Source organism: Hemicordylus capensis, chromosome 2 (assembly GCF_027244095.1).
Source record: "Hemicordylus capensis ecotype Gifberg chromosome 2, rHemCap1.1.pri, whole genome shotgun sequence".
NCBI lineage: Eukaryota > Metazoa > Chordata > Lepidosauria > Squamata > Cordylidae > Hemicordylus > Hemicordylus capensis.
Genome location: NC_069658.1, coordinates 147728995 through 147873173, shown reverse-complemented (window position 1 = coordinate 147873173; position 144179 = coordinate 147728995). Strand labels below are relative to the sequence as shown.

General features: G+C 44.3%; 2 protein-coding genes across 9 annotated transcripts; one reads left to right on the top strand and one right to left on the bottom strand.

Annotated features, from left to right (window-relative positions):
• The first annotated feature begins 74107 nt into the window (after positions 1–74107).
• On the top strand, positions 74108–93502 carry XPA (XPA, DNA damage recognition and repair factor). Of its 6 annotated transcripts, none has more exons than XM_053293504.1 (7): positions 74108–74189; positions 83275–83438; positions 85621–85731; positions 86730–86835; positions 88422–88587; positions 91768–91885; positions 93278–93502. In XM_053293504.1, exons 2-7 carry the CDS (start codon positions 83297–83299, stop codon positions 93424–93426), a joined length of 792 nt encoding a protein of 263 aa, XP_053149479.1. In that variant the 5' UTR covers positions 74108–74189; positions 83275–83296; the 3' UTR covers positions 93427–93502. The 6 variants fall into 6 exon arrangements, with proteins under 6 accessions (XP_053149479.1, XP_053149480.1, XP_053149478.1 ...); XM_053293505.1 differs by lacking the exon at positions 74108–74189 and adding an exon at positions 77832–77849; XM_053293503.1 differs by lacking the exon at positions 74108–74189 and adding an exon at positions 78554–78657.
• A 2420-nt stretch (positions 93503–95922) lies between these two features.
• Positions 95923–143314, bottom strand: LOC128344063 (nuclear cap-binding protein subunit 1). Of its 3 annotated transcripts, XM_053293498.1 has the most exons (23): positions 143024–143314; positions 138572–138657; positions 133770–133870; positions 132300–132456; positions 131508–131615; positions 129481–129602; positions 127710–127779; positions 126730–126945; positions 125960–126057; positions 123948–124011; positions 121702–121812; positions 118152–118216; positions 116551–116613; positions 115747–115821; positions 113298–113401; positions 111459–111581; positions 110560–110662; positions 108684–108777; positions 107502–107605; positions 99352–99466; positions 98106–98252; positions 97184–97297; positions 95923–96606 (listed from the first exon to the last, which is right to left on the bottom strand). In XM_053293498.1, exons 1-23 carry the CDS (start codon positions 143055–143057, stop codon positions 96493–96495), a joined length of 2388 nt encoding a protein of 795 aa, XP_053149473.1. In that variant the 5' UTR covers positions 143058–143314; the 3' UTR covers positions 95923–96492. The 3 variants fall into 3 exon arrangements, with proteins under 3 accessions (XP_053149473.1, XP_053149474.1, XP_053149475.1); XM_053293499.1 differs by lacking the exons at positions 138572–138657; positions 143024–143314 and having other exon boundaries at positions 133741–133872; XM_053293500.1 differs by lacking the exons at positions 125960–126057; positions 127710–127779; positions 129481–129602; ... (3 more) ...; positions 138572–138657; positions 143024–143314 and having other exon boundaries at positions 126730–126773.
• Positions 143315–144179: the final 865 nt, after the last annotated feature.

Genomic DNA, 144179 nt, shown 5'->3' with positions numbered 1-144179 from the left:
CAAATAAGTCTGAAGCTTTTCTAGAATTATAATTAAGTACAATTAGCTCTCAACGTTGCAATTAAAATGACAATAGCAGCTAAAAGCAACAGTCCGCAGTCATGGAATCAGAGCTCATCAATTAAAAGCCAGGCAGAACCATGTTGCTTCGACGTGACCTCTAAGACATCAGTTGGCGGATCTCACATGGGAGGGAGTTCTAGAGAGATGGTGGCACCACTGAGATGCTGTACTCTGGGCTGCCTCCCAAGGTCAAGGCATGAGCATTTTCTTCTTCTTGGGATCAGGTCCAAGGCCTATCTAGTCCAGCACCCTGTTTCCCACAGTGGCCCACTCGATTCCTCTGGGAAGCAAACAAGCAGGGGCGTAGCAAGGTTGGTCTGGGCCCAGAGATGAGATTTTAAAATGGGCCCCTCACTGCCTAAATAATCCCCCCCCGCTTTCTGGCTCTAAAGGATCCAATATTTAAGCAACTTAATTTGGAAAGATGTAATTTGGAAAGACTTAATTTAGAAAGATGTAATTTGGAAAGACTCTCTGTGCAGATATACATCAAAATAATTTAACCCATTTTACAGCACGCACACACACACACACACACACACACACACACGGGTTATACACAGCATCTGAGGTATTATCAGCTTTCCTGTTTCCATTTGTCTTTTGTGTGTGTGTGTGTGTGTGTGTGTGTGTGTGTGCACACTTTGGTTTTTATTTTTAAACTGATTTTAAATGTGATTTTAATGGCGTCCTCGGCACATCCTCAGCACGCTGAGCGCCCCGGGACAACTGTCTCCCCTTGCCCAATGATAGTTACACCCCTGTTCACAAGCCAGCAGATGAAGGCATGCCCTCTCTCCTGCCATTGCTCCGCTGCAACTGGTCTTCGGAAGCATCCTTCCTTGGAGCCCAGAAGCAGCCTCGTCTAATAGCCAGTGATAAACCTGTTCTCCAAGGCACAGAGAGCTGAGCCTCTTCCTTTCATCTTAAAGAACAGGGAGGTCTGTGGCCCAGGCCAATTGTGGCTTCAAAGGTCATAATTAAATCAATCGATATCTTTATTTCAGTCTTTGGCCAGCATAAGGTAGAAACATAGAGACTGTGAAATTGACAGCTATAGCATTAAAAGCAATCTGTGCCTAAAACTATAAGGTTAAAAGGTGGAGATGTAATTAAAATTAAAATTGAAATTTAGTTAAAATTAAAGCAATGACAGTATACTATCATAAGAATACTAAAATATATGAAGATAAGGTTGCCATAAAATTTGGATCTATGAGAAGTTGTAAAGTTAATTACATTTAAGATTAAAATTGCATTAAAATTAAAGCTAGAAGGATAAGCTATGGCTGTGTAAAATACCAAAAATGACTACAGTAAAATGACTACAATAACAATTGTAGGACTGAGTAGCTGGAGAGACAACAGTACAGGTATGAGCTGTGTTTGGCTAGATTAGCTCTTGCTGGCAGTCAGTTACCAATGAATTTTACACGCTGCCATGCAGAACTGGGCAAGATTATGTGTTCTAAAGGGGTTACAGTCAGAAAGTAGTGGAGAGATATAGAACTGGCCTGTACGGCCTGGCAACCAAATAAGTAAAGGTAACGTGTGCTGTCGAGTCGATGTCAACTCCTGGTGATCACAGAGCCCTGTAGTTTCCTTTGGTAGAATACAGGAAGGGTTTACCATTGCCTCCTCCAGTGCAGTATGAGGTGATGTCTTTCAGCATCTTCCCATATCGCTGCTGCCTGAAATAGGTGATAAGTGTAATGCTAATACCATTAATATAACTGTGGCCTTGGCTGTCCAGGGCTTTTGTTTCCCCCAGTTGCATTTATATTGCACTATAAAGTCAGCCCGGAAAAAAATGCAATCACCCTACAGGTGGAAGAGATTATTATTATTTTATTATTCTTTCCATGAAACACCAGGAGCTATTGAGCTGCCACAGTGGCTGCCAAACATTTGAATATAGCAATTTGTTATTTCCCCCCCATTCCTTTGACTGTAGAGCAGTTAAACTGTCATACACCAAGCCGCAAAGTCTTACTGCATTGTTGTAGCTGAACTTCTCATCCCCGCCACCTCTTTCTGCCAATCCCAGCACCAAAGTGACTCATTCCTTTGGGATTAACTCTTCTTTCTTTGTCCTCTTATTATGGTGTTGCCCAGACTAGTTTTCGTTTTAAAAGAAATAAAGTGACACTCCCCACATAATGGAACAGTATTACAATGATTTGGAGAAACGGCTTCATCTCCTGAGCTGAGGAACTGGCAAGATCAGAGTTCTTTGCTTGACGTTCTTTGCTTACCAGCTTGCCCAGACTGATGGTAGTGATTTGGCGTGACTTTTTTGCATTGCGATTATAACCTTTTTTTTGTAGACTGGATTTTACTACGGCACAGCTCCCAACGGCTGTTCCTAGGTCAATTGTAGCCCTATTCACACATTCTTTTCAACACTCGTTCAACCAGTGTAAATGTACATGGTACAGATCTGTACGCGGATATGGTTATTCTTAGTTTATATTGAACACAGGTACAGCAGTACACTTCCTATCTGTATCCTGCATCTGAAGAGGCCTGTACCTAGGTTCACTTTTAAAACAAATGCAGGTGCAGTCTTTCACTCAAAAACATATAGATGTGTACCGTAATCTGAATGCAGGTACAGCATAATGTCTGAACAGGGCAAGTGTCTGCTTTCAGTTGTCCAAGTTGGCATTAGCACTACAAGAACTTACCTCCTCGGCAGTGTCAGCATGAGACTGTTTACCCCTACTCCCCTCTGGCTGCTTTAACTGTAATGTAACATCTAGCCAATATACGTCCCAGCAAAATTCAAGATGCTAAGTATGACCTTCCGTTGCAGCATCCTCCCTTCAACTGTGTTAGATGGAAGATATAGGAAGATGCCCTTCCCGGAAAGTCTGTGCTCCCCATGACGCTAGGCAAGTTGAAACCACTGAGCATGTCCTTCTTCACTGCTTATTCTACAGAGACATCTGCATTGCAGTATCCTTATTGTCACACTACTTACTAGGTTGAGCCACCTAATGGCGGAGTGGGGAAATGACTTGACTAGCAAGCCAGAGGTTGCCGGTCCGAATCCCTGCTGGAAACACCTATATCACCTCCTGTATTCTACCAAAGGAAACCACAGAGCTCTGTGGCCTCCAGCAGTCGACACTGACTCGACAGCAAACTTTACCTTAGAAGCTTGCAGTCAAAGAACTGGCTGGACATTAGTCCTCACTCCGGATGCCCAGATTTTCAGTCTGGAATCTTTGCCTTGGAGCCTCAACCTGCTCAGCCACCTCTCATATGATAATAGAGGGAGGAAGGGCAAAGACAACCTTCACTTGTCCCTGCCCCACTCTTGCTTTGTTTCAGAGCAGCACCAAAAGCTGCTTCACCTCAGGAAAGTGCCTTAGAGAAATATGGCTGCCAAGTTCCTTAGCATCCTCCCCTTCTCACCTCGGGCAGCAGCAGCTCCAGGAGTATCCACTGCCCCTCCTGCCTAGCAGAGTTTAAAAGAGTGCAGAGTTGCTCCCTGCTACTTTTTTCTCTTTTAAACATGCTCCTGCTTTCCCATTCCAGTGCTGCCAGAGGGGTGGGGGGAGCACACGGTGTACTTACGCCCAAACTATACACAATATTAAACCCATCTTTACAAGGCAGGCTTAATGCAGAAGTGGACTAGAAGTCATCCTTTTGTATTTAAAAATTAGTCACAGGCCCAAATCCAGCCTGGAATCTGGTATGTGGTGAGCACGTTGTTACCACTTTGCACCATTTTCACCTTGAAAATCACCCCTGCAAGTAGTAATTTGCCCCCCAAAGTGGCAGTTTGCAGCAAAGTGGCTGGGGCAGCTATTCTACTCATGGAAGTCTGCGGGGGTGGGGGCACTTCCCCCTCAAATTCTGATTGTACAGAAATTTTGGTATATGGAAAGGAGGGCACTCTAGCATCTCAATTAGGGAGGAGAGCTGTCTTGTGGTAGTGAGCATGACTGTCCCCTTAGCTAAGCAGGGTCCACCCTGGTTGCATATGAAAGGGAGACTAAAGGAGTGAACACTATAACATATTCCCCTCAGGGGCTGGAGCCGCTCTGGGAAGGTTCCAAGTTCCCTCCCTGGCAGCATCTCCAAGATAGGGGTGAGAGGGATTCCTGCCTGCCACCTTGGAGAAGCCGCTGCCAGTCTGTGTAGACAATACTGAGCGAGATGGACCAATGGTCGGACTCAGTATATGGCAGTTTCCTATGTTCCTATGAGACTTAAGAAAGATATCTCAGGCTGTTCCTAGTGAGAGAATCGTAACAGGTTTTGGTGGCCGGGACTAGTCTCTCTGTACTATTCTGGAAGAGACCTAGGTCAGCAGCTCCCCCTTCAGAGGAATGCTGCATGTTCTGCTCTTGTATTTTGCCCAGAAACTAATTGGGAGCCAGTGTAGTTCTTTTAGTATAGGAGTAATATGGTCCCTTCAATATGACCCAGAGACCAACCTGGCTGCCATATTCTATACCAACTGCAGTTTCCAGACTGTGTACAAAGGCAGCCCTACATAGAGTGTATTGCAGTAGTCAAGTCTGAAGGTTCCCAGCATATGTACCACTGTTCTGAGGTTGTTCATCTCAAGAAATGGACACAGCTGGCATATCATCTGAAGCTAAAGGAAAGCACCTCTAGCCACTGCCTCAACCTGAGACACCAGGGAGAGGTTTGGATCCAGAAGCACTCTCAGACTGCGTACATGTTCCTTCTGGGGAAGTGTGACCCCATCCAGAACTGGCAGATCAAAATTGTCTCCTGAGTTCCAATCCCACACAATAAGTACCTTTATCTTATTTAGATTCAGTCTCTGATTGTTATCCCTCATCCAGCCCATTACTGCCTCCAAGCAAGCATTTAGGGAGGTTATGCGTTCTGATGATGTTGACATGGATAAATAAATTTGGGTGTCATCAGTATACTGATAAGACTCTGCACCAAATCTCCTGATGATCTCTCCCAATGGTTTCATGTGGATGTTAAAAAGCAATGGAGATAGTAATGGAGCTTGTGGGGATGCTATATAAAAGTTCATGTTTTGAAGAACAGTCTCTAAGCAAAACCATCTGGAATTTGCCTAAGAGGTAGGAGTAGAACCACCACTAAGCAGTGCCTCCTACTCCCAACCCCCTCAGATGCTCCAGAAGGATACTATGGTCAGTAGTGTTGAAAACCATTGAGAGATTGAAATGGATCAACACAATCACACTCCCTCTGTCTGTTCCCCATTGGAGATCATCCATCAGGCCACCTGAAAACCAGTTTGAAATGGGTGTAGATAATCATTGTATAATTATATTATCATTGTATAAAATCACTAGATAATGGTTTTTGTGACCATTAACAATGGAATTGGTTGAAGAATCAAATATCGGAGGTTTTTAAATATTCTTACTTGATCCAGAGTTTCCCAGACAAATACCCTTTGCTTCCTGAGAAGTTGGAGTATTTATGAATGTTCCATATTATCATACCAGCTCAGCCCATCAATATCAGAGGCTTCATTGCCCCAAGCAAAATACAGTATAGATTTAATTAGGGCTGTCATATGATTATATAATGCTTAGTTGGTTAATCATCTTTTTAAAAGCATTAATTATATTGAAATCTATATAATTAATTCTCTTAGCCGGCAAGCGTGTCCTGAATTTGGTGGCGGAACTCTCGTGACACATTGCGAGAGTTCCAGCCTTGGGCGAGAGTTGAGGGGAAAGAAAAAAATGGAGGAGGCGGTGGCGGTGCAGCGGCAGCGGGCCACAAAACGGCCAGAGGAGGCGGCAGCAGGATGGCCTGGTCTGGCCAGGCCGTCCCGGTTAAAGAGGAGGAGGCGGCCTTGGCTGGGTGCTGGGAGGCGAAGGAGGTGGTACAGACTGGCCTGGCCAGGCCGTCCCGAGTAAGGAGGCGGTGGCAGCCTTGGCTGGGTGCTGGGAGGCAGAGGCAGCCGAACGGCCTGGCCTGGCCAGGCTGTCCCAGGTAAGGAGGCGGCGGCGGTCTCAGCTGGCCACTGGGAGGCGGCGGCGGCAGGGGGGTAAGGAGGCGGTGGCGGCCTCGGCTGACCACTGGGAGGCGGCGGCGGCGGGGGGACGGCCTGGCCTGGCCAGGCTGTCCCATCCTGTCCCGGGTGAGGAGGAGGCAGCAGCGGCCCGGCCTGGCCGCCGGGAGCAGGAGGCAGCGGTGGGACGGCTAGAAACAGGTGAGGAGTGCACAGATGCTCTGTGCGAGTCGGCTAGTTATATTATATTATAATATAATTTGAAATTAAATTATATTAATTATATGATATTACTTTACCAAATTTTTGGTATAGATGACTTTTTGACTTTAGGGATGTGCAGAGTCTTCATGACAAATGTTGCTAGTCTTTGGAAAATTTATGTTTGCTTCCCTCAATATTCTTTAAATATTTTGTCCAAGCAGGGCTCTCAAAATTCACCTTGACATTTTGTTTTAGATGAAATTCTTTGGCATCTCTGGGATATTCAATATCCAATTTATGTCTACACATTCTCCTAAGCGATTTAGTTAATCCAGAAAAATCTAACATTCTGGGTGTATTTAAGATTATAAGGATGATTACAAGAAATACATGTGAATAAACTAGAGTTATCCCCAAATTTCTGCTGGGGAATACTTTGATTCTGAGTTTAAACTCATGGTTTAAACCCATACTTCTCTCATACATAAAAATGTGTTAAATAAAATAATAAAAAATAATAATACAGCTGAAACCGTTCACTTCCAGGAAGTGGAAGAATAAGGCCTGGTCTACCCACGCAGCAAAAGGAGGTGGTTAAGTTAAAGAATGATGTGATAAATGGATGCACAGTTCAAATTCTACCTGGCTGCAGGGAGGAGATACCATTTTAAAAAGTTGCTCCATGTAAAAATCTTACAAGTAGATAAATAATACACCAGAGAGAAAGGTTCTAGCTCAGCCACCTCCCTGCAGTGCTATTTTCTATCCGACAGAGATTTTTACACAGGGGAACATGTAAAAAAATGTGAATTTCTCCGCAGCTGCAGCCTGAAGTAGTACAGCCCATTACTACAGATTTGTAGATCGCTTTTCAACAAAAGTTTCCAAAGTGGTTTACATAGAGAAATAAATAAGTAAAGGTGGATCCCTGTCCCCAAAGGGCTCACAATCTTAAAAGAGATATGAGACACCAGCAACAGTCACTGGAGGGGTACATAGGAACATAGGAAGCTGCCATATACTGAGTCAGACCATTGGTCTATCTAGCTCAGTATTGTCCACACAGACTGGCAGTGACTTCTGCAAGGTTGCAGGCAGGAATCTCTCTCAGCCCTATCTTGGAGAAGCCAGGGAGGGAACTTGGAACCTTTTGCTCTTCCCAGAGCAGCTTCATCCCCTCAAGGGAATATCTTGCAGTGCTCACACATCAAGTCTCCCATTCATATGCAACCACGGTGGACCCTGCTTAGCTAAGGGAACAAGTCATGCTTGCTACCACAAGACCAGCTTTCCTCTGTGCCGGAGGTGGATAGGGCCAGTTGCTCTCCCCCTGCTCAATAAATAGAGAATCCACCACTTTAAAAAGGTGCTTCTTGGCCCAGTTAGCAGGCATTCTACCACCTCAGTCACCTCATCCTCATCTCAGTCTGCAGCCACATCATGACCTGCCCTCAGATGAGCTCCACCTACTTTTACATGGCCTCATGGACTGAGAGGATTCAAGGAAGCAGTGACTCATACAGAGATGCAACAGGTGCCCTCCATTGGTGGTGGGTAATTGTGTTGAATCTCTGCATGAAGAATGATTGAATGATCCAGTTACCCACCTCTAGGAGTCAGAGGCTCATAAATAAGGAGGCAGAGACAGATCAGTGACTTGTGCAGAGATGTAGTGGACATCCTTTTCTATGGGTAGAGACTTTAGGCTCAATGGAGCCTTTCATGATTTACTTATTACTTCTCACAATTGACTAGCAGTTCTGTTACAGCACACTGGTGTGTCAAGGACATCATTTGGCAATTTCTGGAATCCATCTCCTGCAATGATAGCTCAAGGGCCTTTTAGCAAACGCAGGATGCCTTCACCTAAGCTATAGGAAAGTAGTGATATATTTAGCCAGGGATGTACCTATAATTGAACAAGAGGGGACAAATGTCTCTGGGCTCCTGAGGGAGTGGGGGTACTCTTCACTCTTCATTGTTGATATCGTATGAATATATGTAGTGATTATAGTTGTAACATATGTTTAGAAATGTTTCTGAGCCAGGGGAATGTGTGCATGCAAGCGTGTGTGTAGAAATGTCTGCATGTGTGTGATGAATGTTGGGAATTCTCTCTGGTAAGAGATAGCCTTCTATTACAGCAGAGTGCACAGAGGCAAGACACAGTGGAGTCTGCCCAGGCATGTGTGTCTGCTAAGAGCCAAAAGAAACTTGGAACCCGTTCATAGTTTCAAATCAATATGAGGAGTCTTTATTGGAGAACTCCATTCTAAATAGGAAAGTGGAGAGATAGTATCTCTAATCTAGCTAGCTAGCTGGATGCAGACAGATGCTGTCTGCATCTCTGTGCACACATGGTGCAGAGAGAGGCAAGCGTGTGTGTTAGGGAGGGTGAAGAAAGGAAGAGAGGCAGGCAGGAAGGAAGTCCCTGAGAGTAGCAATCTACATATCAAAGGGATAGTGTCAGAGCAGTAGAGAGGAGGAATGAGCAATGTCTTGACCCCTCTAGCCCTCTGACTCATTAGTCTGCCCCCCTCTGTCATTGAGGCATGAGAAGTGCAGAGTCCTTCACTTCCAACGGGTGTGTGATATTATTTGCATAGGAGTGAGAGAAAGGTCATTCCAAAATATTTCCGCTTTCCACCATGACCTTACAGTTCTTCTGCAGCAGCAGTGGGGTGTGGGAACAGAAGATGGCAGCAGGACCAGGAGAGAAGGCAGGGGTCTAGCTTCACTTCTTATCCCAAGGCCCAGAATAAGTAGCCAGATGATAGCATCTTCATTGCCTGGCAGAGCCAGACACAAATGAATAGGGATTACGCAACCAGAAACAATAAGGAGTGCTTTTTGAAGTGATTATGCTTATGTTTGAGTGGTAGGTGGAGGAGACACCACCAGCGTCCCACCCATATATTATAACAATGACTATAAAAATGATGGCTGCCACAGCTTACAAAAGATAATTCACATATAAGGTGAAGAAGTAAAGAGGACACGTAGTCTGGAAGACATGACAAGACAGCCAATCAGAAGATGCAATTTCTCTGGCTTCTGCCAAATCCTCTATACCCAGGGCAATGTCAAATTCAAATATGGTGAAGGTTGCCCCATGGTATAATATGATCAAACATGTTCTTAGGCATGAAAGCTATCTGTCAGTTCTTACTAAATATCCTGGCTTTGATTTTCGTGCAGTTTCAGCTGAAAAGTACTGCATTTCAGGATGGCAGTTACGGAAATGATTTTTACAGTCTGCTGTAGTTGTGTGTGGGGGAAGGGGGTTATTGAAGACTTGCCACATTACTTGTTCCAGGGCTCGCTGTATAAAGAATCAGGAACTAAATATGTGGACAGATGAACTGCTGAGTGGGAAGAATCATTGCTCTATGGTAATTTGCCAAAGAATCGAACTTCTGCTAGTCAGTAGCAAAATAAATGCAATAGGAAAGATGGCCTCCTTTGCATTGTAGCTGCAAATATGTGAACAATTTTGGCAGTGCACATTTTGTATATAGAGGTTGGTAAGGAGGATACAGTCAGAAAGGCATAGGGTACTTCCAGGTGGGGTGTTTAGTCTGGAATTGTCACATCTTGTTCACTTACTCTTTACAGAGGACTCACATGATGATATCCATCCATTGTCAGCCTGTACTTTCCCTGTGTTTAAACAGTCACACTGATTAAAGCGGAAAATCAGGCTTAAAAAAGAAGAAGACATCAGTACAGTGCGATGTCCACTTGTGTGGAATGTTGTTAGCAATACTGTTCTGTCTTTTTTGAGAGTCACATGCCCAGATACAACAGACCACAACAGGAGAGGTAAAAGAGGCAGGATCAATCAACTTTGTCCCCATAACATGCGATTTCTACTGCAGTGTGGAAGTGGAGATGAAACTTCACTTGCGACACACAGCAGAAGAGCAACAAGGAGCATATCTGTCTTTCCTCCTCTTCCTGCTCCCTTTCCCATTCTCCCAGACCTTCAAGAGACAATCTTCTAAAAAAACAAAAACAAAAAAACTAGAAAGAGTATACAGCTATAAATATGATATAACAACATACAATAGCTGACTGTTTTTATAACTGTCTGACTTTTTAATTTCCCCTTTGCTTTTATTGCAGACATATTTTGTTGTTACTTTGTTATATTCTGTGGTTTAAACAAATAAACAATACTAGCTTAACCTACTCAGAGCATATGCGCGCTAGTACTTGATTGCTCCCCTCACCCCCTGCCACAGCCCATCTCACCTCAGAGATCTCTCCACCCTCACCTGAGCCACACTCCTGCTCCTCCTCCTCCATCTGGTTGCTTCCATCCCCCTCACCCCTCTTGGTCACTCCTCCATCCCTTTACTCCACCCCCTCACTGCTTTTGATTGCGGCTGCAGCGTTGCTGGTGCCCATTGGCCAAGCAGCAGCCACATATCTCCAGAGACCTCCCCACCCTCACCCAAGCCTCACTCTTGTTCCTCCCCACAGGAGCAGCAGCAGCAGCAACAGTGGTTGACCGGGCCCTTCCTTGCTGCCGCCACCGCCATAACCGCTTGTTCCCCTCAGGCCACTGACAGGCCCTGGGCCATTCCCTTGCCCGCCTGCCTCCCTCCGCCAATGGCCTCGGTAGCCCCAAACAGCAGGTGTGGTTGACTGGGCCCTTCCTTGCTGCCAATAGGCACCGCCATGGCCACTCGCTCCCCTCAGGCCGCTGACAGGCTTGAGCTGTCCTTCACCCTTCTTTCTCTCTTCCCCTCCCTTCTTTCTCTCTCTTTCTCTCTCCTCCACTAGCTCTTCCACCTTTCTTTCTTTCTTTCTTTCTCCCTCTCCCTTCCTGAGTTAACAGATCTTGTTCATCTTGTTTCCTCTTCTAATTCACACAATGGCAGCCTCCTTCTCCTGAAGGGGCTCTTTCCTCTCTCACGACCCCTCTTTTTGCAGACCCCTGCACACTATCCTGTGTTATATATATAGATTCCTCTCCTCTACAATCAAGAGCATCTTCTGACCAGTAACAGTTGCATTCCAACTGACCTTAACCATCCCAGGCTGCTCCTACTCTCTATCCGCATATGGAATCCCCACTGTCCAATCACCATGACGCTTCTGCTCTCACAGGCTCCTCCTACCTATCTGCATATGGAATCTCCACTGCCAAATCACCATGGTGCTTCTGCTCATGAGATCTGCCACGCATGAGATTAGCCACGAGTATGCCATACACACACACACACACACCCCTGTGATTCTGTGGGTGTACAGGAAAACTGCAGAATATAGTGTTGAACATAGAATTGAGTTTCCTGGGGATCTCAGTTTTAATAGAGCATGTTTCTAGCCCTCATGGTTACCAAAATATGCTTGCAAGTTTGTGGGTAATGCCTGGAGAATCTCAGAAACCAAAGAGGTGACTGAGCAAGATCTCCAGTGGTCAGAGAATGAGACTTTGGTGTTTGAGCTATATAGATTAAATGAGGCAAAATAGTAAATATTTCAGAATAAATAAGAAAGCTCATGCAGATGAAATCAATTTGTATAACTTAAACAGGATGCAGAATGCAGCTTTTCTTAATGTAGAATCTAGGTTACTCGTGTAGTTATAGATGTTAGGCTAGTTCTCATGACCATAAACTGGGTAGGACAAGCATCCTACCCAGCTTTGGGAGCTGTGCGCGCTGCTGATTTTTAATCGTGAATGAGTAAACATGAGTAAAAGGTTTGATTAATTAATTAATTAATTAATTAATTAAAAGGTAGGAGGAGGGGGAAGCGGTTGTGTGGGAGCCTTGCTCTGAGTAAGACAGCACCGTTCTACCCAGCACCTGTACCCAGGTGCTTAATGAGGCAGGAGGAAGAGCCAGCTTACCTGGCAGGTGGCTCCCACATGGTCATTTCCCCTACCTCTTCCTACCTAGGCGTTTACTTGCATGCAGTCAAAAATCAGGAGTGCGCCCAGCTCCCAAAGGATGGGTAGGATGCTTGTCTTACTTGGTTTATGGTTGTGAGAACTAGCCTGTTCTATATGGACATATCTGTTTATATGTTATATGGCCATTATTTTCTTTTTGCAACATTTCCTACAAGCTTTCTTCCTTGCTGTACAGCAAGCCTGCACGACATAAGGCTCCGTTGCCGGAAAAGGCCCTTGGAGACTTCTTTGCTGACCCTCAGGATGGAATAATCTGTAGCAACAACAGAGTTCTTGGCCTGCCCTGCTGAAGAGCAGAAGCAGCTCAGTGCAGATGGATGCTTGATGCCCCACACCTGAACTGGAAGCCACTGCCACTATCTCTCCCAACTTCCCCTCACCTTTCCTTCAACTCCAAATCTCTGCCCCCTCAATTCCATTAATATTTTTATTGATTTTATAATATGCTGAAAATTAACTTTGGCCCTCGCACACAGGAGCGTAACTATAATAGGGCAGAGGGGACAGTTGTCTGGGGGCCCACTGCCTTGGGGGGCAAGTCACATGACTGACTCCCCCAGCTGTGCACCCTCCCGGGCTTCCTTCAGTTGTATTCATCCTCCGAAATTGATGTGAGTGTTAAGACCTGGAGCTACCAGAACAGCATGTCTTTCTCTAGTACCATTAAATGACTTGCATCGTCCACAATTTACAAAACCTTTTACAGAATAATTTAGGATGATGTTCTATTGTGGCACATAGGTGATATATATATAAAAATTTTACTATGCTTTTTGTTACCACTATTCAGCCTCATTTAAGATGTCTTTACTTCATGAGCTGAGCTTCAGTGAGGGTGGGGGGCATATTTTAAAATCTCTGGGCCCACTACAACCTTGCTACGCTCTGCCCACACACCCAAACATGGTTGGTTTCAGCCCACTGGCGCATTTGAGTTGTGCACTCTTTCTGTTTTTGATGAAAGCGGATGGAGCTCACTAGCAGCGATGTGTGTATGTGTGAGGGCTGGGAAGTTCTTGGTGCAGTCTTCACTTTAGCTTGAGCTCCCCTAGGTGGCCTTTGGCAAGCTGCTGTTCTTAGCCTGAGCCCCATATCTGCCTAATGATCATAACAATGCTGACCTTCCTTACTGAATTGTAAAGATTACTGGAGGCGGGAGGCGGGATGTGAAGCACTTTGAATACTTGAAAAGCACCATTTCAACAATTAGGGCACAGTTCAGCCAATATTCAGCACCTTTAGGCTCAGTTGATGGCAGTGGGAAACTTGAACACATGCTTAACTCTCTTCCATTGAAATTAATGGGATTGATACTACTAACTGGGCAAGTGGCACCTTTCAAAGTAGTAATTTCTTTATATGAAGGGGAGATCAACTGGCCCATTCAACCTCAGCACAGCATCTCCATACCTGCCAACATGTCCCTATTTTCCCATTCACCTGGATGGGAGAATAGGGATATGTTGGCAGGTATACCTCTCCCCAGTGGCTGCTGTTGATGTCTGTCTTGTTTCTTTGAAGACTGTGAGCAATCGTGATAGGTACAGCCCCACCCCCCCACCCCGCTTCTTCTTTTTCCATGTAAACCGCTTTAGAACTTTAGAACTTAAAAGTGGCATATAAAAAGGTGTATTATTGTTGTTGTTGTTGTTATCTAATATCCAACTGATAGCATGCAGGCAGCTCTCTTTAGAAGACTTAAAGATTTCTGCTCTGAAGAGCCAGTGTGGTGTGATTGGCAGTGTTAGAATAGGAAGACCTGAATTCAAATTTCACCACAGCCATGAAGCTCATTGAAGGGTCTTAGGCAAGCCACTATCTCTTAGCACACAGGTACACACACACACACACACACACACACACACACACACACACACACACACACACCCCACTTTGAATACTCAGCACATGTTATATAAGTGCCAAGAATTACTATTAATGGTTGTACTTGAAAAAACCAAAACTTTACATCTCAATTTCTTTTCTAGACTCTAGGCAGCATCTCCAAAGAGCTGTCACTGGAGATATTAAAAACTAGCTCATAGGCCATCATTGTTCTCTTCCATCAACATGTTCCCGAGATGAGTGGGTGGAGACTGGAAACTTCACTCAACTTTTCTTTTGTCCCTTTACATGTCAAACACAAGCCCTGGCAACCGCACCTTCCTAGAAGTCCTGACTACTCCGCTGAAGGATTGTGTTGGTACAGGCTTTTAATTAGGGATAATGATCCATCTGTCACTGACTGAAAGGCAAGATGCTGTCTGCTCTTTTCAAACCCATTTTCAACAACATAATAGCTTCGAGGGTCATCTATATACCTGACAAACACCAAAAGTTTTAGAAATATAAGCAACTAGCAACATGCCTGCTGTGCTCTGTATTGCTTTGTGTCGATGCCTGCTGTGGAGCATGGCATCTTTGCCCCCGAGTTAGTTGGCATGCCTGAGATTACAGACTGAGATTACCCAGGTGGTTGGTGTAAGGAGGCTGATACTTGATAACTTGCTAAAGCAGTGGCAGGCAGTGCTCTTCCACTACAGAGTTCTCAGGGGGAAGGGACATGGGGCGTTCTCTCCCAGGTGAAAGACTGCAAATCCACCAAATGCAGCCTATCCCCTTCCCCTCCCTCTCTTGCTTGTGCTAACAAAGCAAATCGTGAGGTGGACAGACAGACTTGAAGAGGTGTGGAACATTATTATATAAGGCGCTTAGCTTTTCTACAGTGCTTCTGAGTGCTGAAAGCACTTTCTGTCCTTCCTTTCAATAATCACTTGATGTACTTCATTTCGATCATATTTACAGTAACCCTATAAGGTAGGTCAGTACGGCTACCCTCAAGCTGCAGATGGTGGGCTGGGGCTGAGAACATGGTTTACGTAAAGCCTTCTAGTGAATACACGGCTGTGGTGACATTTGAAACAAACAGGGACTTCCTAACTCACAGTTTCCACTCACAGCCACAACTGATTCACACTGAAGACAAATGCATCTTGTTTGTAAGTATGCTCCTTAAACTTCCTCTGTTTGTATCTTTCTTCCTGGCTCTTTCCCCACCTTGTTAAGGCAAATGTAACACTTTAGCGATCACACTAGGTTCTTCACAGCATAAGCCCAGCTTTGCATCTTGCCTTACACAAATAAATGCCAGTACATCAGCTATTGGTTGAACCACTGGTCTTGTCCATCCTTTCATGCATCATGCAGATTGCTTTGTGTGGTTCAAAAAAATATATGTATAGTTGCATATATATATTTATAGGTTTACCCTTCATCTTGTGAAAAACATGGGAAACTATCTATCTATCTGTCTATCTATCTATCTATCTATCTATCTATCTATCTATCTATCTATTCGATTTCTATACCACCCTTCCAAAAATGGCTCAGGGTGATTAACACAGAGAAATAATAAATAAATAAGATGGATCCTTGTCCCCAAAGGGTTCACAATCTAAAAAAGAAACATAGGAGAAACACCAGCAACAGTCACTGGAGGTACTGTGCTGGGGGTGGATAGTAGGGATGGGCCCGGACCGGTCCTGGGCGGTCCGGTTCGGGTGGTGGGGTACCTTTAAGAGAGGCGGGAGGGTTTACTTACCCCTCCCGCCGCTTTCCCGCTCTGTCGCCGTAATCCTAAGAGTAATTGGGTCGGCAGAACACCTCCCTGCCGCCCCTTCCCTGACGTTGCTTGAAAAAACTCCCAGGAGTCCTTTGCGCGCGCAACCCTACTGGCAACCCTATTTTGCTGAGAGAAAGTGATTTGCTGATTGTCATCCAATGATCTTCTTTACTAAACAGGTACTTCAATCCAGGTCTGCCTGGGCCAATTTAGCACTCTGTGATGATACTGACTCTTCAATTTCAGTAAGTTCTCTGGGGTGCAAGAAATATCTGAAATCTGGATGTACAAAATGACAACACTGAGCCAATCACAACTTATATTAATTCTTAATCACAATTAATATAAAAGAAGGATTTGTTAATAGGAGCTCATAAATATTAGCTCCTATTCAAAAATCCCTAGATAAACAGATTAATCAATTATCTAGTAATATAAACTTTGGTAACGAAAAGCTTCAGTGCAAGTTCAATGCAGTGTTTTTAAAATGAATGAGCATTTGCTAAAGTAGATAAAATACTGGAACCACTCTAAATATTTAATTTCTGCTCTAAGAAGCTGTCTATTCTTACCACTGACCTGTAGGATTTCTGACATTGATTTCTTTTTTAGCATATGCAAGAGTCAATCATTCCCCCTGAACAAGAGTGCAAAAGAAGGGATTAGGGGTGGGGATAAGATGATGCCGCTTCTCAGGAGGTTTGTATATAGTCATGCATGTTCCATATAGTTCATGACCAGGTCACATCAGGCTACAGGCAAGTGCAACGTAAACCCCATTGATGCCCACGCACACGTCAATTGCAAACTGTATTTTGCAACATAGATTTCAGCTTGTCAGTAACCTGGCTCATACCTGGTTTTTGTTCCACCCAGTTACAGAGGCAGAGTTGTTCCATCGTACAGACAAGAGCACAATGAGCTACTTGGTCCACTTGCCTAAATAGTCCACTGCAGCATGCTCTCCCTATATGTAGGAGAAGGAATTGTAACTCTGCATCATGCTGCCTCTGCAGTACAATCCACATTGCTATGTGCATGACTTTTTTGTTAGCTGAAGTGAATGAATGATATATTCTGAGCCAGAAGAACACTGCAGTCCAATATAGAACACTGTGTATGGTGTAGCGTGGCATGATAATGATTTGGTAGAGGGTCTTGCCTCATTCAAGTCACCTAATGGCTCAGTGGGGAAATGACTTGACTAGCAAGCCAGAGACTGCCGGTTCAAATTCCCCCTGGAAGATGCTGAAAGGATCATTTCATACTGTGTGGAAGGAGGCAAAGGTAAACCTCTCCTGTATTCTACTGAAGACAACCACAGGGCTCTGTGGTCGCCAGGAGTTGACACTGACTCAATGGCACAACTTTACCTTTATCTTGCCTCATTCACTTTTTGTTGGGGTTTTATACATTATTACATAATACATAATAAGACAGCCATTTATTAACAACAGATGAATATGATTGTATCAAAAAAAGGCTAATGTGTAGAGCCGATCTAATCTAATTAAGTGTATCCATCACTACCCCATATATCCCTCCTCTGTTTCCTGCGCTAGTCCTACTCCCATCATGCTATCATCTTTTGTTCCATTCGCATTGGATTAAATCAGGGAGCAGGCTATTTTGTTCTTTACTTGAGAGCTTCTGATATTTGTTAGATGCTGAGGCACATCCAGGTTCTGCCCTCTGTGACCCAAGAGGCACCATCTCCCACCCCCTCCACTAGGGTCTGTCCTTATTTCAGCAGGCCCCTTCCCCCTGATCTGCTAGACACGATCCCTTTGATCCCAGACTCGATCCCCTGCACCTCAGATTCTGAGCATCCGAAGACCTGTCAACCCCATCCGCCATGTTATCCTCAGTGACCCTGTTGCATAACTGAATAATCTTTCTAGAGTCCCACACTCTGGTTAGAAGATGGTGGGCATGATGCCTCAGCCACAAAGTGACGTGAGATTCAGACAATAGTTGAGCAGCAAACTTTGCTCCATTGAACTTTCCTTATAGCTACACACATAATGTTGCCATGACAGAAAGTTGTCAGCCTCATCCGCACTAAGATCATCATTCCTTCTTAGGCCCTTCTTAAGATCTACCTGTTTCGCCAGGCGTTTGTCATTTAATTTTTTTTTTAAAAATTGTTATTGGCATTGTTGTTGTCCACTGCCTAGAATCTTTGGAGGAGGTGATATATAAGAATGAATGAATGAATGAGTGAATCTGCACTAAGATCGTCCACAGAGGAATGACCCACCTTCATTGGAGGAGACCAGGTCTGGATAAGCCACTGTTGTGGGCTTGCCTCCTTCCAGCTCAGGACTCAGGAAGGCATGCCCATGCTCACAACTGACTCATGTAGAAATGCAGGGGGTGGGCTCCTTGGAGGGCAGTTCAGTCCTACTTTGTTGTGCTCTCAAAGCAGGGGTGTAGCTATAATTGAGCAGATGGGTTCAAAGAACCCAGGCCCCCATCTTCTGAGGGCCCCCCAACTCCACCCCTCCCTATTTTCTACATTATCTCCCTCACTCCAAGGGGCCGCCAGGGAGAGGGGAAAACATGGCCCCCTCTTCCCTAGCTACGTCCCTGTCTCAGAGTAAACTTTTCCGGGTTTAAGAGTGAAATGTGCCTCCACTTTCAATTAAGAAAAAAAGTATAAACTTCCAGTATCAGAAGTTTAGACCACAATGGAGGTCAGTGTCTAAACAACATAGCTGCTTGCCCACTGTTACTCAAATTTATTAAAAGTGAATTAATATGTGAGCCTCTCACAAAATTACAAAACCACAGGAAAACAAAACAGCATTTGAGATTTCAAGAGCAGAATTCACAAAACCCCGTCAATTATAAATACTGTTCATGCAACACTGGAGAAAAAAAGGGTTGGCTTACAAGGGAGCATCTACTTCTCATGGCGACGCCTTTCTCTAGCAATGTCTCTGGTATGAAGTAAGACTTGTTTCCTATAGTTAGAAGGGGAGATTCTTTTATAGTAGCATAAGCCTTTTAGAACAATATACTTTTCAATACTTCTTTTGCAATTAGTGATTTCTAAGGCTCTAATTTAGTAGCTGAGGTCATGGAAATAATGAATTAGAATCCATTTTGTGAAATTTCATCAAATCTTGGTTCTTTATTTGAGATTCCAGGAAGCTTTCATACCCTTTAACTCACATCCCCTCTGGATTGGAGGGGGTGCATTCACACATCGGCTAAATTTACCCCGAAGTCCCTGTGCGTTATCGGGGAGGAGTTCAGGTTTTTTTTACTCAGCTTTAGAGTGTAGCCTGATTTATATCCAGGGTAAAAAAAAATCCATTATTTGTGCCGGGTTTTGGGGACAACTTCAAGTTCGCAGTAAAGCCTCCCCGTACACTCGTGGTAAAACCTACTGTGTGTAAAAGTCCCAGGAGAGGGAGGGAGGGATGGTTCATCTCAGATTGCAGGCAGGGGTTGCCATTTTTTATTGCTACCCCCTATAAATTCTTCCTGTGAGTAAAACTAGCATTTCAAAGACAAAAGTTCTATTTGAGCTTGTTCCTTGGGGTACAGGTTTTCTATTTACAAGGAGATGTTTATGCTTGGGAGCATTAAGAAATGTGACACACACACCCCACCCATACCTGCAGTCTGAAATAATAAAACCCATTCCATCTCCTCAGGATTTCACCACCTTATTGACACCATATTCTGCTATGTGGGTACACCAGGTCTCACTTCTTCCTGGTGGAGACTTGCTTGTCCAAGCGTAGGAATTCTTTGGATAGGACTTCTGCGGCTGAGATTAAGAAAGTAGGGGATTTTATTTTTTTTAAGTAATGTACTTTATATTTTTATCTGAACTTTAATTTTTTTAGCTGAAAAATGTAATGTACTTTATATTTTAGTCACATTTATGCATGTTAGTATGTATGTATGTATGTATGCATTTATTCAGTAAGGTTATAAGATGTCTTTCAGTAGTAAGCTTCCCAGAGTGGCCTATAATGTGAAACAAACAGATACAGTCAGATACAAACAAAATGAAATTACCGAGCAACAGCAAAAAAACATTAACATCCAGCAAAGCCCTGAAACAACACTAAAACTAGTTGTGAAACATGCTGGAATTCCCTTGAACAAATTAAAAAAAGTCTTCCTTTGCACTGAAGAAGCATAAAAGTTAGTGCTAGGCAAGGTTCTCTGGGCTGGGGAGGGCATTCAGTTTCTAAGGCACCACAGCTGAGAAGGCCCACTCTTTGGTCAATACCCACGAGATGGTGGGGTGACCTGATGGAAGGCCTTGGATGAAAAATGAAGAGCAGGCAAGCTCACATGGAAGAAGAAGACAGTTTTTCAAGTAGCCAATGCTATGTCCTAAGCTGTTTAGATAACAACCAGCACTTTGATCTGCACCTGGAAATTGACTGTTATCGATCTATAAAGCTTAGGACCTGGCTACCAGAAAGACTGTCTTCTACTTCCATGTGAGCTTGCCTGCTCTTCATAACTGTTTCAGTCCCGACAAGATGTGCAAACCAAACCCAATTTGTAACATACAGCTATATTTTGCACTAACCAAAGCTTTCAAGAAATGTTCAAAGGGAACCCGCATCTGCATTATGCATTCTAGTACTCCAAAAATATTGGCCTAGCTTGTAGGGCCATTGTAAGGTAGGGATGTGCACAAACCGGTTCGGCGGTCCTTTTACGAATCGCCGAACCAGCGCAGAGGTCCGGTGTTCAGATGGTTCGGGAGTGGGGGACTTAACTTTGAGGTGCAGGGAGAACGCCCACCCTCCGCTGCGTTTTCCCTGCCGGCGCTGTCGCCAAAAACACTGGTGCAGAACTGCTGCGTACCACCTTGCAGCCAGAAGTGGCCAGTGCACATGCACATGCGCATGTCACACGTGTGCTCCAGCCACTTCTGGTACGACGCTGACCAAGGCTGCAAGGAGGTACACGTAGTGGTGTGCCCGAACCGGTCCGGCAGCCATTCCAAAGAATGGCTGAACTGCCGGACCGGTCCGGCCCTGCCTGGTCCGGGTCCGGGTGGGGGGTATGTCTTTAAGGGCGGGGAGGGCTTGCTTAGCCCTCCCGCCTCCTTGCCCCCGCCAGCGCCCGTATTGTACAGTATAGGGGCGCTGGAAACCAGCCGCCCCCCCCCCCGCCGCGGCCGCGGCGAAATAACCCCTAAAACCAGCCAGCCCTCCCTCCCTCCCTCCCTCCCAGCTAGCTGCCCGCCCGCCCGCCCACCCACTCACCCAGTCGCTCACCCGGTCGCTGGATAAAAAGCGAGAGGAGCTCCGGCACAGAGCTCCTCTCGCTTGGAAGGCCTCCAGCAGAATGGTGGCTTGCACGCGCGCACATGCGCGCGCCGCAAACCACGCCGTTCTCCGGAGGCCCGGTCTACCCGCCGGGAAAGGGCCGGGTAGACCGGGCCTCCGATCGCTGGGTAGACCGGGCCTCCGATCGCCGGAGGCCCGGTCTACCCAGCGATCGGAGGCCCGGTCTACCCGGCCCTTTCCCGGAGGGTAGACCGGGCCTCCGGAGAACGGCGTGGTTTGCAGCGCGCGCATGTGCGCGCGTGCAAGCCACCATTCTGCTGGAGACCTTCCAAGCGAGAGGAGCTCTGTGCCGGAGCTCCTCTCGCTTTTTATCCAGCGACCGGGTGAGCGACTGGGTGAGTGGGTGGGCGGGCGGGCGGGCAGCTAGCTGGGAGGGAGGGAGGGCTGGCTGGTTTTAGGGGTTATTTCGCCGCGGCCGCGGCGGGGGGGGGGGCGGCTGGTTTCCAGCGCCCCTATACTGTACAATACGGGCGCTGGCGGGGGCAAGGAGGCGGGAGGGCTAAGCAAGCCCTCCCCGCCCTAAAAACAAGGCCCCCCTTCGGTGCCGGTCCGGACTTCTCCGGACCGTGCACATCCCTACACAGCAGCCCCGTGCCAGTGTTTTTGGTGACAGCACTGTTGGGGGAAATGTGGTGGTGGGGGGATGAGCACCCTCCCTGCTCCTTAAAGGTAACCCTGCCCCCGTCGAACCGTCTGAACACCGGTTCATGCACATCCCTGTTGTAAGGAACAATGGGACAATATGCATAAAGAGTTTGAGCATTTTTTAAAAAGTACTACGTAGATATTAGTTGTTACTGCTACTTTAGAGGACACATAGCTGTAGAGCACATGATTTCTGTGTATTAGGCCCCAGGGCCAGGTTCAGCCTCTGGCATCTCCAGTTACAGGCGTTTGGGTAGCAGGATTAAGAAAAACCTATGCCTGATCAATTGACGTGTGCGTGGGCATCAATGGGGTTTACGTTGCACTTGCCTGTAGCCTGATGTGACCTGGTCATGAACTATATGGAACATGAATGACTATATACAAACCTCCTGAGAAGCGGCATCATCTTATCCCCACCCCTAATCCCTTCTTTCACACTCTTGTTTGGGGGAATGACTGACTCTTGCGTATGCTAAGAAGCAGCTTCTTCTATCAATTCCTTATACTATTTCTTAACTCTGTGTTTTTATTTTATTTTATTCAGAAAGTTAATGTCCCTGATCCCCATCTACCTACTGTGATCCCAGTTTCTTGTGAGGTCATGGGACTTAGTTCTGAGAGTTCCCGGGATTGCTCCCTTATGACTTTGGGTGAGAGAAGTTGAAAGACAGAACTTTAGAGCATGCCAACTATTGTTCTGTTGTAACCTAGTCTTCTGCTTTCTTGGCAGGTGAATTTTCCAACCTGTTGCTTTTGTTCTTTGACGTGTTCTGATTTTGCAAGAGAGAGGAACAACTTCCTTCTTGTATCCATCTCTCACCCAGTGGGAATTTAGAGGAGTGTATGTTCTGGAGACCTTGCCTTCTGGAGAATGGATTGATGACTCAACAACCCTACCACATGTTTGGAAATGTTACCATTGCTCAGACAGCAGCTGGGATGTGGGGTTGCCCTTTCCCTTCTCTTGAAAACCTGGCTTTTGCCACTGGTTTTGCCTTACACAGTTCTGTCAGCCTTTCTTACTACAAAACATCTTTTGGATTCGGAAGCAGATTCCTGTAGCTGGGGGTTGATCTACACCTTTTCCAGCTCTACAATTTGATGACTGGGTGATCTTGACCAAGTTTCTTCATGACGATTCTCTAGGCTGGGTTCATAACATTTGAAAATGGCTCACCCTATGGAATCCCAGTGTGTCTCCTTGTTGTTGTCACATATCACATTCCTCATTCCAGCTTGCACTGGCTTGAAGATTCTCCATGCAGTCGGAGTGATCCACATGGTGCACACATTCACACATGCTCACATAGCCCTCTAAGAAGCCATCCCTGTTTTTAAAAGCATGGTCTATTTCCCAGCAGTGTACTGGTCTTGGTCTTCTAGTCCCACATTTCCCATCAGAGCCAATGTCATCTTCCTTCTCTGGGGTGGGGGGATGCAAGCCATGGGGGTGGGATAAAAATTGGGACCAGAGTGGGACAGAGTCCCCCTTCTCCATGCAATGCTCCTGATCTCAATTCTCTCCTCCTTGTCCCCAAGTGCTATCTGTCTCTGTCAGTACCTATAACACATTTAACATAACAAATAGTTTGGCCCTCAGATTGCTTCAGACCTTTAAAACTTATTATGCTTTTCCTGTGTCACTGGGGTACTTTATGCTAGCAGCCTGTGTTTGACTATACTCACTCACTTTAAAGCTAGACAGAAATCCATAGGACGACTCACAATGCTTCCTTATTCTTGAAATTTTGAATTGTATGCATTGGTGCATATACTTGATCTTGCTCATTATAAAGTGTTCCTACTCTCTCGGGTGATGTTTCAGTTACTAGGTTCTTGCTTTGTGCTTCACAGGAAAGTTTTGTTTTTATGATGAAAATCTAAAATGAAGGCTGTAAACATTATCTTCCCTTTTTTTCCTTCCCTCATCCCCTTTTAGGAACATAGGAAGCTGCCATATACTGAGTCAAACCATAGTTCCATCTCACTCAGTATTGTCTACACAGACTGGCAGTGGCTTCTCCAAGGCTGCAGGCAGGTATCTTTCTCAGCCCTGTCTTGGAGAACTATCAGGGAACTTAGATGCTCTTCCCAGAAAGGCGCCATCCCCTAAGGGGAATATCTTACAGTGCTCACACTTCTAGTCTCCCTTTCATATGCAACCAGGGCAGACCCTGCTTAGCTAAGGGGACAAGTCATGCTTGCTACCACAAGACCAGCTCTCCTGTATCTAATGTCATTTTGCAGCTTGAGGTTGGTCTAATGAGAGTAGAGGCCAAGGCCTGGAGGTATGCATTTAATTTTTGGTGTAATCAAAGATACCTGCAATGAAGAGAGCCAGCCAATAGTATATAAGAAGAGTGCAATATTTTTTATAATGTATAGGTTTTAAAAAGTTATTCTTACAGAACAAACATTTAAATAGTGACAGATATATATATGTGTGTGTATGTGTGTGTGTGTGTGTGTGTGTATATATATATATATACACACACACACACACACACACACACACACACACACACACACACACACAGTGGTCCCTCTACTTACGAAATTAATCCGTTCCGAATGCACATTTGTAAGTCGAAAAATTCGTAAGTCGAAAAGCGGTTTCCCATAGGAATGCATTGGGAACGGATTAATGCGTTCCGGAGCCTAGAAAAAAGACCCAGACCCCCAGTAAGGCTTGCAAACTGCACAGGAACATTTCTTTTCAAGAATAAACAGGCAGTAAACAGGCAGGCAAGTCAAGGAAACCGCATGTAAAATTTTTAAGTCGAGGAAACCCCATCTAAAAATTTGTAAGTCGAAAAAACCGCATCTAAAACCGGATCTAAAACTGCCGTTTGTAACTCGAAAAATACTTATGTCGAGTAGTTTGTAAGTCGAGGGACCACTGTATATATATATCAACCCACTGGTTGAATGAATTTATACTTATCTGTCAAACTGTCAGGTTGCAGCAATAGGTGGAAGCATGAAATCTACTGCATTAGAAGATATTTATTTTATTTATTTATTTTACACTTATATCCTGCTCTTCCTCTGAGCTCAGAGCGGGGCACATGATTAGAATTGTCCTCACAACAACCCTGTGAGGTAAATTAGGCTGAGAGATACGTGACTGGCCTAGAGTCACCCAGTGAGTTTCGTGGTTGAATGGGGATTCAAACTTGGCTCTTCCCAGCTCTAGTCCAACACTCTAACCATTATGCTATGCAGTTATCCATCCATCCATCCATCCAGCCAGCCAGCCAGCCAGCCAGCCAGCCATCCCACTTCTCCTTCCCAACAGCAGGACACTCAAAAGGGCTAAGAATCAGCAAACAAAAACAATAAAAGCACATACAAATATCCAAGGTATAGCAAGGTTGAAGGTAGCCATGGGGCAAGATGTGACCCACCACTGCCTGCCACCACCACTCCCACCACCCACCACTACCTGCCTCTGCAGCCTCTGCAGCTTGTCGCCACCATGGCCTTAGTGGCCCCTGCCGCCGCCACCACTGCTACCTGCCAATGCTGTCCTGCTGCCCCCCATCCCCCGCCTGTGCTGCCAAGCCAGAGAAAGACCAAGCCAGCATAGCCTGATGACATCACTACGCCAGTTTGGTGAGACAGGGCTGCCTGTGAGAACAAGCCTCCTATTCTCACTGGCATCGGGCCACCAGCACAGTTGCCAGAGGGAGAGGATGGCGGGCCTAGTAGAGGAGGGGCAGGGGAGGCGGCTGGTGACCCCTGGGCAGCCGGCGTGCCCCCTGTCTCCATTGTAGCGATGTCCCTGCAAATATTTTTTGAAAGCCAAAAAGAAGCAGTGCAGAATCCACATCAGTCTAGGGCAGAGCATCAAGTTTGGCTCCTAGGCAGATTGAAAACCTGCTGGGAAAGAGATGCTTTCAGCAGGCAGCCAAATATCTGGATGGGTGGGGCTTGTCTGATCTCCTGAGGCAAGAAGTCCTAATCAGGTGCCACTACAGAAAAAGGCCCCCCTCTCATGTGCCACTGCCAAATGTGCCCCCCCCCACAAATGATGGGACATGCACCAGATATCAGGAGTAGGAACACATGAGAGGAGGTGGCCCTATGCCATAGGACCAAGGGATGCAAAGGGCCACCTCCTTCTATATGTTCCTACCTGAGGAGCCGCACCTTGGTAATGAGCAGCACCTTGGATTGCACCTGGAAATGGACCAGTGGCCAGGGTGGCAGATATAACTCAAGCTGCTGGTTGTTACCTTTAAAGAAGGGAGCAAACAAATCATATTTTTGAACAGTTCCCTGCAGGGGCGTAGCAAGGTCGGAGTGGGCCCAGAGACAAGATTTTAAAAGGCGCCCCCCTCACTGAAGCTCAGCTCATGAAGTAAAGACATCTTAAATGAGGCTGAATAGTGGTAACAAAAAGCACAGTACAATTTATATATATGGTTTTGTAAATTGTGGGCGATGCAAGTCATTTAATGGTACTAGAGAAAGACATGCTGTTCTGGTAGCTCCAGGTCTTAACACTCACATCAATTCCGGAGGACAACTGAAGGAAGCCCGGGTGGGTGCGCAGCTGGGGGAGTCAGTCATGTGACTTGCCTCTGCCCCCCCCAAGCAGTGGACCCCCAGACAACTATCTCCCCTTGCCCTATTATAGTTACGCCCCTGGTTCCCTGCATAAAAAGCTCCCAGTCAAAAAGGATAGCAGCACAGCAGGGAGCATGCTTGGTGCGAGCCCTTCTCTCTGTTTTTGTTTGTTTGTTTGTTTTTTGCAGGGAGCATTCAAAAATGGCATCTTCCAGCTGCAGTCTGAAGTGGTCTTGTCCACTCTATCATCTCAGTATCCTACCACCACATTTTTTATTTTTATTTGTTGGCATGTATAGACAAGGCCCCCATCTCCGACTCATAACCATAAAGGTATTGTCTTACAGCAGGCTCCAGAGGGTGGCAAAGTTGGACGTTTGCTGGGGCTAGACCCAAAACTCACGTAGAGGATTGCTGGTCTTGTGGTAGCAAGCATAACTTGTCCCCTTAGCTAAGCAGGGTCTGCCCTGGTTGCATATGAATGGGAGACTGCATGTGTGAGCACTGTAAGATATTCCCCTCAGGGGATGGTGCCGCTCTGGGAAGAGCTGAAGGTTTCAAGTTCCCTCCCTGGCTTCTCCAAGATAAAGTTGAGAGAGGTTCCTGCCTGCAACCTTGAAGAAGCCGCTGTCAGTCTGTGAAGACAATACTGAGCTAGATAGACCAATGGTCTGACTCCGTATATGGCAGCTTCCTATGCAACTGTCTATTCTTACTTTGTATGGGGCACCCAGGAAGTTGGAAGCAGCTTGAGGGAATTATATTTGCATGCCCCACCTCTTTCAGGTAAAGAGAACTTACTGAGGGTGTCTTGTCAGAGCCCAACCTGGAGCTGGCACTCTGTATGTCTGTCTTCCTCACCTTGCATCCCATGGCTGTCTGCAATTTCTGAACCTGTGGATCCTCTTGCACTGAGCAGGATTAGTACGGCAATAACACATCATCAGAAGGATAAGGCTAACTCCTTAGGGGGGATTATAGCTTAGAGGGGCCATCACTCTGTGGTGCAGCACCTGCTTGAAATGCAGAGGGTCTCTCCAAGTAGGGCCATGTCTGAATTTCTGAAATCCTGGAGAACTGCTGCCAATTAGAATAGTCAAGATGGGTGGATGGTCCGACCCAGTAGGACTCGGAGGATGCATTCCATGTCATAACCTTACTTCCACCGGGAAGTCTGCAGTCAGCTCTCACACTCCCCTGGGTCCTAGCTTCCCTCTTTCTAACTCCTGCAGTGGGGTTGAATCTGGCTTCCTGCTCGGTAGCCAGTTGCCAGCTACCCCACAACTGGTTCTTTCAAACTTGTTTATGAGTAATCAAACTCACTGTAATGGACCTTAAACTAGGATCGCCTTCTCAGTTCTGCCCGGCCTTGAACAGTCTGTCACATAAAAACCTCACTGGTTGCTTCCTCCTCTTAACCTATTCTGTGTCAGAGAGAGAGAGAGAGAGAGAGACATTTTTAGTGGTTAAGGCTTTTGCAAATATTTTTTTGGCACTGTCTCGGAGGCAGCACTTTGTAAATTGTAAACGCATCGGAGGATTAGCCCTAAGTGGATCAGAATACCTCCAGCCTTGCTGGAAGATGTCTGGTTATGTATAAAAATGGATAAACCTCTGAGAGTTGTTTGCTGTGTGTGAGTCACATGCCATCGCTTTGACATAGAGGAACAATGAAGAGAAATGGAGAAGAATGGAGCCACCCACAGAGAAATTGCTCCTCTGGTCGAGTGTAAGATCTCAAATGGGTGTCACATCACTCAAACAAACATATTGAGTTTCTCTGGCATTTTGTACTACACATGCCTGAGGGCCGGGAGCCACAATTTGTTCTCACATTTTTGTTTTGCAGTCATGGGCATTTTATCATGACAGCTGGGCTGGATGTGCTACAGAGTTGAGCAAGGGTGGCTGACTGGGGGGCCTGTGGGCAGAATCTAGCCCTTGCCATTTCAGTCCCACACGACCTTACCAACTGTTGATCAAGGTAAGGGGAAAGGCTTCTCCATGGGTTTCACTTACTAGGATAATAAAAAATGTTTTTAAGTTAAGAAATCGCCATATTTCATGCTACATCTCTTATTGATATTGTATATAACACGTATATACAGTAATATGTAAATATACATACTTGTATGTAATAATCTGAGTGGAGGGAGCATTTTTTTGGTGAAAAAATTCACCACCATCCCTGTAAAATTGTCCCTCTTTCAGCAGTTCTTCAGGAGGACCGAGAATAAAAGTCTTCACAGCACTCCCTCCCTCCCTGGCATTCATTCAGAGTGAAAGCAAAACAGGAGGCACTTGAAAATTGTGGGGGTAACGTTCCAGGAAAGTGCAGCTAATGCTAAATCTGCAATATGAGATTTGGAGAGCCAGCGTGGTGTAGTGGTTAGAGTGCTGGACTAGGACAGGGGAGACCCGAGTTCAAATCCCCATTCAGCCATGAGACTTGCTGGGTGACTCTGGGCCAGTCACTTCTCTCTCAGCCTAACCTACCTCACAGGGTTGTTGTGAGGAGAAACTCAAGTATGTAGTACACCGCTCTGGGCTCCTTGGAGGAAGAGCGGGATATAAATGTAAATAAGAAATAATAATAAAATAAATAATATTTGAATATTGTGGTCAGGTCATCTGTGCTGGAAATACTGTCTATCCCCAAATCTTGTAGCCATAACAGTCTGTTGAAGCAATCACTTGAAAGAACCGGCAGGCATAAAATAAGAGGCCATTTAAGTTTTCTGACTAACTCGCTCTTCTCCAATGTTCTTTTCCTGCATCCTCCACACCTCTCCTCCAAAGTCCTTAACTGTAACAACACTGCTATGGTCTGCCACACTCCGCTCTTTAAGTTGTGCTCAGAAACCGTGCATTGGAACCGGGCTGCTGCTTCTCCTCAGTCATTTCTGCATAGCTGGGATGAGTCCCATGTGCCTTTTAAGCAGCTAAGTGCCTTCAGTGTGCCTTGTCTGGACACTTCAGAATAAAAAGAATGTCATTAGTTACATTATTCTTGAGTGGTGAAGCTTTCTGGGTTTCAGATTTGTCAGCAGAGAGCTTAATACACTGGAGCGTGGAGCACTTACTCCGGTCTTTGTCTTTACCTGTTTATCCCAAAGTTTACATTGTCTACCCTCAGGGCCTCTTTGTTTTGCTGTGGCAGGGTGAATGAGCCCCATCTCCCTAAGCTGTAGGAAAATCCGGGGCAATGGCTGATGGGCCTGTTTCCTTCTGGGAGAGAGTACTTGAGTGTTGTGTGTGTGTGAGAAAGATATCTCTTTGTTTACAGATATATACACTGAGCATGGGAGAGCAGGTGAGCACCCAGACAGATAGGATTAGTTTGACCATGAAGGAGGTTTTTGACCATAAACACGTTGCCAGCTTTGCAACCAACCTCTGGTGGCTGTGCCTTTTGTAGCAACGGTGATGTGCAGACATTCGCATGTGATGCCATGTTTATCTTTGTGCTGTGAAGAGTTTCACCTCAGGCCCCTGTTCAAGAAAGAAGAGCAGGCGAGGGCAGATGATTTCTAGTCAGTCGACAATCCAGCCTGTGCAAATTCATGCCACAATAAATATATGAGCTGCTAAGGTGCCATAAGGTTATGTGTTTTGTTTTTGCTACAATTGACTAACATAGCTATTCTTCTACCAGCTGTACTTCTTTGCGTCTGGTCACTCCATGCTGCGGTGCCATCCCAGTCAGCTGGGATTTGCATTGCATGGTGTATTCAAGCCTTTCGCCTGATGTGGTGGCGATGGGATGCCACCAGACGTGGGTACATTCATAAGGGCTGCCCCACACAGAAGACGTGTAATGGCTTCATCTACATCATGGCTTATCCCCATGGCCTCTGTAACATGTAAAGCCGGTTATCATGTTGCTAGCACTAGTGTGTGGATACTCCGACTGGTGGCAAAGTGTAGTTTCCACTCTCCATGTTAAACAACATATACGTATGTAAGATGTAGACCCACTTTAAGAAATAGTTCACAGTTTGCCACTGTTGACTAATAACTTTATCAGGACCAACCCAAATAGCATAAAGTTGTGAACAGCTGGCTTTGGAGTTCTCCAGAACTCTTCGTCAGATTGGACGGTAAAGCAAAACAAGCGAAACGGGAAAAGTAAAACCATCTCGTGATGGGTTTCTCGCATCAGAAGTGGGTGTGGAAATTAGTCACAGGCATTTCTGGATAAACTCCCCCCACTACAATGCAGCCTGGTAGCCACTGGACAGCTGCTCCCTGATGCAGACTCAGCAGCCTTGGACAACTTATGTTCAGTCTTGTTAAAGGGCAGAACGTTGTCAGTTATTTAATTTATTGATGTTGTGTCATTTATTTATTACAGTTCTATCCCACCCTTCCTCCAAAGATCTCGGTGTGTGTGTGTGTGTTGTACATTATTCTCTGTCTCCTATTCCCCCCCTCACAGCAGCCCTATAAGGTAGGTTAAAGGAAGAGCAAGAGACTGCTCAGGGTGAACTTTGTATCCGAGCAAAGATCTGAACTTGGCTCTTCCAAGTCCTACCCAACATTCTAATGACTATTCTACAGTTTACTGTGAAATGTCATGAGCAAGGTATGTGACGGGAAGGGGGTAGAGAAGGTGGAGGTGGTGGTGGCAAGCATCCTCCTGGTGAACCCACCCCCCACTCCACCAGCCAACTCAGCAAGCATCAGAAAAGACGGGGAGGCAGTCCATCTTGCATGCAGCTCCCTGACTTCACTTCCTTTATCACATTCTAAAACAGGGCTGCACAAGTTGGGCCCTCCTGCAGATGTTGGACTACAACTCCCATAATCTCTGACTATTGGCAACTGTGTCTGGGGATGATGGGAGCTGTAGTCCAGAAAGGCGGAAGGGCCAAAGTTTTGCAGTCCTGTTCTAGAATGACATGGGTTATAATATATAGAGTGTAAATGCCAAAGTGACAAAATGCCTTGGCCAATCCTGCCCCAGTGGTCCAGCTCCGCAATGCATCAGTAACATGCTGTGTTACTGCTGTTCCAATCCTGCAAGCGTGTACTGACTTCCAATGGCAGGGAGCTCCCACCTTGCACCTTTTCCTTGCTAATATTATATTTGCTCCAGCGAGAACATAGTTTGTCTGAAAGCTTAAGTTTGCAGAGTGCTTTCAGCAAACAGATCCCTAATTCTTCAGGCAGAACAGCTTTTGCCAGGCAAAGTGACTCTCTTGTGCTGCCCATACATGTCTTTCTGTGACTTTCACTCCCCGCTTCAGCTTATACCAGGTACTTTCACCTGGGTTTGTCTAAACAGGTATGGTGGGGAAGGAAATGTTGCCGATTTCCTTGGAGAAAGCAATGGGTTTCAGTCATGCTGAACTTGGGTGGTGAGTCAGCCTCTTTCTGCAGGATTCTTCAAGAGTCTAGTTGATTTCTGGGGGAGGAGTGGGCTAGAAGGAGTGACATTTTGCTCATGTGCCAACTCAGAGTATTTATTTACTTTGAAGAAGTGCTGAAGGCTTCTTTTTCTTTAAAGTACAGTCAATGCGAAGTTCTGGCTCTTTGAAACATTGCAAACCCATCTATGATCAGAGAATAGCCTTTTCTTTTGTCTTTTCTTTTCTTTTCTTTTCTGATAGATAGAGCTTTATTAACGCTTTATTGACCAGAAACAGTTCACAACAATTACAGTTCACAGCAAGCATACTGACAAAACTATCACACTAACCACATTTAGTGGTTAGAGCCAGCGTGGTGTAGTGGCTAGAGTGCTAGACTAGGACTGGGGAGACACGAGTTCAAATCCCCATTCAGCCATGAGACTTGCTGGGTGACTCTGGGCAAGTCACATATCTCTCAGCCTAACCTACTTCACAGGGTTGTTGTGAGGAGAAACTTAAGTATATAGTACACCGCTCTGGGCTCCTTGGAGAAAGAGCGGGATATAAATGTAATAATAATAATAATAATAATTTAGATAAAGAACAGTTCACCTAATAAAGTAAACATCTTTGCCTAACCAATTGAGGGGGTCTTAACTGTTACTTGACTGATTTTATACACAATAGTACTGAATTTAGCAACACAGAAAGTAACAGAAGTACTTTTATCAGCAAAAAGATATCTTACCTAAAATTCTAAGGATCTTCCTTAAGGAAATTATAAGGATATTAAAAGGGGTAAAATCAATTTGCTGTGTAGGGTGTTATAGAGAACATAGTGAAGTAAAATATGCACCACACCTTCCACTTTTCCTGAATCACAGAGACAGCTGTGCAGATGATAAGGTATCTTTTTATATCTGCCCTACAGCCATGGGAAAACCATGCCGATAGAAAAAAAATTGAAATGGACTAGGGTGAAAGCTCTCCGATGTGTTGGGCAGGATTCTACTGAAAATAGCTTCCCTTTTGTAGAGAGATCCCCTGCATTAACATTTAGAATTGCTTTCCAGGTGGATTATTGCCTACTGGAAATCGCTGTGCTAGTGGCTGCTAATAAGATCAATAGGGACATGGAAGTTTTTAACACTATAACCATTTTTAAGGTAAGCAGTTCAAACTGTGTGGCTGCGTAGGGTTTATTGGCACAGATAGGTTTTCATCTGGTTTGTGGAATGGCTGCTTGTAGCTTTTAGAAAAGCTTTATATTCCCTGCAATTCGTGGGTCCATATGATAATTATATTTTGTTTCTTTGTGTTCTTTCTTGCTGCATGCCCTTCACAGGAAATTGAGGTTTGTATATACATTTTTAATTGTTTTTCCAAAAAGATTACAGAAAAAAATAGAAAAAGAACATAGAAAGGGAAAAGATAAAAAAATAGCTTCATGGTTATCATACAGTAACATCTCTTGAACATCTCATAATTACATACATCAATCGGGAATTCAACAATCAATGCCTCCAATGTTGAACAAATGGTTTCCACTGTACACTAAACAGAGCTTTTATTTGCCTTCCACCTCTTAGCTTTATGAGTTAAGAGATTCTTGACATCTGAGCTATAAATCAAACTTTCTCCATTCATTCCTTACATGTCAACTTACCAGGATTCCTCCAGTTCTTTACTATTGCAGCTGTCAATATACTAGTGTTTTATGCTTCTTTGATATTGTAGGCATAATCTCCAACAATAATATTTTAGGATACAACTACAATCTAATTCCAGAAAGTTCTATTTATATTCTCTGTTACCATTTGCCAATGATTCTGGATTTTTTTACACTCCCACCACATATGCAAAAAATCATCTTGAAGCACTCCACTTGCTTTCCGAACATTTTACTTTTGTTTCAGGGTATACTTTATTTCACCTATTTGGAGTTAAGTACCATTGATAAAGTATTTTACAAAAATTTCTTTCATATTTGTACATACTGATTTTGCAGCTTCTGCTCTGAATATGGAACATCCTCCTTATGTAACACCCTGCCTCCTGAGATTCATAATGCCACCTCCCTTCTGTCCTTTAAGAAGCTTTTGAAAACTTATTTATTTTGCCAGGCTTTTAGTTTTGAATGTGTGTGTGTTGTGTGTCCCCCCACTTTCTTTTTGTTGTTGTTTTAATTTATGTAAACTGCCTCGAGTTTATGGAAGTCAGGTGGTCAATAAATTTGCCAAATAAATAAGTAAATAAATAAATAAATAAATAAAATTTTTAAAAAGACTTGACATTCTACCTCTAATATAGTACTCTGCAACATTTTGGACCACCTAATTTTAAAATATGTACTTTTAGATGTTTCCTCACTCAGTAATTTGTATAGCATCGATGATAATCTTTTAATTGTTTCTGTAACCTTATAGAACAACTCAAATTTAGAATAATCAGTTCTGAGAACATTAGATTTAATTTTAGTTTGTATATATCTTTTAAGCTTAATGTATTGAAATCAGTCAGGCTGGTTATTATTCATCTTGAGACTTAATTCTGAACTAGTAATGTTTCGGTTTTCTTTTATAACACCTTCACATTTAACAATATTATATTGCAGCCATATTGAATTTTTTCTTGCATTTGAAATTTTTGTATTAAGGATAAAAGAAGTAAATAATGACACTTAAAGACTAAAAATGCTTCCAAGATTGTCCAAAATTTGCAAAGTTACATTTTAAAAAGGGTTAGTATATTTCATTAATTTTGAAGATAGAGATTTTCCTACATAGACCCATGGGACATATCTTACTGGATTTATTCAACAATTCTGCTCTATGTAAAACCAAGGCTCTTAATAGGAATTAATGAAAAAAATCATCTTAATCCTCATTGTATTATAATAGGCTTTTAAACTAGGACATGCAACTCCCCCATTCTCCCTTGATCTTTGCAAGAGTGATAAAGCCATTCTATTCATTCCATATGAATTTAGTTAAGATTTGCTGCCATTGTTCTAATTTCTGACATGGAATGTTTATAGGAACATTTTCTAAAATAAAAAGAAATGATTTTTATAAGTGTTGTTCTTCCAAAACATGGTATATTCAGCTTATCCTATCTTCTTAAATCATCTTCTATTATGACTCATAATTTTTCATAGATATTAACTAGAAGGGCTTCTTGGTCATTAATAATATTTATTCCTAAATATTTTGCAGGTTTCACAGACCATCTGCGAAAATCAGATGGCCAATCAGCCCAAATAACTGATTTCAATTTTTACTCTCACCATAGTTTTAACTTTTTAATTATAATTGTTGAAATGTTTTAATCTTTTATTGGCTGTTTTTATTGTTATGTAAACCGCCCAGAGAACTTGCATTTCGGGCGGTATAGAAATGTATTAAACAAACAAACAAACAAACAAATTTAAATCCATACTTATTAATTCCGTTTTTTCTTTGTTCAGTTTATAGCTGGATAAAGCCTCTCGACTGAGATTCCTACCTATACAGGAGTTCGGCAAGGATGCATCCTTGCCCCAGTTTTGCTTAATTTTTACATAAACTCAGTAGTTTCGCATTTTAATGATTTGGATTTGCAGCCCCCCAAACTTGTTGGCAGACATGTTTCATTATTGCTCTATGCGGATGATATTGCCCTTTTATCTCAAACCAGGATAGGTCTCAGTCATGCTTTGACTACCTTAGCTAAGTATACTGAGAAGGAGGCTTTAGAGATCAATTATTCTAAGACCAAGATAATGGTGTTTTCAAAGCACCCCAAAATCTTTAGATGGACAATAAACGGGCATAGTATTGAACAGATTAAGGTTTTTAAGTATTTGGGGGTGGTATTCCACCCAACTGGAACATGTAAAGCCCATCTTGATTATATTTCCCAAGGTGCTCAACTGACAGCAAATGTGATTAAGTCCTTCTATAACTCCAGGGGTGTCTTTTTCGTACCAGCGGCTATAAAATTGTTGAAGGCCAAGATATATTCCCAAATACTTTATGGAGTGCAGATCGGTCCTCTGGAAAATTTCTCTCAGCTTGAAACAGTACAAACTAAATTCCTGAGGGCTATTTTTCAAGTACCCAGGGGTACAGCAAATGCTGTCCTTCGTAGGGAAGCGGGGGGCACTACTCTGGAGGCAGAAGTATGGTTTTACATAATTAAATTTTGGTTAAGCTTGGTCTTCTTTCCGGCTGGTCTTGCCCCTTTAGTGTTACCAGACAGTTTCATTTCCAAATGGAAATCAGCTCTGAAATTAAAATTGCATCACTTGGGCACATCTCAAGAAGCTTTTATTGGGTGAGGATTAGATCAGGCGCTTTGCTCTGTGAAGCAACGGCTCCGAGATATAGATTTGCAGGAGGAGTCCGCACAGCTACCCAAGGGAATATACTTAGGTTCTCAAACTTTTAACTATAAACCAGCTGAATATTTAGACCTGATCTTGGTACCAAAATTTAGGAGATGTTTGACCTTCGTGCGATTGAACGTTTTCCCTTCAGCAGTACTTGATGGTGAATTCAAACGACTTCCTTATGATCAGTGCTGTTGCCCCTGCGGCTCAGGGGATATAGAGTCTATCACCCATGTTATTCTTTATTGCCAATTTTATAAGGAAGCTCGCACCAAATTTATTGCTCCTATTTTAGGAGCAATTAAATTATGCTGACCAATTTCAAACCTGTAATTTCAGATAATGTGGCAAAGTTCTGTTTCGTGGTGTCGAAGCTCCATAAAGACTGTATTAGTAATTTGAACAGTTTGTGATTTCGTAAACCTTGACATTTCTTGAATTTTCTTATTAATGCTATTAATTGTTATTAATTGTTAATCTGGTCTGTGGCCGCAATAAACGTACTACTACTTTAAATTTATACTTATTAATTCAGTTTTTTCTTTGTTCAATTTATATCTGGATAAAGTTTCAAATAAGTTGATATGACGGGGATGCAATGCACATATCAACTCCAAACCCTCAACAAAAAACCTTTTATTGCACAAAGAAAAACTAAAAGTTGGTAAACATAAAACCATAAGACGTTTCAGTGTGGCACACCATCCTCAGTTAAGTGAAACAAATGTGACAACGATTGTGACAACGATAATGTTAACAATAATGTTAAGGACAACATTATGTCATCTGTGTACAATGCTACCTTAAAAGTCTCTACTCCAATTTTAACTCTACTTATGTCATCATTGCTCCTAAGTTAAATTGCTAATGATCCTATATACATGTTACAAATAACAAAACAGAGCCTAGACAACCTTGCCTATTATCCCTAGTCAAAATATTTTGTTCTGTCATGATTATTAATTTGTATTCTAGCATTTGGGTTAGTATATATTTATTTATAGTGTTCAAAAAATGACCCCCAATATTAAGTTTACTCATACATGCAAATAAATATTGTTCACTAAATCAAACATTCCTTAAATAAAGAAAATAAAGGTTTTATTAATTCATTCAGGAAGGATATATAAGATTCAACAGGGAAGCTGTTTAGCCCAAGAGCCTTATTCAATGTTAAGTTCTTAATAACACTCACCATTTGATCTCTTGTTATTGTTGCATTTAAAAAAATTCCCTTCATCATCTGTAATTTGTGGAAAGTTAATTCTATTAATATATTGTTCAAGATCTGAAATGTTTATTTGTTGACCATTATACAAATGATCATAATATTACTAAATATTGTGCTAAATAAATAAATAAGAATAAGAATAAGAATGTGTGCTAAATAAATAAATAATATTCATTAAATTCTCTTACCATCTCTTCATTGGGTGTGGTTAATTTTCTGGTTTTTGTAAACTATTACTGAATAGTTTTCTTTTCTTTTCTTTTGTTCTTTTGCAACATGATGAGCTAGTAAAGTATGCTTTATTACTCTTCTTTAAAAAAACTTTTGTTTACTCAAAGTCAAAGGTTTATTAACATCTGCCACATCTCTCAGGTCTAATTGTTTCCTAAGAATCATAAATTCACTTTCATATCAATGACATATTGAAGCCTTATGTCTGATCTCTAATTCCTTAATCTTGTTAATAACTTCATCTCTTTGATTAGTTTATCCTTTCTTCTATGCTTTCATGAAGTTAATTCAGTTTTGAACATTTCTATAGAACTTTTGGAGTTATAACTCCCCCGCCCGCATCTTCTCCCTTGCTAACGTTTTGGTCTGAAGTTGAAAGCTATTTGTTACCCAATTGACAATTCTTTTAATACTATAAAGTCATTCACACGACCAGACCTACTTGGGCTAGAACTGCCCTACTCCTTTGCCAGGTAGCCTGGGTTTTGTACTTGGGCTAAAAGTGAGGTCAGACAGCATGGGTGTGACCTCGCCATCCAGTTGTGTGGGCAAACAGGCTGTCGGCAGCAAGCTCAGCCACACAGCTGGGGGAAGGAGCATCCTGGCAACAGATATTCCCCCAATGCACTGTGCTGCTCTGTGGTGCATTGTGGGATTCCTGGTGACTGGGCTTCACTCCCCCTGACTCTGGATCACCACACCGCTCCCCACAGTGGTGCTCATGTGTGTGCGTGGTATTGCAAAGCTCAGAGGGAGCCATGCTCATGTGGGGGAAGATAGGTACAATCCTGTCTCCCCCCCCAGCCCTCCCAAGCCCCAGCCCAAGTGGTCATATAAACAACCTTCGTGTTTTTCTTGCTTAAGGAAGCTCTCTTGCTGGAAACATGATCCTTAATTGCCAGAGGTCACTTCTGCTTTGGGAACTTTTGTTGAAAAGCAGTATATAAATATTTGTCATATTCGTATTCTTCCTGGCTATATGATCTCTGGTAATTAAAGATCATGTTTCCAGCATGATTACATCATGATGTTATCATACGGACAATCAAATCTAGCTATATTATGACATCACAAGGCTAATTCAGAGTGAGGGCAATGCTTTCTCTTCGGGCTAATGAGATTGGGTCTTGCACTGCCATTAAGAAGCCAGTTCGTAGTGAGGGCAGGAATCATCATCATCATCATCATCATCATCATCATTATTATTATTATTATTAATTCGATTTCTATACTGCCCTTCCAAAAATGGCTCAGGGCAGTTTACAAAGAGAAATAACAAACAAATAAATAAGATGGCTCCCTGTCCCCAAAGGGCTCACATTCTAAAAAGAAACATAAGACACACACCAGCAACAGTCACTGGAAGTACTGTGCTGGGTGTGGATAGGGCCAGTTACTCTCCCCCTGCTAAATAAAGAGAATCACCACATTAAAAAGGTGCCTCTTTGCCCAGTTAGCAGGGGCAGTTACCCTTACTATGAATAAACAAATACTTTGCTCATGTGCTCTGACAAAATCCTTTATGCCAGCACTACTGAGTTCAAGCAGTTTTGCAGCACTTGGATTCTGGTAATATAACCTCTGCTTTCAAGCAATCGTTGATATATCATCATTTGACGTACTTAGTAAGTGAACTAGGCTGAAAGACAAGCTATATGTTTGGTAAATTTGATTGCATCTGTTTAAGTTTTGGCCTGTAGATAATCTAGACCTTCCAAATTATTTTGTAACAAATAAATAGTTCTTAACTAAGTTGTGAGTAACTTAAATTGTTTTTCTTGCAACTACAACATAATACTTAGAAGGAAATTAATTCATAAAAACATAAGAAAAACCGCTCTGAGCCATTTTTGGAGGGGCGCTATATAAATAAAATAAATCAAATAAATAAGAAAATCCCTGCTGGATGAGGTCAAGGCCCATTCAACTCTCCATCCTGCCCCACATAGTGAACAACTAGGCACACTTAGCAAGCCCGCAAGTGGGGAAAAGAGGGAAACTGCACCTTCTCTTGGTGCTCCTGGTGTTCAGGGGCATGCCACCTCTGATCCTGATAGAAGTATATAGCTACCATGGCTAGTAGCTTTGTATAGTTCTATCCCACATGAACTTGTTTAATCTGTTTTTGAAACTGTTTAATTGGTGGCCATCACCACATCCGGTGGCAGCATATCCCATAGTTTAACTACACTTTGTGTAAAGTTCTTCCTCTTGTATGTCTTGAATCTCCCAGCATTTCCCTTCAATGGATGACTCTGGGTTCTAATATTATGAGACAGAAAGAAAAACCTATCCTTCTATCCACTTTATCCACACCATGCATACTTTTATACACCTCTATCATGTCCCCCCTTACCTGCCTTCTTTCTAAACTAAAAATACCCAGACTTTGTAGATTTTCCTCTTGAAGAGTTGCTTCAACCCCCACTTATCTGTATCTCATTAAATCCTACTAGAAGAGAATTTTTAGCTGGGTCCAGCAGGTTCTAAATGCCTCATTGAGAGAGGGAGTGGTCCCAGCTCCATTGAAGAAGCCATTATTCAACCACTCATAAACAAATCCTGTTTGGACCCAGAGGATGTAAACAACTATAGGCCTGTGACCAATATTCCCTTCCTGGGCAAGGTGCTTGAGCATGTAGTGGCTGACCAGTTCCAGACACTCTTGGAGGAAACAAACTATCTAGATTCATTTCAATCAGGCTTCAGGCCTGGCTTTGCAACAGAAACTGCTTTGGTCGACTTGTGTGATGACCTGTGCAGGGAGAGAGACAGGGGGTGGGCAACCCTGTTAATTCTGTTGGATCTCTTGGCAGCTTTCGACACTATTGACCATAGTATCCTTTTGGATTGGCTGGCTGAGTTGGGTGAGGGAGGCACTGCTTGGAGTGGCTCCACTCCTACCTCAAGGCCTGTTTCCAAAAGGTGGTGCTGGGGGATTACTACACAACCCCTTGGCAGTTATGCTTTGGGGTTCTGCAGGGTTCCATTCCTTCCCCTATGCTGTTTAACATCCACATGGAACCGCTGGGAGAGGTCATCCGGAGATTTGGCCAAGGTGTCATCAGATTATGAGACACTCAGTTGCGTCTCTTTTTTTCATCAGACTCAGGTGAGGCAGTGACTGTCCTGAATCATTGCCTGTATGCAGTAATGGACTGGGTGAGGGTGAACAAGCTGAGTCTCAATCGAGACAGACAGTACTGCCGGTTCCTCTGCAGGGGTGTAGCTATAATTGAATGGATGGGTTCAAAGAACCTGGGGCTCCCAGCTTCTGAGGGTCCCCCAGCTCCACTCCTCCCTATTCTCTTCATTATCTCCCTCACTCAGAGGGTCTGTCAAGAAGAGGGGTGAACATGGGCCCCCTTTCCCCTAGCTATGCCCCTGTTCCTTTGCCTGGGTAAATGATCTTAAGCCTGTTCTAGATGGGGTTACACTCCCCGTGTAGGGAACAAGGTTAGAAGTCTGGGGGTGCTCATTGATCCAGCACTGTCACTAGAGGCTGAAGTGGCCTCTGTAGCTCAGAGCGCCTTTTATCAGCTTCGGCTGATACACCAACTGCAACCTTACCTGGATAGAGATAGCTTGGCCACAGTTACTCATGCTCTGGCAACCTCTCACTTAGATCACTGCAATGCATTGTATGTGGGGCTGCCTTTGAAAACGGTCCAGCAACTGCAGCTGGTACAAAATAGGGCTGCAAGATCATTAGCTGGGACTGGATGTTTTGATCATATTACACCAGTGCTTCGTCAGCTGCACTGGCTCCCGGTCCATTTTCGGGCCCAATTCAAAGTACTGGTTTTAACCTTTAAAGCCCTAAATGGCTTGGGACTGGGTTACCTGACAGCACCTTGCCCACTATGTCCTGACTCAGACCTTAAGATCTTCTTTGGAGGCCCTGGTTAGAATGTCCATGCCAAATGAGGTGAATCGGGTGGCTTTTAAGGAGAGCAGTCTTTTCAGTGTTTGCACCCTGTTTATGCAACAGGCTCCCCAGTGAGGTTCACCTGGCTTCATCACTTTGTTCTTTTAGATGCCAGGTAAAGACCATTTTGTTCATTCAGGCCTTTTAAATTTTGATTTTTTAATTTGATTTTTAAAATTGATTTTTAAAAAGTTTTAAAATTGCTCAGTATTGCATATTGTATTCCCCCATTCCACCCCGCTTTGCTCTGTTGTGATTTAATGTGCTGTTTTTATTTGATTTTTCAATGCTTCCAGAGAACAATTTGTTATGGGGCAGCTCACCTATATAATGTGTTGCTGTTGTTGCTGTTATTATTCTACAGCTCTACAATATCATTCTTAAGGAGTGGTGACCAGAATTGTACACCATATTCCAAGTGTGGTTGCACCACAATTGATAAAAAGGGCACTACTACATTGAGAGTTTTATTTTCAGTCCCTTTCATAATGCTCCCTAGCACAGAATTAGCCTTCTTTACAGCTGCTGCACAATGAGTAGACATTCTTACTGAGTGACCCCAAGGTCCTTTTCCTGGTTGGTCACCTCAGACCCCATCAGCGAATATGTTAAGTTTGGATTTTTGGCCCCTATGTGCATCACTTTACACATGATTGATTGATTGATTCCGTGCTGTCAAGTTGGTGTCAACTCTTAGCGACCACATCGATAGATTCTCTCCAGGATGATCTGACTTCAACTTGGCCTTTAAGGTCCCTCAGTGGTGCATTCATTGTTGTCGTAATTGAGTCCATCCACCTTGCTGCTGGTCATCCTCTTCTTCTCTTTCCTTCAACTTTTCCCAGCATTATGGGCTTCTCAAGGGAGCTAGGTCTTTGCATAATGTGTCCCAAGTATGATAGTTTGAGCCTGGTCATTTGTGCCTTGAGTGAAAATTCTGGATGGATTTGTTCTATGATCCATTTATTTGTTTTCTTGGCTGTCCATGGTATCCTCAAAAGTCTTCTCCAGCATCAAAGTTCAAAAGCATCAATACCTTTTCTATCTTGCTTCTTCAAAGTCCAGCTTTCATATCCATAGAGTGTCATGGGAAAGACCACTGTCTGAATGATTCTAATCTTTGTAGGTATAGACACGTCACAGCATCTAAATATCTTTTCCAAGGCCTTCATTGCAACCCTATCTAGGTCTGCGGTGTATTTCTTGACTGCTGGATTCTTTACTGTTGATGGTCGATCCTAAAAGGCAGAAGCTATCCACCACTTCAATGTCTTCATTGTCAATTCTGAAGCTGGTTGTTGTGCCCATTGTCATTAGTTTAGTCTTTACATTTAGTTGTAGTCCCATTTTTTCACGGTGTTCCTTGACTTTCATTACTAGAGCTTGCAGATCATCCACATTCTCAGCTATCAGAGTGGTGTCATCAGCGTAGCACAGGTTATTGATGTTTCATCCTCCAACTTTAAAAACACACTTATCTTCTTCCAATCCAGCTTCTCTCAGTATATGTTCAGCATATAAATTGAATAAAGAAGGAAAAGGTATACAGCTGTCCGGCTTTTGAGAGGAGGCATTCTCCAAAGTGCCCTTTCTGCTCTCTCGCAGTGAATTATAGGCACGGGCATTGCCTAAGAGTTGGGGAAGGAAGTAAGTTTATTCACTCCCTGCCTTCACCTATCAATGGGAGCCAAAAGCCCGAGTCCCTCTCTGGAAGACTGTTAGGCTCACAAACCCCATCCCGACTGATCTGCTCATCCTCGGCAGCCTCTGCCTTAAATAAATCTCGGACACTCCTCCTTGCTTTCGGCCGGCTCCGTCTTCCCTGGCCAGGCACGTGTCCTGGACACCCAATCCCTGGCCTCCACAGGGGGCTCATTCCCTAACTCCACCCCCTTCCTTATCATTCCTCCAGCTGCTTGCAGCTGTGGAGCTGCTATCCTGGCTATTCCCTCTCCACCAATCTGCTGCCTCTTGGGTGACACCTGCCCATCCCCTAGCAGCCATGGCATGTCTCTCTGAATCCTCTCTGAGAGGTAATTGCCGGGGCTGTCCTGGCATCTGGAGCCCCTCGGCACTCTACCAGCTGGCTGGGCACACCTCCTTGCCTCAAAAGGAGGAGGGGAGGAAACCCCAACCACAGCCTTGTCTTACTCCTTTGCCGATCTGGGACCAGTCTGTTTCACCATGTTCCGCCTGGACTGTGGCTTCCTGTCCTGTGTATAGGTTTCTCATGAGAAGAATGAGATGTTCAGGGATGCCCATTTTACACTTACACTTACATCTTACTTACACTTAATTACATCTTTACACTTACTTACATCGAATTGCAGTTGCCATTGTAAAGCTCATCTACTCAGATAGGAGAGATCCTTTTGGAGCTCTTTGCAATCCTTTTTTGGTTTTTACCACCCTGAATAATCTGCAAACTTGGCCACCTTACTGCTCACCGCTAAGTCCACATCATCCAGGCTGTGATTCACACACACAGTACGTGGTTTTAATAAAATATTCTAGTTCTGAGAAATTTAGCCCTTCTGGGTGTTTGTACTTCTGACACAGGCAGTGAAACCTTTGACAATAGCTACCATGAAATTCCTACCCTCCTTTAGAGAAAGGTATACATGTAACAATGATGTTTCTCCCTCACCCCCTATCCCGAGCAGTGGGAAATTCAGAGCTGTACTTTTGGATGAGAGTGCACCAAAGACGTATGGTGCTTTTACAGACTTTGGGAGGAATGTTGTTCCTTTCATGCTTGCCACATGAAATGGCAAGAGAGGGCCAACTTATGAGTAAATTTGTGTGCAAAAAGGTATACCAGCCTGATATTTAAATTGGCACTCTTGTCCCTCAGCATGTCTTTTGTTTTTCATAGTTTTATTTATTTATTTATTTATTTTATTGTTGCATTTATACACCGCCTTTCATTAAAAACAATCACAGGGCAGTTTACAAAAGTTAAAAAACATAATATAAAATGATGTAAGTATTAAGCTAAAAATATAAAAAGAAACCAAATTTAAAATCTATAAAATACAAGCATAAAAATGATACACAGATAAAAACACATAGAAGCCGCAATAAAAACAATTATGTAAAAGCCTGGATAAAAAGTCAAGATTTAACAAGCTTTCTAAAAGCTGTAATGGAGTCCGAGGAACGAATAGCCACTGGGAGAGCATTAATCTCTGTGAGATCAGAGCGTTGATCTCTGTGAGTGTGTACTGAAGGAGAAGGAGAAGGAGAAGGAGGAGGAGAAGGAGAAGGAGAAGGAGCTGCATAGGAATGAGTGAGGGGCAAATTAGAAAGGAAGAAATGGCAGTGGGGCAACTATAAATGAGCAAAGTAAAAAGGAAAGCTCCAAGGCTCAAAGGACAGGTGAGTTATGAGACTAAAGAGGGTGGGTAAGAGATACTGAAGACAATGTATTAGATAAAAGAGGAGTGTCAGGCACAGACACCCTTTCCAGCTGGGGATGATGGGAGTTGTAGTCCAACAGCAGCTGGGAAGCCTTAGGCTGGCCACCTGTTCCCTGCACAATCATGACAATGCTCAGAGGAGCAAATTGTAGTCACCACCTAAGGGACTTGCCAGCACTTGAGCCTGAGTGCCTGATGAGAAGTGAGTGCATGGAAAACATAAATTGCTTCTTAGATCCTTAAAAGTTGGTTCATCTGTAACTGAACTTGTCCATGACATGCCTGATCTGACGCACGACAAGGAAAACCACATGCTTTTTTAATCCAATCTCCTTTCCAGAGGAAGAAAGAGGACTCTTGCCATGTACTCAAACTGTGCAGAGAAATCCACTCCATTGTATCCCTCCAAGTCGAAAAGTTCATGCATTGTGGATCAGATAAAGGGCGTACGCAGCTCACAGGAAGTGCCCTGACAATGATTAGTAAACATAGCTCAGTCCATCAGACAAGGGGAACTCTAATGCTTCCATTATCCTAGGACAAAGAGGAGCATGGAGAACTACTGGAGCTATCAGACGTCTACAGCAAAACAATCTGGCTTTCCCAGTACTTTGGGTGTTCCTTTCGATGATATCGTGACAAAGCACTTCAGTGAATAATCCTTCGAAAATACCTGTGGTGGACGCACAGCCAAAGTACTACTCTCCTTCCCATCACTCTGAATGGGCTGGATAGATTTCAAGTCCTTTGTTTAATCCCTTAGATACTGCACAGTCTCCAGTTTCTGCCTGTTGCCAGGGGCATGAGAATGAGGGTGTATTTCCACTGCACAAAGGTGTGGTGCTGCTTGCCACCCACAGGTCCTCTTGCCTTGGCTCGTGGAGAATCCTGTGGCCAGTTTGAGGGCATGTAGAGTTCACCATACAACAATTAGAGCCGATGGGGTATAAGAAATGAGCTGAAATGGATCAAGCTAATCAGTTTCAACCAGAAACCCCTGCTGGAGTTCAGTGATTACTACTCATTCAAATACCTTACCTAAAAAATACAAACTGGAAACTGGCCAGTAGTTGTCTAATAGAGTAGGGTCAAGAAAGGGCTTATTTAATGGTGGTCTCATCACAGCTCCTTGAAAGGGACGGGCACTTCTCCATCCTTCACCAAAGAAGCATTCACAATTACTAATACTAATAATACCACCACTATTTATATGCCGCTTTTCAACAAAATTTCCAAAGCGGTTTACATAGAAGAATAAAAAATAAATAAATAAGATGGTTCCCTTCCCCCAAAGTGTTCACAATCTGAAAAAGAAATATAAGATAAACACCACCACCAGCCACTGGAAGAATGCTATGCTGGGGCTGGATAGAGCCAGTTGCTCTCCTCTGCTAAATATAAGAGAATCACCACTTGGAAAGCTGCCTCAGTTCTCAACCCACGTAGCCAAATCTCCTCTGGCCTTTTTAATCAGCTAAGAGGTGCAAGGGTTGAACAAGCACAAAGCAGCAGTGATAATAAAGCCTGACAACTGGATTTAAGGCACCAAATATTGAGGATGATTTTAATATGACAGACAGCTCAGTGGAAGAGCATCAGCTTTGCATGCAGAAGGCACTAGGTTCAATGATGAAACTGATTCTCTTGATTTGTTTCAGTCTGGCTTCCAACGTGCTGAGATTGCTTTGGTTGCCCTGGTAGACAACCTACACCAGGAACTAGACTGGGCAGTTGTTGTTGTTGATGGTGGGGGGCATGCATCCCTTTCGCTTCAGCTGGATGCTCAGTGGCTCCTGATATCATCAAACATGGTTTCTTGACAGTTCATCTGACCAGAATGGGACTGGGTGGCACAATATTGTGCTGGTTCCAATCCTACCTAGCAGGTAAATCCCAGAAGATGGTCTGGGGGACAGCTGTTCCCATGGTCATTAACTCATGGGGTCCCTCGTTGTTGTTTTTAAACCTCCCATGCTATTTAACAGGGTGGTGCCACCGCTGACAGAGATGTCGGAACCGACGTCTCTCTGTTGGGCAGTGTTGGGAGAGAATGCCATCCAAACAGCAGGGAGCCCCCCAACAGTCAGAACTTCCCTGCTGACCTTGTGGAACTTGTGGGAATTCCAGCCTGTCTGTTAGTCCTTGCCTTCGCCCTCTGCTCACTGCCTTCTCCTCCTTGTCCTCCTCCCTTCCTTTACCTGTGATTGGGAGTGCGTAGGACTGCAGGGGACAAGCTGTGTCACTGCTCCTTTGCTGGAGCATTCATGCAACTGCTTTGCCTTCTGTGGCTTGAGTTTAAAAGCAACTTAACTTCCCTTCTTGGTCCCTTTGTGGTCTGCCATGGCTACAGCTTCAGAAAAAACTACCAATCCCAGAAGCACTCCATGGGAAGCAGTCCAATGGAAGAAGCGGTCAAATCCCAAGGCAGTCTGTCATTGCAGGGGTTGGCATCTCTGTGGAAAAACGTTCACAAAAATCGCACTCTTTCTGCATAGGAGAGGGTCAACTTGGGTACAGAGGCTTGCTTGTCTGGAGCAACGGAAACCTCTTCTACCCAGCTCCTTCCCAAGTGGGTAGCCCTGCTTTTAAACCAAGGTGAAAAGTGAGGTAGGAGAGAAACAGCCACTCTCTTACCTTTGCATTTGGTTTGTGTTGCTGCTGTTTCGAGTGCTCCTGGGGCTGGCAGTCATAGAGTCCTGTGGAAAGAGTAGCCCTGCTGCATTGGTGAGGGCTGCCTCTCTACTGCCTAGGTGGAACATTGTGGGATGTGGGAGGACTTCCTATTCTCAATCCCACTTCAGGTGTCTGCTGCCACGATGGTTGTGTAGGCACACCTAGTGGTGGAGCCTCAAAGAGGCTTCAGTCATCTGGGGAAAGGTAGGTAGGATCCTGCCTCCCCTCCCCCCCCCCCACTTTAGTCATGTGAATGATATTATTATATGCTTTGCATTGCAAATTAGAGTGGAAAATCCATTCGCATTTAGTCCAGAATTGTTAGGACTGCAAGAGTGTATGACTCTGTTTCTGTCTGCAGGCAAAACCTTTTAAGGGGCAATAAAACATGCCTCTTTGAAACAAATAACAAGTCATCAAGTATCTTTATTTATTTGTCAAACTTTCATCTCTGGGCAGTTAACAATGACATAAAACAAACTGAAACATATACAAAAATCTTAAAACAATTTAGACAATCCAAAAGTCAAAACTGATTAAAACTTTAAAATTTAAAAAGCTGAAAAAGCTTGGGTGAAAAGGTGGGTTTTCAAGTGCTTTTTAAAAATGGTCAGAGATGGGGAGGATCGTATTTCAGTAGGGAGCGCATTTCACAGTCTTGGGATAGCAATTGAGAAGGCCCATCCTTGTGTGGCCACCAGCCAAGCTGGCGACAACTGAAGACAGACCTCTCCAGATGACCTCAATGGGTGATCAGGATCATAATGAAGAAGATGTTCTCTTAAATACCCAGGGCCTAAGCTGCTTAGGGCTTTATAGGCTATAACCAGCACTTTGTATTTTGCCTGGAAACCTATTGGCAACCAGTGTAGTTCTATCAGGAAAGGAGTGATGTGGTCTCTCCGAGATGACCCAGAGATCAACCTGGCGGCTGCATTCTGTAACAACTGGAGGTTCCGGACTACGTACAATGGCAGCCCCACATAGAGCACATTGTAGAAGTCAAGTCTGGAGGTTACCAACATATGTACCACTGTTTTGAGGTGATTCATCTCAAGAAATGGGCACAGCTGGAGTATCAGCCAAAGCTGATAGAAAGCCCCTCTGGCCACCACCTTGACCTGAGAAACCAGGGAAAGGTGTGCATCCAGAAGTACTCCCAGATGGTGTACCTGTTCCTTTTGGGGAAGTGTGACCCCATCCAGAACAGGCAGATCACAATTGTCTCTGGAGTTCTGACCCCACACAATAAGTACCTCCGTCTTATCTGGATTCAGTCTCAGTTTATTCTCCCTCATAGAACCCATTACTGCTTCCAGGTAGGCATTTAGGGAGGTTATCTCCTTATGATGTTGACATGGAGAAGTTGATCTGGGTGTCATCAGCATACTCATAACACTCCGCACCAAATCCCCTGAAGATCTCTCCCAGGTTTCATGTAGATGTTAAAGAGCTTTGGAGACAGTATGGAGCCCTGAGAGATGCCATACATAAGCTCAGATTTTGAAGAGGAACAGTCTCCAATCGACACCATCTGGAATCTGTCTGAAAGGTAGGAGCGGAACCACTGTAAGACAGTGCTAACACCCCTAACACTCTCAGATATTCCAGAAGGATACTCTGGTCAATAGTACTGAAAGCCGCCGAGAGATCTAAAAGGAGAGACAGAGTCACACTTCCTCTGTCAATTCCCAATTGGAGATCATCCATCAGGCCGACCAAGGCAGTCTCCACCCCATAGCCTGCCTGAAAGCCAGTTTGAAATGGGTCTAGATAATCAGTTTCCTCCAAGACCCTCTGGAGCTGAGAGGCCACCACCCTTTCAATTACCATGCCCAGCCATGGGAGGTTGGAGAAAGGCCTATATTTGCTCAACTTGGAGCAATCTAATGCAGGCTTCCTTAGAATAGGTCTAATAATTGCCTCCTCGAGACACAAGGAGGCATCCTGCCCTCCCTCAGAGAAGCATTTATGATTTCTACCAGGCTTTGTGCAACAGCCTGCCTGCTAAATAGAACAAGCCATGTTGGACAAGGTTCAGGAAAACAAGTGGTAGGCCTTATTGCTCCAAGTAGCTTGTCCACATCCTCAGGAGTCACAAACTGAAACCGATCCAGTTAAACCACATAAGAGGAGTTGCTGGACACCTCCAATTCAGACACTGCAATAATTGTGGAGTCTCCATCTAAGTCAGCCCGAATACGAGAGATTTTGTCTGCAAAGAACTCATTTAAAACAGCACAGCGGGTAACTGATGGCTCCAAATTCTGATTCAAGGAGGTGGGCCCCTCACAACCCTGAATAACTCAGCTGGACATGAGCTCACAGATGCAATTTTTTAGTGAGAATGCATGACTGGAAAGCTGAAGAATTAAGCTACCCCTCAATGTGAACTGCCTGGGTTGCTCTCTGGGGATTACTAATTATGTTGTACTCTAGGTCAGGGGTTCTCAGCTTTAAGACCTCTGATGCCATTGGACTATAATTCCCACTATCCCTTCAGCCATTGACAGGGATGATGGAAGCTGTAGTCCAACAACATCTGCGGATCTAAGGATTGGAAACCTTTGATCTAGGCTGTGTTCCTTCCTTGTAAAGGTTAAGGTAAAGTGTGCCATCAAGTCGGTGTTGACTCCTGGTGACCACAGAGCCCAGCGGTTGTCTTTGGTAGAATACAGGAGGGGTTTACCATTGCCATCTCCCATGCAGTATGAGATGATGCCTTTCAGCATCTTCCTATATTGCTGCTGCCCGATATAGGTGTTTCCCATAGTCTGGGAAACATACCAGCGGGGATTTGAGCTTGCAACCTCTGGCTTGCTATACAAGTCATTTCTCCACTGCACCATTAGGTGGCTACCCTTCCTTGTACAGTGATACAAATCTGTGGAGATTTCTGACTTCAGTACTGGATAAGCTTTTGTGAATAGCATGTAATAGTCCTAACAAATGCTAACTAAGGACTATGGATTTTAACTGCCTTGAGCTGTGTTCAGTGTAAATATAGGTACAAAGAATATGATTAAGTATCAACACTGAACAAAGCTCCCACCATAAATAGCACAGCAGACTCTGTAGTTCTAGAACAGCCTGGCTGCACATGATATTCATCAGATCAAAAGTAACCAGGTATAAGCCAGACATTGACTGAGGAAAATTCTGAAGCTGCCCTGGAAAGAACAGGACAAATAAGGCCTTTTAGGAGTTAGAAGAATGTAGGGGAACAGAGGCCATGCTACAGATTTGTACGGGGAATACAGCAATTATGCCTGGGCAGTGTCTGCATGCCAGTAAGTGGAGCATGAGGCTTCTGCATGCAACTGAGTTCAGGGATCTCTTTATCAGTCTCTGGGGTCTTTTTATAACCCTGTAGTTGTTTATCACTGCTTATCAGTTAATTGTCCTTTGTGGTTAGGAAGTGGAAATGGGGGGAAATTAGCAACTAAAAGCAAGGTAAGGAATGGAGAGACAAAGAGGGCTAACAGCTCCACACAATCCCTTCCAGCTTTGCTTGGCTCTTTACTTGAGGGGCTTCAGAATTCTCAACAGCCAAGGCTCGCCTTAGTGGACGCTTTTCTACTGAAGGTGACTTGTTGCCAGCTTTGAGACTCTTCTGCTATTCTCACATGAATACTAGGACTAGGACTGACTGAAGTGTGTGAGCATATGGAAAGAGAAAAGTGCTTTGATTTGGTCTCAAAATGTGCTGATTCAGTATCTGAGAATTTTGGGATCTTCTCAGTTTATATTCTTCACAGTTATAGAGGTATCTGTTTTCCCCTCTGAAAGGCAAAATAGAATGAGCAAAGCCAGTTCTATGCATTCCAGGTGAATGGGAACCAGCAGATTTCCATTATATACTCAACACTTTTGCTTCAGGGAACCAAGAAGAAAAGAGAATGATTAAAATGCTGCTCTCTGATCACAGATATAAAAAATAGCTTTGCTAAATAGGCCCCAAGGCCCATCTCGTCCAGCACTCTGTTTCCAAAAGTGAACAGTTGAATGCCTCTGGGAAACTGACAAGTGGGGCATGTAGGTGTGATTTCCTTGTGTCGCCCACCCATCCCCCAGCAGCTAGTAATCAGGAGTATGTTCTTTCTGAACAAAAGAGTTCTAGGTTTTATTATTATGGCTAATAACTATTGTCAAGTATAGACCACAACAAAAAGCCTGGGTAAACAAATGCATCTTGACTGCCTTTTTAAAAGTAAGAGATGGGGTGGCTCTTATTTCAGCAGGAAGTGTGTTCCAAAGCCTCAGGGCAGCAACGGAGAAGGCCCGTCCCTAAGTAGCCACCAGACAAGATGAGAGGGCGAGAGCTCGCTTGGGGCTCTCCTGACCCAGGAATGCCCACGTGCACATGACATCATGCGCAAAAGGGGTGTTCCCAGGCTCCAGAGAGCCCCAAGTGAGCTCTCCCCATCCCATTTCCAGGCAGTGCTTGCTGCCTGCCTCCCTCGCTGGAGGGAGAGGAAGGAAAATAAATAGAGAGTATCCAGGCAGCAAGCATTGCCTGTGGACTGCTCATGGCCTGCCCACCAATCTCCTCTCATGTGTGGTGAGGGGAGGCCTGAGGTCTGAGCGGGCCTGCCTGAAGTCAGCCCGTGGCTGCTTGCTTCCACAGCAGCTAAAGCAATAGGCCTGGGCTGGGCCTGGCCAGGCCTGGAGCAGGCAAGCCAGCCACGTTGTTTCTCTGCGGCTGCGCAGTACGACTTGAAAGTATAATGAACACAAGTCACAACCCTCAGAAACAGAAGGGAATCTTAAGGGAGCATTCACAGTGAGAAATGTCCTGCTCCTTTTGTTCAAACCCTCCTTCCCTCCTCACCACTCGCTCCGCCCACCTGATTGTCTGCGTGCCCTTTGAGTCTGCAAACATTCCGCTCTTATGTCGGGGCAGTTGCGGGGGGGGGGGTTCACCCCTTATGTTTTTTTCTCTTCAGATTTTTGTGAAACCAACTAATGTGCAGGATACTCCAAGTATGCCAGTACCTCCCTTTTGTCCGCATGTGCTCTAGTTATGTGTTCATAACGATCATAACATTTCCAGCTCTTTCAGAAATAATTATAAGATAGGCCTATCCTCCATGAATCTGTCTAATCATTAAGTTAATTATCTGCATTGATAATGCGTTAGTAGGTACTGGACGATTGTCTTGCCAGGCCTATGCCTCTATTTATGTGGTACAAGCACAGCCATCAGTTTTGGATATGAGTCACTAATATTCTCATCCAGTGAAAGGCATGGAGATCCATCATTCCACCAAGTATCTTCACGTTTTTACAACTTCTTGGTTCATCACTAGAGTGTTTACTTTCTTGTAATAGGATTACTTTTGCAAATGTCTCACAGAACATATCTGGCAGGGAACTTGCTGGAGAGTTTCCATGAAGGAACTGATTCCTCCAGAAGAAGCTGGATGGAATTCCTTTGTTCTGTCCAGGTAAAGAAATACAGGGGTAATAAGCCCTTGTGCTTGAAGACAGCCAAACACCTTTTTGGAGTGTGTGGAATGCTGGATAGCAGTGACCTCAAAGCACTAGGCAATAATCAACAAAGAGAACAAACTGGTGCAGGTCAGACACAAAGGCCTGTGTGGTTTGTTTACAAAAATAAACACTGAAGCAATGGGAGTATGACTACTGCTAGTAGTTGCATTTATCTACAGTTTGCAAAGCGGTTTACATTTTAAAAATTAAGAATAAGAAGATAATTCCTCTGACCTCAAAGGGCTCACAATCTAAAAAGAAATTCAAGGTAGACAACAGCAATACAAGCTTGTAGTCAGCCTAAACATTTGAGGACGGTGCCAAAAAAGGAGGGAGCAGCTTTTACCACCTTAGTTGCTCTCCATTACACTGTAATATAAAAACTACTAACAAGCAGAAGTTTGCTGTTTCGAATCCCCGCTGGTACTATATCAAGGTCACCTTAACTGGCGCCACAGGGAAATGCTTGACTTACAAGCAGAAGGTTGCTGTTTTGAATCCCTGCTGGTACTATATTGGGCATATAGGAAGATGCTAAGAGGCATCATCTCATATTGCACTGGAGAAGGCAATGGTAAACCCCTCCTATATTCTACCAAAGACAACCACAGGGCTCTGTGGGCGCCAGGAGTTGAAATCAACTTGATGGCACACTTTACTTTTAGGAGAGGCAGTGAAAAATTTAGTGGGGGTGGACCTGCTCTAGCCCCATCCCCGCTATGGGTCTGTTGCAGCAGTCACTGGAAGGACACTGCTCTGAGGTTGAACACAGCCTGTTGCTCTCCCACTGCTTAATATAAAGAGTAACACCATTTTGAAAGGGGTCTTTTTGCATAGTTAGTGGGGTAAGGAGTATGCAAACCCTCAGACCGACAGCATTATTCTTGAAAGTAGCATAAGCCCCTCCTATTTCAAGGCACCTTTCCCCAGTCAGCTTTAAAACTCAGACTTCTGTCTGCTTCACCAGCTATATTCCAGCTCCTCTGTATTTCTAGTTCCCACCCAAGAATGTGAGGCATGTTGGATTTTGGAGACACCAAACACTGCCTGGCCACAGTTATCCATGCTCTGGAGTGCTGACATTTGCTTAGGACTACTGTACTGTAAGACACTGGGGCTGCCTTTGAAGACAGTTTGGAAACTGCAATTAGTGCATAATATAGCAGCAAGATTGCTAACTGGGACTGGGCAAATGGACCATATTTTTCAGGACTAACATAGCTGCATTACCGCCCAGGCTGCTTGTTTCTAAGCAGGATTAAAAGTGCTGATTTTAACCTTTAAAGCCCCAAATTGGTTGGGGCTCAGTTATCTCAAGAAGGTATCTTTTCATGTGAGCCTGCCCAGGGATTACACTTGTCCTCAGAGGCCTTCTCCATATCCCCTCTCGCCAAGAACGTCAAAGTCGATGGTGACTGGGGAGAAGGACCTTGTTGGGCCCTGGAATGCTCTCCTCAAGCAGGTCTGCCAAGTTTGCTTTCTTTTCAGAGCTAGGTGAGATCCCTTTTTGATTTGCTCATGCCTTCTCAATCTGATTTTAATACTGTTTTATCGCCAAGTGATTATTTGCACTTTTTATTATTTATCGATCTATCATTGTTTTTATAGGTTTCATTGTAAGCTGATCTTGGAGCTATGTTGGCTGAAGTGCAGGGTAAAAAGGCTGGTAATAAAAGTAAATAAATAAATGTCAATAGTTGTTCTAGAAAATCTAGCACCAAAACAACTGAGCAAACCTTCTCAATTAACTCTAGAAAAGGCTGGCTGAACAATGTAGCCTAGTCTACTCCAGAGACTGAGAATCTGAGGCTCTATAGCTGTGGTTTGACTACAACTGCCATCGCCCCCACCACAATTGCAATCATCAAGGGATTATGGAAGTTGTAATCCAACAACCCCTGGAGGGCCTCAGGGTGATTGACCCTTGTCTATGTAGTCTCTAGAATCTCTCTGGTCCACCAATGCGTACAAAGGAATGAACAAAGCAAGAGTTCATCTTAAAATCAGACCAAGATTCACCAAGACAGCTGGAAGGCCTCAGATTGAGACTGGTCAACCCAGATATAGTTAATCATCCTGTTTTCAACTGTGGTCAGCCAGATGCCTCTGGGAAGCCTGCAAGGAGGGCATGATGGCAAGGGTGGCACGGCACTGGGGGGGGAAATGAGAGGGGCGCAGAAGGGGCAAAGTGCATTTCTGGGTGGGCAAGGTGTGTCACACATGTTAGATTTCTGAAAGGGGGCAGGTGAGGGGCAAACTACTTATCTGAGGGGACGCTTGCCCCCACACACCTCTCTGGAGCCACCCTTGCATGATGGCAGCAATTCTCCCCAGTTGATTGCTCCCAGCATCTGGTATTCAGAGGTATACTGCCTCTGGACTTGAAGGTTCCACAGCTGCTGATTGACCTGTTTTCTCAGAAAGCATTAAGAGTAGTCAAACAATTAATCTCACAGTGGTGCACCTAGGTAATTTTGGATCCTGGACCTAAAGGCCTTTGGAGCCCCCCACCCCCCGCAAATTAAGCATCAACATGCTCCACCGGGTGATCACCCCACCCAGGACAGACTAAAGAGGATTTGAGGGGCCCCAGGGGCTGTGGAGGCCCTGGACATGGCCCCCAAAGTCCAGGGGTAAGAGCGTCTCTCTGCTCTAGAAGCATCAACTGACCATTAGGGCTCATTAGCAAGCAATCAAGTTAAACAAGATGGTAATCTCTACACTTGAGGCAACACAATAGCATCTTCATTAAGAAATTTGGGTTTCGGATGGAGAGCTTTATACCACTGTTGCAAATTTGCTGCAACAAATGGAGCAGACATCTCCCAAACTGGTCCAATGTACTTAGTTTTTCAAAGGCCATGTTTAATCATACTGTTGCTTGGTGTGTTCTGCAAGTTGAAGTCACATTCCAGGAAGAAGAAGGAAATAGAACCAGTTTGATCAAATGCTTGCAACAGAAGGCAGCGTTCCGAACCACTGCACTTATTTGGAGTCAGTCAGACTTCACTAAGTACACATTTCAGCAGCTGAAACTAGCGGGCTACAGAAAAATGTAGGTGCAGCGATTTTCCTCACAGTTCTCTCTAATTAAATATTTCCCCCCAAAATTCTCAGAGACGAGTCTATTGCTAATCTCTCTTGAACCAGCCAGTACATGTATTTATCAGGAACTTTGGATCTGGTGAATTGCCGTTTTCACACATCTCCCTCCCCTCCCCCTCTCTCTAAAATTTGAAAGCTATAGTTTTAAATAATGCTGTTCCGACTCTCTGTATCATCTCGGCATTGGCATAGTTTTCCAGCTCTCCAATCACATTGCATATGGTTTCTAGGAAAATATGGTTCTTTCCCCCACCAAATTGGGCTATTTCAATTTGATGTATCCTAGGTCTAGGTCAGCCTGGCCCCTTCTGGTTGCCAAGCTGACAAGAGTGAGCTGCTGTTTTCCTCCTTTTCTTGGACTACTGCCAGATGTGGATCTTTAAGACAATCTGGTGGCTGCGAGTGTGTGTGTTCCATCTCTGTAGAAAAGTGTTTCCATTTCTAGTTCTTCATAAGCAGGATTGCCAACCATCCTGGAAAATAACAGGATCATTGTGTTTATTTGCTTTTTGCCTCTCAGTCAGCGGCCAGGCTTTTATTCTTTTTATGTATTTATTTGCATCAATGCAGCTGAGCCAGAATGTTGAGCTGGTTGTCAGAATATTTGAGTAAAGCTGAAATATTTTGAGTAAAAGTCAGCAGCAACATGTTCACACACTTTTTAGGCCCAGTTCCTTTCCCCATGTCATGCAGCATTTTTCATGCTGCGGCATGTGAGACTGCCGAGTGCATGTGTGCCTGTGCTTCTTCTATGGCTGCTTCCCACGGGCTTGGCTGAAACAAGCAGAGCAGAGTCACAATTTGGTCACAGCAACATCTTGCCATTCTGTCCATCAACTGCATTTGGACCATGTGCAGCTGTGGTTGCCCAGCTCTAAAAAACTCGGAAAAGTAAAGAACGGGGGCAATAAAAATAATGAAACTATACAGATCCTGTGGCACCTTAAAGACTAGCAAATATATTAGAATAGGTACACTGGCATTAGAGAAATTGCTTGTGCTATAGAAAATTGTGTATATAAGACCCTTCCTGGGTTACACACCGTCATAAGCTGTGATCCAGTCAGTTTGCTTTTGCAAGTTCTGGCAAACTTTCTGGACTTAGACTTGTACAGGCTAGCACAGAATTTGCTCCGGGTTTTTTCTCCTACCAATCATATCCCAGGAGGAGGCAAGAGATGCCTCCCTTCATTATTATTGTTTTTTAGTTTGACAGTCGACGTTCTGCAAGATTGACTAGTCAAAACAACGGAACACTTAACCCAAACCTGCCAAATCTGACCTAAATCTTTGCTGATTTTTATAATGAACTTGCCTTTGTGACTGCCTTCATCACCTCATGTCCCCCACCCACCCACCTTAGACCATTTAAGAGGCCATGGAAGTTTAAAGTAGAAATCAATCATTGCTTTCTCTCTGGGATAAATAAAAATGCAGCCTCATGGAATCAGCTCGGACACAAAGGACTCAGGTTACATTAAACCTGTTGTCTCCCTTGTTAAACTTCCAGGCCAGCATCCGCCAACAACATCTGCATATGTAAAGCCTGCCTATCTGCCTGATTTGTAGCATCTGTGTTCCTATGGTAACCAGGCTTCAATAAGAGGAAGCCAGAGATTCATATATGAATTTAAAGTAGCCAAAAGACTGGAGTAGCACTAGCAAGGGTCTTGTACATGTTGAAAGCATAGGAAGACCCTCTATGTTACTTCCCAAGAAAGCCTTTGAGACTGACTGACCCATTGGTTTTAGTAAAAGGGACGGAAAGCATGAAGGCTTGGAACAGCAGAAGCCCACATTTTGCATTTCCGTTCGTGCTTTCATTTAACTCGGGAATTTCTCCCTCCCCCTCCCCTTCTGGACTCCCTCTACAGAATTTCACCAATCTATCACAAAACCTCCCCCCCCGCCCGCCCCCAGCACTCACAATTGCAAATCACTCAAAGAGCAGACCATACTGAACACAACTGTCAAACTCCCCTTCATTTAGCCTTGTGGAAGATTGGCGAGACAAGTTCCCCCAAGTCTCCAGTTCCTTGTAAACTGTGACTCTCCCGTTGCCTTCAACTATTTTTGGAAATCAGCCTGGCAAGGAGCGACCTGCTCAATAATTCAGCAAAGTGAGGGGTGGGGAGAAAAAGAGAAGCAGCTTTTATGGTTGGAGATAGTCACTCCTGCTGCTAGCCCCCTCCCATCCACAGCCATGGCACAGGGCAGGTGTCAGGACAAATTAGGAGCATCTCCCTGAACTGATCAGACCCGCCTTGGCAGGAGGCGAGAAAAACAAAGTGGGGAGGGAGCAACGGCTGGGCTTGGGGGCAGGCAGGCAGGCAGGCAGGCAAGGCTTCACACCTCCTTCTTTTGATCCCCAGCGAAAGCCCTTCCCAAGCTGCAGGCTCTTTCTGAAGCTGATCTGTGCTGCTTGAAGTTTTTTTAAAAAACAAGCCATGAAAGTGCGAGTTTTGAAAAAAGCCGAATTATTGGCAATGGCCCTTCCACACATCGCGGGAGAAGAGTCGGGGCATACCAGAAAGCCTGGTTTTTCAAAAAAGGCCACCTCAAATATTATTTATTTATTTATTTAATGGATTTTTATACCACTCCAAACCAAAGTCTCGGAGCAGTTCACAATAAATAGAGGATTTTTTTAACCCTGGACATAATTCGGGCTAAGCTAGAATGCGCAGCAGTAATTGGGGAAAAAGCGGACTCGTGTGTGAACTGGTCCCTGAGAGCCCACTGCGACTTCAGGGTAAATCCAGCTGATATGTGAACTTGCACCCTCCATTCTGGAGGAGATGCGAACTAAAAGCCATGTGTGTAAAAAGTCCCTGGGAGTTATTCGCACATGAATTCATGCTTCGGGGTAAATGTTGAGTGAAGCCACTTCGAACTACACTCCCAGCATTGAGGGAAGTAGCCCTTCCCCTCTGTTCTCGGGTTTTGTTTTGAAACAAGTTCACATGGCAGGCGTCCCTGTTTTCCTTCTAGCCAATGCGCAGGGGGCGGGGGGGGGGGAGAGCTGCCTAAAGAGTGATATCTGCATTTCTAAAGAGAGTATCCTTATTATCATGCTAATGATTCTACGCCAGTGGCTCTCCCTATTTGCTCCGGTGTTTTCAGAAAAAGTAGTTTAAAACCAGCATTTTAAAAATCCAGAAATATGTCGAGATAAGCTAGAATTTGTATCACAAAGCCCGATTTGTGTGTGGTGTGGGTATAAGAATCTCAAAGGACTTCAGGGTAAGTTTGGCTGGTGTGTGAACACACACACTCTCTTCTGAAGGAAATTCAGGGTAGAAGCCCTGTGTGTAAAGCCTCCTGGGGCAGGATATCTCTGGATAGCAGCTGCTGTGGATAAGCAACAGCAGTGGTGTGCTGTGCTTGTCAGCTTTGAAGAAGCATCTAGCTGACCTCAATTGGAAAGAGAATGCTGGTATACTAAGTGGACCTTTGGCCTGATCCTACAAGGCTCACGTTGTGCAGTTCACAAAATTGTCACTGTGCAACAAAGCAGAAGAAGACTATTTTTTTCCAAAGAAGCAGCAAGTTAATTTCAGGTGTTCTTCTGTTATCTGCCTGCCTCCTTGGGTGATGGAACACTGGCCTCTAGAGTTGCGACTCATAACGTTACTGAACTCAGAAGGTCTGGAAGTGGGCCTCCCTTCTCATGTTAAAATATGCTGCAGTTTTAGAACTGAAAAAACCCACATGGCACGTCTGTGTGCTTACCCTGATCAAGTACAGACAGCAGTATTTTGTGTAAGAACTGGATTTCCACAGCTGGATAGGATCTCCATGCAACTACCTCCTGGTTCAAAGCAGCAGCAGTTCAAATATTTCTAAGCTGTAAGAAAATATAATGGGCAGAATCTGTCACAGAATTAAGTGTGCTTATGCCAATTTCATAACCCCTGCTAACTGGGCAAAGAGGCACCTTTTAAGGTGGTGATGTTCTTCATTTAGCAGGGGGAGAGTAACTGGCCCTCTCCACCCCCAGCATATTCCCTCATCTGTCATTTAGGAGGAAGGCAGGCCTGTGCAAGGAGGTCTCTCACCTCCATGTCCACCTCTGTCCAGGCAGGCAGAGCCCTGCTGCGGCCGACAGGATTTGGGAGTCGGGCGGGCCCACTAGGAGCTGTCATTGCTGCTGCCACCACACAGCAGCAGTTTTTAAAAAGATGATTTAAATTCCCCCCGCTCCAAGATTTGCCCCCGCTCCAAGATTTGCCCCTGCTCCAAGATTTGCTGCCGTAGGCAATTGCCTCTGTTGCCTATGTAGTAATCCACCTTTGCTTGGTTCTCTGGACATGGTTGCTGATCCTTAATTAATCACTTCCTGAAATAGTTTCCTCCTACCCAGTCATTCCCCAGTAGTGACTTGGCTGCAATCCTATGCATACTTTCTTGGGAATAAGCCCCATTGAACATAGTGGATCTTTCTTCTGAATAAACATGCATGCATTGTGCTGTTGAGATCACCATTTCTTCCTCTTAAAAAAAGTTAAATTGCAACTCACACTCTCCTACTGAGGAGGGGAAAATAAGTAATATTGTGCAAATACTACTATTGTTTTTTGGGGGGAATGCTGAAAAATTAAAATGCTTGTGGAGGGGACACAGTGGGACAACTGAGAAGAAGGAGAAGGTAGCTCAGCTAAGTATTGCAACCTGAGGGGAAGGGCATAGACTGGAGGCTGTAATATACCTCACAGTTTTGAGCCTAGACTTTTTCCCATTTAATTGGTCATGATCAGAGAAGTCGAAATGGGAACAATGTTAAAACCCTTTGTCTGAATCTATACACAGCCCTACTTCTGTCCCCAAAACTTGTGGTTCTCCTCTCTCCCACTTCATAGGAAGAAGTTCCATTAACAGTAGTGAGGCTAACATCCAAATAAACATGAATAAACATGTTTATCTGAATAAACATGAATGGGAGCAGGGTTTTTAATAAAATAAAATAAAATAAAAATAAATAAAAATGGAGGAGAACAGAAGATTGTCATAGCAATAATACTTGTCTTGGTTTTAAAAAACCCCACACCCAACAACTCAATGGCCAGAAGCAGAATGCCACAAAGGTACAGAAGCGGGCGGCGGGGGGGGGATGTATTCTTGGAGCCATCCTTCCGACATGTCACCACATCCTGAGATGCAGACAAGTTGTGCTGTTATTCTACACCTTTCCTCATGACACAAGTTGTTCCACTAGCCTACTGGTTCCTGCTCCTCCTCCTTCCTAATTTTTCAAAAGGCAGAGGGGAGCCAATCAGTGTTCTCTCTAATTTTTTTCATCTGTGTGCGGAATAATAATAATAATAATAATAATAATAATAATAATAATAATAATAAGAAGAAGAAGAAGAAGAAGAAGAAGAAGTAATAATAATAATAATAATAATAAGTGGAGGAGGAGAAAAGAGGCCTTGAAGAATATATAAGGGACAGTGAAGAAGATGCACTTCAAATGGTCAAGAACGCGAAACTATTCGACACCAATGAAACAAAACAGGCCTACAAGAAAGAACAAGTCAAGAACCGAGCAGAAAAATGGAGAAATAAGCCCCTGCATGGTCAATATTTACACAATATAAGTGGAAAATCAGACATCACCAAGACCTGGCAATGGCTTAAGAATGGCAACTTGAAGAAAGAAACAGAGGGTTTAATACTGGCTGCACAAGAACAGGCACTAAGAACAAATGCAATAAGAACAAAAGTCGAAAAATCCACCACAAACAGCAAGTGCCGCCTTTGTAAAGAAGCAGATGAAACAGTGGACCACCTGATCAGCTGTTGTAAGAAGATCGCACAGACTGACTACAAACAAAGGCATGACAAGGTAGCAGGGATGATACACTGGAACATCTGCAAAAAATACAAGCTACCTGTAGCCAAGAATTGGTGGGACCATAAAATTGAAAAAGTTGAAGAAAATGAAGATGTAAAAATATTATGGGACTTCCGACTACAAACAGACAAACATCTGCCACACAATACACCAGATATAACTGTAGTCGAGAAGAAAGAAAAACAAGTCAAAATTATCGACATAGCAATACCAGGGGATAGCAGAATAGAAAAAAAGAAATAGAAAAAATCACCAAATACAAAGATCTACAAATTGAAATTGAAAGGCTGTGGCAGAAGAAGACCAAAATAATCCCAGTGGTAATTGGCGCCCTAGGTGCAGTTCCAAAAGACCTTGAAGAGCACCTCAACACCATAGGGGCCACAGAAATCACCATCAGCCAATTACAAAAAGCAGCTTTACTGGGAACAGCCTATATTCTGTGATGATATCTATAACCATTGACAATAAAATTCTGGCATCCCAGGTCCTTGGGAAGGACTCGATGTCTGGATAAAACAAACCAGTCAATAACACCTGTCTGACTGTGTAAACAAGAAATAATAATAATAATAATAATAATAATAATAATAATAATAATAATAAGAAGAAGAAGAAGAAGAAGAAGAAGAAGAAGAAGAAGTAGTAGTTTTGTTCTGGGAGGCAGTATCAAGACAGTGTGTGCACACATTCATTCATTCATTCATTCGATTTCTATACCACCCTTCCAAAAAATGGCTCAGGGAGGTTTACACAGAGAAATAATAAATAAGTAAGATGGATCCCTGTCCCCAAAGGGTTCACAGTCTAAAAAGAAACACAAGATAGACACCAGCAACAGTCACTGGAGGTACTGTGCTGGGGGTGGATAGGGTCAGTTACTCTCCCCCTGCTAAATAAAGAGAATCACCACGGTAAAAGGTGGCTCTTTGCCAAGTTAGCAGGGGAATTAATATGCATTCAGAGTGGGCCTTTGTGTTTCAACCTGAGCGGGATATAAAATTAACTGAGTGGACATTGGAAAATGTGTGAGCGCACGCACATGCGCACGCCTTAGAGGGAACAGTGGAACCAATGCCACTCTAGGCCACCACTCTCCTTTCCTCTCCATGCATGTGCTCTTCTGTTATCTTTGTTTTCCTCTGCCATTCCTCGGAGGAGGAGGAGGAGGAGGAGGAGGAGGAGGATGGACAGGAACAGCAGTGGTGCTGACACATACTGAGAAAAGTCGGGTGGGGGGTGTGTGCACATGGCACCTGAAGAAGCATGGCAAGGCATCACCCCATCAAGTGCTGCCCAGAGGTGTGTGCCCCCTTCCCCTGCTTTGGCAAATGTGCCATGTGCCCTCTGGCTTTTTAAACAGTAGAGAGGAACAAAGCAAGCAGATGTGTGTGGAGGAGAGCAGAGCCATGACCCAGAGTGAGACATTGGTTCCCCCCTACCTTTTGAAAGCCAATAAAAAGGAGGAGGAGGAGGAGGAAGAGGAAGAGGAGAAGCTGCTAGGCCAGCTAAGGGAGGTAGAGGTAGCTGGTACAAGGGCACTTCACCTCACCACATCTCATTGGAAGGCCAACGTTGTGCCAGGAACTGAACCTGTAAAGTTCAATCCTTATATCCCATAATCCCCAATCATAGTGGCCAAAATAGTTAGGGATTATGGGAATTGTAGGCCAACATCTGCAGGACGGCCGAAGTTGAGCAGCTCTGGCTGAGTTCAACCATTCAGAGGTGCACCTAGGTAATCTTGGAGCCCGGACCTAAAGGCCTTTGCCCCCCCTAACTTGCCACTGCAAGTTAAGCATCATCCCCCCCACACACACACCGTGACACACACAGTATTTTTCATGTGGGTTCTTGAGGGCACAAACAGCAACTGAACTCACAAGAACGTAAGCATATAAAACAGGTATATTTACATGAAGATGCCTTAGCAGAAACATTTCAACATGCAACTTAACATATTCCCATCCTGCATATTTCTTTCCCCACTCCCCGCTCTGCTTCTAAAACACCCGGTGCAGGTCACAATCACACTTAGCCACCTGGCACAGTGCACGCCAGCGGCACAGCATGGTGACCACACCACCCAGGATTTGGGGGCCATCAGGGGGTGTGGAGGAGGCCTTGGACTTTGGCCCCAAATCCAGGGGCAAGAGCACCTCTGCAACCATTGGCCTATATTGTCTACAGTGATTGGCAGCATAGACTCTGTATTGTCTCCAGTGATTTGACCCTCCAGGGTCAAAAAGACAGGAGTCATTTCCAGCCCTACCTAGAGATGCCAGAGACTGAATCTAGAACCTTCTGTATACAAAACACGTGATCTACCACTGAGCCACTGCTCCTCTACAAGCAAACAAGAGAGGGGAGGAACGGGAGAGGTAAATGTTACAAGGGATGGACAAATGCAAGGATGGATGGGAGAAAGTAATGCAGCCCGTCAAATTGTTGTCACTCTACTAATATAGTAAATAATTATGATCCTGCTTTCTTTGTTTCCTAAACGGACGAAATTGATGGGTTTTTCTGAAAGATGCACTGCAATCCAGTGAATGCTATATGCGGATCAATCACGTAGTCAATACCCTGGTCTTTAAAAGTTATGTAATTAAATGTTTCAGCTTTTGTACACACATGCTACACCCTCTTTTGTGATGAATTGTGCTGAAATGATGGCAGCCTCCAAGAGGACCACCCAGAGTCCAACCCAGGAATGCTTTCACACAACTGACAGCCTCTGGGCTGCTGTTTTTTCATGTTCCTTTAAATCTGTCATTCATAAAACAATAGATTCCTGTACTGGTGGCAAAGTTCAGTTTGCTGCTATTTCATGCTGCTGACAAGGATGGGGGGGAATCCAAAAACTCCACATCAAGATTAGGGGAGGGGCATTTTTCCACAGAGTCCATGAATGGGATGAGATTAGCTAGTTACTAATTTATTTTCTGAAGCTAGTCCACAGCTGTACTCTTCAGAATTGCAAACAAAGGTCACACTTCAACAAATCCACAAGCAGTTAGTAAATGTTCTGCACTTGAGAGTGTTGAGATGTCAGAGAGGCCCAGAAGATGTGAAAGGATATATCACTAACCTTGTCACCTCTGTCTTGATCTCAGCCTCTGTATCATCTGTCTCCAGGTCTTTCTGCTTCAGTTCAGACATTACTGTCTGTCTGGTTTGGCTGCGGCTGCTTTGTGGCTGATACTGCTGCACTGGTAACATGTCTATGAGAAACTCCTAACCTTCTGCCTCTATTAAACAGAGAGGTTACGTTTGGGTCTGCCTGTTAAGAGCAATTGGACAGCTACTCAGTAGTCTTCCGCTTTCTCAGACCTGGAACCCAACTTCAACCCCAAGGAGGGTTTGCTGCTCAGAGGGCTCCCACTTGTAATGCTCCCCAATCTTTCTTGCAGAAAACTTTAAACAAAAAGAATAGAGGTAATGATAGCTGAAGTGCCCCAGCTTAGGTCAGATCCTGATCCACAAACTAAAGTCCAATATTCTAGCTCAATTCAGTAGCAAATGAGAAGGGGGAAAGTCTGTGTATGTTTTAACTTATCTTGCTGCCAAGATAAGTTAGTAGTTTCCTGTTGTTGTTAGTAACATTTATATCCCGCTCTTCCTCCAAGGAGCTCAGAGCGGTATACATGGTTATGTGTGTCCTCACAACAACCTTGTGAGGTAGGTTATACTGAGAGATACATGACTAGCCCAGAGTCACCCAGTGAGTTTCATGGTTGAATGAGGATTTGAACTCGTTTCTTCCCGGTCCTAGTCCAACACTCTAAACCACTACACTATGTATATGATTAGCTTATATCTTGGAAACCTAAACATTTAATTTACACTTAACACCTAGAGGAGGAGGAGGAGGAGGAGGAGGAGGAGGAGGTGGAGGAGAATGATGATTTATATGTTGCTCTTCAACAGCCACCTAATGGCGCTGTGGGGAAGTAACTTGACTAGGAAGCAAGAGGTTGCTGGCTCGAATTCCCACTGGTATGTTTCCCAAACTACAGGAAACACCTATATCGGGCAGCAGTGATATAGGAAGATGCTGAAAGGCATCATCTCATACTGCACGGGAGGAGGCAATGGTAAACCCCTCCTGTATTCTACCAAAGACAACCGCTGGGCTCTGTGGTCACCAGGAGTTGACACCGACTCAACGGCACAACAACTTCAACCATAAATGTTCTCAAAGTGATTTACATAGCAAATAAAATAAAATGAAAAGATGGTTCCTTGTCCCAAAGGGGTTCACAATGACAAAAGAGACACAAGGGAGTCCCCAGCAAACAGCCAGTGGAGGGATGCTGTGCTGGGTTGAATTGGGACAGTTGCTCTCCCTATGCTAAAGAAGTCTACCACACTGATTTGGGATTGACTAGAAATTCTGTCACCCATGATGGATTTTGATGTCTTTAAAATGAAAGAGGAATGGTTTATGTTTTTTTGGAGTTGGGCTTGCTAAAAGCCTCTGCCATAATCAAAATCCCCACCCAATCTGCTGCTGGATTTCACCACTTGTGACTGCGGGTGCGTGACTGAATGTCTGACTGATCCCTCTGTTTTAAAAAACAACCACTGCCCAAGGGAGACCTGTATGTACAAGACTAGCATGTTAGGAAGGAGAGGTTTCCAGCCTTGCTTTCTCCCTGATGTACTCATTTTGAAAGTATAGGAAAACCACCACACACACACCATTTTAGTCTGAACTGGAACAGTCCAGTAACAGATATCTCCACTAAAGCTAATGATGGTGTGTTTTGCCCATGCAGGACCAGCCTCTCTCCTTAAAACCATTTTTGCTAATAATTAATTAAAATAGTCATTGCTGTTTTCTTCTCTCCTGTGCAGCAACAATTTATTTTGAAATGTCATGATTTCTGTAGCATCATAAGTAAACATGGATATGTGGAAAAAAAACCAAGAAGTGTGTAGTCCAAATTGTTTATTGCCATTCTTATTTGGACATTCCTAAAAGGGGAACTGTGTGCAACCTCGCAGAAGCAGCATGAATGATGAGGGGCCAGGATTAGGGATGTGCATGGAACCAGGTGGGGGTGGTTCGATGGCGAAGGGGTTTGCTGCTTTAAGAGCAGGGGAGGGTGCACTTACCCCTCCCTCTGCTCTCCCCCCACTCCACTGGCACTTCTTTTTTCTAACGTTCATTGGGGCAGCAGCATACTTCCCTGCTGCACCGTTGCCCCCGTTTACTGGATATAACTGGAAGTATCCGATGCACCTGCACACACCGGGTATGAGTGTGCGCACATTGCACCAGCACACATGCATGCGGCAAGTGCGTGCAACGTGCATGCACCCATGCCCGATGCACATAGGTGTGTCGGATACTTCCGGTTGTATCCAGTAAATGGGGGCAATGGGGTGGCAGGGAAGTATGCTGCCACTCCAATGAACTTTCGTAAAAAGGAGCGCCAATGGGGGGGGAGAGCAGAGGGGGGGTAAGTGCACCCTCCCCCACTCTTAAAGCAGCAAACTGTCCCTTTTGTACAGGCCTTGCTTGCCCCAAAATGTATCCCAGTGCCTAACAAATCTAAACCCCTCCTCCCGGCACCAACATCTCATCCATGCATTGAGATCCCTCAGCTCTGCCTGTCTCACTGTACTTGCGTGTGGGACAGGTAGCATTTCTGAGAATGCTACCTTGGGGGTCCTGGACTTCAAAATGCTACCTATCCGCCTAAATTTGGCTTCCAGGACCTCCCGACTGCATTTCCCCACATCGTTGGTGCCGACGTGCACCACAACAGCTGTCTCCTCCCCAGCACATTTCCTGTGTTGTGACACCACAGTCCCAGCACTGACAGCAAGGTGCTGTTCACATTTCTGATGCTTTCTTTCGGATTTTATCTTTGCGTTATAGTGCTACAACGTTGCATGTGAGTTGTAAAAAAGTAGCTGTATTTTCCCATTGTAGGAGTTTGAAATTCTGGGGATTATTTTCAATACGATCCTGCCAAGCCGAAGCATTTTACCCCTCTTGTAGTGTGCAAACTGGAAAGCAACCTTCAGAATAAGGCAACAAAAGGGTTAGAGGTCTGGGAAACAAGACCTGTGAGTGAAGGAACTGAGTATGTTTAGCCTGGAAAAGAGAAATCTGAGGAGGGACATGACCGCACTTTCCAAATACTGGAAAGACTGTTGCATAGAAGAGGGGAGGGCAAAGTCTTGTGTTACCTGCTGCCTCAGAGGGTAGGATGAGATCTCACTGGCTTGAATTTGGAGGAGGGAAGATTTTGGCTGAGATACTTCTCAGTGATAAGAGCAGTTTGTCAACGGAACCAATATTCTAGGCAGGTAAGGTAAAGGTAAAGTGTGCCGTTGAGTCGAGTCCTGTGTTTTTCTTTGGTAGAATACAGGAGGGGTTTACCATTGTCTCCTCCCATGCAGTATGTATGAGGTGATGCCTTTCAGCATCTTCCTATATTGCTGCTGCCCAATATAGTCCCAGCGGTGATTTGAACCAGCAACCTTCTGCTTGTTAGTCAAGCATTTTCCCACTGCGCCATTAGATGGCTCCATATCTAGGCATGTAGGTGGGTTCAACCCTCACTAGAAGTCCTCAAGCAGAGGTTAGACAGTCATGTGTTGAGGGGTGCTCTAGTTCTGGATTCCCTGCATGGAGGTGGTGGATTGGATGACCTAAAAGAACCCCACTCCAACTCTATGGTTTTATTTCATTTTGATGTAAGAATAAACAGAGCTTTAATTTGTTGCTTATTGAGGATGTAGGCAGACGCTTTTGTAAGTTACGATATTTTGGAGTGGGGTGAGAGGGAGATTAACGTTGAGCTGAATAGGTTGTTATTAAGTGTGGAAGTCTGGATGGCATATCTCAGTTCCTGCAGTGCATGTGTGGCATTTTGTCACTATGCCCAAATGTTTTCGGTGCAGAGATCTTTGAAAGGTGATCTTTGGCAGCAGCAAGCAGATTTGACTAGTAAATCATAACTTTTCACTTCCTGGATTACCAGCTGACAACCAAATGCGGTGAGCACTTTGGTGGCAAAATAGCAAGAATTTGTGTGTGTGACTGAATTGATATGTGTGAATGAAAGAGAGGAAGGGAGAGGGAGAGATTCTCGGCTTCTACCTGACTCAACCCTCTGCCACTTTCTTGTCCAGAGATGTTTATGCACCTCCTGAGATAGCAAGTGATCACACTGGGAATGTAAACTCCGATTGAATAACAGTACTAAAGACAAGCCACACAAGTGCTGTTTTTCCACAAACAAGACATGTTCACATCCCCTCCTCTCCTTCTGTCATCTTCTGTGACAACAAAAACAACAAACTTGCATTAAGATTGCCTGTCAGGGAAGAGTGCCAATTTTTGTCCTTCCATATTGACTCTACGTTTCTATTGGCATACATATGCTTTTCAGGTCTGGGGCAACAGCTTTCAACACTTTACGTGCTTCCGTCATTGTTAGTCTATCAGCCAAGTTCAGAGACAAGAGCTGGGAGGTGATTCGGTAGCACAAAGTACCAAAATGTGCCCCTGCCTGGTGGTAAGCAAATTTGAAACAACCTTAGTAGAAATATAATTCATTTGGCAGTCTCCGTTCTGCTGAGATAAAACAGAATTTTCTGCCAGATGCACAGCCTCAGCAGTTGTAAGCAAATTTTAGCGTTGCCAAGTTAGCAGACAAAAGTGGCCAGACCTGCTCCTGTGCTTTTAAACAGCAGTTTGCTCTGCGGAAATAATGATAGCATGGAGGCCTGTTCAGGTGTTTCACACTTGAGGGAGCAGTGGAATCATGTGCCCTGTCCCTGATTCCAACCTCCATGTATGCATACAGATGGCACATACATGATTTATATATGTGGAACACTTTTCTGCGAGTGTACGTTCTATGCTGAAATTGAGCTGCAGATTGGGCACAGGGACAGCATTAAGGAGTGTACACAAATCAGTTTCTGACATTCAATTAGAGCTCAAATCTGATTGCAAACACTCAAACTGATTTGTTGAAAACAGCCAGCTTGGCTGGCTGCCTTGACTAATGAACCCCGAATCACTCAAATCGATCTGAATGCCATTTTGAGGCCTGTTTCCCCAGGGATTGCTGGAAAAATGGACCTCAAAATGGTGCCATTTTTCCAGGGGAAGCCAGTCTACCAATTGGGTTCGGCGGGTAGACCAGCCCTTTGCTCTGGATTTAGCACATCTGCCCACCTCGGAGGACTGTTCTACCCAGGTAGACCAGTCCTCTAAGGCGGCTGACGCACCAAATCTGGAGCGGAGAGCTGGTCTACCTGCTGACCCCAGTTGGTAGACCAGCTCTTCCTGGGAAAATGGTGTTTGAACAACCCAAATTGATTCAGGTCAAATTGGGGGTGATTCACCTTGACCCCAAATTGGGCTCCATATTCTGAGGACGGTTTTATTTTATTTTATTTTATTTTATTTTATTATTTATTTTTATACCGCCCAAAACATGCGTCTCTGGGAGGCTTCCAATTCGAGGCCAAATCCCCCTCAATTGGAGCCAAATCAATTTGAGGCCGAAATGAATTGCACATTCCTAGACAGCACATGTGATCCCACTCCACCCCCCTCCCACGCCACAAGTTCAACTTACATATGTTAAAACATCTTAATAACCATACCACCTGCTATGTTCTGCATATCAAGCTGCCTTGATATGAAAACTGAAAAAGTTGGCAACCCTGTCTGTCGATGCTTACTAGTCTTGATGCCTAAAGACTATTTCCAGATGTCATGAGCTGTACCAAATTATAAATGGGCATGGGAGATTCAAAACCATGTAGCAACATGCCAGGAGAATAGTGTTGTAGAAGCAAGGAGCAGTGAAGCAATAATTCTCGCCTTTTCTCTTCTCTTTCTTATAGCACCATCAATGTATTTGGCACTTTACAAAATAACATGCACAAAATTCCTTCCATTCCAAAGTGGCTTTGCTAGGAATTTGATGGCTTTGGTGGCTTCACCAGAACTTTGGCGGCTTCCTCAGGAGTTTGGTGGCTTCACCAAGATTTGAAATCCCTGGAATTCTTGAAATTCCAAGGTGGCTGCAGCAGTTTAAATTCCAAGGACTCTGGTGGCATTGGCGGCTTTGGCTCTACCAGTAGTTCAGTGGCTTTGCCGGCTTCACCAGGACTTCGTGGCTTCGGCAGCTTTGCCAGGACTTGGGTGGTTTCGGCAGCTTCACAAGGACTTGGGCAGTTTTACCAGGACTCTGGCAGCTTCACCAGGACTTCAGTAGCTTCACCAGGATTTCAGTGGCTTCAGCCGCTTTGCCAGGACTTCGGTGGCTTTGGCAGCTTCGCCATGACTTCAGCAGCTTCACCAGAATTTTATTATTTATTATTTATTATTTATTTATTCGATTTCTATATCTATTTTGGCGGGTTCAGCAGCTTCCGCGGCTTCACCTTTACTTCAGGGGCTTTGCCAGCTTTGCCAGGACTTCAGAGGTTTCGACGGCTCTGGCAGCTTTGCCAGGACTCTAGCCGCTTTGCCAGGACTTTGGCAGCTTTGGCGGCTTTGCCAAGACTTTGGTGGCTTTGCCAAGGCTTGGTGGCTTTGGCGGCTTTGGCAGGACTTTGGTGAGTTTGGTGACTTCACTAGGACTTCAATGGCTTTGGTGGCTTTGCCAGGGCTTCAGCAGTTTCTGCAGCTTTAGCAGGACTTTTGTGGCTTCGGCAGGACTTCGGCAGCTTCAGTGGCTTTGCCAGGACTTCAGCTGCTTCGGTGGTTTCACTAGGACTTCAGCGGCTTCGCCAGGACTTGGGCAGCTTTGCAATGATTTGGGCAGCTCTGGCAGCTTCGACATGACTTCAGCAGCGTTGGCAGATTTGCCTTTACTTCAGCAGCTTCGCCCAGACCTCTATGGCTTCAGAGGCTTCGCCCGGACTTTGATGGCTTCGCCAGGCCTTCAGCAGTTTTGGTGGCTTCATCTTTACTTTGCCAGGACTTCATCGGCTTTGCCATGACTTTGGTGGCTTTGCCGGCTTTGCCTTGACTTCAGCAGCTTCAATAGCTTCTCCAGGACTTTAAAGCTTTGGTGACTTTGCCAGGACTTCAGCGATTCCTTAGATTGCTAGGATTCCTTAGATTCTTGAGATTCCTTAGATTCCTGGAGGTGAACATGTTTATGTATTGTGCTCTGTCCTTTATTTGACTTAACTCTGAGTTGACCAGCTGTTGCCCTTATTGCTCAATGTTTTCTCCTCCTTCTGTTTGTAGTCAGAGATGCAACCTCAATTTGATTTTCTTTTGGAAAAAAAATTTTTTAAATCCTTCCATTGCAGGGCTTCCTTAAATTCCAGGGCTTCCTTAGACCCCTAGACCCCGTGGGGGGGGGCGAATATTTTAGAGGATGAGGTGTTTCCATGTTTGGATTTTTTTTTAAAAAATCCAGTACTTACGATATCCAATTTAATCAAGCTTGCATTTCCCCCTTGCACACCAAACAAGAAGAGATTAAAGCCCTTAATCCTAAATACAACTGTAGCTCCAGTGAATCCAGTGAATGTTTTCTTGGAAATAAGTCCTGCTGCATTCAGTGGGACTTACTCCCAAGTGGATGTCCATAAGACTGCAGCCTAAAATTCAGCAGCACTTATTATATCAGCAGTTCTATATTTGGAAGTCACTTGATCTACTTGTACAAAGGTAGCAAGGCACAGATCCATAAAGCTTGCAGCGCACTCTGCTGTCTGTTGTCCAGAGTACCATTCATCTGATTTACTTTCCCTGCACAAATGGGTTTTCCAAGAAATACTCACAAGAAGAAATATGGTTGGAATCAGAGGAGGCTCCTCATTTGGGGCAGAGCAGGTATTGTTGGAGGTGGCATTCCAGTGCATTGACCTTTTGCACAAACTATCCTAATGACCACTAGGGGCATTGGGAACAGAGGTAGTTAGCAGGGGTGTAATAACTATAATAGGGCAAGGGGAGACAGTTGTCTGGGGGCCCACTGCCTTGGGGGGACCCCCAGAGGCAAGTCACATGACTTACTCCCCCAGCCACGCACCCGCCTGGGCTTCCTTCAGTTGTATTCATCCTCTGAAATTGATGTGAGTGTTAAGACCTGGAGCTACCACAACAGCATGTCTTTCTCTAGTACCATCAAATGACTTGCATTGTCCACAATTTACAAAACCTTTTTGAAAATAATTTAAGATGTTGTTCTATTGTGGCACATAGGATAGATATATATATAAATTTTACTATGCTTTTTGTTACCACTATTCAGCCTCATTTAAGCTTCCTTTACTTCATGAGCTGAGCTTCGGGGGGGCATTTTAAAATCTTGTCTCTGGACCCACTCCAACCTTGCTACGCCCCTGGTAGTTAGTGAGGGTTTCTCCTTACCTGTCCCTGCTTGCCTCTGCTCTATGACCCCTGCCTTGACTCCTCAGGTACTTCCTGTTGTGAGTCAGTCCTCTTCCTTTCCTCCTAGAGAGAAGATGGAAACATCTCTCTCTTCCCCTACCTATTCATTATGTAGCTGATAGATAGGATAGGTCTTTCCTATCTCAAATGTACTTCACTAATAAATCAATTTGGTTTAGATTCTACAGTGATCTCCATGTGTGTTACTTAAATAGCTGCAACAACTAAACTCTGCACTCTGTAACTGGAGTGGTAGCTTCCTTGGTGCTTTGCTAAATAATCACAAAACCCCAAGTTTGGTTTTTGTGGTATTGCATCTCTTCCTGACTTTCTTTCTGTGTGTCTGTCTCTGTTATTTGAATGTTGCTTTTGCATTTCCACTTCTTGCCAGTAGATGGCACTGGCTCATGGTTTTTTCTAAATTCCTTTGTAAAGTCATTTCCTCCTTCTTAGGGAGTTCAGTGGAATCTGTTGCCCCCAAATGAAGTAATTACCATACTTAGTCACTACCCAAATTGAAAAATTAGTGCCACAGCACAAATTACAATGTGCCTTTCTTTTCTCCCCCCCACCCCGGCAAGGGTGGGTCGGGACTAGCTCTGCCCGTAACCAATCAGAAGTCAGAATAGCTTACAGTCACCTATTCTGACCAATAGCCAGCAAACAAGGCCAGTCCAGTCATCTGATTTTCCAGGCTCCTTTTAGGCAGGCTGAGCATACTCTCTGGAGATCTGTATGCAAAAAGGGAGTGCTCTATCTGCAAGCAAATGGCGTTCAGAACAGGTAGGGGCCTTGGCTACCTTTCTTCAGCCTCCCCTTCTCCAGTGGGAAACCAGCCCTTTTGACCTAATTCAACACCCCAACCAAGCCCCTAGGAGACACTGGATTTTACCTGCATTTGCTGGGAGCGCTTTTCTTTCTTTTTTTCTTGGCAACATTAATGCAGAAATATTTGTTTTTATTTTTTAAGAATTCTGAGATTACTGCCTTCTCTCTTCATGGGCAACCTAATAGACACAGCTTGGAAACCAAAATAGTCAAATAGCTCCACCACTCTATAGGCCTTATGCCAGTTTTTGTTTGCTATTGGCTTGTTATTTTGTGTTACCTGTGTCTATGTGAGTGTATTGAAAGGTGAGGTCCTCAGTGTAAGTTCTTTTGACAGGTTTGTGATTAATATGGTTTATTTTTCAAATCTAATAAAGGATCCTCTCAAGTAAATGTTGCATAGAACTTCAGCTAATTCTGTAGAGGTTCAGCTGAGAGATAGTGATTGATCTGAAGTCACCCAGTAAGATTTGTGGTTGTGATCATTTGAACTCACCAGGTCTCCCCAGCCTGTTGCTGTAACCACTGCACTATACTGGTTGCGTTCTGCAGAAGAAAGGATTCCTCTGAAGCGTATCAAGGGTTTAGGGTTGCCAACTGTCCCTCATTTCAGGAATGAAATGTTAGTCCCTATAGAGACAGCATTTGTCCCTCATTTATTCAATAGCATATAATTCAATTACATATACAAAAATGATACTCAGGCTCTTGATTACTACTGCATATACCTCCCAGTGCCCCCCAGACAGCCCCCCCAGACAGCCCCCCCAAACTTGTGTCCCTCATTCGGGAACTTGCGTCCCTCATTCTGGCAATGAAATGTTGGCAGCCCTATAGGGGTTCCTTAGTGAGTTAGCACAGTAACTTAGTTAGCATAGTAACAGCATAAAAGCTCCTTTAAGGATAGTTTGCCCATCATTACCAGTCTTCCTGAAGTGTGTTGTTGTGTTCCTCAAGCGCAGCTCCCTCAAGTGCATTGTGTGTTGGGGAGCTCTCAGTTAATCCATGGTGACAGTGAGACCCAATGAGCCTGGTCAGTGTCCTGCTTGAACTCTGTGTGCAGCTGAGAGCATTCCCCGGCATTGTCTGCAATAGACAGGCATTTCTGGGCAAAAAAGCCAATGTGGAAAGGATTCCTGAATGGAGACAAATTGAAAAACACTGTTCTTGACACAGAATAAAAACACTGACAATGATTACTTCTAATTCTCATCAAAAAGTCTGATAATCATGCTAATACCTCAGTGGGGCCTGAGCCCTCTGTCACATAGTAGAGTCTAGAGCAGGTTCAATGTTGAAACCAGGGTAATAATAATAATAATAATAATAATAATAATAATAATTCGATTTCTATACCGCCCTTCCAAAAATGGCTCAGGGCGGTTTACACAGAGAAATAATAAATAAATAAGATGGATCCCTGTCCCCAAAGGGCTCACAATCTAAAAAGAAACATAAGAGAGACACCAGCAACAGTCACTGGAGGTACTGTGCTGGGGGTGGAAAGGGCCAGTTACTCTCCCCCTGCTAAATAAAGAGAATCACCACGTTAAAAGGTGCCTCTTTGCCAAGTTAGCAGGGGTTAATAGAGAGTTTGTGGTAGATTCCAGTGGCACAGTCCAGCCGATTTTGACAGGTGCAGAGTTGTTTGAAATGTCTGGGGGCCAGAAAAAAAGCAGCCTACTCACCTTATGTGTATAGCTTAAAGAAAATATTACGTGGGGGAACCTCTTGATTGGGGAGATGCATGGAGGCCCCCATATTCAGGGGTGCCATTGCAGATTTTGGTGCGGAAAAGTAAAGACATCTCACTGTAGAAAGGCAACATTCAGAGCAAGGTTCAAAAACCTTCTCTTGACTGTATTCAACATGAAATTGCAAGAAATAAAAAGTGCTCCTAAGCAGGGGCGTAATGAGGCTGGAGTGGGCCCAGAGACAAAAATTTTAAGATGGGCCCCTCGCTGATACACACACACACACACACACTTCACATGTGACTTGCCTCTGGGGGGGCCCTCGAGGCATGGGGCCCCCCAGGCAGCCGCCTCCCCTTGCCTAATGGTAGTTACGCCCCTGCTCCTGAGAAATAATCATGTTGTTTCAAACTTGAGAGCAGGAAGGAACCACCTCCCCACTCTCCCTAAATAGAAGCTAAAATTTAAGCAATCTTAAGTGCACTTCCTAGGTAGTAAAAATGGTTTCCCATGTGCTTATTCACCACTTGGTTCCTCTGTCCCTGTATTACTGCATGTATTGTTGTTGTTGTTTACACAGTCAGACAGGTGTTATTGACTGGTTTTATCCAGGCATCGAGTCCTTCCCAAGGATCTGGGATGGCTGAATTTTATAATCAATGTTGTTGCTGTTATTATTATAGATATTGTCGCAGAATATAGGCTGTTCCCAATAAAGTTGCTTTTTGTAATTGGCTGATATCATCATCATCATCATCATCATCATCATCATCATCTATTCGATTTCTATACCACCCTTCCAAAAATGGCTCAGGGCAGTTTACACAGAGAAATAACAAATAAATAAAATGGATCCTTGTCCCCAAAGGGCTCATGATCTAAAAAGGAACATAAGATAAATACCAGCAACAGTCACTGGAGGTACTGTGCTGGGGGTGGATAGGCCAGTTACTCTCCCGCTGCTATTTTTTAACAAAGAGAATCACGAGGTTAAAAGGTGCCTCTTTGCCCAGTTAGCAGGAGTAAGCCCTCCCTTTCAAAAGTTAAATGCACATATGGGTGGGAGGCAAAGTGGGAAGGCAGGAGCAGCCCCCTCCACCACCACCACCACTCCCAGCCTATACTTGAAAGGCTGCAGGGGCGTAAGTACAATTAGGCAGGGGGAGGCCGTTGTCTTGGGGGCCCCCGCCTTGGGGGCCCCCCTCAATGGCTCTCCCCCACCCAGCGCCTACCCGATCTTCCTTGTGAAGTCATTTAATGGGGGGGGGCATTTAAGAATCTTGTCTCAGGTCCCACTCCAACCTAGTTACGCCCCTGAAAGCCTGCTTAGATGCTTCACATGCACAACTGTATGTATGCAGAGCTCTCTGCAGGAAAAGGAAGGAACCCTGCTGCCATCATGCCTCATGTGCTCAGGACCCCTGCTGTGAACTATGGAAAAGCATTGTGTTTGAGATGATGTGATAAGAAAGTTGTCTGTGGTGTTGTGATGGTGATGCCCATTCACACATGCAGGTCATCACCGGAGGGGCTCCAGTCATCAAGTGATGGCCACAGATGTGTGAACAAGAACGTAAGATTTCTGCTTTACACTGGAATTAACAGGATTTCCAGCTTCCAATTTAAGGCCAGTCAGAGTTGTAGGGCACTGAGCCTTACCCCAGTACACCTTTACCCAGGCTATACTGGGTAAGGATGCATAGGGTTGCGCGGCGGCAGTACCTCGGCCCAAACGTGAGAGGGCAGATACACGTGGATGTATCTCCCTTCTCCACGCTTCAGAAGGCATGGCGTAGGTACCTGAGCAACTTAAAGCAAAAGAGCACTCTTAGACTGCAAACCTATGCAGTGCTGCAGCCAGGGGAGGAGACTAGGACTGGGTGGCACAGAAGAAGGGTGGCGGAGCGGAGGGCGAAAGAAGGTAGGCGTGTCACTCTGAGTGTGAGGGGAGCCCAGCCCGCGATCAGAAGGCCACTCTCTTACGGCGCTAGTGTGAAGACTCCCCTGTTCCCACCACCCCGTCCGTCGTCTCTGCCTTCCCTTAGCACTGTAATGCTGGATCTGCCCCTAGACTCGGCGGGGATTTGCCCATCCCTCGCCCCCCACTTTTTCACACACCAGCGCATAGATCGGAAGGAGAAGGAAATGGGGGCTGAATTCTTCCTCCCTTTCACCGCGGCGATTTGATCGCTTCTCCCCCCGCCATCCTTTTCTCATAAGTCTGGGCGGGCATGCCGATTTAGAAGCAAGTTCTCCCCGAGTTCCACGGGACAAGAAAATGTGCCGAGGCTGGGATTGCAGCCGTAGTCTATAGAATCGGTTCGAATTAGCCCATTAACTTAATGGGCCTTTATGTGGGTGGTTGCGTCAAATGCTGTGTATAGTAAAGCACTTCCTTTTCGACGAGTTGTTGGAAGTAATTTTATAAAATTAAGAGTGTGCATCCCTAACATTTTGTTTTTCACTTGAAATAATACACGGAAATATTTCCAATACACTCTTTCCAATACTGTCTTTGATGCTGTCCTTCAGTCACAGCTAAGCCGCTGAAATCCGAAATGTGTCTCTCTAGTCTCTACCATTTTCTATGGGCAGCTTTCCCTTCTTCTGCCCTGAAAAAAGAATAGTGTCAAAAGTCTACCCAGCACGTGGTCGCCGTGTGTTACTCTATCCTTTTTACAGACATGTCTATCGGAAGCTGAAGCCTTTGAAGCCGGAACTACAACAAAGTAAGCATTTAGTTTTCCACGTGGTCAGAAAACCTCACATATATAATAACGCACTCAAATGTACCGTCGAATTTCAAGACTATTTAGGTCCCTTTCGTGTGCAGACGGAGACCTAGGAATAAAATTGGCTCCGCTTTCCTGTCACTTCCCTCATTCAACCGGATTGGACTGCGGCAAAGCTACTGCGCTAGCTCACGATGCACGCGAACACCCTCGAGAGCGCGCTCCGGAAGGGCGGGGCCCGCAAGGGGGTGGGTTCTAAAGGTGCGCGCCCCTCCCCGCGCGGTCACATCATGCGCGTCCCCAACAGGGAGGGCTCGAATCTAGGCGCCTGCGCGCACGGCGTCATCCTGTCTTTATGTAAGTTGATTCTGCGGCGTTGACGTCCCGGAAGGGTCTTTGCGAGCCTCCTCTCTTTTCCAGGTGGAACGCGCGCGGGGAAGAGATGCTGCTGCCGAGAATAGATGGGGCGGGGGGCGGATGTCAGTGTGTCAAGGCTGTGTGCCTTCTATGTCTTCACGGTGGTGGAGATCAGCAGTTAATGTGGTCTCTTTTTTGGACGTGGTGCAGTCTAGGTGTACCTGTTTGGCAGGCAAAAATCTTTGTGCTCAAGAGTCCTGTGAGACCTTAAAGATGAATGCATTTATTGCGCTAAACTCTGTTATGGACAGTAACCCACTTCATTAGGCACTTTATGTATTGTCCTCAATTTGAAAGTGTGTGTGTATGTATCTTTGAACTAAGGATAATGTATCCCATTAAAGGGTGCTGTAGTCCACAGAAGATTATGCCACAGTAACTTCTTTGTATGTTCCTTGTGTACTTGTGTAATCTATGTGTTTTCAAACAAGTGTTTTTGTTTCACTTCTGTTTTACTTTTCTGAGTGTTCTGTTCAATATATCCAGGAGGTCTCTGCGCAGGCGCAGTAACCTATATATCTTGAATGGCAAAGGATCACGATCCAGATTGAAAAATTAACCAGGGCCAGATATAAAAATGGCTAGGGCCAGATGGCATCCACAAAAGAGTTTTTAAGGAACTCAAATGTGAAATCCATCTTGAGGCTATTCTCATGATCAGCCAAAATCAGGCTAAAGGAGCCTAACCTGATTTTGGCAGAACTTGAGAACCTTGCAGATGAGCCCGGTTTCTCCAAAGCAGGTAACCTGCTAACTTACTCCTCCCCTTAGATGAAGTTAGCGGAGTGAGCGCTCTGCTAACCCCGTCTTTTTGACCGTGTATTACCACAGCACGGCTCTGTGCTGCGTCAACACACAAGGAGACCCCCGCCAGAAGGCTGAAACAAGCCTCCTGGCCCTGGGAGTCTCTCCAGGATGCCCTGCATACTCAGGTGGGGCATCCTGGAACTTCTGGGGGCCACATGGCCCCCGATCCCCGCATCCCCCTCCAGCTCCGTGATGGAGCCGGCAGTCGCATGGGCAGCCGATCCAGCCACCCAGGACTGCAGCCTAGATCATCTGCGGGGAGAGAGGGTCAAGCCCGCTCTCCCCGCTGACCTTATTTTGGTGAGTCTCACTGATTGTGAGACTTGCCTCCTTATTTATTATTTCTCTGTGTAAACCACCCTGAGCCTTTCTGGAAGGGAGATATAAAAACTGAATAAATAAATAAATAAATAAATAAATAAATAAATAAAATTGCTGATCTCCTAGCAAAAATATTTATTTATTAATTTTTATTTATTCGATTTCTATACCACCCTTCCAAAAATGGCTCAGGGTGGTTTACACAGAGAAATAATAAATAAATAAGATGGCTCCCTGTCCCCAAAGGGCTCACAATCTAAAAAGAAACATAAGATAGACACCAGCAACAGTCACTGGAGGTACTGTGCTGGGAGTGGATAGGGCCAGTTACTCTCCCCCTGCTAAATAAAAGAGAATCACCACGTTAAAAGGTGCTTTTTATCAAGTTAGCAGGGGTGGATGGCTTTAAACGGATGGATGGCTTAGACAAATTCATGGAGGACAGGTCTATCAGTGGCTACTAGTCTGATGGCTGTAGGCCACCTCCAGCCTCAGAGGCGCGATGCCTCTCAATACCAGTTACAGGGGAGCAACAGCAAGAGAGAGGGCATGCACATACCTCTTGCTTGTGGGCTCCCTAGAGGCATCTGGAGGGCCACTGTGTGAAACAGGATGCTGGACTAGATAGGCCTTGGGCCTGATCCAGCAGGGCTGTTCTTAATTCTGTAATGTCTTGAAAGATAATTGTAATTAAATTCCTTGCTATATACAGGTGAAACTCGGAAAATTAGAATATCGTGCAAAAGTCCATTAATTTCAGTAATGCAAATTAAAAGGTGAAACTGAATATATGAGACACACGGATTACATGCAAAGCGAGATAAGTCAAGCCTTAATTTGTTATAATTGTGATGATCATGGCGTACAGCTCATGAAAACCCCAAATCCACAATCTCAGAAAATTAGAATATTACATGGAACCAAGAAGACAAGGATTAAAGAATAGAACAATATCGGACCTCTGAAAAGTATACAGTGTACTGTGCTTGATTGGCCAGCAAACTCGCCTGACCTGACCCCATAGAGAATCTATGGGGCATTGCCAAGAGAAGGATGAGAGACATGAGACCAAACAATGCAGAATTGCTGAAGGCCACTAATGAAGCATCCTGGTCTTCCATAATACCTTATCAGTGCCACAGGCTGATAGCAACCATGCCACGCCGCATTGAGGCAGTAATTGCTGCAAAAGGGGCCCAAACCAAGTACTGAATATATATGCATACTTATACTTTTCAGAGGTCCGATATTGTTCTATTCTTCAATCCTTGTCTTCTTGCTTCCATGTAATATTCTAATTTTCTGAGATTGTGGATTTGGGGTTTTCATGAGCTGTACGCCATGATCATCACAATTATAACAAATTAAGGCTTGACTTATCTCGCTTTGCATGTAATGCGTGTGTCTCATATATCAGTTTCACCTTTTAATTTGCATTACTGAAATTAATGGACTTTTGCACGATATTCTAATTTTCCGAGTTTCACCTGTATACACAGGCTGACATCCAGACTAATACAGCGCTGGTACTATATGGGTTGGGGGCCTATTTTCACTGATTTCTTTTTCCCTCTGAAGCTCACTGTGTTTCCTGTGTGCCTCACTGTGGCCCTCATGGAATATATTTGGGAAGCACAGTGGGCTTCCGAGGGAAGGGGTAATTGGCAAAAATAGTTCCTGCACCCCCGCTGCCAGTAACACCAGTGCTATGTTAGTCTGGATATCATCCACAACTTCTAATGGAGGGAAAATGCATTTTGAAGTAAAGATTCTCAGACTTCTTCTGCTGTCTGTGAATAGCTGAGGACCTCACTGCTGTACTAAGGGGAACTGCTGCTGCTGTGCTGCATGATGAAAAATAAATTTATCTGATTTCATCTGATAGATGTCAGGAGTATGTAGAAAGCAAACCAATTTTGGGATAAGAGAAGCAACTCACGGGGCCAATCAAGATAGCTTTCCTGTAAAATATATATGACAGCATGGATCATTAGCCAGGGAGCTGAGATTGGCTGCAGTTTGGATCAGCAGACTCATTTGCCACCATTCCATAACAAAAAGTACTAACTTTTTAAAAAAGCAACAGCCCTTTTCACCAGAGAGCAGCCCCGTCACAGGACTGGATCCTGGATCTGTTCAGACATATGTAAAAGGACACCTCAACTCGGTGATGTATTTATTTTTTAACTCAGTGAGGTTGCCAGTTTTAACCATTCTTTCTGGGATTCCTATGCTGTCAGACTAGCTTATAACGGACTTCTGAAGCTGTTGCATAGGCTTTTCAGACTGCGAGCAAGAAGAGCAGATCGAGAGCAGCTCTCTCAAGGAGGAATGTTCACCCAGGTGACTGTGTAGTCGTGTTTGGCAAGCTTTTACGAAGCACAAACTCAGCCAGGTGCCATCCACTGACATACTTGGGGGCCTTGATACGTTTTGCTTACAATAATCTAGCTGGTAGATTGCAGGTTGCAGGCAGTGCCTGGCCTTGTCACTGATATTCCACGTTCCCTGAAATGTCTGCTCTTAGTTGCAAAAGAAAGTCAGGCATGTGTTGAGTAAACCCGGTTTGCATCATGTTGCATGTCCATGTTGCATGTAATCATTTTGCGTAAGGTGAGTCTTGTCTTTGGTTTGCGTCTTCTCTTTGCCATGAACTCACACAGTGGCCTTAGACAAGCGATTCCTTCTTGGGCTTGGCCCACATCTTCAACAGAGAGCCAGCGTGGTGTAGTGGTTAGAGTGCTGGACTAGGACCGGGGAGACTCGAGTTCAAATCCCCATTCAGCCATGAGACTCGCTGGGTGACTCTGGGCCAGTCACTTTTCTCTCAGCCTAACCTACTTCACAGGGTTGTTGTGAAAGAGAAACTCAAGTATGTAGTACACCGCTCTGGGCTCCTTGGAGGAAGAGCAGGATATAAATGTAATAATAATAATAATAAAAATAAAAATAAAATAATAATACCTAAACGATAAGGATTGCAACATAATTAACATGAAGCACTTTGGACCCTCAAAAGCACCACTCAAACGCTAAGTATTTATTATAATTTCTGTTTTACATTTTTAGATTTCTGCCTTTGACCCTGGTCATGGAAGCGAAACCTGCTGCTGCTGGGGAGACACCTGCCCTCTCTGCAGCCATGAAGGCAAAGATTGAGCGGAACCGTCAGCGAGCCCTGATGCTGAGGCAGGCTAGGCTGGCTACTAGACCCTACCCTTCTGCTGGTGAAGGTTTGCTTTGGCCTGCAGGATAGTGCATGAGGCGAGGCGAGGCGACACGACAGACTGAGATCCATGCAGTTTGCGTGCTTCAGCCTGCTGCTAGCTTGAAAGGGAGGTGTGCAGACCATGGAGCAGAATGAGAGGAGGAGGACATAGCTGACATAGTGGCTAAAGTCTGTGAAAGTAGCAGGTCTGATTTCCGACGACTCTTCTGGACTCTTGACATTCTGAAACGCCCTTCTTTTCCCATTCAGTGCTGAGTACAGTTACCTAATTTTTAAAATAGCCCTAGCAGTTTTGCAAGGCAGATTCTCTAAGTTGCTTGCCCCGTGGATGCAAAGTAATCTTATTGGAATCTCACTCTCGCAGATCCTTCCCTTTTCTAAGCATGCATTCTCTGTCTGCCTCCAGCCTTTCTCAGGTCCTTGGGAGGCAATGCATCTTTCTCTCTGGATGCCTTCACCATGCAGACAAAATAAGCTTCCCTCCCAAGCTTCAGGAGGCTCTACTGTATATCTAAAATGAAATAATGGAAACCATGGCAAAGCACATGTGCTTTGTATAGAATGTTGTTGCTAAGAAGGAGCCACATGGTAAAATCTCATATTGGGTCCGTAAGTTATTTGACAACGTAGAAAATGTAGCCATACAGGTTGCTAATCTGTAAAATTAAATGTAGCAAAGTTATCTAATAATCTGATATGATGTGGATTGCTCCGTTATTTTGTTTGTAGGATGTGCTTGAACTCTGTATTGGATCCATATAATACACCATAGTGCTCCTACATTGTGAATCTTGCGTGTCTATTGCCAGCCAATTCTGTTGAGTTCAATGAGACAACTCTCAAATTGAGTGCTCATCAGACTGCAGTGTCGTGATGTGCAAAATTCTCTTTATTCTTTAGCCTTGCAACAGTCTGATATTGTAGTAGTTTATTTCTTTCCCCCTTTACATATGGGAAACTGAGGCTGAGAGAGAACTATTGATTGCTAAGGTAGGGTTTGAATCTAGGTTTCCCAACCATTTGATACTACAGTGTCTACAGGAATGTTTCTTGTCACTGAAAAGTAACCTTTTAATAATAATCATTGCTGCTTTTGAGCATCCATATACTCCATGCAAAAATGAGATCCAGACAACTCCTAGCATGAGTGTAAAGCACTCTGATTCCCCCCCCCTTCACCCTTCCATTTCCAGCCCTCCTGCTTGTCTAGGAGGTTGGCTCATCTGGGCAAACAGGAAAACTGTCTTAACTCAAAGATTTTGATAATATGAAGATAGATGAATTGAAAGTCCTGATACAGCATAGAACAACAAATATGACAACTTAATGCAGGGGCGTAGCAAGGTTGGAGTGGGCCCAGAGACAAGATTTTAAAATGCCCCCCCCCCCAGATCAGCTCATGAAGTAAAGAAATCTTAAATGTGGCTGAATAGTGGTAACAACAAGCAGAGTAAAATCTCTCTCTTTCATGTGCCACAATAGAACATCATCCTAAATTTTTTTTAAGGTTTTGTAAATTGTGGACGATGCAAGTCATTTGATGGTACTAGAGAAAGACATGCTGTTGTGGTAGCTCCAGGTCTTAACACTCACATCAGTTTCGGAGGATGAATACAACTGAAGGAAGCCCAGGCAGGTGTGAGGCTGGGGGTGTCAGTCATGTGACTTGCCTGGGGGGGGGAGACAGTGGGCCCCCATACAACTGTTTCCCCTTGCCCTATTATAGTTACACCCCTGACAATGTGAGCAAGGGGTGCTTTCTAGGACTTACACAGAGGGCAGGGCTTGAAAGTCTCTATGTATGAAGCACTGTGGACCATACAGCATCACTGGATGAAGTTTCTTGCAGGCTCATCTCCCTTAAACAGAATTAGAGCCACCTTAGAAGTGTGTGTGGGTGTCTATATGTATGCTTTTCTAAACTGGAAGTTGAAATCAAGACCTCTTCCTTGGATTGTTCATGTTAGCATTTCAGCAAGATTAGACATCAAAATCTTTTTTTATTAAACAATGTCATGTACTAATAGCAACATTTCTTTTACCTATACAGGTGCATATTTAACCTTTTTAAGTGAATTTTTTTCAGGAAAAAATACATACAGATATTAAAACAGAAAAATGGTATCAAAATTCTTTCCCAAACTGAATACAACAGATTACCTTCTTGTCAACTTTTATCCTTTCAGGCAGCTCTAAAGTTAAAGCACCTCCAAAAATAATAGATACGGGGGCAGGATTTTTTCTGGAGGAGGAGGAGGAGGAAGAACACACAGTTGAAAAAATTGTGCATCCCCCCGGTAAGTGGTGGCAAATTGAGAAGATGTGGCTGTTCCTGAGCCATTTTTGCCTTTAGTTGGTAGAAAATAACCTGATAGGAAAATGGGGACTAACCAAAACTGCCAATTTCCCCCCCTCCCCCTGAAGATCTGCAATAGGTTTTGTAGAGAGAAGCCGTAGGAGATCTGCTAGGGGCTAGCAAAACCAGTAAGGAGGAGCAAGCAGTGTGTGCTCTGTCCTTGCTTTGGGATCAGTGCATGCGGCAGCCTGTTCTTCCTTGCCCTGTCGGACAGCCTGCAGTTTTGCCACCTCTGTCTCTCTCTCTGTCCACACGGCAATGGAAGGGAGGCAGGAGCAGTGACAGGTCAGCAAATCTGCAGGCAACAGAAGCTGCCCGATACAGTGAGGAGCGAGAAGCACAGCCGCCCCAGGAAAGGGGAGTGTGTGCATCCCAAGAGGAAGCAGTGCACTGTCAGCCACATGGAAGCCAGTGTGGCTACTACTTGGCACCAGACTCTCCCAGGGAGTGGGGTGAGCAGTGTATTACAGACTTGCCTTGGGCAGCCCAGTGGATTGAGCCAGCACTGGAGTATGCTAACAGAGGAAAGAGGCACCATTGAAAAGTGATGATTGTTTTTATTTAGCAGGGGGAGAGCAACTGGCACTATCCATCCCCAGCACAGCATCCTTCCAGTGTCTGTCCTATGTTTCTTTTTTAGATTGTGAGCCCCTTGGGGACAGGGAGCTATTTTATTTATTTCTGTGTAAACCGCTTCAGGAATCTTTGTTGAAAATCAGTATATAACTATTCACCATCTGCACACTTGTTATCAACACAGGACAATAAAAGAATGTCCAATGAAGATTCATGAATTGTAAAGCCGGAAGGATAATCTGTGTCATTTTTATTTTCATTTTAAATTTAACTTCTGTTGCTGGATTCAAAAGTACTTTAGTATGTGATACTTTGGGATTTTTTAAATCTAAAAGGCTTAAATGGTGTTTTGTTTTTCAACAGGGCCTGTATTAGAATGTGATTACCTTATTTGTGGAGAATGTGGTAAGGAATTCATGGACTCTTACCTCATGAACCACTTTGATCTAGCAACATGCGATAATTGCAGGTATAACAAAGACAAAACACTCAATGGTTGTCTTCCTAATACTTTACTTGTGCCCTAACAAAGCTGTGATAGTGCAAGATTGCGTCGCTCTGTGAAGTCACAGGGATTATTTAAATGGTGCTATTGTGCATAAATTCCCTTTAATACATGAGGCAAGCCACAGGTTGTGCACCAGTTGTGCAAACACACCACTAGTCTGGAACACAAGCTTCAGAATTTGTGCAACCAGCTAGTGCGATATCCTTGCACAGCATTGGGATGTTGGCCAATGTACTAAAGATTAACTGTTTCTCTCTAGAACATTTCTTTTTGGGTTGTTTTTGTTGATTTTTGTGTATATCCATGTTCTGTTCTTTTTCCAGATCTGTGCAAAAATAATATTAACTAATTTTCTTTCACCAAACTGATGAAATTGGGTAAGAGACAGTTGGAAATTCAGGTTTCCTATAGCATACGTTTTAGCTGAGCAAAAAAGGTCCTAATTTTCATCCTAACTTATGCTGTATGTTGTAGACATAGGCATGTTTTCCGCTACTAGGCCAAGCTGTGTTTAGACTTCTGCCCAACCCAGTCCCACAAAATCCAAAGATGTTACATTGTGCTTAAAAGCAAAATAAATAAAATGTCACAACTATACACATTTCACACAATTCATACTTAATGCATGGTTGCCACCAAATTTGGTAATGGTCACGGGTTTAGATGGCTTTAAAGGGGATTAGACAGAGTAAGGAGGATAGGTGGCTATAGCTGAATGGAAGGAACTGCTATGTTCAGAAGCCATCTACCTCTAAATACTATTTACTAGGAAGCAAGTCATGTGAGAGGATGGCTACTTTCATGTCCTATTCATGAGCTTTTTTGAAGCATATGGCTGGTCACTGTTGGAAGCTAGCTAACCCTTCATCTGGTCCAGCTGATGCAGAAGATCTGCAAGATTTAGTTTGGGCAAATCTCCAAAGGACAGGTTTTTTTCAAAATTGGGGAGTAGCTGTCGGGAAGGCCTTACATGCCATGTTCCTTTAGGTTCCTGAAACGTTAATAACAAGGTTCTCTAAAGATTGTGATGGGATGTCCGGAAGAAAGTCTCTCTCTTACGTGGATAAGTATAAAGTACTTCAGAGTCTAGATATTCTAATCTAACCAGTGAAACAGCCAGTTGGAAAGCTGTGAAGTTTGCTGCTCTGAGGGAGAAGGCAGCCCTGGGCAGTTATTATATGTGAGAAGTAAGGCCTGTTGTGTTCACTATGATTTACGACCAAGTGAATTGCATAGGATTGCAGCCTTCAACTTTTAGCACTGAATTAAATGGGTCTTTAATGCTGAGCTGGATCATGACTTCATCTGTTGCTGACTGCTTTGGTGCCATTCCTGAAAAATTATACTGGGGAGCATCTTCTAACATAACATTAAAATGTAATCCATGGCTGGATTAACTAACTTGATGGAACACCCATAACTGAATAAAGATGGATTTCATACATGAAATCCATTGAAAACATACATTGAAACTTATACATACATTGAAAACATGAAAACATACATTGAAACTTATAGTTTCAAATATTTGGACTGTCTTATTTCAGAGATGTTGAAGATAAGCATAAGCTCATAACAAGGACTGAAGCAAAGCAAGAGTACCTTCTGAAAGACTGTGATTTTGACAAGAGAGAACCTGTGCTCAGATTTATTTTGAAGAAAAACCCTCATAATCCACGGTGGGGTGACATGAAACTTTACTTAAAAGTACAGGTATTGTAGCTTGTTCAGAAACCTTATTTTCCAGATTGCAGTTTCAGATTGCAACACAACTGTTATCTGCAGTTTAAAGTTTGCAGTAAAGTAAGTGTGCCATTGAGTTGATGTCGACTCCTGGCGACCACAGAGCCCTGTGGTTGTCTTTGGTAGAATACAAGAGGGGTTTATCATTGCCATCTCCATCCCATCATCTGTATAAGATGATACCTTTCAGCACTTTCCTATATTGCTGCGGCCCGATATAGGTGAAACATACCAGTGGGGATTCGAGCCGGCAGCCTCTGGCTTGCTAGTCAAGTCCTTTCCCCGCTGCCCTATTAGGTGGCAAAGTTTGCAGTACTGACAGTGAAATGCAAAATCTGACATATCAGACCGTACCATTCATTTACAATTTTCTTACTTTGCTTTTAGTCACAGGTAACTATTAGGGCTGTGCACATACAAAAAAATTGGATCCAAATCCAATCTAATCTGATTTTGAAAATATCTGAATCAGATTCTTGAGGCCCTAGCGATGTCGGATGTCAGGCTGGAGTTGGATTGTTCCCCATAGAAGTCAATGGGGAAATGGAAAAAATTCAGGAAAAATAAAGAGCTGAGCCTAGGACTTCAAAAATTGGCAGAGGTTAAATACAGGATGGAAAGACTCTGTAGTGAATTTGAAGTGATTTGGACAACCCTGCAATTTATAACTATTTTTTTGTTTTATGAGGTGTTTTTCTGCAAGAACAGGTATGCAAGAACACCTGTTTAGTTTGGCAAAGTGGTATTCTTGCACAAGAGCATCATTCTGGCAATGATAGAATGGTGGTGTTGCTCAAGAACACTGTTCAATCATTGCCAGAATGGGGCACTTGTGTGAGAATATCTCCTAAAACAAATCATTAAAATACTTGGGATTGTCCGATTTGCTTCAGATTCACTACACAGTGTCCTGCAACCTGTACTAAATTTCAAAGTCTTAGGCCTAGCCACTTATTTTTTCCTGTTTCCCCCGCTTCCATTTCCCAATTGACCTCTATGGGGAACAATGTGATTTTCTTTGGGTTTCCAAATGGCGGCTTCTGCCATTTTGTGCTTCCAACATGAATTCTTGCAATTCTGATCTGATATTGGGCACCCAATATTGGATTGGGATTTGGCCCGTTCTCTCCCTCCCCCGCCCCCAACCCAATTGCAAGCAATGTTGAATCAATTCCGACATTGCCTATCCGACTTTGCACAGGCCTAGTAAATAGAGATATAGTTAATGTGTATTAAAGAAATGGATTTAATGTTTGCTTAAGGCTTCTCATATCCATATATGGGACTTTTCTCATGCCTGTTTCCATATGTTTTCTGAATTTGTTGCATTATAAATGTGTTTTAATATGCATTGGTTTTTAAGATAAATGTTACTGTTTTCAGGACCAGAGATTGCAGCTGGTTAATGTATTTTGATGAAAAAATGGTGGTTTTTATTTAAAACCCCCCCCCCCCATTCTCTGAAAAAGGTACATCCTTTTCCCAAATGACTGACAGTGGACAGAAATTAGGAGGTCCCAGCTTCCATCCTATCTTGTTCTGCATGTTGTAGAGGCGTGTTATACACTACTAGCCCAAGCTATATTTAGATTTCTATGCAACCCAGTCCTACAAAATCCAGTGAAGAATATTTTAAAATGACAAAATCCAGTAAAGAATATTTTAAAATAAATCAAGATCATGGGTGTACCTTTAATAAGACAAAGGAAGACCAATGTCTCCTGGCCCACAGCCTCTGACCGGGCCCCCAAGGGATGGTCGCCCGGGGCCCCATGCTCCAAGAGGCTCCAAGACTGAGCAGCCTGCCGCTGCTTGCTAACGTGCTGCTCATTCTCTCTGTAGTCACTGCAGCAGGAGCAGCAGCAGGCAGAGAGCTCACCATTCTGGTGGTGGATCTTGTGGTAGCCAGCATGAATGGCCCCTTTGTATTTCACAAAGCTGAGACTCTTGTATGATTTGGTTCTGCTGCTGTTTACACCTTGTAGCTGTAGTCTCCTGTCCTCTGTTAAGCTGCTGCACTAAATTACACATGTCCTTAAAGTTCTTCTGCAGCAGAGAGATGGGGCCAGGAGCAGGAGAGGAAGGCAGCGAGGGATCCTTTTAAAAATCTCGTCTCCAGGCCCACTCCAGCCTTGGTATGCCCCTGACAAGATGTTTTAAATAAAACTAATAGAGCCCACTTTGCTCTTCTTTTAATACAAAGGAGCATTTCAGCAGGTCCAAGCTTCATGACAAAGGACTCCATTAGAAATGTCGCTGTTAACCTTTTCTTTCACAATGGCAGATTGAAATAAAAACACCATCAGGATCTCCTAGGACACTTGCCTGTATACTGTACATTTGGTTTGTAGAGCAGGCTGCTAAGCAACAAAAGTTATTCATATTCTCTCTCTCTCTCTCTCTCTCTCGTATACAAGCATTCTTCAGGGAAAAGCAGCCTGCTGCCCGCTTCTTCTCCAGCCCCTCCTTGTCCCTGGGGTAGGCTGGTGCAGACACTGTAACTGTGCAAAGCAACTGCTGTACCTTAAGAGGCTCCACAGAACATGTTGGGGGATCTGATCCAACATGTTTTTCAGTCCCATCTGTTGTACTGGGAACATGGGTTCAGGCTGACAAAAATGGTTATTGTACACGGTATAAATGTTCTAGATTTGAGATTGCTGTTGAGTGTTTCAGCTAGTCCCTGTCACCATCAAACTTCATATTTCTTTCATTCTTTTGTACTAGAGTACATCTGGAGTGGTTAGAGTGGGCAGTGGTGCTGTTCACTCTGAACAGCATTCATGAAACCTGCAATACCCTCTGGCATGTTTGTGTATGAAGACCTGTTTCTCTGCACAAATTGCCTTTGTTGGATTGGAAGTATATATAGTCAATGATGCATCACTTCTGTATGAAGTGTGATGAGATATGAGTGGAATTTGAGGGATTCCACCAATAATTTTTATATTCGATTTTTAGAGGATTGAAGGAGCCAAAAAGTTATCCAGTGCCCTAGCAGGTCCATTCGGATACTAGCTGCATACAGGTCAGCCATCTCAATCCAGGCCAGGGTACATCGTAACAGAGATCACTTGTACCACAGTGAAGATGCTGCATAACTGATTCCAGCTACCAATTTATAGCTTAAACATGTGTGGTATTTTGCAGGTAATACAGCGCTCTCTTGAAATTTGGGGTAGTGAAGAAGCATTAGAAGAAGCTAAGGAAAGCCGTCAAGACAACAGAGAGAAGATGAAGCAGAAAAAGTTTGATAAAAAAGTCAAAGGTAAATAGAACCGTCTTCTTAGAGTCCCTATTACCTGCATGTCTGCCAGTAAGAAAAACCTCACACTCTGGTCTTAACACAATGCTTCATTTGCTTGTGTGGCAACCTGCTTTGCCAGTCCCTGCTTTCATGTGCAAGCTGGGGGAAGCTGAAAACAGTTGTAGCACAGATCTAAAAAAATTGAAAATGTGAGAAAAGTTTGATTATTAAGTGGTGGTGTGTTGGGATTTATGCCATCTGTTTTGTAAGAGCTAGTAATTATTTTCAGAACTCTCGGTTTACCATATTAGTGGATTTAATAGATGGATAGCTGGAGTATCAAGAGTCAGTACTGACAATTTCCAGCATAATCAATCTTCAGGCAGCTTTACTAAGACTAGTTGTGCCCACCAGAAAAATAAAATGAATATGCATGAAGCTGACTTGTGCAGAAGTTTAGTTTTAAGTCTTGACCCTTTCTGATGTTACCAAAATATCTTCAGATTTATTTTATTTAAAATATTTATACCCTGCCCCTCTAGGACACTACTGCTTGGGGAAACAAATCCACATAATTTTGATGCATGACATACTTGTCTTCCCTTATGAAGAGGCCTGCTGGCTTCCTCTAGAGAGGAGACTTCTAAAAGTTATGAACAATATGGAAATATGTTCTCTCCCTCATGTACTACTAGAACATAGCAATGCCCAATGAAGTTGGCTGTTGGTGTAGAATAAAGGAAATACTTGGTCATGCAACTTGATTTTTCTAGAGCTAAATATTATAGTGTGTAATCCTTGAGGGACATTGGCACCTAGCTTTTGTGCTGGATTCTACCTGATGCCTACATAAGGGATGCAGCTTGGCAATGAGTTACTCTGTGCAACTGCTTATTTAACTGGCTTAATCTCATTTTAGCCAAACAGTGAAGACAAATCCACCTAAATAGCTCTGTATTTTACACCTTTGATTTTTTTTTTGTCTGATTCTCTAGGAAAAGTTTGTATTGTACCCACATTTAACCACCAAGACTGCCTAGATCAGGGATTCTCAACGTGTGGGTCCCCAGATGTAATTGGGCTTCAACTCCCATAATCCCCAGCCCCAGTGGCCTTTGGTTGGGAATTATGGGAGTTGAAGTCCAATTACATCTGGGGACCCACACGTTGAGAATCCCTCAGTTTGTTCTTACGACTTATTTGTTCTGAGGTATCTAGAATACTATAGGTCTCTGCTGGTTGCAGGTTCAAAAAAAATTGTCCTTGGCTAAGTATTTTACTCCCATGTAACTATACTGCAGTATTTAAAAGCCCAAACCAGCACCCCAGTGTAAAGCCCTACAGGTTCTGAGTAAGAATGTGCAGAATCTCTAAGGAATCACACCGGCTTAACTTTTTTCTACTTGGTAACAGAACTACGCCGTGCTGTACGGAGCAGTGTATGGAAAAAAGACACAAGTATGCATCAACATGAATACGGAGCTGAAGTAGAAATGGAAGATGACCTGTACAAAAAGACTTGTAACACATGTGGTCATGAATTAATATATGAAAAAATGTAGGATGGTCTTAGTTTTACCTTAAATGAACCTTTTGTAGTAGATTTTTGTATGTAATAAAATGAAGTGCATCAGGAGACCCCTTATTTATCTAGAATCACATTGTAATCTTCACCCACAAATAAAATGCTGTTAAATCTGATTTTGTAGTAGGAGAAAGAGGCTTAAATCAGTACTGTAATTTTCCAGTTATGATGTCCTTGCCTATTGTATGAAGTGCTAATTTATAGAGGAAAGATTTCAAACTTGGATTTATTCATTCCCCCCATCTGTCTTTGCCCCGAGAGAGCTACCACTAGTTAGTACACATTCTATACCAGAATGGCCAGAAAGTGGAAATAGCTTTCTTACTGGCAGGGCTAGAAACTGTTTGGACTTATTCTATAATACATGGTACACTGAGATGGGGAGAAAAGCGAGCCACTGGCTGGAATGGTTGTCCAATCATTCAGACCTGATTTGAGCCCATTTGGTTCAGGGAGAAGAGACATTCAAGTCCCTTGAAAGTATTAGCTTTCTGTAAATGTGCAGTGTGCATGAAAGGTTCCAGTTACTTCAAAAGGAGCTTCCAATAGCTGGTGGTACAACTAAAAAAAAAATTAAAGGATTAATGAATGTGTGTGCTGACCAAAAGCATATTAAGTGCACACAAAGTTCAACAAGAATGATGTGAAACAGTTCAAGTCTTTACATATGATTTATAGGACTTGATGTACTCCATCAAGCAACTGCTGTTTCAAGATTAGAGCCATAGAAGCACCCACACACAAATAACTCGAAGCTTTAAAACAAACCCTCTGCTACAATGCATTACCTGACTGTAGTGTATTTAAACATTTTGCCACAGAGTTCTTTGGCGTTTCCCAGTCCCACTATGCATGTGACTTCCCACATAGGTTATCTGAGGGTTCTAGCTCCGTACAAGCGAGTAGACCAGGCTATACTACATATACAGTGCTTAGAGAAAATCTACACCCATTGAACATTTGTCACATTTTGTTGTATCAGTGCATCAGATGTGCATATTTTTAAATGAGGTGTTATTCTACTCAACACACCATATTCCACACCTTTCAGGGTGTAGTTGTGTGAATGTGGTGGGAAACAAAGTGCTATTGGGGGGGAAAAGCATTCATCCAAAATACAGAACTGAAATGTAACACTTGGAGAAGTCTCCCCCGCCCAACCCCGCCGTAATGCTGTAAACTCTGGTGCAACCAATCGCCTTTAAAAGGACACCAAGTGATTTGCCCCCTCTTGTTAAATTACTGTGAATCATATGATAAATTCAGCAGTTCCTGTTTGTTCCCTCTGTTGGCTAGAGCATTACAAAGCAAAGACCCAACCATGAGCACCAAGGGGCTGTCAAAAGAACTCCAGGACAAAGTTGTGGAAAGGCACAGGGAAGGGTATAAAAGAATCACAAAGTCCTTGACTATCTCTGGATGACCAAAGCAAGGAGGAGAGTGATCAGAGAAGCAACCAAGAGGTCAATGACAAATCTAGGTGTGCAAGGTTGGTGGAGACTACCCCAACACACTCACTACTGAGATTGCTGCCAAAGGTGCTTCCAAGTATTGACTCAGGGAGATGGAGAAGACTCATTCAATTGTTATATTTCAGTTCTGTATTTTGGATGTATGCTTTCCCGCCCACACACACACACACACACACGTTTCCTATGAAAGGTGTGGAGCATATTAAATGAGTGGAACACCACCTCATTTAAATGCTTGCACATTTGATGCAATGACATAGCAAAAGGTTCAAGGGGGTATAGACTTTCTATAGGCATTGTAGGTACCTTCCAGTTTTACAACACAAAGTGGTTTTTGGCTGTTACTGTTGAATAGGAAGAACTATTCTTCCTTCAACATGAATGATCTCCAAAACTGAAATACTGTTGCATATTTCCAACAATGCTTCCACTCCTGTGCCCACCTCACTCAGCTACTCAAATCCCATCTCTCCCCCCAAGAGTTTATTTAGGCCCAACAATTCTTTAAACATTATTAAGATAATCTTATTATTAAATTAGATGTTTGAGAAAGGCTCTGAGATGCCTATGAAGTCAGCTGCCCACCCCACAAACTCCCAGGTTAAGTGTGAATGTTTAGCATGACCCACTGCAGTCCTGATTGCCGTCTGCCTGACCTAGTAAGAGAGCAGACCAGAGTCTGCGGCCTTAGCAAAGAGAAGGAGATAAGATCTGGAGCTAGAGGAGGAAAGATGATGACCAGCTTATGGCCAGTCCCTTTCCTAGAAAGAATGCCTCTTTCTGGAGCACAGAGTACCCCCAAAGTAGGTGAAGTTCCCAGTTCAAAAGTTAATGCAACCATGGCTCACAGATGGCCTTAGGCAAATTACTGTTGTCAAGCACCGCCCCGCCCCACTTATATATGGGAGAGAAGTATTTAGAATTTCAGTCAATACTAAATAGATATTTCTTGCATGTTCTTTGAAAGAAATATGTGATCCAAATTTAACACAGTAGACAGATTTAAAAAACATATCTTGACTGTATTTCAACCATGTTTCATCCAACTGTGAAAATTCATTTTGATAACAAACATATACTCTAGGCTACTCGGCACGCTTGACCTTTTAGCGTTTTACATGTCCTATGCTTCCAAGGCATTTAACATTACAACTGAAAAGCTGCTCTTCAGTCAGATGCACAAGTCTTGAGGCTTGTTTCACATTATTATTATGAGGGAATCCATTCATATGTAAGGGCTGGCAAAGGTGACCTATTCTATTATTCCCTATTTTTTATTTTACACAAACAATAGAGGGGACAAAACAAATGCTATGAAGTAGCCAGCATTCAAACCATTTCAAAATTAAAAATCCACACATTATTCCCATCCCAAATCACCTAGCAGTCATAACTAGAGTAAGGCCTCTACTGCTAAAACAGTTGCCCCATTAGAGTGCGGGATTGCTTATCTAGGACAGAGCAGTAAACTCATTTCCAGATTAAAAGGTTCTTCCTTTTCCTTCCCTTTTCAGATTTTCCCATTTTTGTTTAAAAAGATGAAGTCAATTAAGCCCTGTGCAAAAAGTCACTCAGGCCTGCAGCGCACAGAATTGCTGAAATACAGCCAATATGTGATGATCCAATTCTGCTGTGAACAGAAGGTTCTCCAAGGTCACCATGTACTGATGGATGATTTGATGATGCTGCGGACGGAAAGAGACATCTCAAGTTACTCTTGCTATTGATCTTGCCGTGATCTACTAAGAGAAAGCACAAAGCCCACATTTTGCACTGAACTGGGAATCCCCACTTTATTCTATAGCTGAGAAGTAGTAGAAGTCTAGATTTGTATGCTCATGGATACAATGCATCTGTATTAAGATGATTTATTAGGCAATCCACAAAAAACTTCTCTCATGCAAAGACCCCACCAAAATCAAGTGTTATCTAGCTAGCTTATTTATCAGCTACCACCTAAAGCTGTAAAGAAAGTGGAAAGAACTCACAAGACCAATGCACCTCTTAAATTATTTTTACCACCAAGTAGCAAGGCACGCACATGCTCAAATAATACTGCAGAGCTCAGACAGAGCTTTAGAGCCATCTACATGGACTATAAACTGACAAACATTTTCCCTTTGACCATCTCTGGTGACATTAAACTCTCAAGCTAATTCCTATAAATGTAAATTGTATCAGTGAAGGATAACATTGATTGATGCAAATTGATCTTCGTTTACTTTCCAGCAACCATTTTATTTTGATAGCTATGTGACCAACCTGTAAGAATATCTGCTGCAGCCTCTCTATACAGTTCTTGTACCACGGTGTAATTACATCAATACCACCCGTTTCACAACGCACTAGATGCTCTGTAAGAATCATAATGAAACGCTGGAAAGAAAGGACAGATGTAAACTGAGCAAAGCCTTTCAAAACAGGGAGGTCATCTTCCACAAACAAGATAATGTTTACATTAAAAAGAGAAGAGAGATGGTGTAACGAAACCTGAGAACACACAGCTATGAATTAAGTGCAGAAGGAACAGAGAAGTCCCTGCTATTGTTTGGAAATCTGGGTTCTCAAATGCATGGAACTTTTACTTTATAACTTAAAGGCAGAAATACACGCTCTAGAATTTGTTAAGCAGAGATTCACATCTCAGATCATACCCACTCTCTTATCTCACTGAGATTTCCTTTACTTATGGAACTACACTGGCTGCCAATAGGTTTCTGGACCATGTGACCAACCAAAGTGCTAGTTAAAACTTATAAAGCCCTAAATGGCTTAGGCCTTGGGTATCTAAGAGAGCGTCTTCTTCACTACGAGCCCCACCACCCATTGAGGTCAACTGAGGAGGTCCGTCTCCAGTTACTGCCAACTCGTTTGGTGGCTACACAGAGACGAGCCTTCTCAGTCACTGCTCCGAGATTGTGGAATGCGCTCCCTGCCAATCTCTGGCAATTTTCAAAAAACACCTGAAAACTCATCTTTTCTCCCAAGCTTTCTCAGCTTCCTAAATTTTTTTAGGTTTTAATCTTTGGTTTATTTTTAATTTGTTAAATTAAGTTTTTTGTAAATGTTTTAACCTTGTTTTATGCTATTGTTAACCGCCCAGAGACGAAAGTTTGGGGCGGTGTACAAATTTGATTGATTGATTGACAGATAGATAGATAGATAGATAAATTTCTGCTTTTACCTGGAATATTACAAGGAAGAGATTTTTTTGTTCACTCTGCGCTGATTCAACTTTTTCTTGCAGGCGTTCTATTTGTTCTTCTAGAGGTCCATCTTCTCTATCGCTGCTTCGATCATCGTCGTCGTCATCATCATCATCACTGTCTCTCTAGAGTGACAGAGTCAAAATTTGAGTGCGTGCCTGCATGCAAAAAGCAAAAAAGCTCTTTGGACATACAGAGCCCTTTAAGGGGGAAAAAGCATTAGCAGAACTCATTTCTGCTTGTAAGAGAATTCTTATGAAAAGTGGGCAAGTTTTTCCACAGACAGATAATGAGCTTTGTGGTCCTACTATTGTGGGTTGAGATTTGACACACCCAAGGGCCACGGGCTTTTATCCACAGCTTGAAGTTAGCTGGAGTCATGTTGCTAGGATCTATTTCTAGCACTTAGTATGTTGTACACATTTGTAGCAAGACAAAATAGAAATTCACTACTACATGTATTGCCAAGAGAATGATCTAAAGATGCACAATGAAGTTCTACAGCGGAAGCTAAGCAGCCTGGCCTTTTAAGTTGCCTGGGAAACATTTGTAAGCGGCTTTGAGTCCCTTGGAGGAAGAATAGAAAGCAGATTTTGAGTCATATAAGTGGTACGCGGCAAAGCGCACTCATCTGTAAGGATTTCTGGTCTTTTAAGTACTGTACCTACCTGAATCCAAGACTAGGTTCCCCCACACCCGCTCCCCAGTTCTTTCTTGTTAGAAGTCAGGGGTGGGGAAAGTCTTGTTCCTTTTGAGTAAATGAGGGAATAACCTGTATTTAACCTCTGTTTTTTAAGGGGTTTGTCTTAAATCCAGAGTTGTCTTGTATTTGGGTAAATATGGTATGCCAGACACAAAGTGCATATTTAACTTATGGAATTCACTATCACAAGATGTGGCAATGGCCACTCACTTGATGGCTTTTGAAAAAGACCAGGTAAATTCATGAAGGCAGGTAGCCATGACATCTGAAATGGACCTGATGTACAGACGTAGTATGGTTCTGAATATCAGATGCTGGAGACAACCAACGAAGGGCCGGCATCCTGCTTGTGAACTCAAAGAGTCCTCTGGCTGGCTCCTGCTGCAAACAGAAAGCTGAACCTTTGTCTGTGCCAGAGGGGCAACTCTTGTGTTTTTGCACAACAGTGATCATTGTTTTCTTTTTCACACATCTTAGCTTCAAGCTATATTTCTTTCCAGTCGTGGAAAAAAGATACTTACACGTTTGTGTTGCTTGGCTAATCTCGCTTTGGCCTCTTCTAGCTCCTTCTGGATCATTACCACATGCTTGTTCATCTTACGAATTGTTGAGTGCAAGATTTCCCAGATATAAAACCTAGCAGAGAAAAAAGCAATATGCACCCTCTTCATACACACTTTTGTCCGTGTCACTATAGACACACACACACACACACACACACACACACACACACACACACACACAATACATATCTTCTTCGAAAGCCAGTCATAAAATACAAAATGCAAGATACAGAATACTGTGGATTAGGAATAAGCAACCTGCATCACCACTAGAGCTCTCCTACAATTCACTTCAATGGTTACTTCAGAATAATAATAATTTTTTAAAAGACATACACTTTTCAAAATATATAACCGTCATGGTGTTTTAAGACACACATATAATGCATGTAGACCTGACAAAATGCTAGGGTTGGCTGTGGCTCCCTCTCAAAATGTACACTCTGTGGCAAACCCAGGTCTCCCACCTCTCACACGAAGGCTTTGCATCTCCCACTTCCTCCCACAGAAGTTGTATGAAATAAAAAGGAGCATTAGTCACTCACCATGAAGGCTTCTTCTTGCTGCTCGAGTTGAGGACATCCCACATGGGTTATCCTCCCAGCATGCTCCAGAGGGCAGGACATATTCAAATCAGTCAAAGCCTTTAAGAGGCCCAGGAGGATTGCCAAGCTTCTAGAATGATCGAAAAAAGAACAATTGGAATAAAATTAATGTAGTGAGGAGAGGTATAGAAAATAAACGATAGAAGACAAAGCACAGACCAGTAGCTTTGGACGTCCTGGGTGCGTCGAGATGTCCTCAACTCTAGCAGCAAGAAGCAGCCTTCATTGTGAGTTACCATTGCTCCTTTCTCAGCTGCTGGGTGAGGACATTTCACGTGGGACATGCCACAGCTAAGACAACCCTGAGAGGGAAGCGACCATGGCTACTGGGGCGGAAGAATGTTTTCCAGCACAAGGCTGCTGAAGGCAGCCTGAGAGGAACGAAGAGATCTAGCTTGTAGTGTCTTGAAAACACGGATGGCAAAGACCACATTGCCACTCTGCAGATGTCTTCTAATGGAGTATTCATGGAGAACGCCGCTAAGGTAGCAGCTGAGCAGGTGGAGTGAGCTGTGAGCTTCAGAGGTGTAGGGAGATGTTTGGTTTCATATGCCAGTGAGATACAGGCTTTGATCCATCTGGAAAAGGTAGCTGCCGAAACCTGCTGTCCCATTGTGGATGGCAGAAGATACACAAGCAAGGCCTCCATGGAACGGAATGAGGAGGTCCGAGACAGGTAAGTCTTTAAGCACCGACAGACATCTAATTTGTGCCACTCTTTTTCTCTTGGATGAGCGGGATTAGGACAAAAAGATCGAAGGACCAGGTTTTGTGACCAAGGCTGATGCCATCTTTGGTGGAAAGGAGGGATCTGGGATTAGAGTGATGGAATCGGTGTGTGTGTGTGTGGGGGGGGGATACAGAAATTCGGACTGGCAGACAGGGACCTGAGTTCGGAAATTCGTCTAGCTGAGGTGATAGCTACCAGAGAAAGGCCAGCTTAATTGATAGGATGCAGAGAGGTATCCAATGGAGAGGTTCAAATGGATGTGCATGACTCTGAGAACCTTGTTCAGGTCCCAAGAGGGGAACCCGTGAACCACTGGCAGAGGTGATAAGGTGGCTCCTCTTAAGAAGTGTTTCAGGTGTGGATGTGAAGTCAAGCCTTTTCCCTTGAATGGGGAGAGGAAAGATCCCAAGCCTGCCGCATGTCATTTGATGGTGTTAGCTTGTAAGCCTTTGTCCAAGGCATCTTGGAAGAACAGCAAAGGTTCTGGGAGTCCATATGTTATTGCTGAAAGTTTGCATTGCCTGCACCACTGGAGAAAAATGCACCAAGTGGATTGATAAATTCAGCTGGTAGAGGCCCTTCTCGATGCCAGAATGGTATCTAGAACTTGCTGATCGTATCCAGGCCAGCTGAGTATATTTATTTATCATATTTTTACACCGCCCAAAACTTGCGTCTCTGGGCGGTTTACAACAAGATTAAAAAGTAAAACATTAATTAACAAACAAACAAACAAACAAACGTGTGTGTGAGTGTGTATAAAAGCAAGAAATTTAAAACACAATTTTAAATTTTAAAACAATATTCTAAAAAACAACATTAAAACAATCAAAACAATAAAAGCCTGGGTGAAGAAATGCATCTTTAAGGACTTTTAAAAAGATGTCAGAGGTGGGGAGGCTCTTATTTCACTAGGGAGTATATTCCAAAGCCTCGGGGCAGCAACGGAGAAGGCCTGTCCCTGAGTAGCCACCAGACGAGCCGGTGGCAAATGCAGATGGACCTCTCCTGATGATCTCAATGGGCGGTGGGGTTCATAACGAAGAAGACGTTCACTTAAACACCCAGGGCCCAAGCAGTTTAGGGCTTTATAGGTTATGACCAACACCTTGCATTTTGCCCAGAAACACATCGGCAGCCAGTGTAACTCCTTCAATAGGGGAGTAATACGGTATCTCCTAGATGACCCAGAGACCAGCCTGGCTGCCGCATTCTGGACCAACTGTAGTTTCCGGACTACGTACAAGGGCAGCCCCACACAGAGCGCAATGCAGTAATCCAGTCTGGAGGTTACCAGCAGATGTACCACTGTTTTGAGGTTGTCTAACTCAAGAAACGGATGCAGGTGGCGTATCAGCCGAAGCTGATAGAAGGCACTTCTGGCCACTGTCTCAGCCTGGGACACCAAGGAGAGGCTTGGATCCAGAAGCACCCCTAGACTGCATACCTGTTCTTTCTGGGGAAGTGTGACCACATCCAGAACAGGCAGATCAAAATTGTCTCTCAAGTTCCAACCCCGCACAATGAGTACCTCCATCTTATCTGGATTCAGTCTCAGTTTGTTATCCCTCATCCAGCCCATTACCGACTCCAGGCAGGCATTTAGGGAGGTTATGCCTTCTCCCGATTATGCTGACATGGAGAAATAGATTTGGGTGTCATCAGCATAATGATAGCAGCCTGCACCAAATCTCCTGATGATCTCTCCCAGTGGTTTCATGTAGATGTTAAACAATATCAGAGACAATACAGAGCCCTGAGAGACACCATACAAAAGTTCAGATTTTGAAGAACAACAGTCTCCAAGGGACACCATCTGGAACCTGCCCGAGAGGTAGAAGCAGAACCACTGCAAAGCAGTGCCTCCCACCCCCAACCACCTCAGACGCTCCAAAAGGATACTATGGTCGATAGTACTGAAAGCCGCCGAGAGGTCCAAAAGGACCAACATAGTCACACTTCCTCTGTCAATTGCCAGTTGGAGATCATCCATCAGGCCGACCAAGGCAGTCTCCATCCCATAGCCAGCCCGGAAGCCAGTTTGAAATGGGTCTAGATAATCCGTTTCCTCCAAGACTGTCTAGAGCTGGGAGGCCACCACCCTCTCAATTACCTTGCCCAGCCACGGAAGGTTGGAGACAGGCCTGTAGTTACTCAGCTCTGAGGGATCCAAGGTAGACTTCTTTAGAAGCGGTCTAATAATTGCCTCCTTAAGACTAGGAGGCACCCTACCTTCCCTCAGAGATGCATTTATGATCTCTACCAGGCCTTCTACAACAACCTCCCTGCTAGATTGAACAAGTCATGCCGGGCAAGGGTCAAGAGGACAGGTGGTGGGCCGCACCGTTCCAATCAGCTTGTCTACATCCTCAGGAGTCACAAACTGGAACTGATCCAACCTAACCATATAAGAGGAGTCACTGGATACCGCCACATCAGATACTGAAGTAAGTGCGGAGACGAAATCCAAGTCGGCCTGAATACGAGAGATTTCCCCCCACAAACAATTCTTTAAACACATCACAGCGGGTAATAGATGGTTCCAAATTCTGATTTAAGAGAGGAGGGGCACATACTAGCCCTCTCACAACCCTGAACAACTCCACCGGACGTGAACGTATGTTGTGTTCAGTTGCCAGGTGGCAAGCTTGAACCAGGCGGGGTCGTGATGAAGAACTGGACCCTGGCTGAGGAGGTTGTTTGACGGCGGGGGGGAACCACGGCCCGTCTACTGCCATGTGAAGGATTTATGCGAACAGCAATTCCTTGAGCTATGGGGCTGACATGGCATCCACTGCTTCCACTTGTTGGCATGGGAAGCGGGAGAAGAAGCAAGATAGCTGAGTGTTGAAGTGTGATGCAAAGAGGGCAACGGATGGGAAACTCAGGATTCGCATGATGCGTTGGAAGACTTGAGGGTCGAGTCTCCATTCCACTGGATGAAGTTCTTGTCGACTCAGCCAGTCTACTTGTGTGTTGAGGTAGCCGCTGACGTGATGGGCTACGAGAGAGGAGAGATGTTTTCCCACCCATTAGAACATAAGAACACTGCATCAGTAGAACTGCCTGTTGGTGGAGAGAATGGGAGTGGGTCCCTCCCTGGACACTTACATGTGCCTTCGCTGTCATGTTGTCCATGTGCACCAAGACATGTTTGTGAAGCATCTGTTTTTTGAAGGCTATGAGAACTAAACCGATGGCTCTCAGCTCCAGGCAGTTCATGCTATTGTTTCCTGTAGAGTCCAAGTCCCTTGGGCTGGGTATGATAGGCAATGCGCTCCCCAGCCATGTAGACTGGCATCTGTAGTGACTATTTTATTTATTTATTTAATCATATTTTTACACCGTCCCAAAACGTCTCTGGGTGGTTTACAACAAGATAACTATTATCCTGAGGGATCGAGAAACATTCTGCCTTGGCCCAGGTGGGAAGGAATTATCCACCAGCATAATGAGTCTGATCGAGTGAGGTAAGTGACCCTTGTGTGTCATTTCTTGGCAATCTGCCCTTGGTGTGGTAGTAGGAACTATTGTAGTGAGCAGAGGTGAAGGCGTGCCCAAGGAATTGCTTCCAGAGTGGAGACCATGAGATCTACAAGTTGAGCTAGGACCATGACCTATACTTTGAGAGATAGTACCTGTTGGGTTAAAAGACGTTATCTTGTCTTTGAGTTCTTCTGGTAGGAGGAGTCTGTCTTGTGTCGTGTCTATGATCACTCCCAGGTGTTGGATTTGTCTGGAAGGTATCAGTTGGCTTTTGGCAGTGTTGACTAAGAAGTCATGGGATCATAAGATATCAAGGGTGGTGCTTACATCTTGCATCGCTGATTTCCTGTATTGTATGAGGAGATCATCAAGCTAAGCAAATAGTCTGACCTTTTGGAGTCTCAGGTGAGCTACCAGGGGGGCCAGGACCTTGGTAAAGATCCTTGGGGCTAAGGAAAGACCAAAGGGAAGTGCTGTGTATTGATAATGGTGATTGGCGTAGGAGAAACCGAGTAGGCAGTGGGAGTCTGGATGGATTGGGATATGAAGATATGCCTCCGTGAGGTTGATTGATGCCAGGAGATCCCCATGGTGTAGGGCTTCTGCTATGGAATGTAGCATTTCCATCTGGAACTTTCTACGTCTACCCACTTGTTGAGGTACTTGAGATCCAATATTGCTCTGAAGGAGATGTCTTTCTTGGGTACGGTAAACAAGATGGAGTAAATGCTTCGTTGGTGTTCATGTATTGGAACCGGTTCTATTGCTGAGATGATGAGGTGGTGAGTAATTTCTTGTTGTAGAGCCAAGTGTTTTTGATGGGATCTGGAGTGAGGTGTGGGTAGGAATCTGTGTCTGGGACGGGCTATCAAATTGATCTTGCAACCGTGAAAGAAGTGAGAGAGGCGGGGTTTGGGTTGTTGGCCTTGAGGTTGAAGTGGGGTCTGTTCCATGTAGTACGCTGTGAACTTGCATCTCTGTCTCTGGACGAAAATTGGAGAGGAAGGGCCGAAAGGATTGATGGAACCTTCAGCTAGGACGCCTGTGCTCCTTGTGAGTAGATTAGGAGTATTCCCAAAGCCTGAAGGAGCTTCGTGGGGAATCGTGGCCTCCTGGAGAAGCAGGGGATCCATGGGCCTGCCCCGGTGGGGATCAGGGAACTCATAGTTAGAGATAAGGGACAAATGCTCCAAAGAGGATTTCCTATGCTTTCTGTTAGATTCCCCACACCCCTGGCTTTATAATTGTGTGTGTGTTTACAACTCTTTTTTTGTCCTTTTCAGTGATGGCTCCGACAAGGAAGAGGAGGAGTCAGAGTCTTGAGAAGAGGAGGTGGACTGCTCTCGATGTTTGGTGCACTTTTTGCGTGAGCATTTTGGCTGGTGTCACTCCAGTGTCCGGTTTAGCATGGAGGAAAACCAGAGACGCCAAGGCTCAGGGACCTCTCCCACAGGGGGAAGGGGTAGAATTGAGGGAGCTATAGGAGCTTCAGGACAGACTGGCCCACTAGGGACAATCCGCCTTGCCAGACCTGGACTCTCTGCAGTTGGCCGAACTGGAGTGGCCAGCATCATTGGAGCTTCAAGCAGCTCAACTTCCAGCAAGGTGGGCAGGTACTTGACGGGGGCTGGGCTATGATCTCCTCCGCTTCCCAGGGGCTGGACTCTATCTGCCTCTCTCTATGGCGTAGCTTCCGGCCACTCAACAGGGCTCTTTGCGGTGGAGGGACCTGCCGAAGCATCTCTTTTCCTTCCCTCGGGTAGTGGCTGAAGTTCCCGTGAATTGGGCACCAACTGGTCTTTCCCTGGAGCAGAGTACTGTGCATCCAGAAACAACACTGGCAGAGAGGGAGTACTCGGAGCCGCTGGAAGGCTCAGTAAGGCTTCCTCCAGGACCACTAGAAGATCAGGGTTTTCGGGTCTGTTGAGGGGGAAGGTTGAATTATTGTGCTTCCTAGCACATTAAATAGCAGTGAGCTGGGCTCTGTGTTGTCCCCAAGTTGGGTTCTGGCCCTTCCGCAACACACGGCGCACCTGAGAAAGACACTGTGGTCCGTGGCGGGGCGTTTCCCGTGACATGCACCATCACAAAGTGGAGATGGGGCTTACCCGGTTGGAAAGAGGCTGAAGATTTATTCCCTTTAGGCATGAGAACATGCAGGATGCCAGATCTATGAGGCACCATTGGCAGGGGCAGAAAGGATACTGGGAGTAAAATTGAAAAAGGGAGGAAAGGACTCTCTCCCTCCCTCTCTCTCTTTTAGGACGGTATAAAGAGGCTAGGATAGAAGGGAGTAGAAGCAAGGCGAGGTCATCCACTCTGGAGCTCTGCAGGACAAACTAAACTGGGAGGGTCTACCTTCCCGGGCCTCTTAAAGACTTTGACTGATTTGAATATGTCCTGCTCTCTGGAGCATGCTGGGAGAATAACCCACGTGAGATGTCCTCACCCAGCAACTGAGAATAAAAAACAATTCACTTTAAGAAGAAATTCTTTTTGGAAAAAATCTAACTGAAAGAGGCCATTTATTCAATTTATATACCACCCTTCCTAAAGTGGCACAGGGTGGTTTACATTAAAAACAAACACACACATTTAAACCAGATTAACACTCATTAAAATTACAACTAGATAACCTTAAAAGCCAGGCTAAAAAGATGGCTTTTTAAGGCTCTCCTGAAGGCCTGCAAGGGAGATAATCCTCTTATACCCACGAGAAGCATGTTCCACAACCTAGGGGCAACAACTGAGAAGGTCCAAGCCCAAGTCGCCACCAGATGAACGGGCGGCACCCGAAGACAGTTCCCTCCCGATGATCTAAATGAGCGGTGAGGGTCTTGTAGAGAAAGGCCCTGTCTCAGCTAACCTGGAACTAAGCCATTCAGGACCTAAAGGCCTTAACCACCAGCACTTTGTACTTTGCCTGGAAACATACTGGCAGCCAGTGCAACTGTTTAAGAGGCAGAATATGGTCTCTCTGGGACACTCCAGAGACCAATCTGGCTGCCACATTTTGGACTAACAGAAGTTTCCAAACTATGTACAAAGGCAGCCCTATACAGAGCGCATTGTAGTAGTCCAACTGGGAGGTTATCAGCTGGTATACCACTGTTTTCAGGTCATTCTCCTCAAGGAAGGGGTGGAGTTGTTGACTGAACGCATATCATTATTTTGAAGTTAAAGAATATCCCGTGCAAATCCCATCCCAAAGCTACCTATGCTAGGCACAGTTTCAAATAGCAACTATTATTATTATTATTTTAAAAGAGAGGGTTACATTTAGTTACCTGGTGAAATCATGAGCCAATTCGGAAGAAAAAATCCAGTTTGCTACTGCGGCACAATCTACAATCTGTGTCCGTATCATCTTGTCCACCAGTACAGCGATCATCTGTGAAAGGGGAGCAAAGGCTTCTTGTTCAGTTGATTAGAAGCAGATGCTTGTCTTGATCTTGCTGTCAAGTGATGTCACTTGCTGTCAAGTGATGTCACTTGATCTGCTGTCAAGTGCAGATAAAGGAAGGCACCTTTACAATTTCTTCTGGTGGCCCCTTCCCCTCAACTGTCTTCAGTGGCAACAACTCAGGAGGCCCACTCTTTAGACTCCAAGGTTGTGGGATTATCTTTAATCAATCACAGCACACCAGCACATCTCTCTCTCTCTCTCTCTCTCTCTCTCTCTCTCTCTCTCTCTCAGCAGAGTATAAGAATTACTGGCCTAACAGTCGCCTTCCATACAGTATGCCTTGAGCTGAGGTTTCTGTCATGTCATGGCCAACTATGAATACTTGTGTTTGGACACTATTCCCCATTAGGGATGGGCCCGGACCAGTCCGGAGACCATTGAAAAGGTTTGTGTGCGTGCGCAAAGCATTACTGGGAGCTTTGCAGAGCCGCAGCGGGGAAGGGGCGGCAGGGAGGTATCCTGCCGTCCCAATTACTCTACTAATTACAGCGCCACAGCGGAAAGCGGCGGGAGGGGTAAGTAAACCCTCCCGCTGCTCTTAAAGCCACCCCCCACCCCAGTGCCGGACCGCAGTGTGGCGGTTCTGTGCACACCCCTATTCCCCATGAGAGAAATCAGGAGCAAGTCTTGGCTCCTCAGCTCTCCAGCGGGAGGAAGGAGTATTCCTTCACAGGGTTTCGGGAAACCCTTGAGCACGGAATCTCCCATGGGGCCATTCCACAGTTTCCCTGTGGCAAGAAGGGCAGGGGAAGAAGCATGCTAATCCCCAAACTGCAGGATGGGGAAGGTGGATTACAAACTGGGTGGTAAAGAGACAAAAACAGAAGGAAAACAAACTGAAGTATCTTCACACATTTAGAGTCACGTTCAGCAGCACACACCTAACTACCCAATGAGACTTCAATGTACTTCTATCCAAAGGAAACAGTTCTTCTTTGGAAAGGAGAGAGCCTTTTGGAATAGTGAAGGAAGGAGGAAACCCCCTACCCAAATGTACTCTCACCTGTGGATGATTCTTCCACACTTCATACATAACTCTGAGGACATGGAGCTTTCCTTCATCACTCTCTGCCAATATTTTGAAGACCTCACGAAACCTTATTGGAACAGAAAAGCCAAGGATCAAAACATTGTATAATGAGCCGTTCGGAAGTAAAGCACTTTGCCCTTTCTTTCCTCAACCTTGTCATCCAAGATTCAACTGCTTCAACAGTGTTGCAGCACACTTGTCCAGGGTGCAACTGGACAAGGTCTTCCAAGATCATTCCATCCTCTCCATTCCCAGTCTCCAGAAAACACCATTTGGAATGGCACATTCTGCAAGTCACCTGTGGAAAATTCAGCATGCACCATCTGCTAACAAGGAGATGGAAAGATCTGGGGACATTCTCCTCCCCATCTCAAGCACCATCTCCTCCACAGCCCACCTGCTAGTCACAGAAGAAAATGAGAAGGTGGAAGTGTCCATGAACAAATGTTCTGCACTGGGGCTTCTTTCACAAGCTCAGTCCTCCTCCTGTAGGTATTCACAAGTTGATGGGCAGTAAGAAGCAGGGAGGAGAAATGAGACTCTTGTCCCCAGCATACAAATGTCAGACAATCCAATCCCTTAAGTACAGGCAAACCTTGACATTTATGGACCCAACACCAGTGTTCTCTCTAATTTTTTTCCACCTGTGTTTTGTTCTGAGCAGCAATATCAAGGCAGTGTGCACACACATGCATTCAGAATGGAGCCCTCCTGATTCAACCTGAGTGGGATCTAAAATTAACTGAGCAGACATCAAAAATTGTGTGAGCACACTCACATGTACACGCTTTAAGAGGGAACACTGCCCAACACCCATGGTTTCATGTATCCACGGTCTGGTAATTGCCACCCGACCTTGGCATACGTGATAAAAATTGGATTTAAAAAAGAGTTTTCAGGAATCCAAAGGTCAGGGAAAATGAGATCATTTCCGCCACCCTTTTTTGAGTAGGAACCATTTTGTGGTTCATTTTGATAAATAATAAGGGGGGAAATCGTGATTTTCAACTCTTGGGGACGTGCACTGTAGGACTGCTGGGGACCCAAGGAGCATAGGAAGGCACTTTACTGTGCATTTTGGTCACTTTTTTGCATCCCCCTACCCCTTAGGAACCTAACTCCCAAGATTCCATAGCCCCAATTACTCAGTATTCACAGTTCTGACAGCTGTGGCACTAGTAGGGAACAGAACTACTGTGAATACCAAGGTTTTCCTGTATATTCTTGTGGAGCCCTGGTTAGCAAGGGATTTTAAGCAAACCAAAGACAGACCTGTATTTTAAACTGAGCATAAACGCAAGGGTGAGCAGCCTTCTTCTCTGTCTACTTCTGCACACACTAAGGCACTGGCAAGGGAATCTTTAGTCCCTTCTTGGCTCACGTGAAAGCAGTGAAGCTTAAGCAGTCCTCCCCTCTCCCATTTGACCATGTCTTGGCTCAAGCAGAGGAGTATGGTACATACAGGGAGAACCCCAATAGGGCTTCTGCAGCTGTACACAGTGGGAGGCGAGGGCGAAGTCTCAGCTTTGCCTAGGACTCCGCTTGAGAAGAAGCTGCCGATATGCAGGAGGACAGGAAAGAATCTTGGGATCATGAGCCATGCAGGAAGCCCCTGAGCCACAAGATGCCCATCCCTACAGTAGACTGCACTTTGGAGAAAACACAGGTAATCTTCTTTAAGTTGGAATCCAGGGCTTTCCTTATGGTTGCATCCCATAGGAGGTGCACCTATGGTCTGTGCATCAATTTCTGCCTACCACAGCAAGAAATTAGAGGATTCAAATGGAGTATTCTGAAACAGTGGCAAGATTCCATTGATAAACAGAGACAATTCATTCATTGCACTTACTTTCCCAGGGCACTGAAGGAATGACTGAATGATTTGGCGGCCAAATGCAGCAGGGTTTGTACAAATACCTCTATTTTCAAAGGATTGAAAAAGCAGCCTTCATCTGTGGGGGGAAGTTATATTCGTATATCAGCACTTCCAATGCAGGCCTTGATTCAAATCCATGCAGGAATAAGTATTCGTTTTTGCCTTTAAATATCTATTTATTCCTACACCTACATCAACCAGTGGCAAATATAATCCAAGGGATTAATGGACTTCAAAAGATTCCCCCACCCCTGAGACTCCATTTTTAATTTAAATGAAGCTTGTGTTAATTTGGCACAATGTGAACATATTTATGCGGAGCAATATAGCCAAGGTTAAAGAAACACCTCCCAGAGATCTGCCAGTGGAGGAACCCAGACACATATTTTTTTAATAGTTATAAGGCCAAACTAACATTAACCACCAGAAATCTAGACTATTCAAGAAGACCCAGCTAAATCCTGTTTACACTCAGGCATGCCAATTTAAATAGGCAATTCAAATCAATCAGTGTTGGTAAAAATGGAGTGTATGGCCAGTATTCAAAGAGCCCTGAAACAAGTTCTGTGGGCACAAAGTGAGAAGCAACTTTTTATCAATAAGCAGGATGCACAAATGCAGTTACGTTTCAGAAGCAGCATGCAGTAAGGCAGCGAGTTGGGTAGCTGATGTTCAAAGGAGATCAAGAACTGCAGAGGGCTAGCAAAAACCCCTTGTCTTAGTTTAAGGAGCTCTTTAGATACTAGGCCATGTCCACTAGATATAGATAGTCCACAGTTGTACCGCATGTGCTACAGAACAGTAAAGTACATACAGATGCAATCATGACTACAGAACAATAAGAGAGATGCAACCCTAACAAAAGCCCTTACCATTATCATCATCCTGATTAGGATTGGGTACATCCTTCAGAATAGTGAAGATTTCGTCATTGCTTGCTTTATTTTTAATCGCAATATTTAAACAAAGCGCAACATTGTATCCCGGAAGAGACTCTACATATAAAACAAGATAAAGTTACTCTCTCTGAAATATAGGCACAAGTCTTTTGTAAAAACTTAAGACAGTGAAATCACCAAGAAGCCCTTTTGCTGCAGATTTCCAGGACCGTGCCACATTCAAACCAGCTCTTCCATCCACCTAGAATTAAACCTCTTGTTTAAAAAGTGGTTCAGGGTTTTAAGCATGGGACTTGCTATGCAGCAAAATGACAACTGCATTTCCAGGGGCACCTTCTGCTGCAGCGCTGATGTAGCTAAGCAACTGAGGGCAATGGCAGACCATTAGGAAGCTGCCCTGTACCTTTTAAAGAGGAAGAGCCAACTATACGTAGAATAAAATGAAACTGTGACTCACAGACCATTTCTATATTCCCCTCTATATTATTTTGTAGAACTACACAAAAATTTAGCATTTATAATATTTGCAGCTGAAGGTGGTAGACCGAGACAGAAAGAGGGAGTGGCTTGCCTGAAGTCACAAGAGAACACAAATCCCTAGAACATTCCGTCGGAACAACCAAGGTGAGCCTGTTCCAATGGAATGAGCTTGGAACGGTTCGAGTATTCCAAGAGCCATTTTGGCGGACTGTTTTCCCCTTGCTTCCTGTTTTTGGCACTGGCTTCCAATTGGCTTGCAATCTCCTTCTTCTTGGTTGGCTTAACATACAAATCTAGTTGATTTGTATAACAACCCAATCAAGAAGCAAGGAGATTGCAAACCAATCAGAAGCCTATGCCAGAAACAGGAAGCAAGGGGGAATACAGTCCACCAAAATGATGGTTGGAAAGCTTGGAAAGGGATTAGGGATGTGCACAAACCGGTCCGGAGGCCATCATAGAGGCCTCCGAACTGGTTTGAATGTGGCACAGTTCGAAGGTTCGGCACCAGAGGGGTGGGGTGGTGGTGAGTCACTTACCCCTCCGGTCGTTTTCACCCCACCAGCGTTCCTTAAAAAAAAAAACTTCTTGGGGCAGCAGTGTACCTCCCTGCCACACTTGCCCCTGTTTTCGGCCAGAAGTACCGTGCGTGCACGTGCATGTTGGACGTGCGCGCGGGGTACTTCCGTCCGAAAACTGTGGCAGGGAGATATGCTGCCACCACAAGAAGTTTTTAAAAAAGGAGCACTGGCGGGGAAAAGTGGCGGGAGAGGTAATTGCACCCCCTGCCCTTAAAGGACCACCCTCCCTGGTGCTCCGCGGACCACAGAGGCGCGGTTCCATCCACACCACAAAAAGGGATTCTTCTGTTCCAAGCTTGAAACAAGCCCTTCATTTGAAGGGCGTTCTGCTTCGAGCTCGGACCACTTGAAACGGACCATTCCGAACTCGTCATGTTCTGCACATCCCTCTTCCTGATTTTTTAGTTCAGTCTCTTAATCACTACACCACATCAGCTTTCAACAAATTGATTCTTCAAGGCCCACCTTCAGAGAAGTGTTTGCTTTCTCACTTAAGAAGTAATGTAATTGCATGTTGAGATGCAACTATTTCTCTCAAAAAGCCCTCTAGTTCAGGGCTGCAGAGTTTGGCCCTCCTGCAGATGTTAGACCACCATTTCCATAATTCCTTACTATTGGCCACTGCAGCTGGGGATGATGGGGATTGTAGTCCAAAAACAGTTGGAGGGCCCTGCTCTATCTAATTCAACTCTTTAGAAGAAGTAAAGAAATACATAAAGAAAATACAAAAAAGTGTAAACCATATACATACTATTACTTTCATCTCCGTATTTATAAATACATGTTGGATTTGCAGGGGTTAGGACTGAAAACGTAGCAGGAACAATATCTACTATTTGCTGATGGTAGGAAAGCCTGGAGGGAAAAAAAGGGGAAATATTTGTAGGAGGTAGACAAGTGATCTCTCCGATGCCCATAATTTGATATCATAAGCATAACAATATCAAACATTAATAAACTCTAGTTACCCAGCCTCAGTGCTCTAGATGAGCACAGATCATCAATTCAAACAAATACATCTAGATTTATCACAATAAAAGTTCATGAAATGAACAAGGGAAATAGTACAGAAGGTGGAACAGGGGACATTCAGCTTTCTGAGAATCTTTGTCAGTTTAAAAAAGCAAGTTTCTAGTAGTTACGTCTGCAAAGATATGCTTTAGAAAGTGTGGTCAGCAATGCCTGCTGAAACCTGAGAAGTCAAAGCCCAGTTAAGATTTCTAGTTATAATGGGAACAGGACTTTATTGCCCTACATAGCTCCCTGCCTCTCCCCATGACTGGACAAAAAAAAAAAAAAATTATGTAAACAGTATTACAGAATAATCATGCAAAATAAGAGAAATAGTGGACATCTTCTCATTTTACATAAGTTGCAGGATTCAGCGTTTTGCACCTGAGAATCTGAACTGCTAGCATACGGAAATTACTTTATTAGCACAAAGTCCTGGTATTAACTATCACAAGGTTAGGGCAGCACTCCCATCCCACAAGTGCCAGAAACATTCTAATCATTTCAAGATCATTGTGTCAGCAGAAAGTATCATTTCTTCCCTTATTAAGAGCTACTGTAAAGGAATATTTACTCTCAATACTTTACTCTCAAGGAATACTTTACTCTCAAGCCAGACTGCAGTCATACAGTACTTTCAAAACTTTTGCTGCTAACACAAGGCCTAGAAACCATCCACATGTTTAGGATTATTTGTCTCTATGATAAATAGTTTTAATTAACTGGGGTTCTTCTAACTGAATACTTCCACCCTCTCAAGCGCAATTTCCTTCCTGAAACATCAGCCCTTGGACAGAGAACAGCTGAACGTGCTAAAGAATAATTAGTAAGGAGTTTATTTCACCCTCAAATGTATTGCTTACTCCAGTTCACTGGCAGAAATGTCCTATTCCTTGACACAATTTGCAATATGCAAAATACGACTCAAAGTGTGGCTGTTTTATATAAATATTCCTTTACAGTTCTTACACACTTTAGCAAATACATAAAGCTGAAATTAATTGGTGAATTTTATTCTGTGCACTACTCCATGTGCAATTTTGACCAGAATGAATAAAAATCAGTGGTCTTTAAAAAAAAAAATCAGATTTTTAAAAATTTAATTCAGATTTTCTTTGTTTAAATCAGATTTTTTTTAAAATAAAATGCTTTTTGAGGAAAAAATCTATCTAAAGATAGTTTTCTATTTAAGATACATTATAGTCCAAAGGTTATTCTTCATGAAATAAGGATTACCATATTTTTCGGACCATAAGATGCACCTGACCATAAGACGCACCCCTGGATTAGGGGCTGAATCGGCCCAAGTTATTGCCGCCGCCGCCGCCCGCCCGCCCGGATTAGGGGCCGAATCGGCCCGAGCTACTGCCGCCGTGGCCGCGGCCCGCCCTCCCAGCTGCCCGAGTCCTCACCACCTTCAGGGACCCGCAATTGGAGAAGGAGAGAGGAGCTCACAAACAGAGCTCCTCTCTCTGCAAAGCCTCGGCCCGAACTGGCGCTTTGGGCGCAAAGGACGCCTGGGAGTTCCAAAGAGCGTCGGAACTCCCAGGCATCCTTTGCGCCCAAAGCGCCAGTTCGGGCCGAGGCTTTGCAGAGAGAGGAGCTCTGTTTGCGAGCTCCTCTCTCCTTCTCCAATTGCAGGTCCCTGAAGGTGGTGAGGACTCGGGCAGCTGGGAGGGCGGGTGGGCAGTCGGCGGCGGCAGTACCTTGGGCCGATTCGGCCCCTAATCCGGGTGGGCAGCAGCCGCGGTGGCAATAGCTTGGGCCGATTCAGCCCCTAATCCGGGTGGGCGGGCGACAGCATTCGGACCATAAGACGCACCCTCATTTCCCCCCCACTTGGGGGGGGGGAGTGCGTCTTATGGTCCGAAAAATACGGTAGTTTTTAATTATGTAGCATGAGGCTGTATATATGCAATTTTGGTAAATGAATTCCATTAATCCATTCACAATGTCATGCTCTTCCAGAGGTTTCTGTAAGATTATTTTGGGCAATTTTTCTATCTAGAAGAAGACGAAAAATGAAACCTTCATGTGGTTGTAAATATTAAGATTATACCAGCAAGAATGAGTCTTTATGTAAAAAACCATGATTTAAATCTAGTCTTACTGACTAGTGATGTAAATTGTGATTTAAATCAAATCCACCCTGATTTTGACCCCATCTGCAATTTTGACTTCTTACTTACCTCATGCATTTTTCCAATACTTCTCTTACAAATTTAGGTTTGGGCTTGTTAAGGTCCAGAGAAAGACAGTCTGACCTATCATTGAACAACCACCAAAATGTTGAAATTGCTGTTACTCAGAAAAGGATAAGTAGGTTATCTTACTAATACATACAAATTAGGCACATTTAAAGCTTCACTGCAGTATTTCTCCTATTCTCTGATAAGTCAGAGCTACAAAAACATATAGTTTGCAGCACTATAATGTTATTTTCCATGTGTTCAAAAAAGATGGACACAACTACAGACATCTGTGGATTAAGTGGCTTTTCACAGAAATCAGCAAGAATATCATGTTTGCAATAAGAATTATTTGAAGGAGTTTGCACCACTGGGATTAGTACCTGAAAAGGAACTAAGAATCATACTGTGGTTGAACAAGGAATACACATAACTAGAACCATTTTGATAACTGGCTAGAAGTTATCAAAAAGCTATGAAAAGCCTGGCTTTAAAAGGGGCTTAGACAGATTCATGGTGGACAGGTCTACCAATGGCTACTAGTCTGGTGGCTGTGGGCCATCTCCAGCCTCAGATGCCTCTTAATTCCAGTTGCCAGGGAGCAACAGCAGCAGAAAGGGCACGCACTCTCTTGATTGAGCTCTTGCCTGTGGGCTCCCCAGGGGGATCTGGTGAGACACTGTGTGAAACAGGATGCTGGACTAGATGGGCCTTGTGCCTGATCCAGCAGGTCTGATCTTATGTTAAGTGAAAATTTATAAAAGTCTATGTGGAATCAAGGAAGTTGAAGAGAAATTTACTTACCAATCTTCCCAGCTCCAACGGAACTGAAAATTACTCAGATGGTGGGAAAACCAATTAATGAACCTTAATTAAAAGAAAGTAAGTTTCAGTAACTCCTAGATGTCTGAACTACAGCAATCCACAATGCCAGTATTCACAGCAGCAGCCAACATGCTGCACAAGGCAACGCGGGCATTTTCTGACCCACTGGGGCTGCTGCATACATGAAAGCCAGCCCTGGAGCTGCTGTGTAAGAGCACAGTTGCACAGCTACTTAAAACTGTGTGGGGGCACTTGTGCAGCACTACTTCCAATGGAAGTACCCGCACACTGTTGTAAGTAGTTGTGCAACTGTGCTCTTACACAGCACCTCCAGGGCTGGCTTTCACATGTGCAACAGCCCTGGCAGGTTGGAAACGCTGGCATCGCTTGTGCAACAATTCACTCACTGTATTTAGCCATTACAAGAAATGGGAACACAAAACTCTTAATGAAGAAAATGGTGCAGAAAACCCAAATCTATCAGATATTTGGATATTTTTAAGAGGTATCTAGTTCTGATCAGGTATCCCAGTTTTAAAATTCTGACAGACTGGATATAAACACTTACTTCTGATCAGGTATCCAGTTCTAAGTATCTTTGAAGTGAGTACTAAGAAGCTTGTTCTGCCCTAACGGAACAAAAGAGGCATCTTTTAAAAGTTTTGATATCTTTATTTAGCAGGGGGAGAGCAACCAGCCCTATCCATCCCCAGCACAATATCTATGTAAAGTGCTTTGGGAACTTTTGTTGAAAAGTGGTGTCTAAATATTCATCATATTTGTTTGTTTCTGTCTTTCAGATAAGGAAACCTCAGATAAGCTGAATGTACAATAACTTTGGAAACAATACATAATAAACTCAAATGAACTCTTAGCTACTTCTCTTCCTCTTCCAAACCAAACTATATTTTAGGGATGTGCAAAACATTTCTAGCTCACAACGGGCTGTTTCGAGCTTGAAACAGAACCAACTTCAAAACACTTTGCTTCAGTTTGAAACATTCTAAGCATTTCAAGTGCATTTGGAGCGCTGCTTTTCTAGGGTCGGTGGGTAGACCAGTCTTCTGAGGCAGGCTAATGCGCCACGTTCGAATTGGAGGCCTGGTCTACCCACCTCACAGGGCATGTAGACCAAGCCTCTGCTCTGCACTTAACACATCGGCCAGCCTTAGACGGCTGGTCTACCCACCGACCCCAGTGGGTAGACCAGCTCTCCCTGGAAAAACAGCCCTCCAAAATGATGCTTGAAGCCCTCAGAACGTTTCAAGTTTGTTTCATCGAAACAACCAGCTTGGCCGCTGTCCCAATGAAACGTTTCAAGCATTTTGCGCTTCATTTTGAGCTTGAAACAAAAAGCAAAATCCATTTCGTGCACACCCCTATTATACTTGGTTTTCAATACTGCCCAATTCATTCCCGATTAAGATATTCTTTTATAGCCATCATGGCCATTTGCGGACATAAAACAAAAACTATTTGTGGAAGAAATAACCTTGACAACTATACACAGACTCCGTTTAAATTCAAAAAGCTCATTTCACAAACTCTCCAGAAATCTATATGCAAGTGAATTTACCCACCTGTCTATACATGTAGTATTCATTGTTTCCAAGCGCATGTATAACATTTCTGTGGCTTGTGCAAGCTGCAAGTTTTCATTTAAGTTTTAAAGAGGATGCATCTTTAACATTCTAATGCTCCATTTTTCTTGGAACACAGAGCACACATATATGAAAGCTAAAATGCTAAGCCTGACTCTTCAAGTCTCAACCAGAGATACCAGAAAGGCAAGGCAGTCTCTTCTCTTTGACCCACTTTTGCTATATAGAATTAAGCTTGAGCTGTTCCCCCACCAACAAATAATGGATACAAATGTAAAAATATTTTATCGCCACCTTCACTTCAGAGATTACTCAAAGTATCTGCATCTACAATTGTCTAATACTGCTCAGAATTCATTTAGTTTCCCAACCTGCCGATAGTCCATTTAAATTGAAAGTATACACAACCCTTTACCAAAAGACGCTGAACCACAATATGAGGTATTTTCTTGCCTACAGAATGTCCCTTGGAGCTGATTCAGGCATCACAACCCAAGGAGTCCTGTGAACCTGGATTTAGGCTCTCCTGCATCCCAGCTCACCTGTAACTGATGATCTGGTAGTGATCCGTTGATATCCATTAGAGTGGGGTTCTGCGCCTACGCGGAAGCCCCTTGGTATCAAGTTCTACAGCTCCTCTTCAGCGCCTGTGCCCCACCCCACATGACCACGTGGCTATTTAAGGCGGGAGGAAAGTGCAGGCACCTCAGTTCCTTGTAGACCGTTGAAACAGTCAAATAAGCAGGTAGGTTCTACTATGTAGGGCAAGTACTACTGCGGAGGGGTAGTTCGGGAGGGTCTAATGGATATCAACGGATCACTACCAGATCATCAGTTATAGGTGAGCAACCTGTTTATCTGGGTCGTGATCCGTTGATACCATTAGAGTGGGTGTCTAGTTAGCTCCATAAGGAGGAGGGAGCAGTAGAGTCATTGTAACACCTTTTAAGGACAGCTCTACCAAAATTCGCCTCCGCAGCAGACCATAAGTCTATGGCGTAGTGTTTTACAAATGGCTGTTCAGATGACAAAGTAGCAGCCTTGCAAATATCCTGAAAGAATATGCCAGCCAGGTGTGCGGCTGAAGAGCCATACGCCCTCGTGGAATGTGCCCTGATGGTCTTCGGGGGCTGTATCTTCTGTAGAGAGTATGCCAGACAGATGGTCTCTACAAGCCAGTGAGACAGTCTCTGCCTTGATAATGCTTGTCCCTTGTTCTTCCCTTTATAGGAGATGAACAGTCTCTTCGATGACCGGAAAGTTTTAGTCTTAGAAAGGGAGTAAAGAAGAGCCCTGCGAACATCCAAAGAATGCAGAGCCTTTTCCAGCGGTGTGGTTGGAGATCTAAAGAAAGTGGGCAACACCCCATCCTGGTTGATGTGGAAGTCCGACACAATTTTCAGTAAGATGGAGATATCAGGTCGAAGGAGAACTTTGTCCAGGTAGAAACGTGCGTAGGGACGACCGGCGAAGACGTACCTGGAAGGGCTGTTTCTCTTGACGGTGACACAGCATGGCTAAACCCGCAAGTGTGCCATGGAGTAGAAGTGGCGAGCTGTGTGGAAGTCAGTAGTCCAGGAGGCGGGGTTGAGACAGGTGCTCGACTATCATCAGAGTGTGGAAATCCGTGAAATGTTGAGGGGGTAGTAGCCGTCGAATCAAGCATCTTCAGAAGAGGGTCTAAAGAAGTGGGCTCAGCATCCGAGAGATCTCCCTCTTCTAAAGCGAAGGTCATTGGAGCATGGAACTGAGGAGTCACAATGGTGATGTTAGCAGGCATGTTCAATGCTGACAATTGCTCCCCATCTCTCAACGTTGAGGGGGATCTAATTGGAGTCATTGCGGGCCCCAGATCACGGGCTGACGGGATCATGGGTATCAATGTCGAGGCAACCGGTTTAGCTGTGTCTATCGACGTCGACAAGGCGTACATCTGCGATGTCTCCTTTGGCATCGATGTCGATGCATCTTTCAGCATCGACGCTGACGTCGATGTCGTGTGGCTCGGCGCTCTCGATGTCGACGCCTCTCTCGGTTTTGATGTCGACGTCCATGTCGAGCAGTCTGGTGTCTTCGATGGGGAGGCCTCCCTCGGTATCGGCTTCAATGTCGAGGGGCATGGAGTCTCCGGTCTCGACGGAACTGATTTTCTCAACGCCGATCACGCCGTTGATGCCAAAACAACATCCACCTCCTGAGCCGACCTCGGTGACGGCATCGAGCTGGAGATTGATAACTTCTTTGCTTTTTTCGCGGGTTTTTCGGCGGACGCTATTTTATCACCCGGCCTTTTGAAGGGCTTAGGGGTATTTTCGGCGGACATAGAGGTTTTAGACTGGGCCAATCCCAGGGCCCTCACGCCTGGAGGAGACTTTGACGAAGTGGAGGGCGCAGTTAATGCATCGTCATATAGAGCCGCACATAAACGAAGATCTCTATTCCTCCTCGTCTGCTTAGAAAAAGACTGGCAGACTTTACAGGTTGAGGTTAAATGGGTCTCCCAAACATAACAGGCACAGCCTGAGAGGGCAATTTTGCTCTACACTCCATGCAGCGCTTAAATGTCTTTTTTCCCTTAGGGGTGTCCATTGTATTCACTCCTTGAGACAAGCCGTGGTCAAATAGCCAGAATCAGTCCAATCTTTCAACGGTTGAAAACGGCGCACAACGGTAGATCCAGAAAATAGTCCGAGGTCAATCCAATATTCAAGCGGTCCAAATCACAACTCCAAAGAATAGTCAACAAACGGTCCGGGTCAGAATGGTGTAGTAGAACTTTATTTATGAATTCACAAGAAACCAAAACGAAGGAGCCGCAGAAATCGCAAGCGATCCTTATGGTGGTCAAAAAGGAACTGAGGTGCCTGTGCTTTCCTCCCACCTTAAATAGCCACGTGGTCATGTGGGGCAGGGCGCAGGCGCCATAGAGGAGCTGTAGAACTCGATACCAAGGGGCTTCCGCGCAGGCACAGAACCCCACTCTAATGGTATCAACGGATTATGACCCAGATCAGTACCTGCTCCCAGGTGTACCATATTTATTTGCATGTGCTGAATTATGCCCAAAAGGAAAGAAGGTTTCTGATCCCACAGCCAGGGAGTGCCTGCACTCAGATGTGGTACAGCCCAGCTGAATTCATTCTTTACTTTCTCCACATGTGAGGGTCGGCCAGAGAGAACCTCAGAATACTAAGCGCTCTCAGTCCAGCCAAAAATTAAATGTTCAAACTGCACTTCATTTCCAAAGGTTTTCTAAATTACACTGGCGAAACTGAATTGCTGAGCAGCAGAATTAGCAATGCATAGTTAACGAAGCGGCACATGGCCCTACCCATGTCAGGCTCCAGCACCACTTTTACTTACACAGACTAGCAAGCCCCACTGGAATCTCTCGGGGACGGTTTGTGAATCTATACATGTTTGAAGGCACAAAGTTGGGTGTTTTTTCCCCGGGGAATAACTAGCCACAATAGCCATTTGTGGTCTTTATTCTATAACTGCTACAAGAGTCATTCAGAGGAAAGGATACAACTTGAGGTAAAGAGCCAGGCTGAAGTTTACAAAGTTCAATAAGAAGTGTTGTGTACATCACTTCAGTCTGTGGTGGCACAGGAAGCTGAAATAGCTCAGCAAAGATTACCTGTGAAAGAAATGACAGAGACACATTGAAACATATGCCTGCCCTGTCTGGGCACATTCCGGAGCAGACCCTGCAACGGGGTCACAATGAATCTATGAAGTGTGTTTCCACCCTTCCTATGTTGTGACACCACAGTCCCTACGCTGACAGCAGGGTGCCGTTCATATTTCCAGTGCCTTGTTTCAAGTTTAATCGCTTTGATATCCTATATAATAAAACCCTAAGGTACCTGCGTCCATGTCTCTGGCACGTGTTCTGCGCATGCGTGGCGCGCGTGTACGCAGCAACGGACGGCGTTGAGTCCCATGGGACTCCAGGACACCCTAGGGAGCCAGCCAGCCACATGGGGCGGGAGAAGGGGAAGAACAAGAGAGCGAGGGCGGGTTGATGTCAGGGCGGGGAGAAGCAGGCTGGAGCCGCCAGGCGCAGTCAGTGTGGCGGCGGTGGCAGGAGGAGGAGGAGAGGACCGAGAGCAGTAGGCGGCCTAAGGGAGGCGGGCAGGGAGGGTGCCGGCCTTCCCGGCTATCGCGAGAAGCGCCACCAGCAGGGGAATGGAGGGAAAAGAGTGAGGGAGAGGCAGGCAAGGAAGGGGGCGATCTAGTGGCTCTCCTGCTACCAGCAGCTGAGGGGACTCGCAGGCTGCTGTCATGGTGGGGGCCAACGGCGGGGGAGCAAGCGGCCCGTAGAAGCGGGCCATGGTGGCACGCCTGATAATCATCCTCCTAGCGCCCGTTAATGTAACAGGCTTCATGACTAGTAGTGCTATAATGTTGTATATCCAGTGTAAAAATGTTGCTGTTTTTTGGGGTTGTTAGTTTTTGCAATCCCCGCTGGGCGCTTTGCTATTTACATTTTGAATTCAAGTTGCCTGAACAGAAGCATTTTGCCGCTGTTTAGCGTCTAATTTTGAAAGTGCCCTGGACATTATGACATCATTACTAAGCAGGCACCATCAGCTTAAGTCTGACAAATCTTGGAGTGCAATGGTGCTTGTTGGAGTTTGACTTCAAATCACAACTGGTCACTCCCCTTTATGAGAGGATTCCTCTTACAATGCACAAAGCTACATATTAGTGGAAACATGACATGAAGGATTCATATAGTCAGGAGGTGTTCTATTCATCGTCTACTTGAGTGTTCATTGATATCAAGCTTAACTGCTAAACAGCTGTCAAAGGGGTTGACAGCTACACCACACATCAAGGCATTATTGCATCAGTATAAGTAATCATTTTACTACACCTTGTGTGTGACAAAATGCAGGACAATATATGGGGAAAAAATCTTCTTAGAGGCAATTTGGTCTTCTATATGGACTCACTCTGACCTCTGGAAACAGAATGTCCGGTTTTAAACAGGAATTACAGGGAGGTTAATACTCTCTTTTTTGAAAAATGCAAATGATCAAGGCTGAAGCTTGATTTGGCATCACATCTCAGGGGGGAAAAAACACCAATTTCTCAACTGCTGTTTGGCAAGATCAAAGAAGACCATCTTCTTAAAGGCAGCCTTGAGATGAATAACTTGCTTGGCAAAGTAGCTTGCCAGGCACATGTATTCCTTCTGTGTACCGTTAAAAACAAACATAAAATTCTTAGTAGCAGGAATGGACAAAACTCAGAAGAGAAATCCCACAAATGTCTCCAGCACAGAATGGGGGTGAGGAAGGAGAATGCCGGTTTTTGTGGGGTTTCCAAAACCTTGCATGGATTCAGCTCAAAACCAGACCAGGATCAGGAGCTATAGGCACATGCACACAGGCAATGCCTGGGAGCCTCTTTAGGCTCTTGCTGAGGATTTTAGGCACTGGCACGTCCTGAGCCCTAGAGGCCTCTGCAAAAGCTTCAGAAGCATTTCATTTGAGTTGTGAGGTTGATTCGATAACATTTTAAGCCAACAATTCTACACACTGCTGAAGCACTCATCTGAAGCTCACACATATAACCTCTGGAGTGAATCTATCTATTTTCTGCCATTATCCCAAGAGCTCAAGGTGAGGCACAATACTAATAAGGCGACACACTTTCTGGGAAAGCACTGTTACTGAAGAGAAAGATTACATACACTGGGGTTCATTACATGGGGAATAAAGGTTTGCAAGCAGAAAGGGGAAATATGGCAAGGAATGCACGTACCTCGACTATATGGTAGTTCAGAGGAATCTTATTATTCCCTGGGTAGCTTAGCAGCTGGGCAGCACTAGAGAAAGTGACAGAGAGGCATGTGGATTAGACTGCCGACACAGAAAAAAGAAAAATCAGCTAGGAAGCACGCAGGGGCCCTTGCAATGGAAAACACTTCTAAAGAGGTGTGTCAACTGGTTACCCACAAGAGGCAGACTGATAGTAAGATACAAATGTACACAGCATGTCCCTAGACTGCTAGGAGTTACCCTCTTCAGCTACACAAGCCTCAACGATTTACCACTAGTGACAACTTGACTCACTGATTTCTCAGGAAGATATCCTTAATGGTACTTTCCATGTGAGAGCAGTCCACACTAAGTCATAATCATGGCTAATTAGCTCTAGCCACACTCTGAGCCTAAGCTTTTCTGGAAAGCACTAACTGGTATAACTCAAAAAGGAAGGTTGTTTACACACCGCCACCCATGCCAGAAGACCTTTGCCTCAACAGGGACAGTGCCCCAGATATTGGGAGGCCATCACTGACTCTGTTTTCAAACAGCTCCTTGGCAGTTGGACTTTCTACTTCAGGAGGTACTTTTCCTGGCTACCTGTAATTATGAACCTTCGTTTCATAATTCAGAACCTAGTGTTCGTTTCAACTTTGTTATAACAAAGGATTTTACAAACTCTTACAATTATAAGAGGGCTGACCTAGGCTGTCACAAAAGGTCATCACCCAGAAATGTGGAGATACTTGAACTGAATACTGTTGTGAAATGTAGTATTATATATCCTTCATGAAAGTAGATATGTTGGCAATGCAACACGCTTATTAACTCCAACTCTCAATAAAAACACCTTTTATTGCACAGAAAAAGAAAATCTCAAAGCTGGTAAACATGTTTCGATGCAGCACACCATCTTCAGTTAAATAAACAACTGAAAACACAAGAAAACCTCCTCCATTTCCCAGCTGTTAAATTCCTTCGACATGTTAACACTGTGTTCCATGTTTGGCAGAGAGATAACAAGCAAGGGCGGGGGGGGAGAGAGAAAAGAAGAATCACCTGATTCTTCTCAGAGGCTAAGTGCAACCTAAACATTGAATTTTATATATTGCACCTTTCTTACAGGTTTGCCTGTACTTAAAATACCATTCATTACAGATTAATATGGCAAACCCAGATAATCTTGGAAAGACAGGGAATTAAGGTGAACGTGCTTTGTACGGCACCAATGACACTTAAACAACTGTTAGTCAACTCTAGATTGTATGATAGGAGATGTGATGTACAAGATTTGTTCTTCATGAGCAAGAACAGGGGGAAGGGAACTGTGGAAAGGTGCAATGTATAAACTTCAATGTTTAGATTGCACTTCATTCTATATTGGGGAATCTAGTAGATCATTGAAAGATAGATACAAAGAACATCTAGCAGATAGGAAGTATTGTGCGCAGAGAACGAAACCCCAGTCATTGCACATGAGGATTAAGCATGAAGGCCAAATGGTGCCTACATTTTGGGGATTGAGAAGAACCTATATAGAAGGAAAATCAAGGAAGCATTTATAGGGAAATTGAGACCTGACATTAATGTTTGGGAGGAATTGGCCAATGTGCTACATTTTATTTGCCTCTGAGGAGAATCAGGTGATTCCCCTTTATGTTTTATCAGCTTTTAGTTTTTTGGGTTTTTTGCTCAATAAAAGGTCTTTTTGTTAAGAGCATCCATCACAAATCTTGTATAAGATTAAAAGCTGCAATCTGAAGAGTTCCTTTGACGTTTTTCATAGCAGCAAAGCCAACTGCTGAAGAGACAAACTGTCTTTCAAACAGAACAGTGGCTTGTCTTGGGCTATTGAAGCCTTCTCACCCATGTGCATATACCCTCTTTAGATTGAAATCACTCTTCAGAAATTAGTTAAGACCAGGGAGTGGGTTTTTTTGTCTTGGTAATGCAAGAGATGCCTTTTGGCCTCTTTAACCCTTGCCCTGTATGAAGACCAAGACTCCATACCATGTTTTTCTCTCCTTCCAGTGTGATTTGATAATGCAGTGGAGATTTTCTTCTATAACAAATCTCTCAACAGAATGACTTCCAGGCATAACAGGACCCTGGCAAAGGAATTAAGTGATGGAAGAAGTTAGCAGCACAACCTAAAAGTCAACTGTAATCATTGGGACTACATGTCAATGTTTGGTCACGCTACTCTCATTATAGCCTTGTCAACAGTTGTAACACAATTTACTGTTCATGGGGATTCACCATCTACAGCAAACATTTCCAAGTTGCTGGAAAGGGTTTGTCCCAGTGAGTTTGCTGCTAGGAAACTCAGGCCAGGATCCAAAGAACTGTGGAATTACTTTAATGAGCAGCTGGTGGTTTGGGAATCCCCCTGGCAACAGTGACCCCCAGGCAACACAGCAAGCTGATTTTGAATCTAAGAGAATCTCAAAAAGCTGCTTATGCTATGTCATGCTGCAGGAAGGAGGAGTTTTTTTGTTTTTTGTTTGTTTTAAGAAAAAACTCCTCTGGGCTAGCAAACGCTCCTTCTGCAAGCCTAGGAATCTCTTTGGAACTTCGCTAGTTAAGTTCTACACAAAACAATGTCTACAACACAAAACATTTCAGACAAGAGACAATATTTAGAATCTCCCAGTAGGACGGCATTTTGCTTGAAGCCTAGAACACAAGCCTTTCTTTCCCCCCACAGAGGGACGGGTTACAATTGACCAACTGCCCCCCCCCTTCCCGCCACAGGGACGTTTTTCGCACAGGACACTTACCTCGGGATCGTCAGTGTAGTCAAACATTCTAAAGATCACTCTTGGCATTGGGTAAATGGAATCTTCAGTATGAGGTGGAGGAGTAAAGGGAGGCAGATTGTGCTGGAGTGCTTCACAAAGCACATTGTCAAAAGCAAGATATGGCCTCGGAATGTGCCTTTCTTGCCAGCGATCTTTTTTCAGCTTCTGAACCTGAGCCCAAAGGCAATCTAAGTACTTCAAAGAAAAAAGCACCCCTCAGTGATTTCTAAACATTGCATGTAGGAACCCCACTACAGACAGACTTCTGGAAGTCCACTCCATTTCCTGACTTGGAGGTGAACTCTCCCCTATTCCCATATACCCCTTTGCCCTCTGAAAAGGTCAGTGGCTCAATACTTCTTGGTCAGGATCTTTAAAAAAAAATAAAAATCACACAATGACTAACACATCCCAGAGACCTTTGTGCTTGTGTTTGATCAGCAATAAGCTCCTAATACCTAGTTGTTTTTGAAATTGAAGCACCTTTCAAAAGAGAGTTTTGATATGTCAAGGTGGACTACTGTTAAAAATACAACCCAAAGTTCCACTGACCATGGCAAGGCTCCTGGGCATGCCTATGGTAATGCTTTGAGTCCTGACCACGGCCAAACAGAGTACCTTCCAGGCACCTGAAAACCACTATTTGTAAGCAACTGTCATATCTGGGCAAATTATGGACAATATCCTTTAGAACTATTGGGGGGGGGAGGGAGAGAACAAGCATTTTCAATCAATATTCTCTTGGTTATTGAAGGATTTTAGTGAACTCTTTATTCTACAGTTCAGAAAGGGAAGGCAACTGGCTGGACATCTCATTATAGCAAAGGCAACTCTACAGGGTAGAGAAAATATTTTCCATTAATATTTCCCATGGGATTCCAATTAGTATTAGACTTTAGTACAAAGTTTTCTTTAGCTATGTGTGCCCAGATGAATGTTTTAAAAAACAAACTATTTACCTCTTCTTGCGGATGTGGTTTATCAGCAGACCAAACCTGTAACATGGGTACATGAATCTTCTGACGCCTTCTGACATGGGAAACACACAAAGTTCTACTTTCAGTAGGCTGATTCCCAACTATAGTGGTGTGAGTTGGGGGGGAGGGGCGCGATGATGGAGTTTGGCTTATATTGACACAAAGACATGTTGAGAGGTTAGATGCGGGCATAGTATAGTAGGAGGGTGAACAGATTTTATCTAGACAAAATTCTTCATGTATGATACTCTTACTGTACTGTTTCTATTGCAGTTTCTTTTGATATTTCTGAAGTGACGTGTAGTTTTGTGTGTGGTTTTGTTGTATTGAGTGGCCGTTGGCTGTAATAAAGTACTACTACTACTACTACACATAAGAGGTTTTTCTGTTTTTCAGAAAATGAAAATTTTTCTCACAATGTCAAAGTTTGAGACTTTCAGAATGCATTTTCAACTAGGTGCTAACCAAAGGTCTTCAGCCCAACTCAAAAGCAGGAACAGTAGAAATTCTAGGGCATGATCCTGCAGAAAGTTTTCCTGTATGAGTCCTAGTGAAATTAATGGGACTTGTGCAAGAATACATTAGTAATGCTCTTCAGCAGCTCCAATTTCAGTAGGTCAGTAGGACCCATACAGAACAGCTCAATATTGCCCAGCATCTTCCAGTGTTTCAGTGAGCTGTGGAAAAGGTTAAGTGATTTGCAAAACTGTCTTAGGACAATTGGCCAGTGTATACATAACACAGTTTGCAAATCAGGAGCAAACCTTGGGAATGCACCTTCCTCCACTCTCTCTGCATGCTTACCTTAACTCGGGTTAAGGCTACACACAATAAGGTAAGCCAAAGTTAATGCAAATCAAAATCCCTCCTAGCCAACTTCAAATCATGGTTTCAGTCTCTGGTTTACGAGGGATCCCGGTTAGCATTAACCATTATTAATGTCAGTATAAATGTAATGCAAAACCACAGTTAAGGAAAACAAAAGATGAGAGGGTGGAATTTGAGCAAAAGAGTGGAAGAGAAAGCACAAAGCATGGCTGAGGTTGCCTACGGAGCTGTGAAATAATGACTGTGCTAGTAACAAGGTGCTAACTTACCCTAACCAAGACATTGTGCTGCCAACTTTCTTTAAGTCCCCAACTTTACCTTTGGAAAAGGCCTTACATTATTTGGACGTCCGCAGGGCTCTGTTATATTAACTCTCAAAGACCAAGCCAATGAGGAAAAGAAAGATTTTACTACAAGGGGAAGACAGTGGGCCAGGCCTTGTCCCGTCAAAGATTCTCTCATTGGCTGGTGGAAACCATCTTAATGGCCTACACGCTGCAAAAAGTTGATCTCCCTAGGTCCATTAGAGCACATTCAACAAGGGCTTATGGGGCTTCAGCTGCACGCCTATCTGGCATAAAGGAGCACAGAACCCATTCTAATGGATGTCAACGGATCACTACCAGATCATCAGTTACAGGTGAGCAGGTCCTGTTTTTCAATCTCAGGTTTACGAGGGATCCCGGTTAGCATTAACCATTATTAATGTCAGTACAAATGTAATGCGAAACCACAGTAACAGAAAACAAAAGATGAGAGTGGAATTTGAACAAAAGAGTGGAAGAGGAAGCACAAAGCATGGCTGAGGTTGCCTACGGAGCTGTGAAATAATGACTGTGCTAGTAACAAGGTGCTAACTTATCTTACAGCTAGAAAACATGAAATAACTATTAACAACCAAGTGAATTATCTCTAGTTCTCTTACTTCAGATAGTTTTCGACGTGGGACAAAACGCGGTCCATCTCAGCATCCTTCTTTTCATACAATTCCTTCCCCACCCAAGGTAAGGATGACAAAAACGCATACACATACCAGTCGCATCGCACCTGTAGAAACAAAAATTATAATTTGAAGTTGTGCACAAGCAAGGAAGTGCATATCCTATTTCTTGCTACAAGTCAGTCAACTAAATAAAAACTAGGTCAAACGGTTTGAATCCAATCTCCTGAAAAACTTAAGCAGCCTAGCAATACTTGGGAACAATGCTTCATTCAAGTGGGAATCCTCAACAAGCACACAGAAAAAAACAAGATGATGCACATACATGAATTGGTCTCTTTCCAAACACTGCTGTCCATATAGACACGGCAAGATGAACTGAAACTTCTATACAAAGCTTCAGATCAATCTGAAGCGTATGTTGTACTTGAAACAGTAAGAGAAAACACATTTACATATTTGATCTCAGGAATTAAACCTGGGGCCTTCTGCATGCAAATCATGTGCTTTTACTACTGAGCTAAGTCCTTCTATATATGCTAGAAGAAGGCCCCCTGCCTCAGGCCTGAGAACGTCCCAGAGTATGATGCAGAATCCATTATGTGGTAGATTCTAGATTTTAAAATCATCTAGGGGCCAAGAAATACTAGGGGTGTGCACGGAACCGCCAACTGCGGTCCAGCACTGGGTGGGTGGGGTACCTTTAAGAGCGGCGGGAGGGTTTACTTACCCCTCCCGCCGCTTTCCTGCTTGCCGCCGTAATCTTTAGATTAATTGGGGCGGCAGGACACCAGCCGCCCCCCCGCGACCGGATTAGGGGCCAAATCGGCCCAAACTACTGCAGTGGCCGCCGCCGCCAACCACCGACCCAACCGTCCAACACAAGGCCCGATTTCGGGCCAAGGTAGCCAGTGGCTACTAGATCGGATTAGGGGCCAAATTGGCCCAAACTACAGCCGCCGCCGCCCGCCCGCCCTCCCAGCCGCCTGAGTCCTCACCACAAGAAGGCCCGCGTCAGTCGGGCCGATCAGGGCCCCACAATTCGAAAAGGAGAGGAGCTTGCAAACAGAGCTCCTCTCTCTGCAAAGTCTCGGCCCGAACTGGGGCTTTGCGCATTTTCGAATTGTGGGGCCCTGATCGGCCCAACTGACCTGGGCCTTCTTGCAGTGAGGACTCGGGCGGCTGGGAGGGCGGATGCGGCGGCTGTAGTTTGGGCCAATTTGGCCCCTAATCCGGTCTAGTAGCCACTGGCTACCTTGGCCCGAAATCGGGCCTTGTGTTGGGCAGTTGGGTGAGTGGTCGGCGGCGGCCACGGCAGTAGTTTGGGCCGATTTGCCCCTAATCCGGACGCGGGGGGGGGGGGTGGTTGGTGTCCTGCCGCCCCAATTAATCTAAAGATTACGGCGGCAAGCAGGAAAGCGGCAGGAGGGGTAAGTAAACCCTCCCGCTGCTCTTAAAGGTACCCCCCCAGCCGCACCGGACCGACCAGGTCCAGACCAGTCCGGAGGCTTTTTAAATGGCCTCCAGACCGGTCCGGGCCCATCCCTAAGAAATACCTGACCTTGCCAGCTGCTACCACCAATCATGATTAAGTCATTTTCCACAGATCTCAGGTTTTTCAAATATGGCTTCCAAAAGCCAGACTGACCTTTTCCATCAGTGCAGCCTTACATAGAGAAATCACTTCACAGTACAAAACTGTCTCATATGTTTCTTGCACATCTAACAAGATGTTTGGTAATGATTCCTGGCCCTTCACTGTACCTCAGCAGTCATGTTCCTGTGTTCAATCTAATAAAAGAGTTCCTGTATGTGATGTGATGCCAATCAAGCTCAAATTTTGCAGTTTGCTTTATTCAAAGAACGCCAACTCTTATTCTGTAGGTAAATCAGTTGAAACTCAATAAAAATTGTGTACACTAAATGAAACCTGATGAAAAGTACCTGGGGTACCCCTTTTGGGGGCAGACAATATTAAGTCATCCATGACGTAAAAATAAATCTTTGCTTACCTGAGGTACATCTTCCTCCTGAGTCACACTGACAAAATTCTCAAACATAGCTACCATTGACGGTGCAGCTATTACATGACAATTCACAAGATCAGAAAGAAAACGGACCTGGGGAAAGTGAAAACATTCCAGAGTTTAAGCAACCTGCTGACAAATTCTACTTGGGTCAGGTTAGCCTTGGGCTCACATGACCCCTTCCCCATGCTCCTTATCATGGGTAGACAAGTGCAAGATCTCTTTTATAAAGTCAACAGTTGCTGGTATTCAGACAAACATGGGCTCTTCCTGGTTCAGTAGAACCCACCCCCATTGGGAACCCACCCACAGAGGGAACTCATGAGCCAGAGGCCCAATCTCACCACAGCTAGGATACTCGAGTACAAGTAAAAACTGAACAGGCCCATAGAAGGAAGAAAAACAGCAACAAGTTTAAGACAGAGAACACATACTGCTCTCTAAATGTAAATAATGGAAAAATATATACAGTGAAGGAACAATCTGTCTACCTGCTGGATCCAAAGCCATATAGCCCCATGGGAGTGATACAGTTTGCTATCAAATATTGAGCATCTGCACCTGCACTAGATCTCAAAATGTAACATACCTCTAGCACTAAGCCGGTAAAAGAGCAAAGTTAAAAAGGAAAAGGCCAGCACAGACATTTGAGTTGTGTGTGGGTGTAATAGGTTCATACGAGATTCACTTTTTCCTTACATGCCCTGCTAGATGTAATGTGGGCCCTTCAGATACACTGAAAAGCCAAATAAGTTTTAAAAATGTAAAATAACTTACTAAATAGACGGCTTCATTGTACATGTTAACTTTCAAGCATTCTTTAAGCTGACGTATCATGGCTTCTACAAACTCTCCACCGAAGTTGTAGTTCCTGGCATTCAGCAAGCCAACTAGAGTTGTGTAAACTGTCAACTTTTCTGGTAACAAACGTGCACTGATTTTTTTCATTAAGAGAGAGAAAGTAGTATTAGATCACTGAAATCACAACCACTGTATTCTCATACATGGCAAACTCAAACCATTAGGTGGGGTGCACATATATTCGGAGCTTGTATGCATATTCTAGTACAAAACGTAAAGGGAAAATTGGCTGTATCTTTACACAACTATTGTTTTTAAAAGGCCCACTGAAAGACTCTACATAACTGTTCAACAGCATCTACTGCAAGCATGTCTTTCCCCTCTATTAGTTTAGCTCCAGAATAAGTAAGCAGTGCACATTATCTCTTCTTGAAGGAGAGGAGAGCTGGTCTTGTGGTAGCAAGCATGAATTGTCCCCTTAGCTAAGCAGGGTCCACCCTGGTTGCCTATTAATGGGAGACTACAAGTGTGAGCACTGTAAGATATTCCCCTCAGAGGATGGAGCCGCTCTGGGAAGAACAGAAGGCTCCAAGTTCCCTCCCTGGCTTCTCCAAGATAGGGCTGAGAGAGATTCCTGCCTGAAACCTTGGAGAAGCTGCTACCAGTCTGTGAAGACAATACTAAGCTAGATAGACCAATGGTCTGACTCAGTATATGGGAGCCTCCTATGTTCCTATGTTGAACAGTAGGACCTTGATTGAAAGGAAAAGAATGAGGAAATATGAAATTGAAAGGGCAAGAATTCTGGGCTGTGTAACCTCCTATTGATCGTAGACACATGTAAGGAAATACCCTCAACTACAGGATGGGCTCTGGATATGGTGGAAAAAGGAGGCAGAGTTATGAGCACTTTGCTGGAGCTCTCAGGAGTATCTCCCAGCAATCTGGGCTCATAAATCCCTATCTCAGCAGTTACAGTGAATAGGTCTCCCATGGCATTTATATGGTAGCATATATGGCTGAACAAACTGCAACAACACTCTTTAAAGCACACATACAAAACGTAGTAAAGTGGACCACCATATTGTTGCCTCTCTCCTAGAAGAAATAATCTCAAAAGACTAATTTCTACCATACAGACCCTTCCTTAAACTCTGAAGATCAGCCCACCAACCGGAAGCACGTTTACTCACAAGGACTTCAAATGAACATACGTACTTCCAGGTGAACTTAGTAAAATGAACAACTATATATTACTTATTTTGCCAATTTCACCCACACCTTCAATTTTTTCTCCCAATTTTGAGGCCTAAGAGAAAAGAGCTCTTAAGCATAAAATACACTCACATATATGAAATGGTGTCTTATGAAACATAGGCAAATTTATAAGCATTTAGTGTAGGGAATACATTATCACCTGGATCCATAAATCTTTTGCATACATACACTGTACAAAGGAGTCTTAGTATCTTGCTTTTGTAGTTTGGTAGATCAGCCTCCAAGACCCCAGCCAGGCCTTCCAAATTACTCTCCAAAGAGGAAGCACTCTGAGGGTTTAAAAAAAAAAAAAAAGTCTCAGCAAGAGTTACCACCACCACGCCCCACAGCAGAAAACAGTCATTTGAATAAGATAACATCTGATTACAAGTCCAATCAGTTTGGAACTAAGTTTCAAGAGAACCATTTTCCTAACTCTCACCAGTCAATTTTCAGCACATTAATTATTAAATTAAATTAAATTAAATTAAATTAAATTAAATTAAATTAAATTAAATTAAAATATTAATGAATGTGAGGAGGCAGAGGGTTGGAGTCAGGGGGAAAGGCGAGGTGAAAGGGGGGTCGTCAGTGGGCTCTGGCCCAGGGTGGGGAAAATCTGCTCTTAAGACGCCAACTTCATTCAGCTGCTGCTGGTGGTCAGCAGGACAGACCAAGAGCTCTTCATGGCTCCTGCTGTTGCAGCAGGACATTCCTACCTCTGGGCCAGCAAAAAAGGCCCCGAGGGCCAGATCTGGTCCCCAGGCCTTATGCTGTGCAGGTCTGAAAGGAATCAGGGAAGCACACTGTAAGTGGCAAGTCCAGCCTCAACATTTAGAAAGCAGCTTGTGTGCATTTTCTTCTTAGGCCAAGTACAGACTGAACTAGGATTAAGAGATCAGCAAAATGGCAAGATAAAGTGAGCAGCCCATGAAATTAAGTACTTCCTTCATTTTCTTATGTGAAATTTCTTCCTTCATTAATGGCAATGCCAATGCTTCAACTGTGATTAACACTAACCAGGATCTTCTCCTAACTAGAATTTGAAACCATGGTATGAAGGTGCAGAGTTACTATATATTCTCTCTCTCTCTGCATTAGCCCTTAATCTAATGGTCCAGAGAAGAAAATTTCCAAAGCCAAAAAAGTTAATTCCCTAAATTAAGGAAATAATGTGCAATTAAGATGCTTTACCACAGGATTCAACAACTTGCAAAGAGACTAGTCATAATTCCTGTAACGCTATGAAGTTAATGGAATAAAATGGACAAGTGTTCAATCAGATTTGTCACTCTTTAAAGCTACTCCAGTTCTCGTGTAGCAAAACCACCACACACCGACCATAAGTTAGCTGATAAAAGCATCCTTCTGAAAAGGCACACACCAGGGTCAGACTGGGCCTCTGGGACGATTCCCGGTGTGCCCTATGATGACCTGTTCCTTCCCAGTAAACATACATAAGAAGCACACTGCCCAGCTGCTGCTGTTGCTGCTGCTCTGGGCGCCTTTACTGAGTGAAGCCTCCTGAACTCATTGGCTCTTGCTGCTGGGTAAACATTTCCTAGGCGTGGGCTGTATGAAATCGCAGCGCTCCCACCAGAGCTGGACTAACACCCCGAGTTGTTCCCCCAAGGGGGACCCCTGCCTCCTCCCCGCTGCTTTCTTCCGCAGTCTGCCTTGCAGAGGGATGTTGGATTACAACTGCGTTAGCCTCAAAGGTTAGGGAGATGGGAGCAGCCGCCTCTGCTGGCACGTTGGACTTGGCTGCGCCGCACCTGCTCTGCCTGTGCCAATTTCTGGTCTGCTGAGGGAACGGCAGCCTCCTTCCTCTGGAGATCAACGGGGTGGGGAGGGGTTAACCCCTCGTTTGTAGCCATCCTGCCTGCTTTGATGCCCCACTGGTGCAATGTGCCTTTCCAACGGGTTTTAGAAGTCTGCCTCGTGCAACTTTCCCCTCCTAAATTCAAAAAGCGTCATGTTTTGGCTGACTCCTGCCGAGAACTTATTAACACTTTGCTTCAGAGCCCTTGAGAGCAAAAGCTTGTTTACAATTGACCAGCGTGATCTGGGGAGGTGAAGAGGGTCACGTCAGCAGCAGTGCCTTTGTGTGGGGAAAGGGCGAATTCACCTAAACTCTTGGATCGTGTCTAGTGACTTGTGATCTCTCTTCTTTTTCCCAGAATCACAGCTCACTTCTATGCTTCATCAGAAGTGAGTCCCACATGCTTCAGTCAGATTTCTGCCTTAGCAAGCGTTCTGAGGATCTCAGCCTTGCAGTACAATTATAGACATATTTACTCAGAAGTAAATCCCTCGAGTTTAATTGTAGGGCGCTGGTGGTGCTGCGCACCAGAGAGCAAAGCCCCAATGGGACCGCAGCTGTCCTAAGCCACCACCCTCCAGGGCTTGCATGACCTGGCCCCCCATATCCCCTCCCCAAGGAATCAGTCAGGAGGGCACGTGGCAGGGCAATGGAGACTCGGGACGCTCGCAGGGGCTGTGCGGCAGAGCTGACCTCAGGTGCCTCGGATCTGGTCAAAACCCAGCCAGGCATGCACACATCTTTAGTCTATCTAGTACCTTTCTGTTGATGCACAACTTCCTTTAATAAGCTGGTAAGCAGGCCTCATTAATTACCCAAAGGTCTTATAAGGAAGAAAAACAGCCAATAATTCTTCAGATGTGGTCACAGTGTTATATGCCAAATCTTGCATGCCTATCTCTGTACAGCACATTCTACAATGCACCAATACTCCATTGGCAATTCCCATCATCCTGGATATTACAACATAGTGCAATGTTGCATTGAGCAGTTGAAGAAATACTTCAATCTAGTGTTGTGAGCCGCACTGAGCAGTAATGTACTGGAGGAGCAGGGTATAAATGTTTTAAATAAATACATAAATAAATACAGTGAGGGAAATAAGTATTTGATCCCCTGCTGATTTTGTCCGTTTGCCCTCTGACACAGAAATGACCAGGCTATAATTGGAATGGTAGGTTTATTGTAGCTGTGAGAGACAGAATAACAACAAACAAACCCTCAAAAGTCCAGTGCCCAAAAGTCAGCGATGGATTTGCATTGTAGTGAGGGAAATAAGTATTCGATCCCTTCACAAAAGATGTCTTAGTACTTGGTGGCAAAACCCTTGTTGGCAATCACAGAAGTCAGACGTTTCTTGTAGTTGGCCACCAGGTTTGCACACAAACCAGGAGGGATGTTGTCCCACTCCTCTTTGCAGATCCTCTCCAAGTCAGAAAGGTTTCGAGGCTGATGTTTGGCAACCCGAACCTTCAGCTCCCTCCACAGATTTTCTATGGGATTAAGATCTGGAGACTGGCTGGGCCACTCCAGGACCTTCATGTGCTTCTTCTTGAGCCACTCCTTTGTTGCCTTGGCTGTGTGTTTTGGGTCATTGTCATGCTGGAATACCCATCCACGACCCATTCTCAATGCCCTGGCTGAGGGAAGGAGGTGCTCACCCAAGATCTGACGGTACATGGTCCCATCCATCGTCCCTTCGATGCAGTGAAGGTGTCCTGTCCCCTTAGCAGAAAAACACCCCCAAAGCATAATGTGTCCACCTCCATGTTTAACGGTGGGGATGGTGTTCTTGGGCTCATAGGCAGAATTCCTCCTCCTCCACACAAGGCGAGTTGAGTTGATGCCAAAGAGTTCGATTTTGGTCTCATCTCACCACAACACTTTCGCCCAGTTCTCCTCTGGATCATTCAGATGTGCATTGGCAAACTGCAGACGGGCCTGTACATGTGCTGCCTTGAGCAGGGGGACCTTGCGGGCACTGCAAGATTTCAGTCCTTCACGGCGTAGTGTGTTACCAATTGTTTTCTTGGTGACTATGGTTCCAGCTGCCCTGAGATCATTGACAAGTTCCCCCCGTGTAGTTCTGGGCTGCTTTGTCACCGTTCTCATGATCATTGCAACTCCACGAGGTGAGATCTTGCATGGAGCCCCAGACCGAGGGAGATTGACAGTTATTTTGTGTTTCTTCCATTTGCGAGTTATTGTGCCAACTGTAGTCACCTTCTCACCAAGCTGCTTGGCGATAGTCTTGTAGCCCAGTCCAGCCTTGTGCAGGTCTACAACCTTGTCCCTGACATCCTTCGACAGCTCTTTGGTCTTGGGCATGGTGGTGAGTTTGGAAGCTGAGTGATTGCTTGCTTCTATGGACAGGTGTCTTTTATACAGGTACTGTAACAAGCTGGGATTAGGAGCACTCCCTTACAGAGGGTGTTCCTCATCTCAGCTCGTTACCTGAATATAGTGAAAAGACAACTGGGAGCCTGAAATCTTGCTGGTTGATAGGGGATCGAATACTTATTTCCCTCACTACAATGCAAATCCATCGCTGACTTTTGGGCACTGGGCTTTTGAGGGTTTGTTTGTTGTTATTCTGTCTCTCACAGCTACAATAAACCTACCATTCCAATTATAGCCTGGTCATTTCTGTGTCAGAGGGCAAACGGACAAAATAAGCAGGGGATCAAATACTTATTTTCCTCACTGTAAATAGTAACCCAGTCTTTACCAAAGGTTTGCTTCTCTGGGTTTTGTTTTTGTTTTTGCTTTGAGAATATATGAATTTTTGCCTTCTATATGCCACAAAAAGTTAGCCGTCTTGAACTTAAGGGGCCAGAAGGAGGTGAAGGATCAGAGCTAATTAAACATAGGTTTTTCTATTTAGGCAGATCCTAGATATAGATATGAAAACTGCAATATGCAAAAAACTGAATACACCCATAGACGGAACAGAAACAGCCACAAGTGTAAGACAGAGAACAACAGGTAAGTCACACTGTGAACCTGCATCCTATTTTTACCCTTTGTAGCAATTAGAGACCAACTGGCTTTTTCATGTGCCGATGAGCAAATCGCTCAGAGCGAGTATAAAAGCCTCTGCAAGCAATTCAAATGCTTATCAAGAATTCAAAACTAAAGATTTCTACAGGGAGCTCTTAGTCCCTCATACCTTTTCTCCCACTCTGCATATTAAGGATTCTAGCCGCTCTTCAATTTCAGATGGCTCAGATGTTCTCCTCCTCTTGTGTGGCTGTCCTGTTTCAATGAGACAAAGCAGGAAAGAACTCAGGCCAATTGTTTCCACTGTTCCAAAATAAAAACCCAATAAGAATTTAGATGCTGTTTAGACACACACAGAACATTTACATTTGTATGCAAAAATTAAGCCAGTTCTGCACTTTTACATTTGTATGTGATGTCAGCAACTCATCTCAGTGTAATGCCATGTTTTGAGATGTTGCATTGATATTGGGCCGGTTCAGATGATATTTTTTCCATCCCTAAACCGGCCCTTGCAGTTAAGAAGGGGAATGTGCCAAGAGCACACGCATCCTGCTTGCTGCCTTCTCAATGCATCCCTTTATCGTGGGTGTAAGTGTGGCTCATTCAAATCACCACACTACACATGGCCCCCAAACTAGCTACTTATTTGGACTGAGTGTAAAATGGCAGCTTGAACTAACCACCTCCCCACCTGATAAGAAACATGCTAGGATGACATCAGGACATCTAGAAAAGGTGTCAGGATAGGCACTCTCCTGGTGCGCCTTCTTAAGTGCATGGGCCTGTTGGGGGAGGACAGTACCATCTGAACCAGCCCATTGAGAATCCTAGAACGGGATCACGAGGACTGATGTGAAGAGGCTCACAATCTACTACTTTTCAGTTATTTTGTTATATAGAACACTGAACTTTTAGTTGAAAAGCAGTATATAAATATTCTTATTTATTCAGTTTTAACAGCAAGGCCTGTTCAGTAATTCATTTGGAATTTGTTTTGAATAATGAAGTGGCATGTATTATCTATACCTACAAACAGAAAGCAAGTTAGACACAGATGTAACCACTGGGAATGCAAAAGGGCTCACAAAGATCCCAATGTACATGAATGTTCTTGAGGAACAGAATACTCAAGTGGACTTTCACTTCAGAAGGCCAAGTACCTTAACAAGGCATGCAAAACTTAAAGTGATGTATATGAGCCATTCATTTTGCATCTGCTATTGAGATATGAAAACATTAGCTATCAAACTACTTGTACACCATCTCTCATTATACTTACATAGTAGTATTTAAAAAGTGATCTACTCAGAAAGCCCAGGAAAGACTAAGTTTAGGTTCCACAGAAACCTATATGCGGAACCTAAACTTAGTAGGTTTGTTCACATGAGTAGGATTAGGGGAGGAGAAGCTGCCTACCCTCAATCAGGAGCTGACTGCACTCCTGTGATCACCGGCAACTTCAAAGCATGGTCAGAGGGGCAGGATGTGATCATGTGGGAAACAGCGGTTGGGAAGGAGAGGTTTGTTCTACCTAGTAGCTGTACTCAGCTGCTGATTGAGGTAAGACAGAAAACTCTGTTACCCAGCTGATGCCTCCCACACGATCCCTTCCTCCCTCTCCAACCTTGGTTTTAAGTTGCAGACAATCAGCAAACAGGAGTGCACTCAGCTTCTGATTTAGAGTAGGAGGCTTCTCCTACCCTAACCCTGGTCATGAGATCAAGCCTAGTGGCTGTTCATTCAGTGCCTGACACTGAAAACAATACAGTGATCCAGTGTGTCGTTATCAGAATCTTTAAAGCCAGAACAGTGTGTTGATATAAGGAGTAATGAAAGGTCAGGTACTTGACACTGAAAAGCAAAACAGATCAGAGAAACATAATACAGTATCTGTGTATCCATCTTTTGCTTACAAATTATCAATCTATCAAACATTACTAGAATTGCTTTACATTTGAAGAAAACCCTCTAGGAGCAGTGTAGCTCAAAATTCTACCTAATGGAAATTCTCTTTGTGGAACTTCTGCAGGCAGCAAAGGTTCCTGGGGCACATTCTAGGATAAACTCTCAGTTTTTGCTCAGCAGTAAACAAAGGTTGATCCCACCATTAGCATATGCAAACTGAGAGGGCCCAACACTGCCACAGAGATCATAAACAAAAATGGACAAGCTGTTTTTTGAACAAGCTTGTCCTCAGAACAGTTTTCTGTTCCAGACTATGGGGTTATCACAGATAAAGACACGGCCTTAAGTGAACAACTTTTATTTGCTATGTGTCCTGGGACAATGCACTCCCCTTATGCCAAGAACAGAAAAGTTGCTATGGTGACAAATAAATGGATCAGAGTTGGATTGTAGGCAATTAGTTACATTTGTAGCCTGCCCTTCCTCCAAGGAGCACAAATGCACGTTGGGTTATGCAGTTCTAACCCCACTAAGAGCTAGTCAACAAGAAGAACGCTTTGTGGAAGTTCAAGGGAGGAACTCCAACAAAACTGATCTTATTAAATCTTCTGTCTTTCACACAGAATAAGCACTCAGATGATCAGTACAGATGTTCTCTCCTTTATTTGGCACTGGCCAAATCAGTCCTGGAACCAGTATTAAGTTTCCCTGTCTTTAAGAGAGTGATTACAGCTTTGATAACATTTAAGACGGTTGAAGAAACGATACATGTTTCAGCCTAGAAACAAAAGGCTTAGGAAAAGGAACATCCTAAAAGTGGCATGGCTTTATGACACAAGCAGAAAGGGAACTTGTCAATTACACGAAGATGCAAGCTTGAAACACAGAAGAGGTTTTAAATGACAACTAGAAGTCCTTTGCTCAGATCTACCCTGTGGGTTGCCATTTGAACGCCCAGCAGCCAATAATGAAGGAAAAGAGGGAATATGAAAGAGAGATTTTTTTGCCAATGGGACAACTGTAGGCCATTTCAGACCAAGACCTTGGTCTGCTGCTCCCCCTAGCCCCATTTCCACTCCCTTGTTATAGTGGTACATAGGAAGCTGCCTTATACCAAGTCAGACCATTGGTCTATCTAGCTCAGTATTGCCTACAGACTAGCAGAGGTTTCTCCAAGGTTGTAGGCAGGAACCTCTCTCAGATGCCAGGCAAGGAACTTGGAACCTTCTGCATGCAAGCTTGCAGATGCTCTTCCTAGTCTCACCCTCAACTCCTAAGGGAAATGTCTTATAGTACTTGTAGTAAAGCCACCTAATGGTGCATCAGGGAAGTGACTTGACTAGCAAGGCAGAGGTTGCCAGTTCGAATCCCCGCTGGTATGTTTCCCAGACTATGGGGTTAACACCTATATTGGACAGCAGCAATATAAGAAGATGCTGAAAGGCATCATCTCATGCTGCGTGGGAGATGGCAATGGGAAACCCCTCCTGCATTCTACCAAGGACAACCACAGGGCTCTGTGGGCACCAGGAGTCAACACCAACTCAACGGCACACTTTACCTTACTCATACATGTAGTCGCCCATTCAAATACAAAACAGGACAGAGACCCTACTTAGCAAAGGGGACAATTCTAACTTGCTGCTGACCTGGGATTTAAACTGAACTTCAGGATGCATTTTTTATTGTTCAACTAGTTAATATCTGATAAGACTGACTAGTGGTGGTGATGCTTTTGAACATCTTTATAAGTTAGTTTGCTAAACACACACACAGGCTTGGACATTAAGAAACTTCATTTGAATTAGTGTTGGAAGATATTAAGGTTTTATTTTAAGTAGTGATGGCTCATTCACATGGTTATCAAGTGATGGTTATCACTTGATGCTACAGTATTAAGTGGCTATACCTGTGATTCTGAAATATATAGGTTTGTGAGACCTAAAAGCACAAGCTTTCAAGTCAACCTAAATTTTGGCTTCTGATCCTCTCCCAACAAGGTGTATCAGCTACCAAACCTCAGAGAGAATGCTTGCTTTGTAAGTGTCCACACCCTTACACACCTCTTGGTGGTGGGGAGGGGGAGCCAGCACTCCTTAGGACCACCTGTTTTGGCTACAGAACATCTTGTTGCTAATCTCCAGAGTAGCCACTAATGGGATAGATAGAAAGACCAGTATTTTGACTCAGCATCAGACCACTTCAAACGTTATACATGGCTGCGACTGAGTCCTGCTACTAGTTTCCTAGCCAACTTCCACGAGAAAATGGTTCTTCCAACTCAGGAGCAAAGTCTCAAGAGGCGACATGAATTCTGCATGCAAAAGGACACAGTTCAAGCATCTAGAGAAAGGCTCTCCGGCGGCAAAACTAGCAAGGTCCGTTTCCTGCGACCCGAGAGGAGAACACTGGGCCAGGTGGACCAGAGGTGCGACTCCAGGGAAGGCAGCATGATTCGTCCTCACATACACACAGAGCCCACCCCCTATCCTAGAGAGCGGCCCTTCATGCACACAGGCGCTTACAAGAGTCAGTTGTCATGATGCGGGTGGGGGGTGGAATTGGGAAGGGGGAAGAAAGCTGCTCTCCCCCCCCCCCAAACACACACACACGTGGGTGGGTTCCTGTCCCCAGGAGGTGCGTGGGTGATGGCTTAGTGGCCCGCCGCCTCCTCTCCTTTCCGCCCCGCCCTATCGCTCCGAGTCCCGCTCACCGTCGTTCTCGTCGCTGTGCCGCCGGCGTGACATGATGAGTCCCCTCGCCGCCGCCGCCGCCGCCCGGACAGCCTCGGGGCGCCGCTGCCTGGGCTCAGGGACAATGAGGAGGAGGCGCGCGGCAGCGTCCGGGGCTGTGTGCGTGTGTGTGTTTAAGGCGCGCGCCTCTCCCGCCCAGCGAACAGCGACAATTGACACTCGCGCGCTCGTCAGAGGCCTCTCCAATGCTGCAGCCGCCCACAGAGGAACCGAGCAAGCAACGCACACTAGGCTCTGTTCCTTCCGGTGTAGCAACAATTTTCATTATTTAACCATACCTGGTTTCCTGTGCATCTGAGCATGCTCAAAAGCATGGGAGCATGCTCAGTATGGTCAAATGAAGCTCCTTTCTGTTTTCTGCCCACAACCCCTATCACATTTTAATTCCTTCTTGAAATATCGAAGAAAGGCAAACCAAGTTCTGGAGCAAAGCGTCAGATGTAGTTGTGCGTGTTATTTTGCATCAAAATAACTCTTAAACATTTTTTTTTTTTAAAAAGGACTACTACAATAGCGTATCCAAGGGGCAAATGTGAAGTTCTGTGAAATGCTTGGAGAACTGCAAGAAGATAGCATGCTCGGTCTCTTAGTTGAAACCAGTGCCCTTAGCCTGAAGGCCAATCTATCAGAAACTGTTACACTTTATCTTGCACGACGACATTCTGAATGCTGGCAAGAAGAGAGCATGCTCAATCTCTCCAAAACCTGTCAGAAGCTCTTCCTCTTTAATTTGCATGGATCAATGTTGAATTACTCCTTTTTATTGAGTTAAAAGACGACGTTTTCACTTCTCATTTAAATACTGGAGTCCTGTATTACATTATTCAGTTTATATAGTACCAGGGGAGTAGCGAGATCCTGGGAGCCAGGGGACAAAATCTTATTAGAGGGCTTACCCACTGCGTGTGAAGTGTGCGCTCTCCCAGCCCCACCCCCTACATCTGATGTCAGATGCAAGGGTTGGAGCAACAAATCTCGCCCTTGAAGATGCCATATAAAGGTTTCCTTCAAGAATGCCTGGATCAGGAAGGTCACCACCCTCTCAATTACCTTGTCGAAGCTTGGAGACAGACAGGCCTATATATAGTTGCTTAGCTCTGAGGGATCCAATGCAGG

Excerpts from the sequence above, each read along its gene's own strand:
- XPA (XM_053293504.1), top strand. The coding sequence starts at position 83,297 with ATGGAAGCGAAACCTGCTGCTGCTGGGGAGACACCTGCCCTCTCTGCA. Across the intron at positions 85,732-86,729 it reads AAAAATTGTGCATCCCCCCG|GGCCTGTATTAGAATGTGAT; the intron begins GTAAGTGGTGGC and ends GTTTTTCAACAG. Across the intron at positions 91,886-93,277 it reads GTTTGATAAAAAAGTCAAAG|AACTACGCCGTGCTGTACGG; the intron begins GTAAATAGAACC and ends ACTTGGTAACAG.
- LOC128344063 (XM_053293498.1), bottom strand. The coding sequence starts at position 143,057 with ATGTCACGCCGGCGGCACAGCGACGAGAACGACG. Across the intron at positions 113,402-115,746 it reads GTATTGGAAAAATGCATGAG|GCTTTCCTACCATCAGCAAA; the intron begins GTAAGTAAGAAG and ends TTTTCCCTCCAG. Across the intron at positions 110,663-111,458 it reads TAATCAGGATGATGATAATG|ATGAAGGCTGCTTTTTCAAT; the intron begins GTAAGGGCTTTT and ends TTCCCCCCACAG.